Raw genomic sequence first — 131,413 nt, forward strand, 5'->3', positions numbered from 1 at the left:
TATATTTCTATTAAATGCCAGTATTGCTCATTTTGTCCCAATGCGGAAACCCCCTGCGGCCCCTATTCTCCCCACAAGGACAATCCGTAGCAGAAATTACAAATCCGCTTCTTGGTCTAATCTCGTGCGTGCGAAAAAACGTGGTGCTTCCGCTACTGATCTAGCAGCTTTGACTGAAAAGTACCGTATGGCTCGCCACGCTCACACGTCACATTGTAGAAATATCCGTAGGAAATACGAAAATAACCTTACCACCCTAATAAAGAGTAATCCTAAGTCCTTTTGGGCACACATCAATCGCTTTCGCTCTTCGAGATTAAATCTTACCGAACTCAAAAAACAATCAGGGATCTACACTCACACCTGCACCCCCCATTCAGTCCAGGACTAGCTCCGCTCTTCCTACCCTAGCGAAATTTACATGTGAACCTCACGACATCTATCACTTGCTTTCCAAGATCAATGCTAATAAATCCCCGGGACCTGACGGTGTCCATCCGTTCCTACTCAAATCTTTAGCCAACGCTCTTACCCTCCCTCTCTATTTAATTATATCTCGTTCCTTTTCCCACTGTGAGCTCCCCTCTGCTTGGAAGGAAGCTAACATTACCCCAATTCATAAATCTGGCTCTCGTTCCGATCCTACCACATTTCGCCCAATTAGTAACTTAAACCACACTCCAAAACTGTCTGAATCCTTAGCCCACGGACAACTACGGTCATTTCTTCTTTCCACAAATTTCTTTTCGCCCTTTCAACACGGATTTTTAACTAATCGCTCTTGTCTGACAAATTTGTTCCACGCAACTAACACCTGGTCCAGATGGCTTGACGAGGGTTACACCGTGGACGTCATTTACTTGGACTTCTCCAAGGCATTTGACTCTATCCCTCACTCTTGTCTTCTGGATGCTCTTCACTCTGCACTCTGCAGGTGTCGTGGGGGACGCATTAGCGTGGATTGAGAACTACCTGAATGGCCACCGTCAACGGGTTGTCCTTCAGGGCGAAGCATCCTCCTGGTGTCCTATTGGAAAGGGTGTCCCCCAAGGAGCGATCCTGGCGCCCCTCCTTTTCAATGTCCTAATAAACTCAATGCCAGAGGCAGTCGCCTTCGGGCACTTATTGTTATTTGCGGACGACTCCAAACTATCAGCCAAACTAAAGTCGCTCTCCGATTGTTTGCGTTTGCAGGCGGACCTTGATTCGGTTACGGTCTGGGCCACTAATCACGGGCTGTCCTTTAATAGTTCTAAGTGTTCGGTGCTCCATCTTGGATCCAAAAACCTTAACCATAATTATTACGTCGCTGGGGTACCACTAAAGACTACTCTCTCAGAGCGTGACCTCGGTGTCATCATTGATCCTGTCCTACAATTTAGCTCTCACACCAACAAAGTCACTAAACGTGTTCGTTCGATAGCTGGACTAGTTCGTCGCAACCTCTACTTTCGCTCCCCACATATTATTCGCACACTATACAATGGCTTCAAAAGTCGCTTGATGACTTAGGCCTAAGGTGGTGCCTTGGGTATTAGCCTAGCTGATTATTATTATTATTATTATTACTCTGGCTCTCCCAATTTATGATTATTGTTCCCCTATCTGGACCCCACACCTTGCATCTGATCAATTGGCACTTCAAAAGGCCCAGGGGGCTTATTCTGTAAATATTCGAAATCCAATTTTCGATCGAAAACTAGATTTCGAACTTCGAGATCTCGACGAATGGTATTCGGTAAAGATTTCGAATAAGCATAAACAATGCAAATTGTCCAAGTCGATTTCGACATGGTATAGGGTATCGAGATCGAATTCCCATTCGATTTTTTACAGAATCGCCCCCCCCCCCCCCAGAACCGCTTTTCCAAATTAACCACCAAATATCAATCCCTTCCTGCACCCTCTCGACTTAAATCTCTTAAAATACAATCAGTTACAATTCGACATAAAATTAACAACCTTAGTTTGCTGCATAATTTTTTTATAACAACCTGGTTCTTGACTTCAATGAATTCTTCACTGTACCTGTTGGTTCGCGCACAAGAGGTCATTCCTTAAAACTAAGTAAGCCCCGAGCTCTCACTGCCACTCGACTTATTTCATTTGCTCACACAGGCCCGGACTGGGTATCAAAAGGCGCACCGGGCGGGAAAAGCTAAGGGCGCCAATATCTTTGATCAGAACTCTATTATACCCCCCCCCCCTCCTTTATTATTAAATTATTATAGACTTCTGCTGTTACGGGTCTAAATGATTTTCAGTCTTTTTGAATATATATTTTTTTTAATTCTTATTAAACTGGTTATAAATACAGGATGTTTTGAATAGCTCTGACTGGGAATTTTTGTCAGAAAGATAGAGTTGCGAAATTTTCAGGGTATTATTTCTAGTGTGGGGTCGCTTTAAATCCTTAATTTCAGAAAAATCGGAAATAATTTAGGGTTTTTGTAAACACTATTTTTCACCGGTAGGTGCTAGAAAAAACGTTTCAATGATAAAGTTGTAGAGTGCTGTCGAAAATGTTCAAGGAAATTGGTTTCATTGGAAAAGAACACTTTTTCACGAAGATATGAGCTGATGAAAAAACAAGCTGTCCATAGGGGCCAATAGCCTTCGCATTTTGTACTTAAATGAAAGAAATGTCTGAAAGATTTAATTGATCATTTTATTCGAATAAACATAGGAATTTTACAAGTTAGGTTCTATTATACCTCCGTTTGCCGCGATACATGTGTGGGCACGATGAAGCATGTTTTGAAACGAGCGTCTGATCATATCAGGAGTGACAAGCTCGAAGGCTGCAATGATTCGGTGACGTAAATCTTCGATGTTCTCAACCCCCACAAGATAAAGTCCATCGGAGTTAGGTTCGAAGACCTCGCGGGCCTTCAAACCGCGACCGTTCCTGCCAGCCCAACGTTGAGGGAACTCGTTGTTAAGATGCTCCACTACACATCTAGGTACGTGGGGTGGTGCGCCGTCATGTTGGTACCACATCTGTCTGTAAGCTTCCAGCGTAATATCTTCTAAAGCGTCTGCTATTTCGTTCTGTAAAAGCGCCAAGTAGCATTTTCCAATGTCCATTAAGATGAGATGTGAAGAAAAATGGGCCAATAACTCGATCCCCGAGCAAACCGGCCCAAACATTCAATCGGAGTTGTTGTTGATGATGATGGTGAAGAAAACCCCAGTGAGGATTTTTGTCACACCACATGTGGGTGTTTTGATAGTTGAAAGGCCCATCTTTCCCAAAGGAACACTCGTCGGTCACCAGCATTTGATTGATGAAATTTGGGTTATCATCAGACTTGGTTATTAGCCAGTTACAGAAATCAAATCTACGTTCCATATCTCCTTCGTGCAGAGTTTGGTGGAGGGTCGCTCGATACGGATGGGAGTTGTGATTGTGAAGAGTGGTCCACACGTAGTTCGTCGATAATCGCTTGCACCTCTGACGCTTGCTCGAGGATACGCAACAAAGTAGGCTAGAACGGTGTCTTACATGTTGATGTTTTGACGATCTGGTCCACGAAATCTGGGATTGACGTTTCCGTAAGTCTGAAAGTCACGAACAGCTACAAGAACGGTGTTGTGGCTTGGTCTTCTATCAGGATATCGAACAGTGAACAGTTCACTAACCCTATGCGCGTTACGATTGGCCCGCTGATTACGATAATAATTAAGTGGCATATTGATTAGACTCAATAAAGTTAGAGAATGGTTGAAAACAAAAAGATTTCGCATTAAATAGTAATTGAAAACTTGACCTTTGTGCGTTTTAGGCCTACTGTAAGCCTAAATTGGCGTTTTGGTAAATAACATGTACTTTATTAAAGGAATTTAATCTTGTAATGACTGGAACTCTTTGCCCCAAGAAAATATTTCCCTTAAAAACTATTCCAAATTTCGGACCTCTTTAATAGACCATTTCAATAAGTATTAGATATTTTTTCTTTCTTTTTGTGTTTAATAACCTGTTTATTACTGTTCCCTAATCATGTATAACTAACATTTGCCCCCCTTTTTTCTGTTATACTCTAGTCCCTATCGGCCATTGTCTGTAAATAATTTTTTTTTATATATATATATTCTTTTTTTTCTCACTCATATGATCTCATTGTGGTACACATAGATATAAGAAATGTATATAAAGGTCTAAGCCTAACATAAAATACGGAATTGACACCTAGCAGACACCGACGAAGGCACGTGACCAAGAGCACGAGCTCTCAGCATTTTAGTACTAAAGAGGAGTGTACCCGAGGTGTAAATCACCGATTTTGATGAAACTCGGGGAATATGTAGACCTTAGGGTAACTTGAATTTTCACTAAGGGAAAAGTTACGCTGGGCTTCCGTTTTGCTATGGCAACCAAAAATGTTTTTGACAACTTAAAATGAAAAAAAATCTACTTTTAAAAAAGCATGGGATTTTCTCGGTTTCACAGGGGGTACCATGTGAAAATTTTTGAAAACAAAAAAAATATTTTAATTTCAACTAAAATGCTAAATTTGAACAATTTTGGGTGAAATTCATCAAGTTTGGGTAAACTTAAACCAAATTTGGGTAAAATTGAAAAAAGTTCATTGAATTTGATAAATAAAGGAATATTTGCAAATTTTACCAAAATAGGGTATTTCAAATAATTTTTTTTGGAAATCGACCAAAATTGGCTAAATTGACCTAAATTGGGTAAAAAGACCAAAATTGGGTAAAATGACCTAAAATGTTTAAAATTGGATACAATTGGGTTTAACCAACATATATCGTCTAAAATGGGCTAAAATGATAAAATTGGGGTAAAATGATAAAATTTGGGTAAAATTATAAAATTTGGGTAAAATACTCAAATTTCGTCCAAATGACGAAAATCGAGTAAAATTGTGTTAAAACAACTAATATCGGCTGCAATTGGGTAAAATGATAAATTTTTGGGTAAAAAAACTTTGGGTATAATGACCTAAAATGTTTAAAATTGGATTAAATCGTGTTAAACAACTAATATCGTCTAAAATGGGGTAAAATTATAAATTTTTGGGGGTAATTTGAGAAAATTGAGTAAAACAGCCAAACATTAATAAAATTGAATAAAATTTTGGGGTAATTTGAGAAAATTGAGTAAAACAGCCAAAAATTAATAAAATTGAATAAAATTGTGTTAATCCAACTACTATCAGATAAAATTGGGTAAAATGATAAAATTTTAGTATAACTATAAAATTTGGGTAAAATAATCAGACTTCACCCAAATGACAAAAATTGGGTAGAATTGTGTTAAAACTACTAATATCGGCTGCATTTGGGTAAAATGATAAAATTGGGGTAAAACAGCCAAACACGTAGCTAAAAATGATTAAAATTGAATAAAATGAATGAAATTTGCTTAAACAACTGTAATTGGGGTGAAATAAATTAATTTGACTAGAATCGCGTTGAGTTAATTGAAATGAACGAAATTGGATAAAAAGAGCAGTATTTACTTAAATTAAATAAGTATCGACTAGAATCGTCTTAAATCAATTGAAATTGGCTACAATAAATCTGTCAAACTACCGAAAAAGTGATGAAGGACCAAAAGTAGATAAACTGAAGAAAACCTACAAAATAAGGTTAATTAGAAACTAAAAGGTTATCGATTTCGTTGTAATTTCGTAAACCGTTTTTAATAACGAAAACTACTATAACTTGAAGATTTTTTCGTTAAAAACCTCCCTTTCGTTCACATCCAAAATACCCCAATTATGAAAAAACATACTTCAACGTCAAATTTTGGCTGTTTTACCCAAATTTATCGTTTTACCCAAATGTAGCCGATATTAGTAGTTTTAACACAATTCTACCCAATTTTTGTCATTTGGGTGAAGTCTGATTATTTTACCCAAATTTTATAGTTATACTAAAATTTTATCATTTTACCCAATTTTATCTGATAGTAGTTGGATTAACACAATTTTATTCAATTTTATTAGTTTTTGGCTGTTTTACTCAATTTTCTCAAATTACCCCCAAAATTTTATTCAATTTTATTAATGTTTGGCTGTTTTACTCAATTTTCTCAAATTACCCCCAAATTTTTATAATTTTACCCCATTTTAGACGATATTAGTTGTTTAACACGATTTAATCCAATTTTAAACATTTTAGGTCATTATACCCAAATTTAGTTTTTTTACCCAAAAATTTATCATTTTACCCAATTGCAGCTGATATTAGTTGTTTTAACACAATTTTACTCGATTTTCGTCATTTGGACGAATTTTGAGTATTTTACCCAAATTTTATCATTTTACCTAATTGTAGCCGATATTAGTTGTTTTATCACACTTTTACTCGATTTTTGTCATTTGGGCGAATTTTTATTATTTTACCCAAATTTTATCATTTTATCCCATTGTAGCCGATATTAGTAGTTTTAACACAATTTTATTCGATTTTTGTCATTTGGACGAATTTTTATTATTTTACCCAAATTTTATCATTTTACCCAAATTTTATCAATTTACCCCAATTTTATCATTTTACTCCATTTTAGACGATATTAGTTGGTTAAACCCGATTGTATCCAATTTTAAACATTTTAGGTCATTTTACCCAATTCTGGTCTTTTTACCCAATTTTGGTCAATTTAGCCAATTTTTGTCGATTTCAAAAAAAATTATTTGACAATACCCTATTTTGGTAAAATTTGCAAATATTCCTTTATTTATCAAATTCAATGAACTTTTCTCAATTTTACCCAAATTTGGTTTAAGTTTACCCAAACTTGATGAATTTCACACAAAATTGTTCAAATTTAGCATTTTAGTTGAAATTTAAATTTTTAATTTTTTTTTGTTTTCAAAAATTTTCACATGGTACCCCCTGTGAAACCGAGAAAATCCCATGCTTTTTTAAATGTAGATTTTTTCATTATAAGTTGTCAAAAACATTTTCGGTTGCCATAGCAAAACAGAAGCCCAGCGTAACTTTTCCCTTGGTGAAAATTCAAGTTACCCTAAGGTCTACATATTCCCCGAGTTTCATCAAAATCGGTGATTTACACCTCGGGTACACTCCTCGTAAGTGCTTGACCTTTCCGCAGGCCGTAGTCTTTAGACACCATCTGTTGGTGACTTTTAGTATAATTTTTAAGCAGGTCACAATGGCGGGGGTCGGAATAAAGTTTTAAAAGTTTTTGGTGTATATAGCGGGGGCCTTCACACCAGGCGCGCAATTTGAAAACAAACAAAACAAAAAAGAAAAACAATAAAAAGCCCGAAGAACACTGTACAAATGGTAGGATTACACCAAAAACAAGGGAAAACAAAATAAGGAAACCGATCAGAATGTCAATGCACCACACGTCGCAGAATAGCACAGGTGGCAATAATAATGTCCATATGACCTCCATGTACTGTTTTAAGAACCCCCACGAGAGTGTTCGGAAGATTGCGCTTCTGGAGCGCTGAAACCAGCGCTGGGCGACGCCCAGTGTGATAGGGGCAGGTGAATAAGATGTGGTAAGCATCGTCGATAGCTCCGCAGTGAGTGCAATCGGCCGTCTCACTGAGGTTGAACCGGTGTAGGGTCGGGTTTGTGGGAAGGCGACCACATCCTAGTCGCGAGAGAAGGGTATCGTCCATGCGCGAGAGTTTCAAGTTAAGTATAGCACTAGAGCCGGGAAAGGGTTTAGCCTCACGAAGAGGCCGCACTACCCTACTGGTCTGCCAGTCCATACTCCACTCAGCTGAGAGAGCCAGACGACACGCACTCTTTATTTCTACAAGAGCGGACGGGAGGAGGAAGTCCACTCTAGAAGGGCTCTCGCGACGATAGCACGAGCTTTCTTATCGATAGATAGCGCCTTATAAAGATAGCCTGCAGAAATTACGCGTTTCTGGACTCCCTTTGAAATATTTTATCTAGACCTTTATATTTTCCGCAAATTTTTATGAAATCTTGCCACAAATTCATAAATTTCTATGGGAAATTTAAAAATTTCAAATTTCTGATCAAATTTTGGCAAATCTTTTCTAATTTATCAAATTTTTTGTCAAAATTAAAAAAAATTATCAATTCCGACAAACTCTCAAATTTAACAAATCTTATAAAATTTGATGGTTTTCCGCAAATTTTTATGAAATCTTGCAAAAATTCGTAAGTTTGAATTGAAATTTTAGTAAACCTCGTTTTGGTTTCCGTGTCGGTTGTTCGCTCGTTTTTGTTTCTCACTCGGTCCGAATATTACGAACAAAGAGGTCGTCTTGGAAAGAGTTTTCAAATAATTTTTGTTCCTACAATGAGTTAAAATAGCGCCAGAAAGCTTCAAAAATTGGGTTACAGAAAAAACCAGCAGGGAAATGCGATTTCAGGGGTACGATGAATTCGCTTAACAAATCTGGGTATCTTGGCAATCTAACAAGAGGTACAAATTGATATTGAGCATGGAATTAAACAGTTCCGAGTTGCAAAATACGCAGAATAAAATTTTAATTTTTAAGGGACTTGAATCCTTTGGCAATCAACAGAGCAGAATTTTCACCGATTTTTTGCTTAGTTGCGATTATAGAGGGGGCGGGTGGCAAATTTATGGTTGGCCCCGGGTGCAAGAAATACACGCTACGCCACTGAAGCTAAGATATCCCTTAAAAAAATACGCTGGCTTCGTCGGGCACTTTAAAATGATATAATTTCAAATTTAAATATCGAACTGCAGTAATGTTTCCTAATTACAAACAAAATTTGCGATTCCCATAAGCTTCGGTCACACGTTGGAATCGATTTTGAAACGGTTTTGGATCTGTATGGAAGAAACGTGGTTTTACGTCACAAAAACGATTTCGAAGCTCTTTGAAACGGTTTGAAGATAATTAACGTGGTTCACAATAGCTTTTGAGAACGGTTCTCCACCGTTTTGGAATGGTCAACTTGAAATTGTTTTGAGCCACTTCAATAAAGTGATCGTTGAAAAATTAAAATATACTTTTCAAAATTTATTTTGATTTCTCAAAACGATAGAACATGGTTCTCAAGTCTCGAAACTTTGACGAAAACGGTTTGAAGCCCCTTGAATCGTTATGAGATAATGAGAGAATTGGCTAAATGCGAACCGAGCTTGAAAGAGCTATAGATTTTAGAAAATTTAAAATGATTAAAATATTAAAATGGCGATCACGGTCAAATCTCATTCAAATTTTAAAATCCTTATCAAATCTCGTTAAAATTCTCAAATCTCAATGAAATTTGCAAATCCTTATCAAATCTCGTCCAAATTTTCAAATCCTTATCAAATCTCATTGAAAATTGCAAATCTCATGGACATTTTCAAATCACATCTAAAATTTGTAAATTTTGTAAATTTATGAAATTCCGTATAAAATTTCAAAACTGAACGAAAAGATTTGAAGATTTTCAAATTTCGTACGCATTTTTTAGACAAGTGTCGACCCCTCGCTTTTACCTCTTTGGTCCAATCGTGTAGTCTGCTATTTTATCATTTCTTGTAAATATTTGATAACTTCAAGAATGTCGAAAGATGTGCTTAAAATGTAAGTATTATTTTGATTTATAAAATATGTTTTCACATCAGGATTATGTTACTCTTTGTATATTAAATTATACTATATACTATAAGCTTATTTTGAAGTTAATACGTAGTAAGTATAGATTTCATGATCCTAATCTTAAGCCTTGTTACCACACGCAGTCTAGTTGCTGGTGATGTACAAGGCAAATTCAAGCAGTTTTTCTCACGTGTTTCTACAGTAAACAAAAAGAATGGACCTTTTGAGGTAGGGTAACCAAAAGAACTATAGTGTTAGCTTTGTTAAAAAAACTGGAATTGTTTCATAACTATGGTTGTTCGGTACGCAGATGGTCTTTTGTGTTGGAAGTTTTTTTGGTGAGGATAACTCTGAATGGGAAGAATATTCCAATGGAAATGCCAAAGCTCCATTAGTTACATATATTCTTGGCCCTTGCAGTCAAGAACATCAAAGGTTCTTCCCATCATCTGATGGCTGTGAAATCTGTCCAAATGTAGTTTACCTTGGTAAAAAAATTTAACAATGGTAACCTGAAATCTAGGATCAGAATGAATCGACAAGAGTACTTGTTATTTTCTAGGCAAAAAAGGCATATTAACCGGAACGTCTGGGTTGAAAGTAGCCTATCTAAGTGGTGTAGAAGACTCTGAATCCAAAAATTGGACCTATAACATTAAAGAAATTGGTGATTTTCAAGAATCAGTGGTTGAATCTGTTGGCTTTAAAGGTGTTGATCTTCTTTTGACATCACAATGGCCAAAAGGAGTAACAAAATTCGTCAAGCCCCCTGTAAATATGCAATTTTATATTGTTTTTATAATAAAATTATGTTAATATTGATTAATCATGTTACTTAAACAGGATGAAATAGACGTAACCAATTGTGGCTCTGATCTTATTGCAAAGTTAACCCAAAGTTTGATGCCTAGGTATCACTTTGCTGGTTTAGAAGGGGTTAACTATGAACGGTTACCTTACAGGTTAGTGTTATTTCATTTTTTATTTGTTATATGATACTGAAATAACTGTGGTTTTAGAAATCACAAAATTTTAAATGAAAAGCCTCGTCATAGTACCAGGTTTATATCTCTAGCAAAAGTTGGGAATCCTCAAAAAGGCAAAGTAAGACTAAATAATATTTTATTTATCTATCTCGGGATATTTCAATTGTTTTCTCTGTCTTAGTGGATCTACGCATTTTCAATAGTCCCTTTACCCATCATAAGTCCAGCAGAATTAACCAAACAACCACCTGATGTAACTGAATGTCCATTTGTATTCACACCATCTGAAATGAAGATGGCCCAAAAAGTAAAATATCACCATTTGATTTTAAATTGTTGAATTTCTTTCTATAAATGTTTTTTTTTTCTACATTTGGTTTTTATTTTTCAGTTTGAAAAGTCAGCTCAGTTCTTCTATGATTTAGACACTACAAACTCAGATTTTAAGAGGAAAAGGAACAACTTTGACAATGACAGAGCAAAGAAACCCAAGCAATTCCAACACCGTAATTACCAAAATTAATTTGGAAAAAACATCTTAAGATTTAATATAGTTTTCCTTGCTTTTAGCAAAACCAATGGGACCTTGCTGGTTTTGTCTTGGAAGCCCAGAAGCAGAAAAACATCTTGTAATTAGTGTTGGAGATTTTGTAAGGTTATTTTTACCTATAAATATTAATATCTTTGATTACATTTTTTTTCTGTTATAGGTTTATCTAGCCCTTGCCAAAGGGGCCTTAGTTTCCGACCATGTATTAATTCTTCCAATTGGTCATTACCAGTCTACGATTGATTTAACTGATGATGTCTTGGAAGAGTTGGAGAAGTATAAAATTGCGTTACGTAATTTCTATAAATCCAAAGGAAAAGGGGTTGTCTTATACGAACGTAATTTTAAATCTCCCCATTTGCAAGTTCAGGTAATTTCAAATGGAATGTCAATTATTGGAAATTGTGGTGTTTATTCAATATTAATTAACTTTTAGGTTATTCCAGTACCTGGTCCCATCATGCATAAAGTGAAGGACGTGTTTTTAGATTACGGGCGTGAGCAAAGTTACATTTTAGATGAAATACCAAAACACACTGATTTGAAACAAGTATTTAATTTTATAATTATGCGTAGCTATTGGTTTTATCATAAGTGGATAATAAACATAAGTATGGCAGAGAACAAATTCAGTTAATGATAGTCTGTCGTGGAGTGATTGAAAAGTAGGAAGTTTCTGAACAGGATATTCGTCCCTTCCTACTCTTTCTGTTGGCAAATTAGTTAAGTTTGATGGCGAGAAATAAGAGCAAACACGTGTTTAGGTTTGAAATTTGAAAATAATTAATTTCTGAAATGGAGCCAGTGTTTATAATAGTTATTTTTATCTTCCGATTCAATAATTCATCGTTATTTTCCAAAAGTAATCATTATTTACACTGAAGCGGACTGGCAGCGATTTTCCAGGCTTCCTCCAAATACTAGGAGCAGTTCGCGGAGAGTTGTCGGTCCATTGGTATGTAATGGTTGATGTTGTCATTGGGGAAACAGACTATCATTAAAAAATTGGCATTGGGTGAATAGGAAATGTCATACTTATGTTTATTATCCACTAATGGTTTTATAAAATTAAAAATATATTTTGACTATTCAGATAGTGAGACAAGGAATTCCATATTTCTTCGTGGAACTACCAAACAGAGAAAAGTTATTTCATAGAATTAACAAAAGATTTTCTATTCATTTTGGAAGGTAAAAGATAATTGGCAATAATTTTTGGCCATTTTCAAAATTCTTAAATTTATTAGGGAAGTAATGACTAGCCCAGAACTTCTTGACCTCCCTGGAAAAGAGGACTGGAAAAACTGTAGTCGAGGAAAGGAAGAAGAAATGTCCCTTGTTTCAAAGTATCGCAAGGAATTCCAGAAATTTGATTTTACATTAGCAGAGTGAATTCATATGTTATACATATTTATTGCGAATAAACGTTTTTCTACAACAACTTAAGGATACGCATTTCTACACTTTGTAATGAATTTGCTTTTAAAACTATTTACTCGAAGGTTGTTTTATTCGCTGGGCATTCATATTTATCATGTAGTCGAAAAAAGTATATTCATTGTGTTGGTAATATTCAGGAACTTTGTATGTATCTCCACTGGAACTTGTTGCCTGATTAGCTTTAACTGGGGTGATGAAAGAAGAATGTATATTAACAAGAATTAATTTAGGTACCTAAATGTATTCTTGGTATTTATAAATTTACCTTCCTTCTTTGGCTTTGGTGTTGGTGGTCTGGAATTTGATTTGGAACCAGCATTCCTGCTCAGAGAAATTTGTAAAATTCTATAACACTGAAAAGAAATATAATTGACCATTTATTAGCTATTTAAATTAAGAATTATTTTATTTAAATATATTTACTAACCTTTAAAAGATAGTTTTGACCCTTTGACGATACTAAAGCCATTTTACGCGTTTCTGTAAACTTTCTTAATTTTAAAGAGGGCGCTTTTTGCCTTTTTGGGATGGATTAGCGCGAAAATTTAAAACAATATTTTCTTAAATAACACGAAATGTTTTCATTTTATAAAATATGTATTTCTGTTTTATATGAAGATATTCGGGTAATGCTATTAGTAACTGAATATTATTTTCTCCTCGATTATCTATGAGGCGACTACGCCAATTAACAAGATAGTGAAAACTATTAGTCTGTCCTAACATAAATGGTTGAGAGGACTGTTCTTTTAATAAAACTAACATCACAGTAATTCGGCATGGCAGTACGTTACATAAAAATTATAAAAGCACCGAAAATATATAATTGTGTAAGCTGTTGTACTTAGCTACACTTCTACCAACATTTCGCATTCAGTTTCAACAAAAGTGTAGCTCGAAATTGACTATAAACTGCACGGAGGCAGGCTAAAAGTATTCGTATAATCCCAGCAAAAGCGTAGCTAGATATTGACCGTAGGCTGGCTAAAAGTATTCGCCCATTGTTTTCTTTTTGGAGTGGGGTGTGACGTTTTGGTATTCGGAAGGGCGGCACGTCACTGTCGGAGTCACATGTCCTTCTGTCTGTCTGTGCGAGAGGCGGAAATCAGTCCACCGCCCCTTCCCTTTTTGATTGCTGTGAAAAATGGTGGATCAACTAGGTATTTATTAATTGTGGTATTTTCTAAATTATTCGTTAAAACTTCTGGAATCTATTATTGAACATCTGTTAGACGTTTTCGCTAATATTCTTATGAAATTCGAATCCTTTTGTCTAAACCATTAGGCCTTGGTCATATTATACCAAACTGGCAAAAAGCAAACGCGCATTTGTAACAGTTATTTAAAAATATGGTTTTCAACTGTCATAATATTCAATGGTAAAATTTCATTACCTCCTAGCCCAATAATTATGTTATTTGTTACTGCCTTGTTTTATTTATATGCCTCTAAATTATGTACGTAGTTACATACCCATTCCCAACAGTATGTTACATCAAATTGCAAACAAATAACAAATCTTCCTATAATAATAAATAAATAAAAAGCCCAATGAATTAGCAATTAAAGTCTGATTTTAAGACTCAATTATTAATCGTGAACCCTGTGAATTGCCTCTCTAAGATGTTTTCGTACCTTGAATTGAAAAACAATCAAATTAGACCCTATTTTAAGCAAGCCTAGCAAATGGTTGGAAAGGTGACCTTGTCAAACAAAACCACATTATGAAAAATTAACACATCGCATTGAAGTTAATGAAAAATGGACCCATCGCATTAAAGTTTATGAAAAATTAACCCACGGCATTAAAGTTTATGAAACATTAACATGGCATTAAAGTTTATGAAACATTAACATGGCATTAAAGTTTATGAAACATTACCATGGCATTAAAGTTTATGAAACATTAACATGGCATTGAAGTTTATGAAACATTAACATCGCATTTAGGTTTATTGTTTAAGTAATTATTTTTATTACAGTTAACTCAACCCTTAATGCTCAACGAATATCTAATGTTGAAGACTGTTTTGGCAGCTCCGGACAGGTAAATTAATTTCATTTTCTATAATATTATTTTTATAGATTTTTCAAAGCCTTAACTTGTCAATTTTTAGCCTTTGGCTGTTGAAGGAAGAGTTTTGGTTGGAGAAGGTGTTCTGACAAAAATGTGTAGAAAAAAGGCTAAGCCAAGGCAGTTTTTCTTGTTTAATGACATTTTAGTTTATGGCAACATTGTAATCAACAAGAAAAAGGTTAAATTTTATAATTAAAAAATACTGTCCCAATATTTTAGTAACTCTGTAACCTTTTTTATAGTATAATAAGCAGCATATCATTCCGTTGGAAGAAGTAAAACTAGAAAATTTACCTGATGATGAAAGTAAGTGTGTTAGTTTAAAATTTTGTTTTTATTTCTAATAGTTTTAATTCATTTTAAAGTTCCATCAATGAAAAATGGATGGCTTATTAGAACCCCAACCAAGTCCTTCGCAGTATACGCCGCTACAGCTACAGAAAAGTCTGAATGGATGTCTCATATTAACAAGTGCCTAGAGGAGCTATTGAACAAAAGTAAACTAAAAAGTGATCTTTCTAAACTCAATTCTATACAATTATGCTTCTATTATTAATAGCTGGTAAGAAACCATCTACAGAACATGCCGCTGTTTGGGTCCCAGATGCAGAGGCAAATACGTGCATGCACTGTAGGAAATCGCAATTTACAATAATAAACAGAAAAGTATGCATATTTTTGTCGCTTTTATCCTCCAACTTGTATATTATTACAACATCATTTTATCTCAATGTGTCTATAGCATCACTGTCGAAAGTGTGGAGCTGTTGTATGTGGAGTTTGCTCTAACAAAAAGTTCCTTTTACCGTCGCAGTCCTCCAAACCATTAAGGGTCTGCTTAAGTTGTTACGATACCTTGTCAAGAGCTAGAGTTGATTTCACACCCGAGTCAATGAAAGGTATTGCTCTATTTAATAATAAGTAAACATTGTTTTCACGGTTATTTTTTCTATGGTTATAGAAAAAGCAAACGCTGCCATTACAAACAACAATTTAGATTCTACTCCGTCATCCCCATTGTCCCAAGATTCGTCGAATGAGGATGACTCTGATGATGAAGAGGATGACAAGCCGAGTAAGAATTCTGATCATAATCCATGTGAAGGAATGGAAAATTTATGTATCGATGATAAGGTAATAAATTTAAGTTAAATTTATTTCTTTTTAATATGCATAATTATTAACTTATAATTTTCAAATTTATTATAGCCAACATTTTATGGTGATCACGCAGTTGTGGAATCAATAGCGCCTGTAAATGTATCTGAATCTGCAAAACCCATCTATCCCAATGCTGATGTTGCAACAGTTTCATCAGAAGCTGGAGCTACTTCCGACTCTGGAACTTCAGCAACCATAGACACGGGATCTTCAGCAACTTGCGACTCTGGATCTTCAGCAACTTGCGACGCTGGAACCACAGATTAAAACCAACTTTACTTTTCCCTGGTTTAACACAAGTCTTAACAACTTATCAGAAAGTGACCATATTTTTGAAGAAAATAATATTCTTTATATCTATCTATATAAATGAAATCCTCACACAAATTTTATATATTTTGCTAAAATAAAAGACATTATGCCAAATTACACCAGAAATATCTGGATAAAGTATCATTCTTCCATGATAAGTCTTATTTTAAACAGCTATGATTTTGTTAAAGCCAAGAATATTCAACTAAGTGTGTGTGAGGATTTTGTTTACATTGCCTTTATATATAATAAGTCTGCCGTTTCTAATTCAATGAAAGGGTTAAAAAGTTCTTAGAGAAGCAAGTTTTCAAAGATAATTATTCTCTAAGCAGTTTAATTTCGAAGGATGATTCAAAATATCAGCCCAAAATTTGTGCCTTTTGAAAAAACTAATTCTTATGGAGTGTAGCATTTTTAAACTTTATACATTTATGCAAAGATAAAAAATTACCTGTAATGTTAGCTACTCTTATTACATTAATCCTTCAAAAGTATTTTATTTTTCATTAAAGTTTGAAGTATAAATTCATTGGCATGATTGTTAGAAAACCAAAATATATTTTTATTTAAATTTAAATAGTTTGTCCCCCTAAATCTAGCTCTACCTTACCCAACCCTACACTTAAGCCTCCCATTGCTCAAGGAGACTTACTGGATATGTTCAGCAGCGCTCATCGGACTCACCGATTAGTAATAGTTGACATCGGTTTCCTACAGTACGGTTTTTCGCGTTTCCTGTTTTGACGTCACGATGGTTATCGGTTGCTCACCCACGTCATCGGCTTCAAGAGTCGGTTTTTCCGATGACTGACGTAAAACTACTATCAATTCAACGCCATTTTAAAAAAACACTGATGACTGAATAAAAGCGTTCAACAGCTTACAACGTCATTATGACGAAAAAGCTCATCAGTGGAAAATATAAAGCCATCGGGTTTTTTTTCCGTTGACTGTTACTAAACGTACCCCTTGTTTCTTTATGAGGTAGGCGTGTCCTTAATCATAAGGCATTCAAAGGGACTTTCAAGAGACACTAGTCAATTTAAAATACGTCATTCGGTCGCCGTTCGTTGTGAAGTTACGACCGAATGACGTATTTCAAATCGACTAGGTCTTTCTTGAAAGTCCCTTTAAAGCAGCTGCTGAGCTCAACGGTCAGCGGTTTTTTGACTTCCGGTTTTGACGTCACATTGCCCGTCCATTGAGCAACGAAGTCATCGGTTATTGAGCAGGGTTTTTCTCGTGGCTCAACGGTCACGTGACGTCGCAGCACGGAGTAAGACTAGCTGCAGACGCCGCCCATGGACACTGTATCTCTGTTACTGAACGTGCCCCTTGTTTCTTTATTAGGAATTCTCGATAAAGCAGCTGCTGAGCTCAACGGTCAGTGGTTTTTTACTGAACGGGTTTTTTGACTTCCGGTTTTGTGTTAGAGATAGTGTCCATGCGCCGCCACAGACGATATTTTACAACAAGCGTAAAAAGTGTTCAACAAGATCCTACGTCACGCTAGCAATGGTCTCAAAGAAAATAATTTTTCAGATATTTCGTTATGAGTTATTGAACGCAGCCTGTGTTAAGAATAGACGATTCAATTAAACATCTTCAAGGAAATCGCCAAGAAGTAATATTTCCGAGAACTAGGACCCGAAAGTCACTGTTTATTTATTGCTTGTTGAAATAATGGAAACTTTTCACCTGTATGGTATGCAACAAGTGTTTACATTTAACCAGGTAGCTTTTTTTTGACATATTAAAGTTACTAGGTGCGTTTGGCTACGTACAGTCCTCTAGGTCGCGTTATAGAAGGCCCAGCTTGGTTATAAAGAACGGGGCTGGGGGGGCGGACGCGCCGGTCTGGCCCCCCAGCGCTCGAGCGAAGCCATTGCGCGGCGCCGTCAGGCGCCAATACTTAGATTGACTTGTAGAACGGGCAATGTATTCTAACACTAATGACATAGTGTAGGCAGTGGCGCCGCCAGCAATAGGCACGAGTAGGCACGTGCCTACGTGGAAACCTAGAGGGGGCCCCAAATTTATTAAAACGGGGGCCCTATTTTTTCATATTGGTAAATTTTCCGTAGCCGAATTAATAGAGAAATTGCTGAAAAATTTGAAACTAATGCACATATTTTATGGGTTTATATTTACTCCATTTAAAAAGGATAATACCCATTGTATAATACCAGGGGGTAAGCAAAAACGCAACGGTTGCCTTACGCGGCTGTCACTTCTCCTCCCGCTGAGGGGGAGTTACGCGCGTGGCTAATGATAGTTTTTTCCTGCTTCGTGGGTGCGAGACTGCAGCCGCCTACTTCCAGGGGGTAGTAGGTCAAATTTTGAAGCCCTCTAGCGCTCTTTAAACTTGTCTCGGAGAAACGCGACAAAAACCTGCATACTTCTCATCCCCTACAACCACCAGAAATTTCTGTACTGACCATTGAATCACCCTGTATATAAGTTTATGAAGTTAGTTATAGTAGTAGTAAAGTTTCTTCTTTCAGATGGTTGTTCATACCAGCGAAAACACATGTTTTAAATTCGAAAATAACTAGCTAATGTTTAATGTTTATAATAGTTATTTTTATCTACTGATATAATAATGCATAAATATTTTCACACAAAGTAAGCGTTATTTACATTTTCGAAAGCATTTCAATACCACTCGGCGATTTCCAAAGACCAAGAGGAATTCGCCGAGAGTTATTAGTCTTTAGTCACATAATAACTTACGTTTTCAATGGCGAAACAGACCTATATTAAAAAAATGCATTAGGTAAATAGCGAGGGGCAGATCACTTTGTTACAAGGTGTCCTAATAATCATGATTAAAAAGTTGGTCATGATTTAATCATTTATAATCTTTGTACAGCCAAAGCTACAGATTTAATTTAAATCTAATCTAATCATAATTAATCATACGATGGGTGTCCTAATAACTTGCTAATAATCATTGGAGTGAGCTGCCCCTCGGTAAATAGGTAGTGTCATACTTATGTTTATTATGTTACTTATGGTTAAAATAAATATATTAAAAATTGGTTGGCAAGAGGGGGCCCCAAATTGTAGTGCCTACGTGGGAATCGGTCAAATGGGTTGCTCATTTGGCCGACCAGAATTTCTGCTAAAAGGGTAGTAGAAATTCATTTGGTCGACTTTCAGTCGGCCAAATCACGGCCGTCTCGAGATCTGCTTCGCGCTCATAGCGGCCCAGGCGATCGTACGAAAATCGCGTATGGGAAATTAGTTCAAAAACTTCTCACATCGTTTTCTGGCGCTAGTCTAGCCCCCCCTTGAGAAAATTCGCAGCCATGTTATCGAATGGGAGGAACTGCGCGGAACTTTGGAATTTCAATTATTATCGCGTAATGTGTAATTTTTTGTAAAATATTTTTTTAGTAATATTTAAGTTAATTAATAATAAAAAAGTTAAACACCTCTTGAGATTTTTTAACGCAAAGTAAAGTTTTGAAAAACGTTATTAAAATTTGGTCATTCTGGAGCCAGAAGTCGCCGTCGACGTTTTCTGTATATAAATGTAAACATAAACACGTGGTTCTCCTTACAGCTGTAATTTTGCTATGTAGTAACTTCCAGAGGCCTTTTATTTAATTTATTTTAATTAAAGTAGTGAAATAAATGAATTTTAATTAACTAACTGACACTTGGAAGATCACTATGAATGAAAATAGTGATGGAAACTTGGAAGGTATTTAAATCTGATAAATATAATAAACCAATGTGAATTTCCCACTGAATGATACAAGAAAGAGGCTTATGCACAAGTTCTTTCACTTTCTCAAATTTTGCGGACAGAGTTTTGGTAATATTTGTGATAATTGGAAGTACGACCTTTCAACAAATTAAATCAGCAATTTCATTCGGTGATTATTAATCAAATCACATTGGATGTAAGGGCATAGAGCAATTTTTGGCCACAAGTGGATTTCAATGTTTTTTTAAAATGGCAGGTGAATCCCGGAGATAGGGTACAGCTCTCTCTATGAATGTTGTTACTATAGCCATTAACATGATAAAGCTTTGCTGCGGATACCTAAGGTTTCCTCTGTCGGACATTTTTATCAATCCAACTAATGGTGAGTCAGAATTAGGCTGTGATACATTTTCAAGGCACAATTTGCAAAAATGTTTTTCCTCTAGGATTTGTACTACATAACCAGCCAAGTATGCGATACTTGCTAGCCGTAAGGTGCATCTCTGTGTATCTGGGTACTCATAACTTCAGATGGTAACGTAACTTCATTGCCGTTAAAAATAGTTGAAAATCCATCGAGTCTAGTATCAATCATGGCTGATAGATCTGTGAAGCTGTCTTGGGGAACGTTAGATGTTTTAGGTTTTGTTAATGATATAGTGCCTCTCTTAAGGTAGGATTCTAAACTGAATATAGTTTCTCTTGCATCAAGCATGTCATTCCCTCCAGCCATTTTCCTGAGAATGCTGAAAAACATTTCAATAGCATCGCTCGTTAAATTTCTTGTCAAGACAAACTGGAAACCAGATTTAAGGAGGTATGACACGCAAGATATTGTAGACAATGAAGTTATTCTAATAGATATTATAGATTCATATGTTTCCTTTGTCAATATTTTCTTTAATTTGCGGATCTTTAGACCTTGATAGTAATCACTTTCCTTAAAATGTCCCACTACAAACAAATCTTGCGTGATGCGTAAGCTTCATTGACCCCAAAATCTTTTCTAGATATGTTCTTAGTCCATAATTTGCATAAACTTTCATCAACTGGAAACTAATGAAATTATACATTGATATTCTTCTTAGATTCACAAAATGGAACACAACAAATTTTTGTGGTGGGCATTTTTGCAAATTAAAAATAGGCAATATTTTAAAACTTAAGTTTGAGAAATGTGAACTTAATTTAAAGAATAATAAAGGTATTTATTAAATAATATGAATAATATTGTGGTTATTTATTTAACATTCTGATAAAAAATGCGAATACTGGTTTGAAAATTGTGAAAAACAAAAGAAACTTTGGTTAGGCTTAACAATTAACTAATAAAACTCAATATAAGCATATTACTTTAATTAAATAAATGTTTTAAATGAAAACTTATTAGATAAAGATCAAATCATAAGATGTATATCCCAAACTTTCCAGAAGTTTTTGAAAAACAATGCAAAAAGGATTAACTAGTTGAATTTACCGCCATAGAAAACTATTAAATATCCCGCTAATTTCTTACATTTAAGGGGGGGCTCAGACAGCGCTCCTAGTGTTAAAAGAAGGTATTCGCGGAAATACATAGGAGAGGAAATCTTTGCCTGGGCCGCTATGAGCGCGAAGCAGATCTCGAGACGGCCGTGGCCAAATGCACCCCACCCGGTGGGAGCCGAGCCTGTCCCAACCAGTGATGTTCCTGTTAGATTTAAGAAAGTATTTTCTACCCTAAACAAAACGTACTTTCTGAGGAGCAAACGTACTTTACGTATTTTAGTCGACGCTGCGAGCGCCATCTAGAGTTTTCACACGGAAAAGGCGCCATTTTTTTAAAAATTCAAACGAAATGGCAAGAAATATCTATAAAATAGGCGCGAATTTTAATTTAATTAAAAAGAATAACTCCAATAGCAATTTATAAATGTTTAATACGATAATGAAATAATGAATAATTGAATACAAATTTTTGGCATAATTTCAGGTATCATGTAATTGTTTAGACATAAAGTTCGAATTAAAGATCAGGGGGAATTGCTTTCTTAATCAAACAACGACTCGGCGGCTCCCAGTTAAAACAAGATCTATCTGTTGTGGTTTTTCCAATAAGCTCTTTAGTTAAAATGAGGGAATTACAAGTTTTTGTTGATAACAAATTTCTCTGATCGCTTTTAATTAGTTTGTAGTGTGAAAACACTCTCTCAACGTTAGCACTTGAGTGCGGCAAAGAAATGAGCGCTTTTGAAAAACGAGCGAGTGTAGGGAACATTTGATTTCCTAATGAATTTTTAAATTGGCCAACTTTATTCCAAAATCCCTCTAGTGATTCATCACTATTTCCTAGATTTTGTAAACAATCAAAATTTGGCAGCATTCTCCACTCTTCGTTTAGAGTTTCTAATTCTTTAGCGGAAACTTAGTTGGGAAATTGCGTAGCTAAAGGGACAAGACTCGCTACCTCCCCAGATACGGCGATTTATGGTTACAAACACGATATTTTCGTTAAAAAAAGATCATCGAATGAAAATCGGGATTTAATTTGGGAGCACAGCTCCTCGTAAAACATCGTTAAATCGTTTGGGCAAATTTTGACTTCACAAATCATTATTTCTGCTTTGGTACCGATATAGACGTTTGTGGGAGATAGCCGTTTCGATTTATTTTTTGGACAAATGTTACTGACGGAAGTTTCATCAACATATTTTTTTGCAAAAAATTTCTCAGCATCGTTTAATCTCTGTGTGCAGTTTTGTGATCCTTGGAGATTCGCTTTGAAAAATAAGGTTCATTTTGTTAATGTGACCTAAAATTTAATTTAAAAAACTGCAGTATAATTTGTTCGTTGGGTTTCTCAATGCATTAAGAATTGTTGCAGCCGAAGCTACTTTGTCCTCTAGGGCAGCCGATTGAAAAAAAAAGTATTAGAGCCGGCCATTGTTCAAGCATTCTAGAAACCACAGCTCCTAAAGAGAGGCAACGCGTTTGGCAAGGTGTTAATAGCTTATGAGGTTCAACTTTCACAAAGTCTTGGAATTCTTTGTATTCCATGATCCGTTTAGCGCTATTTCTAAAGTAGGAATTAGAATCGGACGATTCTGCATCACCTAGTATTTCTTCTTGGAAAACATCGGCAATTATCTGTCTCTTTGGTTTAGTGTATCCGGATACTCCTGGTTCGTCGCAATCGTCACCGTCTGTTTTATTCAATAAGAGCACTTTGGTTGTTTTTGTTTTAGTTTAAATTAAAAATCGATCCATAATTGAACTTTCAAGTAGCTAAACTTTCGTAATAACATTGAACTGCGAATTTAAAGAGAAACTAGCAACAAAATTGAAAACATATGAGCTCAAAAGCTTTGATGCTTTTAGTTTTGGCGTTTGAATTAAAGTGTGGTGGACTGGACTACTAGATTAAGCATATCAGAGTCAAAATGTCAGAGTAGAATTGACTGATGTCACTTGTTAATTACGTATAAGTACATCCTCGAAAGGACCAAAGTTTACCCCACCCCCCCCCTCACAAAGACCAGAATACCCGGAAATTAGAAAAGAGATAGTAAACTTGACCAACAAATTTTCAGCTGTTCGTGGTAGACAGTATAATAACAAATGGGGGAACCCCTCTCGTTTGGAAAGGTATTGACTTAGTTTCTACTGCATTCCTCTTCCACTCCCCTCATCACATAGCTATTAGCTACTTATATAGGGGAGGATTAGAAGAACTTAACAATCAACAGAAAAAGGCGGGAGAGTGAGGGAAAGTTGGGACACTTCAATAAGAGATAACACATTCTTTTGTAAGATCTTTTATTCCCCGAATCCCCGGCTAGGGCCGAGTTTCCCCATTCTACTACCGGATATTAACTGACCCCCGTTTGATAAGCTTTGAACAACCACCTGGCCACTGCCAAGTGCCACTGGCAGTCTGCCTGTATTTCAGGTGTAATTTTTGTAAACCACCTACTGTGCAACTAACTTTGAATGAGTGAAAAACGGGGAATATTTGGGGTATTTCAATGGTTGACCACTCTTTGCGCGAGAATCGTTTTTATTTATATACGAAAATTTTCATAACGTAATAAAAACCATTCATTTATTCCAAAATTGTATTTTGGCATTGAAAATAATAAAAACGTACTAAATACGTTGAAAAAAATCCAAAGCGTATTTTTGTACTTCAAATTTCAAAACGTACTAAAAAAGTACAATTGTACCGTCCGGAACATCACTGGTCCCAACTGTGCGTAGTAATTTGATTTTGCGTTTTTCTTTGAACTGCCAACTCTCTCGTTCGGATCTAGTAAATTTTAGCGTAATGCCATCGACCGTTAGACAACGTGCAAGACTGAATTCAAATTGAGAAATCAGATATATCTGATTCCAAAACTACTAAGTTATTAACTACATTTGCCATAAAATCCATCAATTTTCCAATTAATAAATTCCAAACTGGAACGAGTTCGAGAACAAGTGAAAATAACCTTCCACGTACTCTAGGGGTAAGCTATGGTTCCGTCAGTACTTCAATGTCCCCTCAGTTCATCTTTCGAGGTATTATCTTTTTCTACGTGTCAGGCCTCTGCCCAGAAACTATAAAGACGCCCTTATCGGTAAAAGGTCAAGGCCCATTGGTAAAACAACCAAATACCACTAATGAAAACGGAAAACTTACAGTGAAGTCTGATAAAGTGGTCTGAAATACAATTGAAGTGGCAAAAAATAGGTTAGTTTGTAAACCAAGAAAAGGTAGATTCCCCATCGTATGAAGACTTACTTCCCCAAGTCGTAACGTCGTCTTATCGCCCAGTTTCCCAAGATTAAAGCAAGGACAGTAGATACAAAGGAAGACGTCGGTACAGACGATGTCATAACAGTGGCGTAGACAGTGGGCACGTGCCCCCCCCCCCCCTTCTGAAAAGTATGGTTATATGAACAAGTTTTTTACTTCTTAATTTATTTTATTCAATTGTTTGCCTCATCCACTTTCGGAATCTATAATAACCAAGTTTCGATAACATCTGACACATGCGCAATTAGACTAAAAAGCAGGACGAGGATGGTACTTTTACATCATACCTCAGCGTGACCTCGGTGACCTATGACGTCAGCTGCTTAGCCTTCCCTTTGTTGGGAAAAGTACAATCTTAACAGTTAATTTTAGAGCCGATAGATGACGTAGCGGTTATGAAACTCGCTTATTGTGGAATACAAACTTAGAGGAGAGAAACTGTATTAATCCAAGGTACAAAGAATTAATTCTAGCGGAAAGAAAAATAAACACGATCAATCCCCCTTTATTTGTTAAAAGTACATGTTGCTAGAAGTCATAAATCACCCTGTACATTAACTAAGAGTTATTTTTACCACAAAGAAGCTCGATCTTCTCCGTCATCCTGCACTTTGCATAGTTAGCGCACTAAGAATTAATAACCTAAGAGTAATGTTGCTATAGGGGTGTGCAAAATATTTGGTTAGACCAAATAATTCGATCAAATACCAAATCGAATAGCACTTGGGAAAGTTCGCGAATATTCGTTTTTCTTGATCAAATAGTCGAATATCCGAAAAGATAGGAAAAAAGTATTTGGTATTTTCAAATAGTTTGCAAACTGGTCGAATAATTTTCTAATTTGTTGAGATTCAAGGCCATCAGAGGGAACGCTGTGAAATTTCCGAACTAGTGCTTATCTCTGGCCCCTCTCTTTACGACACAGCGGCAAGGACCATATAAAGAGTACCTTGCACGTCCATTATTCATACCGTGTGTAATAAAACTTCTTAGCGAAAGGCAGAAGCTGTTTATTCAAGCGCCTAAGATTATTCGCGTGTTCTTTGTTATGGAATTTTCTAAAATAGCAAAGTAAATCTAAAACGTAAACCAAGTTCAAAACAAATCTAATAACTGGGAGAAACGTTGAAGTAAGTAACTTTTTGGATTTTTTGGTTTTGAATTTTTGAGTTCACTAAATTATTGGTTTAAAATTATTATAAATTAAATATTATTTTTTTATTTGTAATAAAAGATCTGCTCCTTCGTGTTTTACAAATATTTAGAAACTCGAGATTTTAATTAAGTGTTTGCAAAGCATGAAAAATATAGCAGATCCTTTGATTTTAATTGTAGTTAGTAGTTACTAAAGAATAAAAGTTGACTTGGACCTGGGGTAGTTTAACTTTAAAAATGTGTATTTTACATTTTGTTTGTAAAAGTTTTCTTTGAAAAAGTTTAGTATTATAGTTTAAATTTATTAAATAAAATAAAATATAAATTATACATTTGGTTTAGTATTTTACAATTGCAAGGAAAATGAACAGTGATTTCAATTACTTTTTTATTTTTTTGACAAATATGTAAACTATTTGGTTATTTCAAAACCAAATGCGTCGAATTATTTGGTATTCGAAATACTATTCGGTATTTGATCAGTTAACTGGCTTAAATTTTTGCTCTAAAAATATTCGACCAAATTATTTAACGTTATAAATATTCGATTTGGTATTTGACGTGCCTTAAAAAAATATATGAAATTCGATTCAATCCCCAAAAATGGTATTTGCACACCTCTATATAATACCACAAAGAAAAATCCATTAAAGCGCTTTCTCAATCACTGTTCACTAGCAACAATTTTTCAATCACCCCTTGCCTTTTAAGGTAATTAACGCACTAAGAATTAAGAACCAAAGAGTTACTTTAAAAATACACAACGAAGATAAAACAACGATATCGTATTTAGGAAAAACTAAGTTTTATTATAGAGAAGGAAAGAGTGACTTTACAATTTACCACACACAAAAAATAATTACTGCGTCTTGTTAATCATTTCCATTAGAAAAAGCATAAAACGTTACACCTCATACCAAGAACGTATTTAATTTAAACTTAGAAAGAATGACAATGTTGAAATGATTTTAGCGTTTCTCCCAATCCACGTCCTGATGGTCTACCAGTATGCTCCTCACCTTTAATTTGCCCTGTTCCCTGAATCATAAGTCTTCGTAGAGCACGTGGCGCCATCTAAGTAAACTGACCATTATATTTCGGGAATAAAAGCTAGACCAAATGGTTGTTTAACTGTAAATTTACCTATAACTTGAATTCTTTAAATTAAAATACAAATTATTAATTGAGATCAATCGTAATAGACGAGAAAAACGATTGAAATTACTTCAGTGACAATTAAAGTCGCGAAGTGGGGAGGCTGGCAGCCATGCTGTCACGAAACGTTTCCCCTTTTTTCCTACTCCCAAATTCAAAAACCCTTCCGAGGCTGGGAAGCCGTTGGAATTTATTTTACCGTCTATTGAAACACACGCTGGTAATGTTTTTCCTTGCCCTCCCTGTTGTGACACGGGAGCTAGATCATGTTGACCATGTACCATTTCACAATAGTCAAGTTGCAAATAGATTTTCGGAGTATAATCTAAACTACTTTCTATTTTTCTTGTTCATTTGATCATGGGCTTTCCGAAAATATAACTCACTTAATGAAATACCGTCGTTAAGTTTATTTAATAATAAAATAAAATTTACCTGCTACGCCCCGCTGCGGGTTTTATTTTGAACGATAATTTTATCGCGCCTAGTTTGTGACGTCATTGACTACGGTTTTGTCTGAGTTTTTCCCACTGCATCTGGTAGGTTATATAGTTCCCACTATATTACCAATATCATACTAAGAAGATTCCCCTCCGTTTCGACTTCAAGGCTTTCAGAGTAAAATATTTCACAGAGGCTTAAGCTTGCTCAGATTTGTTCTTTTCAAAATTATTTTGTTCTTAAAAAAATTTCAACGTTTTTATTAACACGGTAATTTAAATGCTTCCTATTAATTATAGTTGGTTTTAGATACCAGTATAATTTTGTTTGTCTAAAGTTTTAGAATTTTATGGGTCTAACGTTTGGCATTACATGTCTACATGATGGTAAAAATAAGCTGCATAGCGCCGGGATGTGACAGTACCACTTATAATGATGATATATTGTTTCACACATTACCTACGAATGTGGAAACTAGAGCTAAATGGCTGACTAATATGGGTCCAACAACAACCAAGGTTTTCGCGAGGTCAAAACTTTGCTCGCTTCATTTTGAGAGTGATTGCTACGAGCATATTCCTTTATCTGGAATTGACCCCAAAAAAGTTCCCTCTGTCAACAAATTGAAGAGAAATGCTATACCAACTTTATTTGGTACTAGGAAAAGAAGACTCAGTTCAATTGTAAGATTATCAAATGTTAAAGCTAAAAAGCAAGCAGCTCAGTACTATTTTCACAGGACAAGACGGGTACTTTAGGAGAGCCGTCACCAAAAATTGCACTCACTGTACCTGGAAAAGAAAAGGAGCAATTTAAAAGTGTAATGATTCAGACTGAATGTGAAAAAAATATTATAAATATCCAACATAGAGGTATGCTATTGTCTTTATTTTTTAACTAGTTAACAAGGTTTTTGGTTTTAATTTTTCAGACTAGAGTAATTTTACCGTTAACTGTTTTAGCTTGTCAGACTGCTATCATTTCCAATAAGAAAATGGTTAACAAGTCTTGTCAAACTTTGCCATTTGAATCATTATTGAATTCATACTTGGACAAAGAAGTCCAATATGATTATGATGAAGAGGATGATGGAACTAAGCGGGATGCCCTTGATATTAGTTTCACTCCTTCTGAATTACCAGAAGATATTTTTACGTATGAAATAGTATAAGTAACATAATAACAATTGTTTTGATGCTAATTTTCTTACCGAACTTTTTTTCGACACTGACACTCTCGCCCAGATCCAACTCGAACTAGCAACCGAACTGAGTAGAATATTATCGCCCTGAGTAGTAGTATATTGGGGCTTGGACATATTTAGACACTAGGGAGCTCTGTGCTGAATGATAGCACAATTAATAACTAGTTTGGTGCTAATTTTTTATAATTATCATACTTAGTGTTATATGTTACTTATGGTAATAGTAGTAATTGAATGATTCTTTGCTGTTGTGCCTGTTGACATTTCATTACACATTTGTCATTTCTTTTAAGATCTAGAGAGTTGGATGAGAACCTCGATGTGGTGGCTGACAAAAAATTTATAGTTTTTGAAGCTGCACTTCTCCAGCTTTTCCACTTCTGTTTTCAGTGCTTGGCTCGATGTTGTATAAGTACATCAGTCAATGGAACATGTCTGATTGTTCGTGCCACTTGTCCAAACCACCACACCTTTACTTGGAGGAGTCAGCCTTACATAGGAAGAAAGCCAGCTGGGAACATTTTAACTGCGGCTGCAATATTGTTCTCTGGCGTGAATCCAACTAAAGCGTTACGGATGTTAAGCTTTGTTGGTATTCAAATGTATGAAAGGACAACTTTCTTCAGCATGCAGAAGGCATATTTATTTCGAGCTATCAAACATGTAAAATCAATATTATTTTTTGTTATAATAGATCTTAAAAGAAATTGATTTGAAAAAATTCAACGGTTATATTGTGTAAATTGGCGCGTGCTTGCTCGGAAGGGATAATCTTATTGGCTTAGACAAATGCGGATAAATATTGCTAAGCCCACGTGATTCTATTTTATTATCAGAATAAATAATTACACGTGCGACGAAAAAATGGGCGATATCATTGAGATTCACGCGTTTTTAATTTAAAAACCCTTCCTTTTGACGGTTTTTATTTTGGAGCGAATAATTTCTTTTAGCGTCTATTCATATACTTACAACATGATTCTTCTAGGTATGGGAGGACGAGCAATGCTCTTTATTGGAGTCACTTAGGGGTAAACCTCTCACGCTAGGGGGTGATGCTAGAGTCGATAGCCCCGGATTTTGCACCAAATATGGGAGCTATACATTTTTTGAAAATACCCTTAAAAAAGTTATCCACATTGTTTTAATTCAAGTAATTATAAAAATGTCACTTGCCACTGAAAGCATAGTTAAATGATGGTCGGGCAGCCTTTGATAGAGGTATCAGGTAAGGGTAATATAGAAAGTGTACATCACCTAATGTCCTAACCTGAATCCACTACCAAAGACTTAGTAGTATTGCTTTTAGTGTCAGGTTACTTTAATCTTTAAGATTATATAAATAAATATATTTTTATTAGAGTAATCAGGTGAAGAATAGTGTGGCTATGGAGCTTGAGGGTTTCAAACGTGGCTTACAATTTTTTATTCAGAAAGGATTGAACGTTGTATGTTTGGTTACTGACAGGCACATTCAAATCCAAGCTTTTCTGAAGAAAAATTGTCCAAATATTACTCACCTATTTGATTGTTGGCATCTAGTGAAATGTACGTGTAATTATAAAATACGTTTTGTTAACTTGATTGATAAATTAGTTTTATCCTAATTATATAGCCATCAAGTCCAAAATAGCCAAGGCAGCAAAAACCAAAGGCTCCGAAGCGCTTTCCGAGTGGAATAGGTCCATTCAGAATCACCTTTACTGGATAGCAAATTCTAGTTCTGGTGATACTGAATTAATGAGGGCCAAGTGGAAGTCTCTTTTGCGGCATGTTATCAACAAACATAAAGGGCATGAACCCCCGTTTGAGAGCTGCACTCATCCTCCGATTGATTCATCTGAAAGGAAAAAACATTGGTTGAATCCAAGTAAGTCTATTTATAATAATATTACTTTGAATATTAAATTAAAATTTCTGCTATAGTATCTGATGCGTATAGCAAACTATCAAAGATAGTAAAAGACTATACGAAGGACATTGGATTTATGTCATCCAACGCCCAGACATATTCACTTGAGGCTTTAAACTCGGTCATCATCCACTTTGCCCCTAAAAACACTCACTATTCATACCACGAAATGGCTGCAAGGTAATATTAGCATACTATTTATATGTAACAAAAACTGTAAATTGAACTATTCTTCTAGACTTATTCTCGCAGTTCTGCATTTTAATGAGAACTCGGGAAAAATTCATGGAAAAACCAAAGCCGGGAAAAAGCGTTGGGGTATTTACTTCCGTAAAGCTAAGGCGGGGGAGCCTTCCCTAAGACCAATTATGGTTGGATCATCTTATGGTATTTATTAGTATACATAAACCTTTAAGTGTCATACTTCTTTTACTTATGATAATAAAAATATAATTTAACTTTTAGAATATGTTACAAGACTTATGAAAGTCGCCTGTGAGTATTCAGTAGAGTCTATAAATGAAGGTACTTCAAAAACCATATCTGTATTGGGAGAGAATCCAGACTCCTTGTGCTCCTCCTTTCTTCATCCTGATAAAGAAGTAGCTACATGAAATGCCGGAGATTTGGGTAAATGATATTAAAATTAAATCATTAGAGAAATTTTATGTACTTCTTATTTTGGTACAGAAATGAAATGCAAAAATAAAACACCTGGTTATTCCTTGGTTAAAAAGAAACTTGTATAATGATACTACTCTATTCAAATTGTTTTGCCGTTGTACTAATTATTTCTAATTAATAACGAAACTTTATATTTGGGTATTTTAAACGTAAGCGCTTCGTTTAATAACTAAATTAAAGGGGTATCGAATAATTTGCAACTTACTCTTTACGCTTGGGTACAGGGTGGCGGGGTAATGACCAGGGTAGGAAATTCGGTTGATCCATGGTTACAGACCGCTTTCCCGATTCATTTCCCCTCTGCAAAATTTAGAGCTTTTCTATTTCTAACGATAGATAGATGGCGCCATGCTTTCCGAATACATGATATATTATCTTTAAATTTTGTCAGATCGGGGCCAAAGAGGATAAATTTGGCATTAATGGGAAATGGGGCCCAGACGATTGCATAGCCGGTGGGGCCAACTACTAGCCAGTCCGGCCCTGTCTTCCGCGTTACGAAAATAACCTTACCACCCTAATAAAGAGTAATCCTAAGTCCTTTTGGGCACACATCAATCGCTTTCGCTCCTCGAGATTAAATCTTACCGAACTCAAAAAACCTGATAGAACCTTTACCTCATCGGCATCCGAAGCCGCAAATATTTTAAACGACACTCACTCCTGCACTCCCCATTCAGTCCAGGACTAGCTCCGCTCTTCCTACCCTATCGAAATTTACATGTGAACCTCACGACATCTATCACTTGCTTTCCAAGGTCAATGCTAATAAATCCCCGGGACCTGATGGTGTCCATCCGTCAGCGGCGGCGATCGGAAAACATTTCTGTGGGGGCACGGGCCATTATTTTTTCATCCAAAAATTCATATAGGGTCAATGGAGGTAAGTGTGATCAAAATATTTTTTTTGGGAGTTTACTTGAAATTACTCTTAAACTAAAAATAGCACCCTCTTAAGAATTGGTACCATTAATACGGCTACTTTATCCTACACAACCACGCAATCAAATATAATATCAATTAAATAGTGATACAAATTTTAATTATTTAATTTAACTCTGTTACTGATCACACTTACCCCCAAAATGCGGGGCAAGTGTGATAGGGGGGTGGGGTAATTGTGATCACTTGAAATCCTTGACCAATCGCGATGAATTTGCATGCAGCGGATAAATATGGTGTCCCAATAAAGCTTAATTTTTTTCGTAGCTGTAAAATAATTTCTTCGTGTGGTCACACTTACCCCGCACTGCAAATTTTGAAAGACTTTTTTTCAGATTAAATTCTGAAAACCCCAAAATATTAGCAAAAACACAAAATTTTCCTATCAGGTAAAAGGTTAAGCAGACTACAAAATACCAAAATGTAAAACCGGTTTGTCAGTTAGAAAAAAAATTACAGAACTTTTCTTTTGGGCTTAAAATCTCTAAAGACGAGTAGTAGAGTATAACATTTTTTCAACTAAAATTTTTAAAAACTAAATTTAATTTAAATTAATATTGAAAATATACAAAATGTGTACAATTAAGTATATTTCAATATCTATTCATCAAATATTTGGTTTTAATAATATTTGGGGAAATAATAAGGGGTGATCACACTTACCTCCATTGACCCTACTTAAAACTTAAACAGGAAAATGTACAGCTCTAAATTTTTATTACTATAAAATATTTTTTTAAAGTTTTCTTTCTGATATATCATCCGTCAAGGAATACATGTCGATATCTTTAGAAAAATATCTGTGTACATGATGGTTAGATCATTAAGCCCTTCTTGGCCGCATACTTAACGAAGGTATTTTAGGTAAAACGGGGTACACGACGGGTCGATTTTCTGTTTGGACGAATCTATCGAAATCAATTTTACGGTTATGTATCATCTTAATGCTACTCGCATCTGCAATCTCAAGATAACTTCTGTAAAAAGACTGAATTCGGACCCAAATAAAGGCAGTGAGATTATAAATTTTTCCCTGATTGCTATTTTTCCTCAGTTTTATTTCTGTGGGGGCTCTGCCCTCGTTTGTTTCTACCTGTGGGGGCTCGAGCCCCAGAGCCCCCACGGGATCGCCGTCACTGCCATCCGTTCCTACTCAAATATTTAACCAACGCTCTTACCCTCCTTCTCTATTTAATTATATCTCGTCGTTCCTTTTCCCAATGTGAGCTCCCCTCTGCTTGGAAGGAAGCTAACATTACCCCAATTCATAAATCTGGCTCTCGTTCCGATCCTACCACATTTCGCCCAATTAGTAACTTAAACCACACTCCAAAACTGTCTGAATCCTTAGCCCACGGACAACTACGGTCATTTCTTCTTTCCACAAATTTCTTTTCGCCCTTTCAACACGGATTTTTAACTAATCGCTCTTGTCTGACAAATTTGCTCCACGCTACTAACACCTGGTCCAGATGGCTTGATAAGGGTTACACCGTGGACGTCATTTACTTGGACTTCTCCAAGGCATTTGACTCTATCCCTCACTCTTGTCTTCTGGATGCTCTTCACTCCGCAGGTGTCGTGGGGGACCCATTAGCGTGGATTGAGAACTACTTGCATGACCGCCGTCAACGGGTTGTCCTTCAGGGCGAAGCATCCTCCTGGTGTCCTATTGGAAATGGTGTCCCCCAAGGAGCGATCCTGGCGCCCCTCCTTTTCAATGTCCTAATAAACTCAATTCCAGAGGCAGTCGTCTTCGGGCTCTTACTGTTATTTGCGGACAATTCCAAACTATCAGCCAAATTAAAGTCGCTCTCCGATTGTTTGCGTTTGCAGGCGGACCTTGATTCGGTTATAGTCTGGACCACTAAACACGGGCTGTCCTTTAACAGTTCTAAGTGTTCGGTGCTCCATCTTGGATCCAAAAACCTTAACCATACTTATTACGTCGCTGGGGTACCACTAAAGACTACTCTCTCAGAGCGTGACCTCTGTGTCATCATTGATCCTGCCCTAAAATTTAGCTCTCACACCAACAAAGTCACTAAACGCGTTCGTTCGATAGCTGGACTAGTTCGTCGCAACCTCTACTTTCGCTCCCCACATTATTCGCACACTATACAACACTCTGGTTCTCTCAATTTATGATTATTGTTCCCCTATCTGGACCCCCCATCTTGCATCTGATCAATTGGCACTTCAAAAGGCCCAGAACCGCTTTTCCAAATTAAACACCAAATATCAATCCCTTCCCGCACCCTCTCGACTTAAATCTCTTAAAATACAATCAGTTACAATTCGACATAAAATTATCAACCTTATAGTTTGCTGCATAATTTTTTTTATAACAACCTGGTTCTTGACTTCAATGAATTTTTCACTGTACCTGTTGGTTCGCGCTCAAGAGGTCATTCCTTAAAACTAAATAAGCCCCGAGCTCTCACTACCACTCGACTGTATTCATTTGCTCACACCGTTATAAACAGGGCCGGATTAACCAATAGGCCGAATAGGCCTGGGCCTAGGGCACCAAGCCTACAAGGGGCACCAAGAGGCTTCGAAAAAAATAAAAGTACAAAACTTGAATCATTTGCTTTTCACAAAATATTTTCCGGAGTAATTTTAGTAAATGCTTCCACCCCTATGAACCAAAAACGTTCTCTAACGGACTGCCGTCTAGCCAATGACGACATACTAAATCTGGCATCAAAATGAATTTTCCTTCCATTTCTCAATTATAAATTGAGGAAGCGCCTAGCTTGCTTCGCTCGCTATTGAAAGGGGGCACCAAAATTAACTTGGGCCTAGGGCCCCATAAAGTCTTAATCCGGCCCTGGTTATAAATGACTGGAACTCTTTTCCCCAAGAAATTCTTTCCCTTAAAAACTATTCCAAATTTCGGACCTCTTTAATAGACCATTTCAATAAGTATTAGATATTTTTTCTTTCTTTTTGTATTTAATAACCTGTTTATTACTGTTCCCTAATCATGTATAACTAACATTTGCCCCCTTTTTTCTGTTATACTCTAGTCGCTATCGGCCATTGTCTGTAAATAATTTTTTATATTCTTTTTTTTCTTGTTCTTCTCTCACTCATATGATCTCATTGTGATACATTATATTCTGGAACCACACTACTTTTGTATCTAATCCGAAGTCTGTATACAAGTCGGCAACGGCTTCACAGATGTTTATTGTTCAAATAAATAAATTACCCCACGAAAGGGGGTGAGACTTTGTCATATTGAAATATATCTCCTTTCCCGTCAATTTTCTACCCTCCCTGTTCCCTGTCTTTTTCGTCTCCCTTTAAGTATAAATTCATTCTTACTCATATTCATCTACAAAAATAAAGTTAACCAACCGTAACATTCCGATGTTACTTTCAAGGCAGAAATTGAGAAAATCATAAGCAAGAATTTATTTATACTTGGGGATAATGACGATCTTGGGCATCAAGGAAAAACGTCACCGGCGTGAGCGCCTTCAATAGTTGATTTTATAAAATGTCTTTACGCTTGCCCAACTTGTTGAAATGTTGCCCTGGAATAGTTCAGCCAATGCCTAAGAATGAGTTCATAAGCTCTTTAGTGGGAGAGAAAACGGATCCACAGCTGAAGCGGGGAGGCAACATTTCAACAAGATGGCCAAGGTTATTTTATAAAAAGAACTATTGCGTCGGAAGAAGTAACACTTTACGGAACCAATTAATTTTTCAGGGGATGGAGCTTACTCTTCGAGCATGAGGTTGATTTAGAGGAACGCTAAAAATCGTAGTCACTCTCCCGACAGCAGGATTTTGACTACAAACCTATTTAGTTAATAATTGTCTCCTGATGAAGATGAACGGCTTTCCATTTCTGGAGTGTATTTAGCCAACTTATCGTTAAAAAAAAATCCAGAAAGAAGCGCTTGCCAACTTTGGAACCCATATTTTTACATTTCGGTGTCGAAATAATCTCCTTAAAGGTACATTATCACCCAATTTCTCGCCTAGGTAAAGTAAAGTGGCTCCTTTTAAAAATAGCGGATAAAATTTAAAACTTTTTAGTCAAAATGATTCCGAATGTGCAGCGAGTAGAAACCTACAACGATACGTTTGTCCGATAATCATTTCGATTGGTGACCTCATAGTGTCTTACTAAAAATCCTAGTTATTCAGATTTTATACGCGTTATAACCACTAGATGGCGTAATTATGGCATTTTGGAGACATTTTAAATGTTAAACTCTAATGTCCCCGGTATCGCAGCAACACTTGTGTAAAAACATGGGTAAATGTGGTAAAGTTATGATTTTTTTTTAAGAATTATACAATTTTATACGTAGTATAGTAATACTTAAAACTGGATATAGAGCCACTTCCTATTTTGTCCTCAAATTTTGAAATAAGATATTTTGTTTTGTATAAAAAGACTTTGTTCATTTGACCCTCATTGGCTGCTTTCGAATTATTAGTTTTCCGTGCATAATTCTTTAACCCCATTCATCTCTTTTCTTTTTCAATTCTTTGCGAAGAGCATTGTCTTCCGGTCGTTCTAACGGCGTAAAATCTCCAATTCACTTCGCCAGAGCACTGTTTCGGCTTTGAACACCGTCCGGAGTGACTAAATAGTAGGGAGTTCCTACTTCTTTTCTCTCCTTAGCAATTAGTTCCAATTACTTTAATGTTCAATTTATTCTTCAACCACTCTTGGATATTCAAGTTTTAATCTTCGGGTAGATTCAAATGCTATTCTCTCCTGACTCTTAATTATCTCTGCTTTGACCTCATTTTTCGCCAGCTTACTGTATCCAATGCTTGAAATTCGGCTTCAGTTTTCTTCTCAATTTGGGCACGCAAACCATAGTAATCATCAAATATTATCTTATCGAACTCTCTAATCCTATCTTCATCATACGTTCTTCATTCTCTCTAACAGCATTATCCATCTCTCTCCTTTGGTGTTCACTGGGCGTTTGGTCAAATAAGGCTTCCATCCTCGAGAAGAAATCTTCGAATATCTGTGTTTTTTGCGCAAACTCTGTACTAGATTGGTTTCTCATACCAGGATCTCATTCTGTTATCTTCATCAAAGGCCCAGTATTTGTTTTTTAGACTAAAACCCAAGTTAAACTAATGACTTATAAGGTGACCGAGGGGTATACTGCGTAGGAGGGTTAGCCAACAGCAGCTCCCTACTAACTATTACCTGCTATTACCGTTAACCTCAAAACGTTTTTATAGAAGGGTAAGAAGAAGAATTCGGGGAAAAACCCATCTAACCAGTGGGGAGAGAACTTACAAACTCCGAGTTTTTACCCAGTGCAATAAGCTGCTAGGCGAAAGTGCTAACCGTGACTCCTCCACCCCTCCTATACATGTATAGGATATAGATACTTACCCTCATTTTCTATGAAGTTGCGAACCGCATTCCGTACACTGTATTTGCTTGACCTTCTGATTAAATTGGTGATCACAGTAAAAACAACCATTTGATTTCTTCTCCACTTCTTGTATCAAGGATATCAAAAGTGACTGAGGATTAGAAATTTTCAATAAATCTTTTTTTTAAATAAACAAAAATCAGCGGAACCCGCCGACGGTCGGTCGTTTCGGAAGTGAATTGGGGGGCGCCTCCAAGGCTGTACCCTACCACCTAAATCCGACCCGGACGATATATCGACGAAATGAAGTATACCAGGTCATATCTCGCCATGGCCACTCAAAATCCCAAGACGCAACAACTAAGGAAGCGTCCGTAGAAAGGATCGTAATCTCAATCTTCTGATGTATGGTTAGTACAATTATGTAACTTTTGTTAGTACGGGTAACTCCGAACACTTTTTGTTTTAAAAACCTTTAAATATGAGATTGAACAAATTCGCCAAGAAAGATCTCATTTAATAGCTTTAGATATCGAGGAATTTTCACAAAATACCTTAAAGTCGTAGATAATATTCTTAAAAATTACGGGATTAAATAGCGCATGCCGCCGACTAATCGAATTAAAGACCTTTTCACACGAGCCAACTTTTGAAATGAAAATGCTGAGTCAGCAAAAATGGATCAGTGATCCATTTTTTTCTCACGTACTTTTTTGGTGGATTAACTCATCTAACTTTTATTCACACGAACCAACTAGTTCACTCAACTCAAGTTGACTCATCTAGTTGGGTCAAAAGGTTGGCTCGTGTGAAAAGGCCTTAAGATAATGCAAATTTTGATGTAGGTTCACTTCATCAAAATAAAATGTTAAATAAAGTTTCATAAATAATAGAAAATCCGTACCTAAACAATCTTGTAACCACGAGAAAGAGCAAACTCTTTTCTACAATTTTTTCAAAATTTATTTAAAAAAAATAAAAATTAAGTGATTTTGGTAACCCCGAATAGTTCCCGCTTAAAAACGCCTTTTAAAGCTTTGACTATTAGAAAAATAGCAACTATGCATAGGTCATAGGTACACATCCAAAACTGATATTTTTATACCTACCCTAATTTGTTCGGAGTCAGCAAAACCACCTTTGCCAAAATTTTGTTTATTTAAAATTTAGCTAACTTATAAAGTTGGAAATTTTAGAGAAAGTGTTTTAAGAATACTTCTTAATATCGCTTTTAATGTTTCTCTGATAAATAACGAAGTTATCCAAGGATTTGTAAAATATCTTCGTAGATGCCACATCCTACCCTAGGTTGAAGTTCACGGTTACAGATACGAACCTAATTACCAGTGGCGTAGCCAGAAATCCTTCAAGGGAGGGGTTCAAACTATGTTAAGTACCTGAAAAGGGTCGAGAAGGGGGTGAAATTTTAGTACAACCAAAGTTACACCCAAGAGGGGGGTTTGGACACCATTGTGGGCGCGAATTTTTTATGAATAGGAAAAAGCATGGGTGACGTTGTATGACGTAGCACTGCCATTACTCTATTGTCTACGCCACTGCTAATTACACTTTGCAGCATGCAAAAAACTTGACTTGGATTTTATCATGAATGTATTCATTTCAGCCAAAAATATCATACGGCAATACATAGTCTGCCCTCAGTAGCTAGGATGGGAGGAACTTCATTATTATTACAATTGTTTTGATGGACTTGGCTAGATTCATTGCCAAAGCTTAGTACGAAATTTAAATCTAAAATTTTAATACGAATCTTTTCGTTTGAACAAAAATAATTAAAAATATTAAAAGTAAATACCTTTATTTATGATTATTAACTGATTTTGTAGTAGTACAGGTCGTCGGTATAGGTATAAGAATTGCCAGTAGTTTTCTTGGCCGTTTATACGCAATCCTGGAAACGTTTTGTCAATTCATTGAACGAAAAATCGAGACAACGACAAACACATGCCTTCTTATTTGACTTGGGCGATGCCTTTCTGTATTTCACGTTATCACCTAACTTAACCCCAAATTGTAGAATTTGGTAATGATTAATGCTAGTATCTGTTTATTTATTCCGAAATCTATACTCTTCAGACAGACCATGGGCCAATAAATGATAGTCATGGACAGACCAAGTAGAATAGCGACTACTTTTAAAATTTTAACTGTTTTAAATACCTGAAACATGGACAATTTTAACTTTTGAAGTTTCATTTGTCTTCTCTCCTTATAGTAACGTTTTAAAACTACATGGTGCTGCATAGTTACCCAGGCCCGTAGCCAGAAAAATTTAATTAAGGGGCTAGTAGCTTTTTGTGAGGGGGCACATTTTTTCGTTACCTAATTTCGAAAATTAACGTAAGAAATGTTTTTGGTGTTCAACAAAAAAAACCCTTGCTTTCTGAAACAGACCATTCTACAACTTGTATTTTATTAAGAAATAGTTACCTATAAATAACGATCTAAACCTTAGACAAAGAAAAGTGGTCCAAAAGGAAAATTTCAACGAATAGAAGTTTAAAAAACTAATAAAGATGAAGGGGCAGATAATATTCTTTAAGGGGGAATGGATTATATTGAGGGGGCAAATAAAAATTTCATTTGAGGGGGCAACATCTATTTTTGAGGGGGCATTGCCCCCGAATGCCCCCCCCCCGTGTTTACGGGCCTGTAGTTACATCTTTGACAAGCCCTGCAAGTTTGAGCAATCGAACCTGAAGGAGAGCGAGGGGGGAATCAATTCCCATATGCGGAGCCCGTGGCTTGTTTTCCGCATTATACTGTAAGAATTTTTACGAACTTTGGATACTTAGATAATTTTAGCCCACGCTTGAAAACTATTAGAGAAAACATGGTGACGAAAAACTGACGATAACTAAGGTAACATAAAAACAAATTATCACGTGCTGGTACTGAGTCTCAACAAGCGCTCACTATAACCAAAAGTGCTTTTGTCATAACCTGCCTTAAATGACTTAAATTGTGTGGCGATCCTAGAACCAGCTTTCAGTAAAAAATTTACTTTCAGAAAATAGACAATTGACAACTTTATGCTGTGGTGCTTTCCGTACATCTGTTAAGCAACATGTGGTCAGAAAATTACTGACAGTCGCATGGTTTTAGCAACCGGCTTAAAGGGAATATAAACCCCATTTTAGCGATTACTTCCCCAACAAACCAATAGGCTGCGCCGAAAATATCAAAATTCATAGGAAGGGACAGCCAGTATAGGAACCCTTTGAGCGTCAGTATACTAGTTAGCACGTGTATGTGATTTTAGTTAACATTAAAAATTACAAAGAAATCTATAAAACAAAATTTTAATGTTTGGTTCATGATTAGCAAAACTATTAGCAACAACTATCCATGGGAAGAAACAAGTATTTAAAAACTACCTTAAAGGAAATTCATAGCAAATAATAAAAGAAATGTGACATTTAAAATGCATGGCCATATTTCCTATGAATGCCTCTAGCGCCGGTGTAGTGCAAATATAAAATGTGGACAGCAGCCTTGGCAGTGGTGCGTTTCTTCCAAGGCCATTGGTAGCCTGAAAAAATTCCACTACACCGCCCCTAGATACATTATTGATAGAGAATAAATTTTCGAATTGAATACGAATGATTATTTGGAAAATACTATACAATTACATATTGCACGAAGGAAAGGCGTAATACTTATTTTGAGGGTAAACAGAATGGACCAAAGAGGCACATTCGTACAATTTTTCCAAGTCACAATTTTTAATCTCAGTTATTGTTTTTAAAAAGGTCAGTTAAATAAATTAAAAAAATGATCTTTGGTGCAAACTTATAAAGAAAATGCTAACATGACGGGCTAACCAAAAAAAAAATAAAAACGTAAGGAAGAGATTCCTTTTTTATCACAAATGGCACTTGAAATCGCGATACACATGGAAGTACCTCCATTTAGGTCAAAAACTCATCACGTGTTTGTTCTAGATTCTCTTTTTAAATGACAAATATACTATTTACAATAGTGGTTAGAAGATATAAATCTAGGCACCATTTTCGCTTACGACTTTCTCTACACAATTGGCATTTTGGACTTCAAAACACAACCATTTTAGTTTCTCTTTTTGGCATTATTAGAAATTTTTAAATAATAAATTCTCTGGATTTCTTTATCGTATCAATTCCTCTCTAAATATCAAGATGTTAGATTAAATGATTTCATCGACGTCTATTTGATTTTGGCCTGTTAATCATTACCTGTCTCATCATGGTTCTCATTTCATCCATGACACTTTCGTAGATTGGTTCTTCTTCAATGACCGTGGGTTCGATATGAATTCTGCGGGCCTCTAGAGACTTAGGAGTTGGTTGAGGAGTCCATTGAGGTGTTGGAGGCTGATTTAGCATCATTCCAGGCATTGCGGCTTCGAAATTTCTCCTCTGACTAGGGGTGTAAGGGCACAATGGATCCTGAGGACGCCCTCTTAAGGTGCCAACGTAATGCTCCATAGCTTCCTTTTGCAGATCGACTAAGACATTTCAGCTTTTAAGATTATTTCAAATAGTTCAATTAGTTTCGCTTATTAACTTACCAGGGTAAGGCAATTGAAGGGAAGGTGGTCGTTTGTAGTAAACAAACAAACATGCACCAATGACTATAGCCACTATTAGAACAGTAGCAATTACGACTGGTATCACTATGTACATAGTTTGAATGATAGCAATCTCTTCATCGTTCACTTTATGTTCTTTCGAATTTTTCTGCCCTAAATGGTACAAAAGCATCGATTTAAAATTATAATATATTGGGAGTTAGCCTAACTACCTGGTGGCACTGCTGTTTTTATAGAGACTGTCTCGCTTGGTTCACTATCACCAAAAGTTCCATGTGAAACCAAATATATCTGATACATTTTTCCAGCCTCTAAGCTTGTTAGGGTGAATTTATTTTCATCAGATAGCCGTGATATTTTCATTTCTTTCCATTCACCATCAACCCCCCTGTAGAAGATGGTGTATCCTGAAACTGTGAAGTCTTCCGCTGGTGAAGAAGCTTTCAGATGCAAAGTGTTTGGTGCAACACTTAAAATTGAGAGTAAGGGCCTTGGAGGTGCCTCTGGTTGATTAGTTAAATGTTAATATTTAATTCCAATTATCAGGTGAACAACTCCTTACCTCCTTCTCTTGTTCTGACCAGCAGTTCAGTCGAAGGTGGACCAGTCCCCACATTATTAAAAGCTTTAACAATTACGTGATAGCTGGAAGACTTGTGTAGTCCTCTTAATATGTAGTGATTTGTCGCATTGGTGAATGGTGCAGTGAAAAAACTGAATGGCGAGTTTGAGGAGAGTGACTTGTAGCCGACGTAAAAACCTTGCAGTTGCCCATTCCAAGCTTTATGATTAGGTGGCTATAAAGGTCAAAGCAATCAAAAACTATTTTATACCAGTAACACCCCAATGTATTGAAAAAATTATAAAACCTCACCTTCCATGAAACTCTAATGAAAGTGGCACCACTTGCATCAACTTTTATATCAGTTGGTGCTCCTGATGGCTCTGAAAGTAATTGGAATTAATTAAATTTGGAAAATTACAATTAGGGAACATTTTTCATTGAATACCTTCTTCTGACGTAGTGAATTGAACTTGTTCTGATGATACGCTGGCACCCACAGAATTTATTGCCCATATTCTAGCTCTATACGTAGTTGCAGGTTGAAGGTCATTTATTACCACGGAGTTCAATCCACCAGGATATGTAAGATTACGATGTTCTCCAGCCGGATCTTAGAAAAGAGATACAAAATTATTAAAGGGATAAAATAGACATTGGTGAAAAGGGAACACTATGGCAGGATGGGATTCTAGGGAAGGAATCCAGTTGCATTGGTGTGTTACACCAAAGGTATGTGCTTCAGCCTCATGGTGTACATAAGTTTTTTACACGCCACTTTCGTTGCCCTTTAAATAAGATTCAAGAAAAACAAAACACAATGCTTACCAGATACATCCCAATATTCCAGCAAGTATTCTAAGATAGCACTGCTACCAGTGTATGGGGAAGACCATCGAATTCGAACATCCCTGCTCCAAAAATCAGACACCTCCAAATCAACTGGAGGGGATGGTTTTTCTAAAAACCAACATTGAATCAATGAATTATTCAACAGCATTAAATTGGTTATTATTTTTATCTTACCAGTTACAATTAAACGAACAGTCATGTCATCTTCCCCAGCATCATTTGTAACAACGCAAGTGTAAATTCCAGCGTCCTGAGGCACTGTGGTGCTTATATACAAACGACTAATGCTATGTGTATTTTGATGATCTTCTTCTTGCTTTAATCTGGAATGGGACAAGTTGATCTTATATTAATAAATAAGCTCACGCAAGCCTTACAAATACTTTGCACAATTATAAGAACCTATGTTTAATGTCATCAAGATTCCTTTTGTTTTGCAACCAACTGAATTTGAGTGGCTCATCACCATTAGCTTTGCAAACAAGAACTGCGTCTTTACCTTTTTCCACAGATTCGCTATTAAACTTCTCATGAATTCTTGGTTTTGCTAAAAAAAATAATGTTTGCTTATGGAAAGTATTAGATGTGATCCCTTTGGTTAAAGTTTCTTACTCCAAACCCTTAATTCTACCGTCTTGATTAAGGCATCTCCAACACCATTTGAGCTACGACAAGAGTAGGACCCGGAATCTTCTTTGGTAGCTTTACTAAAGTAAAGAGTACCATTATCACTGACCCTCCACCTCAGTCCAGAGTTCATGGAAGGTTGACTGTTTTTGGTCCAAGTGACTTGGGGTTTTGGTGACCCCACAGTTAAACAATTTAATTGTACATCCTCTCCAAGCTCAACTGACAAATCACTAGGTTCAACCACCCAACTTGGAGGAACTGAAGAAAAAAAAAATATTAAGAGTTAGTTTTCACAATGAAGACTGCATCTTAAACTTTGAGCACACACCTTTGACAAATAGTGTGGCTGTGGAAGCATCAGTACCACCCTTGTTACTCGCAATGCAAGTATAATTGCCCACATGAGCTTCTTTCAAGGGCCCAAGTATTAGGGATGATGTAAAATCATCTAGTTGCCTAGAGTTTGCTTGGAGGTCTGATGGAATTTCACTACCATCTTTAAGCCACTTGAAGTTCAATGGTGGTTCACCTTCGTAGGCTGTGCATGCAACTCTGGCTGTCATGCCAGCAGTGTGCGATGAAGGAAAAATCAATGGGTTGAGTTTTGGCGGCCCTAAAAAGGAACATAACACGGTTAAAAAAATTATTGACCTAAAACATAATGACAGTAAAAGCAAGCAAGGAGTCTGGTATTTTTAAAAGCAATCTGACTGACCAGCAACTTTTTAACTTTATAAACTTTTCTGTTTCACTTTAACTGACTAGCCAAATTAACTTTAATTGTTTTGCCATACTGTACTTTTGATTTAATCCATTATGACTTTATAATAAAGGGCTCTTTCAGAATATCGTCGGTCTGAAGCTAACTATATCCTATTAGGGCTTATCTGATTTCATAATAAAAGTTAAGAACATTGGAAACTAATTTAAAAATGTAATAATGGGGTTGAGTTCTTGGACTTCATGGTTCAACAAAATGCGATATTATTGAAAGAAGTTTGATTAAATTATTAAGGGACAAGTGTATTTATTATTTCTTTTGGTTTCCCTACTGACGTGCACGAAATCGGTGGCTGTCAAGCGCGACCTTAAAACAGGTTTCAAAAATTGCATACTCGTACAGGAATTATATTTATAAAAAATACACTTTCACAAAGGATTCGAAAATTGAGCCTAAAACGAGCCAATTATAAAAATAGCATTTTAACTCTTCGCTGGCGTCTCAAAGGGTATCAATAAAACCCTCATCTACATTTATTGCCCATCTCTAATCCCTCCGTCGTCTCGTCGAAAGAGCAGCCAAGCGCGAACTTGAAGACAACTTCGTAAAATGCATTCCCATTGCTACTGGGCCTTATATTCAAGGACGATTGTCTAGAAACATATCCTCTTCGTCACTTAGCGTAAATAATTTTGGCTTATTATAATGGTAACGCGTTTACGATTACCATTGCCAAAACGCGTCATTTCAATATTAATATTGTTTAATAATAGAGAAAAAAATCTATTATTCTCTATAACAAATCGGAAATTACACGTCAAAGAGTTCGATTGAGGAATGTCGCTGATATAACAAAAAAATTCTAACTAGTTGTACCAGAAGTAAATAATAACATTTTGGAAGGGGAAAAGTGAAAGGGGCGTGTCTGTCTTAATTTGGGCACATGGAATGTAGGGGTATTTTAAGATATCTACCCATTTTTATTACTTTTTATCCTCGAAAATTGAAAATGTCAAGACATAAACATGTAGGTGTAATAGGAATTTAAGGAGTTCTTCCAAAGGTGTACCCAAATGAATAAAAAATGCCCTAAAAAACTCTATGTCACGTTATATCCCCCCCCCCCCTAGTCTCCAACTCCTCCTGAATTTTATATCACATGTGCCTATTGTGAGGTTAGTTGTCACAAAACTAAATTTCAAGGGACTTGTTCATACCACATATTCCTCTATTGATAACTGTAAAGTCTGTAAATCTAGGTTGAGTACATTGGATGATTGGACTAGTCCATTAATTAATTATTCCAAATGATAACCATTCTCGTTTTGGGTACTAGTCTGAACCACAGTCTGTCTTAGGCCTAGGCTTAAGAAAACATTTAAATATTATACTCACTTATCGTGTCTCCATTGATGACTTGTATCCATAAAAACAGGCAAATCATCAACGCACAAAGGCCTCGATTAACACCCATCTCTTGAGATAATCGCGAAAACAATGGGTTCATTCGTCGTCTACTCAATTTGAGTCCGCCAAATGTTCATGAAATTTAGGTCCAAGTTTATTCCGATTACGGAGAAAATAATTTCCACATAACGCGATACTGTTTTTCTTCGAAAGGCGCGCGTAAAAAAAAAATTAAAACAAACTCACAAAGAAAATTTCAGGACCTTGGGAAAAGTTTGAAGAACTGGACCGAGTCTTACGAGATATCCATGGTTTGCTTAGTTACGAACGAACAAAAAAGCGCGTTCCTAAATTCTAAGTTTCGATTTTACGCCGAAAATCTAAATTTGAAAACAAATACATACTCTTTTCAGTGTTCGTATACATAAGAGGCTTAAATTAGGTTATTTTCAAAGGTGTGACACTTCAATCTAAACAAATTCCTCGTTCGTAAGCGGGTACTTTTTAGCGCGTGCGGGAAAATTTTCGCCCATAATGGCGCCGAAGCAGCGGGGAAGGGATCTGTGGGTTTTCGGAGTTCTGGCTCTCGCTTTCGTGACGTGAGTCACTAGCTGCTAGCTCTACTGCCTTCAGCTGATAGTCCCCGTACACCGCGCTTCCTTCTCCACGAATCCCCCCCCCCCTCCCATTGCAAATTGAGAGAGAGAAAAATATCCCCCGACCCATCTTTCCGTTTCCCGCCAAGTTTTTAGCTTCTTCCTTCGCTCTCAAGCAAGGTTGACAAAACTGTATCGTCGTCAAGGAATTGGGAGGGCTCATCGCGAAGACGGGTCAATAGGTTAAGCTAGACTGAGCCACGCCTGATTATAAATAACGGAAGGAAAGCGTGGACCCTTCTCCAGCGCAGATGTTACCGGGAAAAGGCTGTACCAAGCATCTCTTGGAACAGGAAGTCGCAGGGGCTACATTTAAAAGGTTACATTGTAATCCCAAACTTTTGTATCAAGGTTTTTAACGCTAAATATAAACCAGTACTTCCAGCCACCTCGAAAGAGATACTTCCTGTTCTACAAACAAATCAACCAAACCCGCATTGTTACGAGGAGGCGAAGACCCCTTTCCAAAGCCTCAAAGGTGTCAATATTTTGCCAACTCGAATTACGACGTGTTTTTGATTCATTCTCTTTTAAATATCAAAATCGTCGGAGGGGTCCTTCGTAATCCGAATCGTGTACTTACTCGAAAGTGCGAATATTTCTATAAAACGTCTGCGCGGAATAAGTGGGCGTAATGAAACTAAGCCTCTTAATTAATACGCGAAAACGATTCAATCTTTCGAGTCTTAACTCGCGAGAACGGACTTTTGCAATTAAAAATAATCTCTAAAAATAATGGTTGGCGCGTTTCTTATCCGACTTCCGCGATCTTGATAGAATTAACACGAAAAGAGGTTTCCTAACGAATGAAAGAAATTACACCGAAGTTTTTAGTAGAGCTAATTACAAAGTTATCCGCCTAATTAGTTTTGAAACGGAAGGGGGGGGTGGGGGTGAACTGACTCAGACTGAACCGCCTCGCTGTGACGTTTTTCCAATTTTTATAAATAAGAGCGCGTAAAGACAAAAATCTGGTAGAGGCAGAGAAGTTACGTAGGAAAACCTGTCGCGACGTGCCGTCCTCCGAAACATATTCAAGTATTATTCATAACGAAAAAGACTCGAAAGACTGAGACCAGACGACTGGCGTCTGCCTAGAAGTTATTGGACGAAACCGGTGCCTACGAGACCCACAGTTCTGATAATAACAGAAGTATATAAAATGTAAAATCATCTAGCACGCAAAAATTAAGTACGTACTTTCCCAGGCTATAGGCAGCTTTTTATGAACACGATTGTCACGGCAAACCGCGGAAATATACCACGCATTACTACTGTACCTTTTACCGCTTGTATTACACCACCTAATGATATAAAATAAACATATATATTTTTTCGATTGTTTCTTCCGAAACCTTTTTTGAAAAATCAGCTGGGGGTCATTTTGTCATAGAATAACATTAACAGTATAGGAAGATAAAAATACTTTCCTATTAGATACATATTATATACTTTTGATAATATTAAAATAGGCTTTTCGTAACGTAAACCCATTCGGGGGAGGCCTTTCTTTGATCACCTGTGGCTATTTTCGCAACGCGTTTCATAGTATTAGTGGGCAGGTGCGTCGAGTCACTATGGAAGCCTTTTACTCAAGTTTGCGTAACGAGGAAACGCAATTAAAGCAGCGAAATGTTATAAAAAAAAACCCAAATCCTGTTTGTGATACTGCGCTTTTTGTTTTTTTAACTTTGACAAAGCGCTCTCGGTTTCGGCTTTTGTTGGCGCGCGACTCGCGTTTTTTGTTTCCCGTTTCGCTTGAAATCTAACTAGAGGCACCGACACTCAAAGTCATTTCCGTACTACTTTTAAATTATTAAAATATTAACTTTTCGTTCCCGTATTATGACTTTACGGAATTTATTACGTTGCTTTTAGAAATATCATTTCAAAAATTATTTGAATTTTACCAAAAGCGACATTAGACCCAAAAGTGTGTGGGGCCTTTAAAATATTTACCGATAGCTAGTCTCACAATTGACCGATTGTGCGCGTGACAGTACCTTTACATTGTGAGGTTTAGCAGGCTTAGTTCCCTGCTTTTATACCCTATCATAGCGGCGTATTTTCACGGGCAAAATGAATTTTAAGCAGTAGCGTAGCCAGGATTTGGTTTCGGGGAGGGCACACAATGAAAAAAAGTAAAACCAAAAATAAATTTCGGGGGGGAGGCACGTGCCCCCCCCTGGCTACGCCACTGATTTTAAGATATCCCAATAGACTACATAACCTACTAGTTGGAATAGTATTAGTAGTCTAGCAACTATATATTTAGTCTATGGTCCTAAGTTCGCCCGTAGACTTACATTCTAAAACGCCTCACTCCGCGGCGCTGAAGTGGAGGAAATTTAAAATTTTGATGACGCATTTTAACCCTTCTCTCACTCCCCCTTTTTACTTCGCGACAAGCTCGCTTTAAAAATTGTACCGTAGTGACACACTTTTGGGTCTTATGTCGCTTTTGGTTTTACTTTTGGATTCGATAAAATGAGGCGAAAATGCCGCGAAATTTAAATTTGCGAACCATATTAGGCTAATCATGGAACTAACTAGCGTTAGTTAGTTCCATCATAGACAGTATATATCCCTTAGGGATATATACTGTCTATGGTTCCATGGGCTAATCTAGGAATACGAATGACCAGTATCCTGGAATGGAAAAATGTATTCTCCCAATACGGTAACGTAGCTCGCGCTAAACTTTAACCTAAGCCTATAGCGCCATCTTACGGCAGGCAGTGTTACTAGATTAACATATACGCGTGTACATATAATTTCGTCTGCTAGACGTTCGAAATAAGAAGTAGTAACGGGTTTTTCACGACTGATTTTTTTGAGTTTATTTAAACATGATCTTTCAAACAAATTCAAATCTTACCCAACCTGAACTTTTCCTTTAAGGTCAAACTATTTCCGCTAGATGTCTATATTGTATTAAGTTCAATCGGTGCCTCCGTAATACTCACGGCACCGGTTCAATGGTGTAACGTTGTCAAACCTACCTAGCCAGTCTACCCAATTATTTCCTCTCCCGAATTTCCATCCTCCTAGGGCTAATCATGCAATGAAAACTTTTTTTTTCCGTAAAAATGCGGAAACTTTTTCGGAAAAACGGCCTCGCTAATTTTCCGGAAAATTTTCCGATTTACAACTCTAGGAGGGGGAGGGGGAGGGAGAAACGTCCCGGGGTTTGTGCTTCCAACCAATGAATACTACAAAGGGGGAGGAGCTTATTGTTAGAGCGTAAGGGGATTCTCAAAATTGCCATTCTCCCTAAGTATCATAAATACATACTTGGGTGACATATTTCAGTTTGTCATTTTTTAAATTATTTGAATTTTCTAACAGATATCACAAAAAATGTCGGGGAAAAAATGTATCTAGCTGTCTATTTTCAGAGGAACAATTCACCCCTTTAACGTGTCAAAAAAAAGTTTTGATCTTTTTTATTATTTTGTCATGTCACGATACAGAAATTTTAAATAAACTGTTTTTACAATAATATTTTATCTTTAAACATTGCGATACAACGAAATATTTTTTGTTCGTATTTACAACACGATAATATTAAGATTTTTTTCTCGTAACTTTGGTAACAATATTTTTTGTTTTTTTTTCTTCGCAAAAGACTCAACAATTAACATTTTTTTTACGTTTAAAAGAGATTGCAATATGTCAACAATTTAAAAGGGGAAACTTAGTTATATATTTCCACTAATATATTTGCTTTAAAAAAGATCTTTCGTAAAAATGGGGGTCTAGTTGGCAGGCGATTTTCATGCTCTGAAATAGGGATCGGATCAGGGTCGTAAGGAACGGGGGCCAGGGGGCAGAACCATTGCCTCTCCCAAAATTTTTACTGAGAAGGGCCACTAAGCTTTGGTTATATAAAAAATTTCAAATGGAAGCGTTAAAGATATAAAAATGGTTACCTCATACAAGTAAAGTAATCACGTTTTTATTTAAATAAATTGAGATTTAAATATTTCTTTTGAATCAAATTATACTTCACTGAATTATCACCTGAAATGTCCTCAAAATGTCTAAAACGGGGGAAACAATCTGGGGTATCCCCCTCATCCTCATAGTTTGATTTGCCTTGACCTCTCCAACTTTCGCAACGGTGCTATGCCCCTGGATCGGATGGGGTGACATTTTTATTCAAAATATTTGGAAATAGCATTTTTTTAATGTTTTCTACTGAGTAGAATATTAACCCCATCGGCGCAGGTGCAAGAATAATTGTGTTAATTTAAAGGGTTGAGACTGTAGCCAATTTCGGTTTACTTGGGAGGAAAATATCGAAGGCAAAAATGATTCATTGACTTTTGGGAAAGTCAATTGTTTTTGAAAATGGGACCTAAAAGGTCCCACTGTGAAATGCTTTTGCGTCCATTTTGACTAGCATAAAGAAGTTAACGGAAGTGTTTCCTACCACTCTAGCTAGAAAACCATCTAATTATAACCAAAAGTAACGTAATAACCCAAGGTATGACACTTGTAGTCTTGGTGACTTTTCCTGCTTTCAGCTGAGCTGAATTCAAATTAATATTAACAATATAAACCAAAACGCTAAATAAAGTTATTTAAAATAGGTAGTCATTTCTATATTTCGATTCAAAAATGCCGATTTTTTTTAAATTTTAAAAGCCTTTTAATTTTGAAACCGTAAATGAAAACTAGCGGGCGGATGAGATTAGATTCCCAGAAGAATACTTCGGGAAGTCGCTACCGGATGGCGCTATTTCAATATTTTTGAGAAGAAATATTGTACTATGGTTATTACGTTATTTTTAATCGAAATGCTGGGTAGCCTACATTTTAGCTAAAAGGGGTATTTTGAAGGCGTGCCGATAAAATTTTCGATTTATCAAACTGATTGACCAAGCAACTATTTTGCTCCATATTTCAACAGGTTGAAAACAATTCTGTATAACGACAACAACTATAAACTACGGCCAGATTTACTCGAAATGTATTTAAAAATAAAGCGTTTCTTTTATTAACAGTCTAAATGAAGTTTCGCAATTTGTTCGAGTAACTTAATCCCCAAATCGTCGCCTTAAATCAAATACCGCGTATGTTGACTTACTTCAACTTGTAAACTCGAATTTTACTTTGCTGGTTTATTTTAATTCACGATTAACTTTAACACAAAATAAGATTTAGATTTAAATTAATAGAACCCATTAGCACGATCCAGCTTTTGGTCGTGTAATTAATTGAATTAATTGGATTCTTAAGAACTAGTTGCGTTATTCAATTTCTGCTATTTGAACTAACTCGAGTTGATTTAGCTTAATAATATCTCTAATTAAGTTTGACAAGGAAATATTTCAACGTATTGAAGTTACTTAGTATTTGCTTTGGGGCGACGAAAAATTACAATAAAAAGAATATTACTGAAAGAGCAAGATACGGTTATACGTCTTAAATACATGCCATTTCTTTCTCCCGTTAATATCCTGCTAAAACCAGATAGGCATGCATTTACATCGATATATTCGCCCACCACTTTTAATATTCTGAATTAATAAACCATCTTGGAATGTAGCGCCAAAGACGCCCGATGAAATAAAATGATAAGTGAGAAGGATTGGAAAATACTTGTAAATATTCATTACAGGCTTCGTTCCCTCATTCCGCCCTCACTTCCCGAAAAGGGGACAAATACTTGACGAATTATTTACAAAGTGGACAGGTACCGCGTTCCAAAATTTGGTCATGAGGAATGTATTTTGATAAGAGTTTTTGTCTTTCGAATTATTTGAAAAGATAGTTTTGTTCAGATGGTGCGCCATAATTCGTATAATTTAATTATAAATTAATGTTCGGTTGAAAATTATTTAAACGCACGGTTTTATTGATTTTTTTAAAGTTTTTTTGTTCCGGGGCGATCATGTCGGCACAGGTGGCGCGGCACTTTGTTTGCTCGATCTAAAAATGTGATCGTTAGAATGTGGAGAAAAAGGAAGGAGCTGCGCTGTAAAAAAACGTTAACCTCTCCACCAGCGGGTGACAAAAAGGGGTCGACGCCGCGGCGGTATTGTCAAAGAGATAGCGCCAGTATTCGAATCTGTACTTTGACATCAACACACGCCTTCACATGGACATGGTAACCATCTTTGTGTCAACCCCCATTATCCCACTGGCATGACCTTGGAGGCAGTGGCGTAGCTGAGAACTCCGAGGCCCCCTTGCAAAAATCTCAATGGGGCCCACTTTTCAATTTTTTTTAAGTGAACGCCCCCCCCCCCCCCGCGCCGTGGGTGCTGCGGACCATCAGCTATGCCACTGCTTGGAGGGTTGAATTGTTTTACAGTAAAACTCCTTAATGTTTTTCAATGGTTAGAAATAGGGGCACTTTTATTTATGAAAATTGAGAGGGAAAAGAAATGGATTACCTTTTGGAAGATCCGGAGCCCGTTTTAACTGGTGGCTGGAGGAAGGTCTTCATCTCCTCCATTACGCACTCGTACTTGGGTTCCTCGCTGTCCTCCGTCGAAGGACTGTAGTTCCGAGGCTCGTTGTACACTGCTCGGTTAGCCGACATCAATCCGGATTGGGAGCCAGCGCTGCCTCTCGGCAAGGAGGTCCTCAGCGGAGGATAGTAGCCACTCTCCGAGCGACTGCAACTGGCCGGAGCGCAGTACGAAAAGTCACGGACAGCGACCCCATCTGTCAGAAAGGACCACCAAATTACATTCTACTTTAGGGCATGAGGTAAGCTGAAACCTCTGTTGAAAGGAATTGTTTGCTTTTGTTTAGAAGTTAAAATACGCGATGCACTAATTAACAGGTAAGTATCTTCTTTCCTATTGTGAACGCCATTAGCTTGTGCAGAGCGTAACTCTATCACTGGCACCTAGGAGCAACCAACACAAGGAGAACGCAGCCAGCCTTTAAACACGCTAACGAAGGGTTGTGTACGAATTTCATTGGACGAGCGTCGCGAGCCTTTACGCTGAACGTTCTACGGGCGGGGAGAAGACAATTTCAAAAATTTCCGCTTTCGACGGCAGCAGGCGCTAAAGCGTCTAGCCAATGAAAAATGTACGCGAGAAAATCCACGACTTTTGACGGGTTGCGTTCTCCTTGTGTGGGGTGTTGTGTTTGTTGCTCCTAGCTGGCACAGACAAAAACTGATAGACCCGCTATGTTTGAAGGTGAAAAATAGCTTCTTTAAATGGTGGAGTAGTTAGCACTTTCGCGTCGCAGCAAGAAGAGCCGTGTTACATCCTAGCCTGTGGTACTGCATGGCTGAAAACTCTGAACCACTTCTTCCGCGTAGAGTTAACAAGTTATCTCCCCACTGGTTAAAAAGGGGTGGTTCTTCGATTTCCCCTTTCCTTTCGAGGAAAACGGTATAGTTAGTGCTAGGGAGCTGTTGGCACGAAGGGCTTGCCACCATCCTCCTACGCAACATAACCTGGCCACCTGATAAAACTGAATTAAAAGTAGCTAACTGACTTGAGACTAAGGTTGTGCAAAGATGATAATTATTATTATTATTATTTTTAGTTAAGCGCAAACCACAAACAAAATTCGACAAATTTTATCAACTTAATTGCGTTTTTCTCAATGCTTTCAGTGTGTTAAAGGGAATTCGACATAATTGATCAATTAATGTTTATTTACTTCTTCTACCAGTTTCCTTTTTTAATAGTTATTTAATCTCGGGATAATTCACTATAACACAAATATAACTCTAATTTTTCACGATTTTAGGGGAAAAAAACTGAAAATTCAACATCTAGGCCACGTTGGAGAAGACCAACCACTTTCTAAATATGACCATAATAAACGGCTTATTAATAAGGACAATCTAAAATTTGGCTAAAACCATCTGGGTGGAATCCTTATTCCATCGCTTCCTCTTCACCCTTTGCACTTTCGCTCGTTTTAAAACAGACTGACCGAGGTCGTAAAATAAAAATTTCTACGTTTTATGGAAACTTTTCCTTCATGATTAAAAAATGAAAGAGGGAAAATACTGAAAATATAATCCATCTAAAAGTTTTGTAAAAGAAAGAGTGAAATTTTAACGCACTTTTCCCTAAGCGATAAGCAATAATATCTTATTCTTAAATCCCACACCACCGTGGATTATTTTTCATAGACGCCTCGATCTAAATTCCACAGTAAAATAAAAACCGTAACAATGTTTTATGTTGGGAGGCACTTGGTACAAAGGTTTTCTAGAATACTGATTTCTTAAAAGTAATCCATCATGGCGGGTCGAGGAAAGAGATGCCATCAATAACCCGAAGGATAGAGAGCCGCGCTTTTTTTGTCGGGAATGTGCGATTGTTCGCGGAACAAAAGGTGCTAAAGGGGACGTGTCGCGTCATAAAAGGACCCTACTTAAAAAAATTTAAATAAAATACGAATTTAAATTCAGAAAACAAGGCAAACCATGAAATATAAAGGCAATATTAGTGTAGCAATTATTAATCCTAATGGAATCAGTGGCGGCTTCAGGAATGATGGTGAAGGGGACTTGTGTGTACTGGGCCCACGTACAGTGTAGCCGTATTTCACATATCTCTCAAAGAATTAGACTTAGAATGGTTAGAAAGGAATTATCGGTAGCCCGTTATGAATTTTGGAGATCGGGGAGCCACAATTTGGTCATTTGCACATTTTAAATCTACATATTTTTTTTAAAAATAAGACCGATTTGTTTAACTAAATTTTCGGTTGCATTAAGAAATTTTAGTTTTAAGTGAGATTTGAACATTTATGGACCTCATAGTCCGCGTACGCATTATTGTGATATTTGAATTTCGTACAAATTGATACAGACGCCATCTAGCCCCAAAACATTTGCGTTTCGCTACTTAAATCCCAAAACCAAGTAACTCTAAAAATTTGGTTTATCGAAAAATTAATTTAAATTAACCCGTTTGCGTTTCTCTACCTTATTTCGAAAACCAGGTAACTCAAAAAATTCGGTTTGTCTAAAAATTAAATTAAATTAAATTAAAATGTTCTCGTAACTCGAAAAATTAATTTTCTATAAAATTCCTCTTTCAAAAAAATTAATTTAAATTTAATATTTAAAATATATTGAATACAACGGGGTGATTGTGTGTACTTAAATGCCCGTGACATCTTGGTTGGGCCCGTTAGAATGTTTTTTGCCCCTTACTTTACTTCTTAAAAAAATACATAGTGATTCAACCTTAATATTTCAATTTTTATCCTTCCTGGGATAAATTTCTGTAAAATTTTACGGAATTTAAAAGTTGCGTCTGGGCTGAGTTGACATCGCGTTGGCTTCTAAAGCATTTTGCTTTGACATAAGCGACATTGGTAACACTAAAATAATTATATTTCAAATAAATGTAACGCAAATGAAATTTCTTTAAAATGATATACACATGATACACACATGTTAAATGAGGATTCAACAGTTTCACTGTTCACATAACTTTCGATGGCAAACTTGTAACTCCTCTCGAACTACCGTTTGGTGATATTTATTTTCGTAATATGCTAAAACATTTTCTACCGAAAGCTTTGGTATCTTTTCTAGCGATTTCGAATAACCGGTAATTGGAAAAATTAAGCGATTTTCAATAAATTCAGGTACTTGCTCATTTAAAACGTTCCCTAAGCCTTTGCTAGAAGTAATAGTAGAACACAAACTCACGCCCGCCGCCATTTTGAATATTACCGGATTTTCGTTGTTGCCAGGCAAATTTTTTGAAACGGAAATGGGCCAAAACTTTAAAATGGCGTGCTAAAAAGTTTGGCCCCATTCTCTCATTCGAATCCCCCCCAGTGTTGTTCCGAGCGATTTCAGGAACGTACTTCCTCCAATCACAGAACGTATTTTCGAAGCATTTTTTGCCAAATTTCCTTCCTTTTTTAAATGTCAAAAGATTGAATCCGGCATTGTAACTGCTGTCAACAATTACAATGCCCTTGAAAACCGCGTGAATGTCGCTTTCAATAGAGGGTCATACAAGAGGAATTCGCAGGTGAAATTAGACCACGTACTATTTAGAAAACTTTCAACGAACTCCAAAAAGTTCAAACGTACTAAATATATGCCAAAAAATATCAAAACATATTTTCGTTTCATACTTTTTTTCAAACGTACTAAATACGATTAAAAAAATCCAAAACGTATTTTCGTACTAAAAATTTGAAAACGTATTAAAAATGTGCAAATGTGCCGCCAGGAAAAACACTGATCCCCCCTGAATTGAATGCTTGTTACGAAAGGATTGGAATTGGATTGATTGAAATGGGGTCTTTACCTTGTTTTCTGGGAACTCTCTTTTGATTGGTGCAGTTGCACAAAACGCAACAACAGATGATGAAAGAGATGATGATGACCACGAGAGAGACGGCCGTCGGCAGGACGAATGTCCACGTCTTCTCCAGCAGAGACTCAGTCTCTACTTTACCAAAAGCGAACGGATCTAAGCAATAGTGAGAAAATATTCCATTAAGCAAAACTACAACCTTTCTCAAATATAGTAGCGGTGTTTGTGATAAGTCTCTGAAATCTTTTGCACAGACTTTCTTATGAAGGCAGGTTACGTTTACTAAAATGATTCTAAATAGCTCTATTTCGTAAGATATTAGCATAAGATAAGATAAAGATAAGATAATCAGCTAGGTTAATACCCAAGGCACCACCTTAGACCTAAGTCAGCAAGCGACTTTTAAAGCCATTAATTCAGGTGGCCGGTAAGTAACATAATAACAACGAGATTTACAACCAAACTGATTTTCATAGTTATTGCGTAATCAAGATGTTTTCTCAGCACAGAGCCCTCTAGTGTCTAAAATACGTGAGACTTCTGCTAAGCCGAAATATCTGGGGTACGTTCAGAAACAGTCAACGGAAAAAAACCCGATGGATTTATATTTTCCACCGATGAGCTTTTTCGTCATAATGACGTCGTAAGTTGCTGAACGCTTTTATTCCGTCATCGGTGTTTTTTAAAATAGCGTAGCATTAATAGTAGTTTTACGTCAGTAATGACGTCAGTCATCGGAAAAACCGACTTTATCTTTCGGTGACTTCGGTGTCTCACCGATGACTATCGTGACGTCAATACCCGAAATTAAAATGCCGTTCAGTAAAACACCGGTGTCAGCGGTGAGCGTTTCTGAACGCAGCCTAGGTTTCCGATAGATTGGCGGAATATAGGCTAAAATGATAAAAATTAAAAAGGTTTTTCTCGGCGCCACGAGCTCATGTTTTTATTTATCACTTGTGCGCATGATTCGCACGCGGGCTTCAAAACAAAACCAAAGCCCCTCGCGACTCCAGAACGTGCTTAAATTTTTATCAAAACGGTAAGTCGCGAGTTCAAGTCACAGCTTGAAGAGAGTAGCCAGTAGCGGCGCTAAGGTTTTTTTCACAGGTGGGATAATTATTTTGTGGCCCTTACAACCATGGGGTGTAGCTACACTCCATTTTACAAATTTAGTGACCCCTTATAAATTTTCCAGGAAGCGAGAAGAGCAAGGTCGTTTTCTTGGTGCGGCTTGTATCCGACCTGGAGGGGACACGTGCACGCCCGGGGTATTTCCCTAAATTCCCTTTCTTTTCTTTCTATTGTCCATTCAACTTTCTCCCAATTTCCGTTCCCTTCCTCCCGAATCTATCTGTTTATGGTCTACTATCTTATTGAGTAAACAAATTGATTTTGAAATTTTTTTCCAGAAAATTTTTCTTGGCAATAAAACCAATTTCTAGAGAAAAAGAAAATTCATGCATTCAAATATGTGGCCCTTTTAATATAAATATGTGGCCCCTCTCAGAATTGCAGGGGGGCTAAAGCCCACTTCAGCCCACCCTTAGCGCCGCTACTGAGAGTAGCAACTAGGAGCAACAAACACAAGTAGAACGCAGCTAGTCTTTAAACACGCTAACGAAGGGTTGTGTACGAATTTCATTGGACGAGCGTCACGAGCCTTTACGCTGAACGTTTTACGGGCGGGGGGAAGACAATTTTCGAATTTTCCCCTTCCGACGGCAGCAGGTGCTTAAGCGTCTAGCCAATGAAAAACGTACACAAGAAACTCCACGACTTTTGACGGGTTGCGTTCTCCTTGTGTAGTGTAGGGTGTTGTGTTTGTTGCTCCTAGGTAGCAGTGCCGAAAAAAGGTTCGGTTAGAAAATTAGCATTAAAGCAATAGGAAGTGTCAAACTTATTGTTCTTATGTTACTTATGATATTAGTCATAGAGTTATGAAATGTTCCGTGGCTGTCCTTAACAACGCTATATGTGATGGGCACAAAATGATAATTTTAATTAGCAGGGTTGATGAGCTAAGATTAACTAGAGGGGGAGGCTAAAAATGAGAAATAATTATGTTAATGCGAAGAAGTTACTTAGTTTTATCATTAAAACCTACGAGTTATATTCAAGTTCATACCGTAATCACGGTCTAAAGATTAAATTTTTATAGTTGAACGCGATAACTGATATCATTGTGAACACTACAGCTAAACTTATCCGCCTCGTAATTGCACTATAGGGTCAATTTTGCCGTAATGCCATTGTCCGATTAGACTAATAATCGAGTGTTCTTGTTCTTAACCATTGGTACCCACGAATTGGAATAAAAACGGGAGTATTGTAAAACCGACAATGACTATAATTTGGGAATGACACTTTGACACATCGGTTTCTATTTTCGATTTCGCGGATTAGCGGGAAATGTCGACTCGCTTGATTATTTGCGAAGGGCGAAGGAAATTTTAAACTTAAATTTTAATTCCACCAGGAAATAATACCGGATAGTTTCCTTTTGAAAATCTACGCGAAAAGAGTTAGCTCTTCCACAATTATACTGTACTTTACTTTCCCACAAAACCCCATAAACAACAAACCCGTTTCTTTTCTTTTCTAAAAATAAATGACACCGGTATCATATTCGCGATTTATCCACCCGTTGAATTGGCTTAAATAGAATGCTCGTAAGACCGTATCGTTTTAAAAAAATCACTATAATTAACGATCTTATATATATAAATAATATAATATAAAATAAAATAAAATAAATAGTAGATTTGTTTTAAATTCGGGTTATTCTCCACCCTTTTTTTTCATTTATGGAACCAATTGAAGGAAGATTAAGTAATATCATAAGTAACATAGTAAGTATTAGCCAAAATTATCCCTAAACTGATTTTTATAGTTATTGCGCAATCAAGATTTAGTAGGACGATAACGTACTACTCACAAGGAGACGACCCGAGGTGTTACACACCGATTTTGTTCAAACTCGGGGGATTGGTAGACCTTCATGTAACTTGAAAAATCCTAAAGGGATTTTATTCAATGGGCAACGGTTTTACTATGGCAACGAAAAATGTTTTTACAACATAAAATGGAAATTTTCCCATTGAAAACAACATGGGATTTTGACCGATTTTAAAAAATTGAAAAGTTTTAAAATACCAAAATTATAAAAAAAAATTTAAAATTGACGAAAAAAATCAAAATTGATCACATTTTGATCAATTTGAACCAAATGGGTGAAAATGAACCGATATGGCTTAAATAGGAAAAATTTCCATTTTATGTTGTCAAAAACATTTTTCGTTGCCCATTGAATAAATTCCCTTTAGGATTTTTCAAGTTACATGAAGGTCTACCAATCCCTCGAGTTTGAACGAAATCGGTGTGTAACACCTCGGGTCGTCTCCTTGTAAGTGTTATATTTAACTTAATTACGTTACTTTGTTAATATAGAGGGTTATACGAAACTCACCAGCTGGGTCAGTGTTGAATGCGACCACTTCGCTGGGTTCGCTGGCCCCAAAGGCGTTCTTGGCCGTGACGAAGGCCTGGTACTTGCTGCTGCCCTGCAGACATCCTATTGTGTAGCGACTTCGAGGCGTAACAACCAGAGGGGCCTCTTCCCAGTTCGAGTTCGGCTGGCGCTTGATGTGACAGATGTAACCTGTTCACGAACATCATCGAAAACAATATTTAGAAAGAGTTACTGTTCACGGGGGGAGCCTTTCTTACTACAACTTAAGTCGTAAATAACAATTAGGAAAGAAGCTTTTCTCAATTAATTAAGTCTTACGAAACGAAAGGATGGTGGCTATTTTAGATACTCATTTTAACATTAGAGAACGTACTTTCTACTTCGTCGTCCTGAGATTCTTGATATATATTGAACTCGACATCCCCGGACTTGGAAGACAGCACCTTGATAACGGGTGTATTTGGCGGAACTCCCGTCTTAGTACGAATCTTGACCGCGTCGGTCTGCGGACCGATTCCGGCGCTGTTGAAGGCTCGTAGGGCAATCTTGTAATCGGTGGACCTGTGAAGTCCGCTAAGCAGGTAGCTCTTGACCGTTCCGTTTGATAAATGCCGATCCCAAATAGTTTTGTACGCGTAGTGTCCGTCGCTCCGAGTTTCCACGAAGCCCAAGTAATAGCCGAGAGGTTTGCCGTTCCAATGTTTGGGGCGCATCGACCCCCACGAGAATCTCGCCGATCTAGCTCTCACGGAATCAACTTTAAAATTCGCGGGTGCCTGTGACGGTTCTATACGAAATGCAAGAAGAATGTACTTATTTCCAACTTAATTATCGACGCCAGGAATTCATACCTCTACTTAGAATGCTTATCGCGGCAGATTTTCGTCTCGATGTGGCTGACGGTATTCTGACGTCACTATGTTAACTTAACAAACAACAACGCGAGAAGGGAGCGCACGCAAAGGGGATTTTTTTTCTCGTAGGCGGGGCCAAAGCCGTCAGGGTGATCTTACCATACGCGATACGGCAGGATAAGCATTCCAAGTAGAGGTATGCATTCCTGTCGACGCTTTAAGTACCTTCTTCCATGGTAGTAAGAACGACTCTATCCGACGGATCCCCAATGCCAACTTCGTTTTCTGCTCTGACCCACAAGTAGTAAGTAGTTCCAGGATCCAAGTCTTCCAAGACGTTGGATGGTTCGTTGGGCTTGACCATTTGGCGAACCTTCCCTTTGGAATCTTCTTTCCTCGATAAGTAACGAGTGATAATTACGTCGTTAGTTTGAATCGTAGAATTGAGAGGTTAGGAATTACGGAAAAGATCGAATGAGTGATACCTATGGCGGCTTCGTGCTCGATCAGGATGTTAGTAATGGGACTGTTGCCGTTGTAGCTGACGTCCCACGACAGACGAACGCTGCGGCTCCAGATATTCAACAACATCACCTTCTTAACTTTCCCAGGAGGTTCTGCAAATGTTTGCGTTTAGAAATAGGTCATTTCGCGTCTAAAAGTCTCAACATTTTCACTCGTGTAAATCTCGTGGTTCGGGCTAAGATATAGGCCTATTCGATTACCTATAATAGTTAATCTAAATCTAGTATCACTACGTCCGTGGCCATTTTGACCCGAACAAGTATAAGTTCCACTATCGCCGATGGTGGAACGATCTATTTTCATGACGGACGCCACGCTTCTTCCAAAATCCGTCTGAGTAATTGACATTCTGCAGTGCATTCGTAAAATTAGGCGTATACTCGAAATAGTAATCGCATTGACATTATCCGTAAGACACTAGCCTGTCATCGGACGAAATCTTCAATTCGCCGGTGTCTTTCTCCCAAGTTACCTGAAGAGGCAAATCTCCGGTAACGTTGCAATACAGCTCGACGGGACTTCCCTTCTTTAAGGATAAGACTCTAAATTCCTCCGTGGCTCGAGGGGGAACTAGTACTTCCACCTTGACCGTTTTCCTCAAGTCATCACCAACCCCATTGGAGATCATGCAGGTATAAAAACCTTCCTCTTCCTCCGTCGCTTTTGTGATACTGAGGGAGCCATCATCGTCGAATCGAAGTCTAGAACTGGTCCTCACATCATTCGAGGTTTCGGTTAATATATCTGGCATACCGCTTATCATTAGAGACACGCTATTTGAAACAAACACAATATAATAAAGCAATTTTACTTTTAGATTTCTTCCAGGACGTTTTAACGGCCGGACTACCACCGGCTTGGCATAACAGAATCACGTCGTCACCCGCTAAGACAGAGGCGTCAGTGGGCTGACGAATCCAATAAGGTTGAACTATCAAAAGATATAAATGCAATTTATTAACGGCGCATTTTCTCTAAATAGAACCAAATCCTTACCATTGACTTGTAGACTAATGGTATGTTGGTCTTTTCCAGCCGGATTTGACACGACGCAACTATAATTTCCCGAACTATATTCCGAGACTGATTCTATAATTAGGTGCGACGAGTAATCGTCGATACGTCGAATAGCGGCGTCCACGTTGGTCGGCATCGTTTGTCCATTCTTTAACCAGAGGAATGTTAACGGAAGGTCACCCGCACTCACGGCGCATACTTCCTGCAATCTGTGACCCTTGGGTATCTCTACTCTGCGATTATTTTGCAAGATGGTGGGTGCGCGAGCGGCTGAAAACAAGAGTACGTATTTTTCAACAAGAGCTTTTTTTTGTGGAATAAATAAAAAATACAGGAGCGGCGTTCCTTCGATTGATTTTGAATGGTCTCTTTTGTTTTGATTTTTAAATCCCGGTTGTTTTACCCGCCCGCGGCTCTCGGTATCCCGGCGTGCCTCGCTGCTATCCAGACATTCGATCGATCGAGGGCCACCGCTCCCTTCGAAAGTGCGCAGCTTGAAAGCCATCGACCGACCTCCAAGATTCACTTACCCTCAACAACCACTTGATTCGACGACCATAGCACCGAAATTAGAGTGATGATAAAAGTCAACATATTGTAAATTTCCAATTTGTCAAATAACGATTCAATCTTTATTTCGGTGAATTAATTAGGGAATAATCTAGCGTAGATATTGGAATTAGCTGGCTAACCGTAGTCGAAATCCATTTCGCGAAATATGAACTAGCCCGTTCTCATTTCAGAGTCGTGGCGCCTCGCGATCATGTTTCAAAGGATTCCTTGAAATAAAAAGTACCTACGTTAGAGATAGCTTACCAGAAAGACTTACCGCGATACATTCGACCAAAAATAGAGATCAATAAACGTCGATACAGACCTTGAATACCCATTTTTCGTTTGCGTAACGCGAGTTTGTTTCGCGTTTCACATCGCACTTGACGCGACAGCCGATCACCTTTCCTTTCGAAATAACCGAACCGAACGCTGGGTGGCGCTGTTGGTTCGGTTGGCGAGCGATCGTTAATAACACTCGAATATGAAATCAATTCGAAATTTGACAAAGGATTATAACAGAGCCTTTTCGGAACCACGAGTTTATTTTGAAAGAGCGAAGGCTAGAAATCAAAAGCGTGCGCTTCAGAAGCCTACCTACGACCACCAGGCGAGTTTGAGTTTCACCTTTCCCGCGGGAATTTTCGGCTAGGCAGCGATAAAGACCACTGTCCTCGGCTTCAACGTCGGACACCTCCAAGATGGAGCTCACTCCGGACGAGTTCTCTTTTTCAACTGCCGACAGCCTAGACCCCAACGTCCCCGAATTCATCATTACTATCACATAGGCGCTATTCAACATTCAAATAGTTCATAGCCTACTTCTTGTCGGATTCGGGATTCAATAAGCGATCCCCTTTCCTCCATTCTATGGTCAGGGGCAGATCGCCGACTACCTCGCAGGTTAAGTGCACACTTTGTCCGTTTCTCTCGACCAAATGTCGAAACTTTTCGCCCATTTGAGGTGGAACTGAGAAAGAGAAGGCGAGAAAATTATAGATCACGATGGGTTAAAGCGCTCGATTCTAAGCTAATCAAATTCAAACTAACCGTACACATCAACTTTGGCCGTTTTGCGCAATCCTGGCCCTACCCCGTTGTTAATGTCGCACGTGTAGTAGCCCGTGTCCTCTTTCTGACCTTTAGAAATCGTCAGCGTACCTTCCGGGCTGATTCTAAACCGACCGTTGTCCAATATGTCTTGAATGAGATGCGAAAGTAGATCTGGATCCAAACAAAGTTACTCAGTGGATGTGTTAGTTAATCAAAAATCACCGAAGTAAACCTTTAGACTTCTTCCAAGTAATTTTCGGCCTGGGATGTCCTCCGGCTTCGCAGGGTATGTCTATATCCCCTCCAAACACTGTCGTTCTGTCAATGGGTTGATGGATCCAAAAAGGAGGAACTGTAACCGAAGCAACGTAAACCGGCAGTGCCCAATACAAACTTATTCGAAATATTCCAAATGGTACACTAACCATTCACCTGTAAGGAAACGGTGTAACTATCCATTCCTGCCGCGTTGGACACGACGCAGCTGTAGTTACCGGAATGGTATTCCGTTACAGATTCGATGAAAAGGTTCGACGAATAATCGTCTATTCTTCTGACCACGATATCGACGTTGGACGCCATAGACTGGCCATTCTTCATCCATCGGAAGGTCAAGGGTAGATCTCCCTCGCTCGCCGTACAGAACAACTGAAATCTTTTCCCCCTGGCCAAAGCCGTCGGTTCGGCGCCTTGGAGTTTTTGCAAGATTTTGGGGGCTAAAGCTGCAATCATCGAATTAGAGAAACATTTACTAAGAATATCGTGAAATACGCCTATTCCTCTCAGACGATCGTTCTACGATTCTTAAAAATTGATCTATATTCCCTAGAAAATGCGACTTTCCGTCGCTAACGAACGGAACAATAAATGCGAGGGTTAAATCTCAGACGAAAAGGATTGAAAATCAATACTCTCTCACCCCACAATCAGCTGAGAGGAGAGTCCGTTCCTCGAGATAAGTCCCCATCTTGAGGGCTTCGTTACCCTTCGAGGGGGGTGGCGTGAGGCCTACTTCCTCCCTTACGTATCGGCCCTTGTTTCGCGATTTTGAACCCACCTTTGCTGAAGACTAATGGTAGAAGGAAGAGCCAGAAGGGAGCGAGGAGCAATCTGCAAGAGCCTCGTCCACCGCCAGCGTAGTGCGGGGAAGCTGAAACTAGCATGGCCGCATTCAGGGTTGAAATAACCGGGGATCCACTGCGGCTCTCTCATTAACCCTTTTCTTCATGTTCGCCGGAGGATGATAGGTTTCCAACAACGCGCGTTTCCGTTGTCGATGACGCGAAACCCCAGAAGACGTTTCACCTTCGCAAATTGACGCTAATTCTACTTCAAATCGAGCGACGTGACGATGATGGAGTCTACGACGGAGTTAAAAAGTAAATGTAAAAGAACTGTTCCGTGTAGTGACGGCTGTTGGCAAACGGTGGCGCTTTCGGCGGATTTTTACGCGAAACTTAACAGGGGGCTCACTCTCCAAGGGATGAAGAAGCTGATCAATTCCAATCTGGAGAAAAACCTAGGATGACGTCAAAATATTCATAATAGTGATTATTATATTTTGGATATTTAAAAAACAAAATTAAAATTAAGTTCTTTATTAAATCAAACGCTAAAACAAAATTGGCGGTGATAAAGTTATTAGAAAATAAATCACGAAAAAATTGCCGTTGCCATCGAATCATTGGACATCGTTATTCCTGTTACAAGATCATCAACCACGCGCAGAGCGTAACCGCGAGATACGAAAGTTTTACCGAAATAGTCGGTGAAAGTTTATAAAGGTAGGTAAAGATACGCGGATTATAGAAGTTGCTTTTTTTGCAAGACGTAAAAATGGTAAACCTCTTCATTAAATGTCATTTATACGACTTATAAACAAAACGTGAAAGGATTATTTAAAAATAAACGCTCATTTTAAAAGTAGGTCCCTATAAAAATAATATTATGACATGTTCCCAAAAAATATATTTCATATGATAAGAAATATAATATATGGACAGTCAGTTACTATATATTTATAAGAAACAATATATCTCGAGCTTCAAAATACGAAAGGTTCAAACAGTTATCGACGTGATTGAGTAATAGCTTTGAGCCATGCATCGTTGCCAAAAATAGCCGTACAATCCGAACCAATCAATTCGAAATACCGGGATCACTCGAGAGTTCGTTACGCGATCCTATCCCTTCACTTCCCCCTTCGCCTTCACCGTCAGATGACCATATTATTCGTACCGTTGACTTTCTAAAATTAGTGGTACGGCTGCGGTGTGGTAGGAGGAGTCGAGCGGAATCCTTTGCATGGAAGAATGAACCATAGTTTGCCCACGAATGAACCGCGCGAGCGAGTATCATTCACTTTGTCTCAGTTTGGTGTTGCATAAATCAGATGTGGCGAGAGAGAGAGAGAGTATATTGTGCTGTCCCCATTTCTTAGTAAAAGGGGCAAGAGTGTCCTGCCACCCCCTTATAACGGAACTTTTTCTTCGCAGGAAGAGAAGATGGAGGAGGCGTTGACCAAAGACACCAGTGGTCCGAGACTTACGAGACGAAGTCGATTCCGGAGAAGTCCAACCTCACACTCATTCGGATATCGATCACGGGAAACTCATACGCGATTTAAGTGCTGATTGCCGCGCGGTTCCAGGATGCACCTACAAAGTAAGTAGGCCCCAAAATTTTTGTTTCTACGCACGCTTCATAAAGAAAAAGAGGTTATATATGCTATTAATATTTTGGAGTAAATTTAAAAATTACGGTATCAACGATTTCATTTTTAAGATATTGCTCTTGTAATATTTCATTATTGAAATATTTTAAACACTATTTTATTTCCAAAGAATTAGTAATGCGAAATTTGTCTAAGAATTAGTAATGCGAAATTTGTCTAAGAATTGGTAACGCGAAATTTATCTAAGTATTAGTAACTCGAAATTTATCTAAGAATTAGTAACTCGAAATTTATCTAAGAATTAGTAATGCGAAATTAATCTAAGAATTAGTAATGCGAAATTAATCTAAGAATTAGTAACTCGAAATTTATCTAAGAATTAGTAACTCGAAATTTATCTAAGAATTAGTAACTCGAAATTTATCTAAGAATTAGTAATGCGAAATTAATCTAAGAATTGGTAACGCGAAATTTATCTAAGAATTAGTAACTCGAAATTTATCTAAGAATTAGTAATGCGAAATTAATCTAAGAATTGGTAACGCGAAATTTATCTAAGAATTAGTCACTCGAAATTTATCTAAGAATTAGTAACTCGAAATTTATCTAAGAATTAGTAACTCGAAATTTATCTAAGAATTAGTAGCTCGAAATTTATCTAAGTATTAGTAATGCGAAATGTATCTAAGAATTGTAATGCAAAATTTATCAAATAATTAGTCAAGAGAATCAATTAAAAAATCAGAATAAATATTAATTAATTTCGTATCATTAAATTAATTAAAGCTATACTTTGTTTTGAAATTTCATATAGAAACCATTTAATTTCAAAATAGTCATTAAATGTTAGAAGTGATTAGGTTAAATAGTTGATTTTTTAACATTAGTTAAAATAACAATAGTACCGTATTTCACATTTATAGCATAAAACTAATTTGTTATAATAACACTCAAACTATAAAATTCACATCGTATAAAACTTACAATTGTTAGTTAGGAATGGTATATTATAAACGCTAGATATAGACATTTACGAAGTATTCATTATTACCCTAAAATTCGATAGTGTTAATATTACTTTCGTTTATAACGGGTAGAGTTTTTTGAAGCAAAACAAAAAGGTCAATAGATATTTAAATGCTTTTCTATATGCAGTTCTGCGCTCAAATATAGTCGCTTAACAGATAATATTAAAAAAAAGAACGGTTTTGAGTTTCCCGTCACGTACCATTTGTATATTATCGTTTTTTAAGTTTATTTCAACAAATATCCTGTATGATATGAATTTTTATCAATTATCTGAGTCATTTAAATTGGTAAATTAAAAATTAATTTAATTAAAATTAAATTAAAAACCCTAAAGAACAATTAAAAGAAGTTTTTATTTGCAACATCACAAAGGTAAAACTAATCGTAGTTTCATTTAATTTACTAAAATTGAGTTATAAACAGAAATTTAAACCAAACAATTTGTAGGTATTGCATTTTTTTCCTTTCTAAGGTTGCAATTCGTGACAATTGTGCAAATTATAAAAAGTAAAAAAATCTTTAACAAAACAATATAATGCGGTTTATTTCGGGAATATCAATTATACATGCATTGACAGAAAATTTTATTATTTACACGCATTTGTTTCCCCACGCATTTTTGGTAAAAAAATAGTAACTATAAAGTACAATACCGAAATGGAAACTTTCGCCTAGTAAAAAAAATTCCACAATCTTCTAAATTATATACTACAATCCAATACAATCTGTGGCATTTAATCACTTCATTGTTCGTAGAAAAAGTCGATTATATATTGCAACGATAACAATCAAGACTACTCACAATTGTCAGTCTTCGTACGCGAAAATCGGCTTTCATTCAAACATATTAATTTAAAATTCCCTACCGGAAACTAAACTTCCGCGTATAAAAAAATGTTTCTAAGGTAATTACTTTAACATGAATTTGAAATCTAATCGAGCGATTCCTTTAAAGGTTTAACGATTACTCAATATTTCAAAAGTAATTAATCTCGAAATCGAATGAAGATAAAATTACCGGTAAATAATATTTATTAATTCAAAAGTCGGGCGGAACTAGCCTTATAATTTTTTTTTATTTTCCTTTAAAACACAAAAAAGCGCTTAATCTTTTAGCCACCCACTTATATCCGGAAGTCGTTAAATGTTTTCTCTCGTCGAGAAGTAAAAGTTAAATCTTCGGGGGGTCCTCTTAACGGTGTTTTGAGAAAAAAAGATTGTTTATCATATCGGTTACATTAGGTAAATGATATTGAGAAACTTGGGAAAAGTCACGTACAACTTTGACCCATATATTTGCTGAGGTGTTCTTTCCATTGACGTATACACTAAAAAGAAAAATCTAAAGAATTTCTCAAGTTGCTTCAGTCAATATAAAGAAGCTAAGTAACTCGCGAGCCTAAGCCGGTGCGGCGGTACTACCGAATATCTATTATTTTTTCTAATAAAATGGGTAAATTTTCATTTTATAATAATATTCTCTGATTTTCTGGATTTTTAGAACAACTGATACTTAAACCGATGAATTTACAGGTTTTTTAAATGAAGGAAGTTGGATATTCGCCTTTGGCTTGGCGTAATTTGAAAATATTTGGGTTTTTCAAAGATTTTTATCTGTTGAGTGAACTATTCCGGAAATCGATAGCAATATTTTTGCTTTTAATTTCGTTTGAGGAGGTGAAAATGAAACAAAGCTTAATGTATTGAGGAAATACTCCCAGTTATTTGTTCGTAATTTAGGCGGAACAAGAAAAGATTTAAATTACGGATTTTAATTTAGTTTTATTTTTATAGTCAAGCTGAAGGTGGACTTTGTTATATTAATCAAACAATCCATTTAGTAGAACTATTTTTAACACTTATTGAAATTACGTAGCCAAATTAAATATGATAATTAAATTTGAGCTAATAAATTTTAACCGAGCGATTTTAACGTATTACATCTCCCTGTAAATAATTTACTAATTCAAAGATTTCGATATCAAATGCTTGTTTACTTGTTAATTTCAGTCAAATGGCACTAATGGCGTATTTTAAAATTTGCGTAACCTTAACTCACAAATCCGTTTTGATTCCCGTGAAAATAATAACGTAGCTTTAACTTTTGAGGTGGCACCAGTTGAACAATAAAAAAAAATCAAACAAAGCAATTCAATATGATAAGGACTTTAGAAAAAAAACACGTCCTTATCTTTTTGTTGTTATTGTTTTTTTACCCTTGAAATGAAATGAAACCTAATCAAATCAAGGAATCGCACGTACTCTGGACCCGTAGAACACCTAGATAGAGTAAGGCGACTAGAAAAGCTATCACTTTGAAGAATCTTACATTTTAAATTAGGAAAACTTATTTTATATCGGTAATAATACACTGGAGTAATTGAGTTTCAATGATGACCGCAATCTCCCGGTATAAAAATTACGTAATAATTGCTTTCGTATTGGCAAGTCATACCATACGAAAATAAAACAAAACTATATTTCCGAACAATACTTCGTAATTTAAAAAAAAATCACTCCTTGTTTTTTCCTATCATGTTTTTTTCAACCGAAATTTTTTACAAATAAACTTCAAAGGCGTCTTTGTTATAATCCGCCCCTTAACTACAAAAAAAGGTTTTCGGACAGTTCACGCTAAAATTCTAGAATAGACTGTACCAGCTTCGTGACTGGTTTGTCAAGTACTATATCATTATTAATATCACAAGGAGTTTTTCTTCTTTGGTCGCTGCGTATCACTTTTCAGCGTGGCCCACTTTCTCCAAGCCGCAAAACTTTGTTCAGTGGGATATAAAGGATAAAATGGTGATTATAATCAAATGTCCGAGAAGCCGGTTTTTCGCGTATCTCTGCCTCCTTTTCTCTCTCATTTTCATGACGTTTGGCTTTAGCGAAGCCACTCAGAAACTAGTGAGAGTTTCGATCCGAAAATATACAGTATTAGGACCCGTTATTTCTAAATATCGAATTTTCCCTATTACCTTTGACAAAGTAAATAGTGTTACAAAAAATATGTAGAACACATCACGATTTTATTGGATTGAAATGCACCGACTTTTATTTCTCTGGAAATCTGGCGCTATCGTTTTCAATATAATGGCGCGTTTATTTTGAGAGCTCTTTTTACAAGGTATGGACACTTTTTTTATATTTTTATAAGATATAATATGTTTTTACCATTATATTGACATATAAATTAACTAGGATTTATTTTAATATATATAATTAGAGGTCGGGGATGGTTAACTTTTATTCAATAGATAAAGCTCTCAAAATTATTCGTAAAATGTTTTGATCAAGTAATTTATATTTCTATATTATCCGATTAATTTTTCGATAAATTTGTAAAATTAATCGGGAAAACGACGTTTTTTCCGATAAAAAGCTAAAATTTTACGAATAATACATGTTTTTTAATCATTTTCCGAAATATTAACCGGTAAATTTCTTTGTTTACATTTTTTTCCCGAAAAAAATCAATTTAAACATGGATAATGATTAACCGTCCCCGACCTCTATATATATAATAACTTATTCAAGTTTGTCAGGCACCAAAAATACATTTCGGAATAATATAATTAATCATCTTAATAACCTGGAATAACTGTAAATAGCAAGCATACCTTAAAGTGTTTTCATTGAGATTTTGGCAAAATTAATGTTTTTCAAATTTTTTGTTTTGGTGATGACGAACAACGAGGGCCCTAATTTAGAAATGAAGTGCGCGTAAATGAAGCCACGCTTCTCGATTTTCATAGATCAAACAATCCTCTCTCAACGCGGTAACTGTTTCATACATAATATAAACGTTACGACCTTAGTATTTTAGTATTTTAATTTCACTTACAAGGAGACATCCCGAAGTGTAACCCACCGATTTTGTTCAATCGGGGGATTGGTAGACCTTCATGTATCATGAAAAATCCTAAGGGGAATTTACTCAATGGGCAACCGTTGCCATGGCAACGAAAAATGTTTTTGACAGCACAATATATAAAATTTTCCCATTGAAAATAACATCAGATTTTGACCTCAAATTGATCAAAAGTTTACCTATCCCCCGAGTTTGAACAAAATCGGTGGGTTACACTTCGGGATGTCTCCTTGTTAGTTTAACCGTAACCTAAGATTTATGGATTGATTTTCAAATTATTTTACGCGCGTCAAAAGGTCTTTACATATTAAGGTCTAAAATGTGGGTAAATAGTCTGCCAGACCCAATAAGGTAGCGGCAGTGTCGAGCACTAAAACCTAGTTTTCAAATCTCTCAATTAACCAAAACACTACACCCCGGAAATGAAATCCGATGTCGTAATTCGCAGCCAATTATATTGAAAACTTTCGCCTCGTTTATTTTAGTTTTTATTCAGGTGGACATTGCCGACTGGATGCCCCCAAGACATTATACAAAATACCGGCCCCTTGGGATTTAGAGCACCTGCCCATCTTGGTCATAAAATTATACTATTTTATAGCGGTACAGTAAAGTAATTTTACGTAGCACTAGATGATTAAACTTGAACCTTTACGAAAGAAAAAGCAATAACACTTTCTAGACGTTTTACTAAATTAACTTGGCAGCGTTATCAAAGTACCGAGCACGTTGTCGTTAAATCTTTGACAGCTTCAGCTTAACCTCTTTTATAGCTCGATAAATGTTGACGTATATTCAAACAAACAACGAAAGAAATGGATTAAATTTACATTTACACACCTTCAAAGTTTATAAATATGAAGGTCAAACGCATTTATTTTAGACCAAATACAAGAGAAACTGAAAAATCTTCTAAAAGCATCTCTCGCAATCTCTTTAGAATATAATATCGATGCGCACGGAGGCCATGGTACTTCTATATTTAAAAGGAATAGGCGTTTACCCGAAATCAGCCTTTCAGAACCGCAATAAAATACTATGGTACTTCTATACATTATCCTGGAAATCAATGTTGTCTAAGATTAAAAGCTTTCGAGTACGACGGTCTTGTAGTCTTTGACAGTGGTAGCTGATCAAATTGATACCAGTCCTCCCTGTTGATATGTCCTCGTCGTAACTTCAAGGTGGTGGAACTTACAAACCGTGAAAAACAGGAATATACGATTCGCAAAAAAGGAACACTAATAATTAAGGATTCCAGAAAACCATTCCACAAACGACCTGGTATAATTGCAGCCACCCTATATATTTTAAGACGAAATTAACGCCTCTTCAGAAGTTATTGATACTATCCGGGTTTAATGTATCCAATATCTGGGTTTATATAAAAAATAATCTTTTTATGTGAGTCACTTTCGTTTTCATTTGAGGTTAGTAACACTAAAATAAGATATAGTCGAATGGGACGTTGATGAAATATATATTTCAAAATTATTTGGTTTTAATAAGAGCTATAATTATTAAAAATATTGAACAATTTTACGTAAAATATGAAGTAAGTTCTACAAGAACTGTAATAACCTTAAATTATTTGTTTATAATGTACTTTCAGGGTCCGAAAACGTTGGATGTCCTCTAATACGATGGATATGAGAATGCGACAAGCCAATTACTTAGCACTAAGCACTTCGAGAAGATCGTACGAATATTTTCAATATAGATACGAAATTCAACTAAAATAATTCGCAACAATGGACGCTATCGGTACAAACTACGCAACCAAATTCAAAGACACTCTGACTCGAATTTCAGTGACAATCCTTTGCGCGTTGGTGTTACATACGCGAGTGACCAACAGCCAATGGATAGACAAGTACAACCCAATCGCCTATCACCAACCGCATAAGCCCCCAATCGGGTTTCCTCTACATCACCTCAATAGTGCCAACTACTTAGCCTCGTCCTCGGGTCATATGGGTCAGTACCCGCTGGGCGTCCCATCGAGTCAGCCATTCGGAACTCCCAACAGGCCCGGACTGACCCACGGCTATCTGGACGACGGCAATGGTTTGAACGAATACAGAAGAATGATCGGGGAGAATTCCTTCTTAGGAATACCTGGTTCGGACAGCTTTCTCGGTAGCTAGTAAGTAATCGTTCCGCGTCATCTCGTCTTAAAAGCTATAACGATACTAACACCCGAATTTTCTTTGATAGTTTTCGACGCAGATGGCCTTTCCCGGACTTTGTATCGTTCGTGTCGACTTTGAGAGCTCGTCACGAGCATAAGTATGGCAAAAACACTCAATTCGAGGCGGTCACTCCGTACCCCATCCACCTCAAGTCGTAAACAAGACGGTATATGCCGATGACTGTACAAAGTGCACCCGGAAACCAGTGTAAGTGTCCCAAATGGAGCGCATTAACAGGAGACTACCCGAGGTGGTTATCACCGATTTTGTTGAAACTCGGGGGTTCGGTAGACCTTATGGTAGTATGAAAATTGCCAAAGTGAAAAGTTGCAATACGCTTTAGTTTTCCCATGGCAACCGAAAATGTTTTTGATCTCTCAAAACGAAAAATCTCCATTTAAAAAAGCTTGGAATTTTCTCGGTTTCACAGGGTACTTACTTAAAAAAATTATACTTTCAAAACTTACCCAAAAAGATAAAGACCTATTTTGGGTAAAATTGATCAAGGATTTTGGGTAAAATTGATCAATATTGATTAAATTTTAACAAAATTTGGGTAACCGAGAAAATCCCATGCTTTTTTAAATGGAGAGGTCAAAACATTTTCGGTTGCCATCGGAAAACTAAAGCCATTGCAACTTTTCCCTTTGGAAATTTTCATACTACCATAAGGTCTACTTAACCCCCGAGTTTCAACAAAATCGGTGATAACCACGTCGGGTAGTCTCCTTTTTAAGTGAAAGGGTGTTTAAGAATAGTATACTGTATAATTGTACTATTACCATCAAAAAGTGCCTTTGAAAGGGAACTGTAATAGTAGTAATTTCAGGTATTATAGAAAGATCATTAAGGAAGCTTCTCGTTGTTGAATTATCATTAAAATTCCAATAAAATTTCGTGTTTATAGTAAAAAGGAGTTTAGATAAATGTAGCTTGCCACCACCCTCCTACGCATTGTAACCCGGCCACCTGAATTAAAAAAAAAAGGCTTCAAAAGTCGCTTGATGACTTAGGCCTAAGGTGGTGATTAGGGTATTAGCCTAGCTGATTATTATTATTATTATTATTATTATTATTATTAATCATACGTTGATTGGGCTCATGTTAAATATAAATATTTACACTTTTCACGCTAAATCGGTTTCAATGCGAATATCAACGATAAATTACTGCTTTATAAAAAAAAATCGAGAAGAAGGCTAATCCCCTTTTAGCCATATCGAAGACCCAATTTGCTTCCTCGAAATGAATGTCTTTTTAGCAGCATATCACCTTTTTCGTACAATCCGCGTCGCCTTAAAAAGGGGGAAAACCAAAACACGTCAGAGATATAACCCGAGGCGCGCGAAGAACATACACTCTTTAATCTTAAAATGAACGAGTCAAATTTCATTAATCCAGTTATTCTGAGAATGAGGAACGTTTCTTGACCGAAAAGAAAAGTGAATCGACCTATGGTGCACGCGAGGTGGTTATATTGTTAATCCCCGAGTACCTTATCCTTTAAATATCACCCGGATGATAATATTAAACAATTCTAATAATAGCACCGCCTCTTGCTTCGAGGATTATATAACTTAATTAAGGAAATGAATATAATTTTACCGGCGAAATTTATTTCTAACCACTTAGTAATAAAGTTAAGAATACTTTATTAGAATGGAACTAAATGGTTTTTACTCTATTAGAATTTAAAACGGAATATTTCCTCTCGCTCCTAGACAATATTGCTTTGCATAATTTCTTCATTTAATATTTAAACGATGGGCAGTATGCCCTAACAATCAAGAATACAAATTTAACAATGTTTTAATAATCATTCATCTTTATACAGACAAAGAGGCAGATTTAATTTTAATCATCCGAGTGTGTCCTATTAATCAAGAAAGTTATCCTGAAGTCACTTTTTAAAAGATAATGTTGCGTGATCAAATATAATGAAATTCGGTTCCATGAATATATATAAACTAGTTAAAAATTTATAAATATATTGTTACTTCGTGTTGCGTCACAGTCTCAACGCTCGAAAAATCTTTAATTTGCGCGTGAGTTTATCCAACACCTCATTGTCCACGAAAAGTTTAAGCTATAAGCGTTTTCAAAATCAATTGTATAACGCGAATTGGGACGCGTATCATTTATACTTTACTTAGATCGGAAGATATTATAAAACCGTAAGCGTAATGTGGCCGCGACAGTGGGCTTGACCTTGACCTTGACTGATACTGTTTTATGATAATCGGCTAAATGCTTTTGAGCTTCGGGTTCACATTCTATCGCGCAATAAAGAGTCGCGAATGTCTACGTGAGCCTATAATAAGAAAAGTGGCGCGGTAACAAATAGATCGATTTGGAAAGTGGGCAAATTGGTCTTTCGCGTGCCGCCTTTCCACTCAAACCCCTACGCCAAAAGTTTACCATTTTCAATTTTCGCCTCCACCCCGCCCACACGGATTTACTTTGATCGCGTAATCTCGAGTTGGATCTCTATTCGAAACCTATTCTATTCCCGTAATTGTTAGAGTTTGGCGGGCTTTAACGGGACCTATGCCGTTATTACGCGTGTCTATAGGAGTGTGAAATTAATAAATAAACTGCCGTGCAAAGCACAAAAGCATTAACGACCAAAACCAAAATATGGAGAAAACCCGCGAAATTCAAACTTTCTTTGCCTTAAGATACCCCAACTTACTTCTTTCAAGTTTATATAGTAGACTTGGATTTTTCAACTCAAATTATATTCTGGTACTAAACAACTTACAGGCCAAACGATATTTCAGAAATATCATTAAAAAATGCTTTTTACCACGGGGACTATTTATGTCTTAAAACGCGAAAAAAATGCGTCTTGATTTGACTTTTAAAGAAAATAAACACATTAATGCGTTTTTGGTTTGAAAATAATGCAAAAACCTAAAATAATGCGTTTTGCAATAAGTCATTTCTCTAAGAACAAAAATTTTAAATTCGAAAATTAGTTCAAAATTGAATTTAACGTATAAAATAAGGTGAAATAAAACCAAAATCTGTAAATCGAAAATTTGGTCGTTAATGCTTTTGTGCTTTGCACGGCAGTAAAGTTCGAGTAAGGATATTAAAACCGCGCCAACCGATGCGACGGCTATTAAGTACTATTATAATAAATATATATTATACTTACGTCGTTAGAACTTATGACATAATACGAAATCAACTATAATAATATTTCCGTAAATATTTGAATACCAAAAAAATAATTTATTTATAATATCAGTGCGCTGTGTATACATAATACATATCTATTTTTCTATTACAGGTAACCATAACGTTGAAACTTCACATCTCTATATACATACGCGAATTACAGGTTTATTGTATTTACTGTTATTAACACAAATTAGCAAAAGACCAGTTTCTTAAATTGTTATATAATTATTTATTGTGTTTAATAAATATTTTTGTTCCGTTTCGATGATACAATTCGTCATAAGATACGGAATCGTCCATTTGATTTTCGCGTTCCAGCCAAGCTACCGCAAAAAGCAAATACGCTAAACAAATGGCCACCGCGCGCAATATGATATTCTTGTTAATCTTGAGAAATCTCGCGACCGCGAACTGTATAGAGGCCGAATTGATTTTAGACATTAAGAAGGCGCCTTTGATCTGCGTTTTGGAGGTGCAGTCCATGGTGGTGAGAGAACGCACCTGGCAGACGGAGTACAGATCACCATCGGAATCGGCCAGTGACGATAAAGTAACCAGCACCACGAGAAAACCGATGAGAATAATGACAACTTCCATCGTGGCTACGCGGTCGTCAACCGCTTGACCATCCGAGAGGTAGGCGCGAAAGAAAGGCGGGAATCGTACGAAAAAGGTCAAAAGGGCGTCGAGAGACCAGACGCACAAATGAGGAATCAACGCCGAGTTGACGTCACCCGTCATTTCGTAGAGCTCCGTATGTTGCGCGCTTAGACGATCCAGAAGCTTCTCGCTCGAACATTGGAGCTTACTTTTTAAGGTTGTCATCCTCGCTACCAATAAACCCGACATGGATATGACCAACGCTTGTAGCGAAAATTGTACGGCTAACAAGAAACAGTAAAATGAAACGTCGCAAAAAGTCAGAAAAGTGGCCAAACATAAATTGGATTTTAGGTAATTCGAAACCCATTTCAAAGCGGACTTGTTATTTGTAATCGCGACGAATTCAAAGTGACTTAACGCTGCCACGTTCACCAACCAATTGGTAAAGTGTAACAGGCCCACGAGGATCACAAACCCATTAACGTAGGGTGATACGCGATACCAACTTCTTCGTATCTGTTGGTCGCAATGTTTCGCTTTAGTTTTAGCCTCCGGTTGATAGTAGTCGTTTCTAACCAGTCGATCTATACACTTGACGACGAAAGAAGCTTTAGTGAAGGCGTAGTTGATAGTGTATACCAAAGACAAATACCGAACGAGCAGACAAATACTCGGTAGTAAACCTTTAATAGTGTAGTCATCGGCCGAACAATTCTCCAGAACGCAACATATCTTGTAGACGCAAAACGCGTTGGCTGAAAGCAGCGTAATAAAACCTCGAATGTTGCGCCACTTCTTGATATCCGTTCCTAGCGATAAGTCACCTAGGATGCCGAGAACATTGAGGCTCTTTACGAGGAGATACAACACTAAGTTTCCTTTTCTTTCGGGTTCTGGTTCGGGGATACTGATGTTACTTTTATACAGGGAGGAACTATTCCGTTTCTTAATGGCCGGTATGGATTCGTTCAACTTGTTGGACACGAACGAGTAGATAATACTGGAATAGACCTTGGAAGGCGGGACATTCTCCGCCATCGCGGTCGTTCGCTCAACTAACGGCGTTTCGCAGGCAATGTGCCGCCGTTGCGAAAGTCACACACGCTCACACGCTCGGTCGACAGTACTCGTTGCCGCCCATTATGGAACCAAAGCATTGATCCGTTTGACATAATTACGGAATAACCGAGTCCCTTTTATTTACCCTTCAAAACCGCGGAAACAAAACAAGCCTTTCTACCGAAATAGAGTAAAGCTTAATAGCGTGATAGGCCCACGTCAAGCTTTATAATTGCGTATCTTTAGTTGAAAACGCTCGGGCTATATTTACGGAATTAATGAGAAAACTAAACGAACGGTCGCGGTGACGGCTATAGGACGCTACGGACACATTTTCAAATGTTAATATCTACCAAAATAAAGAGAAATGAGAAACAACTTTATATTCACGCGTCATTTCGCGAAAGGCGAACTAGATATTAACTATCTTTCCTACTTTGCAAAAGCCTCGTCACGATATAGACGAAAAAGGTTACGCTGCCCCCGAAGAAACTCAAAACAAACTTCTTTTCAATGTAAATACACTTCAAAACGCTGAAGCTAATCTTGGCCGTGCTTACTTTGCAAAGTAAGAATGAGCTTCGCTTGAGCTTTCTGGGACTGGCGTCCCCTTTCGACGACCACACCTGAGAGACGGCCACCAAACTGTAACTGATTTCCTTAATTGAGGATAAACTAACCATAAGTAAAACCATACTAAGGAGAGGGACGACACAATCTAGGGTCCAATACATTTTTTGCAGAATCCCACCTAGTTCAACGTTTAATATAATGACGGGTAAAGTCAAGCACGAGATGGCCATGCACTGTATTATCCAGAACGTGAGGGGATTCCGGAACAGGAGGTTCAGCTCCTCAACCACGGAGTATAATTCGGTGTGGTGTTGGCAGACTCGGGGTATTTCGCGATCATTCGCCGTGCTGAGTAGAATCTTTAAGCCGCGCAAATGAGAAGCGACCACTCCAGCGACGGAAGCGATGGTGGCTTGCGATAGAAACTCGACCACCAGTAGCGTAACGTAGCAGGTCATTTCGCAAAAGCCTAAGAAGTAACTTAGTTTCGGCATTTTCAACAAGAAATTCGTTTGGTACATGAAAGCGTTAACGTACTCTTCAATATCCACTTCGGTACACAACACCATCATTCCTACAGCGAACATAGTTACGTAAAGGCAACCCAGAAACGATAAGCAAACGTTGAGACTTCGAGGAACGTGTCCTATGTAGAATTTTGTCTGGTTCTTGGCTTTGGTTCCCTCCAACCTGTTCACTATTTCTAAACATTTGAAAATAGAGTTCTCGCTTAAGATAGAGTAGTTGACGACGTAGGCGACGGTGGTGTACCTCAGAATGACGCACACGCGATACAGGTAGGTCTTAAATAAATTAGGAGAGCGAGATCCATATTCCAACGCGTTGGCGATGGTGTGCAAACAGTAACCATTACTAATAACCAGAGATATGATGGCCCGGAGTCGTAATCTTCTCTTTTTATCGTCCACACGTCCATTAAGTAAGCCGAATAACATCAAACATTTCACGATGGCGAACGCGACTAAGTTCTTTCCGTCGACTTTATTGTCGTTTTCTGGGTTTGCCATGTTTTCTAATGAAACTCTACTAATTCCCCACCTAAAAGGTTGCTGCTTACAAAGAATTGGTAAATGTTAAGCTGCCATAGTACCAGCTCTTAAAACAACAACGCAATATCGATTAATTGCTCTAGATTTCGATTAGCCAGTATCTATCTAACTGTCAATATTTTTTTGATTCCCATAGTCATTTCCTATTTAATTATTCATTGGCTTTCTTGAGAATAAAGCTGGGAAACATACGACCGCGGATATCTTTCCGGAAGCAATGTTGTTATGGTTTTTCCCGCCAAATTCTCACGTTAGACACTTCTTTAAATTTTTAAAAAGGTACTGCAGTACAAAAGGAATGAGATTGAAAAACTAATTAACATAAACATCATTATATATTATATCAATATAAATCATATAAATATGATTTAAAACGAAATCAATATACCCCGTTTCATTTTTTACATTTTATAACGTTACTAGTTAATGTTCCACCGAACCAAAATCCTCGCAACGCTACTGGTGTACACATCTGTGGTTTGTTGGGAAATCCAGTCCATTGCAAACGGTCTTGAGCATGTTTCATATTATATACATTTCGTATACATTATATTGGGCAACTGCGGTAATATATCTTACAATGGTAATTTTCTATTTATAAATAATTATTTACTTTGCGGCGGACAGTTTTTTAAATTATTGCAGTTTCAGATGCCTAAATGATGCCCAAATTTAATAAAAAATAAATTTACAAATAAATAAGTTATAAATAATAACCAAACAAATATACAAACAACAGGCAAAAAATTACAATAAAGATAAATAAATGAAATAAATTCATGGTTATGACAATGAATACACGGTAAAACATATCGGTATATATGTCAGAATACTACACTTAATTATGGTACATATTAGTAACATTGCACGATCTAATAAATACATTAATTAAAGTTTTAAGAAAAATTTCTGATACTTCATGGTGTGTCTACCAATGAAGTATCAGAACTTTTTCTTAAAGCTTTAATTAATTACATTTTAACCATGGTAAAAAAAGAGAATATAATACGATAATAAATACATATTTAAATTTTCAAGATGATTCCATTGAACTTCCCGCATACGTTTTATGCAGCCATCTAGCGACAAAAATCTACGATATTAATTTATATTGGTAAAAACTACACTATATATTACGAATAAACCTATTTTTTGCAAAACTTAAGATTAAAATTTTAATTTACAAATAAAATAAAAATATGTCGCAGTTTGAGATGCAAAATGTTACCAATAGATGACTCTTAAAGCGTAAAATGAATCCTTGCCAACTTGCAAGTATAAATACTACAAAAGCTCAGAATGCTTTCCTGTGCGTTATTTAAAGAAATAATAATAAATTGTAAGAGGAAAACTTTATACAGTTGAGATTAGCGACTAAATAATAAGTATTTTACATAATCCCTGCCTAATTTCATGGATTGCATAAAAAGTGTAGTTACTTTAGTGTAGCATAAATCTGATTTTGTATCACATCATGGATTAAACACTAGTGTTTAATCCATGATCACATGAACGTTTTTAACGTTTTGCCACATTTCATATTTTACTTTTAAGTTTTAACCCAAAATAGTAGCAATTAATCTTCAAATGTACCTTCTATAGATTATAGTGACGTCATCTCCACAATGGTAGGATCCTACAGCGTTTCTAGTGTTATTTCAAAGGATTTGGCATTACTAATTTAGTCCGTGAGCCAAGAGCCGAAAATGGGGTTGTCGGTATCAAACGGGGGCATAAAGCTTTGACTATATTTTCGAATAGACCTACCTACCCTCGGGGGTTATGGGAAAAATTGGTGGACACTCGAGTCTCACAGCTTCCCCCCCCCCCAAAGGGGGCGGAAGTCCTAAAATCGGCTAAAAAGGGGTATTTTCTACCAGGCGTATCTCTGGAGGTACTTGTCGTAGAATAATAATTCATACATCAATGGATTGGTATTCATTTGCACTATAAACGACCCTTTGTACCCAATGTTCGTATTGTAAACGAATTTGAAGTTATTGGGGTTGGAAATAGTACAAAATCGACAAATTGTTCAATTGTTTTTTACGATTTTCGAAAAACAAATTACAAACTAAATTTATCTTTTAGTTATAGCACTTAAATGAAAAAAATAAGTTAATCAATAATTTTTTATTAATACAGCTTTTAAGTTATAGGTTAATGTCATCGTCATCAGATTCGTCTTGTCCGTCATATCTCGTTTCTTGCATCATATTTTCGCATTCTTCCAAATAACAAGCAGGAGAGCAGTGGATTTCGTTTACCATACATTTGCAAGTGGGCAGTTTGCATTGCTTTTTGCATTGGCAAGCCATCAACTCTAGCACCGCTATAGGAGCTGGAGGAGATGTCATCCAAAGAATAGAAATTTCCCCTTCATTTATTTTCCAACCACGACCTTCAGGGCTTGGTATTGAAGGTTCATTTTCTAAACTACGACGCTATACTGCTGCTTGGTAATTAGCTCGTAGACAATGCTGGTAAAGGGAGTCACGACATGGTGGTAGTTGACTCGTATCAATTTCACCCTTCTTACATCTAAAGATATCGTATCTCAAGTCGTTAACCAATTTGGAGGTCGTGGTGGCAGAATACAACTTACACGTAAATGCCTGCAATTTATCGAACAGCTTATTTGTCAATTCCCAACTAACTCCGATCTCGCACATAGCTTTCTGTAAATCACCTTCTTTAGTTATCCACTTTAAACCAGCTATTTTACCTCTTCCACCAAACGCACTAACTGTATCGCACCCGGTGAACGAATGTAAACCTAGAATTGCTGAGCAAGCGTCTTTACCGAGGGAATTGGCCAGTGTTTTAACACAAATGAACCGTGTTCTTTGCTTAGTACCGCATCGTACAAATACGTTACCTATGCTTTCAGAAAACGCTATGCTCAGTATTAGAACATCGGTATCTTCAGATACAATGATTATTGATTTAAAATGAGGGGATGCCTGTTTTGAATGAAGGAGTAAACGGGTGTCCGCTTCTTCGTGGGTTGATCTTAATTGTTCAAAAATTGCGCTCCGATTTTTTGTCAATTTATAACATTTTTCTTCGCAGGCTACAAACACTTCTTTGTTTCCAAGTTTGGCGAGATAAATAGGTCTTCTCCACTGGTTAGCGATAAATTTAATGAGAGCGGTTTTACTTCCGGAACATGCTAGCAGTCGTTTCCAGTTTTTAATTTTGTGACCGGGAAAAATTTGTTTGTATAAGACACCGCTATTGGTGCTTCTATTTAGTCTTTCAGCGTTATTTATAGATATTTAGTTGTAAACATCGAAAACTACGTCGATTCTTTCACTGCCTGTTCCGGTTATCGCAACTGCCATGAAAACGGCTTCGCAGAGTTCTTCAAATGTTTTGTTGTCACCGGTTACTTTATGAAGTAAGGCCAGTCCATCTATTATGCAGGTGGACGGACGAGTGATTGTTTCAACAATTGATGTATGCCCTTCAAGTCTTCTTCATTGTACCGTCGGAATTCGCAAGAGCCCATGGAAGGGGACCTAATGGGTATTCAAGTACGTGTTTCATGTCTAGGTTTCTTGAAGCCGCAACTAAAACCAGCTGACCGAATACTCGGTGGTCCGCTTTTAAAATCGATTCTTTCTTAGAACTTTTAGAAATCTTTGAGTAGTCCAAATTTTTAAAAGTACGTAGGTTTAGTTTTGGAAGTCGGTCAAAAAATGTGTTTGTATTGGCAGCAGGACCAAGACGAGTGTCTTGAAACTTTTGATAAGCCAATTCACCCTTTTCTCTGGCTTGCAATAAATCGTCTTTTATTTCTTTTGAGGGAATTCTTCCAGTAGACAAGGACATTAAGTCGTTGCAGCTACTAAATGGATTAATCCACGTGTTTTCCAAAATATCCGTTAATAACTGTACATGGCGTTCATCTTTTTTAATTCTCGCTGGTTGTAGATCAGTGTGCGAGGACTTTGAACTTCTAGTGTAAGTCATTTTTCGAATATTTCTTAGACACGTACTTCTGTACTCCGAGGTTATGTAAAATCTTGAGACAGCCCCGGAATTTAGGCTGAAACCTTTGGTACCACCAGGGGTTTGTGTATCTTTATTAATTGTTTCTTCAATCGTTTGATCTACAGGTATTTTACCAAAAGGGTTTAGAGTATCCAGTTGAACTGAGAAACCACCACATAGGAAGTAGTTGTGTACTTCAGGGTGATCACTCTCAAGTCTGGTCATTTCATTGTAGTATACAGGTAAATATCGGGCGTAATTTTGTCGGTCGTATGCAAAACACCAAGGAATCATTTGTCTGATCATAGCTAGATGTAGAAACCAATCACCTTCTCTGGCCGCTCGAATTAGTCCAAGTAGAATTTCCACTAATTCGATATAGCTCGCCCAAAATGCAGCCAAGTCACCGCTTTCAGTCGTCAAGGTGCTTAAGTACGAAGAAAATAGATTGATGATTCGAAGACACGTTGAGTCCTTTAAGAGCGATTCAAATGAATCTTGATCAATTGATTCCCGAAATTTGGAAATTTGAGAGAGATAACTTTCCAAATGTATTAAATCGCCTTTGTGATTTGTGTGTAGCCATTCTTCAAAACCGCTCCAAGATAATCTCATGAGACTTTCATACATGAGTTTATGTAGTCGAACTCCTCGGTTATATCGACGTCCATCCCGGACCGAATCGATATAGGCTTCGGCGATGATCCCTGATTTGACTGCTAGGTCTCTCAGTCCTGAATCCCGGAATCATTTTCCAATTATTGCAAGCAGCGTGCACATGGTGTGAAAATCTCCCATTCGAATAACGATTGATTTGAAATACTCTGCATTTTTCCAAAGTATTTCAGCTGCTTTCGCGTAAATTGCTTGATCAAATACAATAACGATATCTTGTAAATCAAGGCTTCGACAAATTTTCAAAGATTGGTGTAGAATTTCGTTTACAGTTGACAAATCTGTAGCCGGAGCGTTTATTGTTGGAAGGTAGCCGATTTTGTTTGGACATACGATAATTTGATTCCGACATAAGATATTAAAACCGGTCCACGAGCTTACGACTTGAGTGTTGGTCTCCAATTGCCGTGTCACTATCTACAAAATATTTTTATCGAGTTCTATTAGTTCCATTTCGGGGGGTCCTACTCTGCTTCCTGCGTTGTATGGAGGAAGACTAGTTAAAAAAGCGCTAATGCTACGTTTTTTATCTTTCTTCCTGTTCAAAACAATAGGAGGTAGTTCAGACGTTGCAGTTTTTGGCTGTAAGATAATTCCATTTACTCTATGAGACGTACCTGCACCACTGAGGGTTTCTTCAAGCCTGTCAATATTATCGTACGCCAAAATTGTTGGAACGTTGACGTAAAAATTTCCCGGTATTGGTATATCAGACTCTTCAGTGGTTTCAAGCTTGTGAAGGCAAAGTGCGGTGTCGATTTCTTCTAGTTGAGAATACGAAACGGAATGCCCAAATCGGTTGAGAAGTCTAATAAGTTCTACGTTCCCAGTGAGAGATTTTACGGTCCAAGGGAGTAAGATATGTTTGGGAGGTTTATAAACTCCTCTTGTAATTGCATAAACACAGTCTTGAGCAATTGATTGTAGTACAGTATTTATTGCCGGTGTCAAAATTCCAGTACCACAATCACCAGTTATCATTGTTGCTAAAAGAGTATTAAGCGAAGGAGGTACTACTATGGCTTCAGGTACTAGATTTTCCGGTTTTGGAGGCCAATCTTGTTTTATGCAAGAACACTTAACTTCCTGTCGAATATGCAAGGCACAGCTTTTCATTAAATGTTCATTGTCTTTCGATAACAAAGAGTTAATTTTGAAACCAAGAGCGCGTTTTCAATAACCAATGCATGTCTGGTTAATGTATCAGGGGCAACTAAAACTTTTCCGCTATTGTCCGATATGAAATCAAGGTGGTTGTCAAATTCTTTTTCTAGGGACCTACGAATGTGTTTTTTCGTGTGTGGTTTAACATCCAAAACGCCGATTACTTTCATGTTTTCAATCAATTTCTCGGTAAGACTGATCAAAGGAACTACCGTTGGATTAGGGAAAAGCTGAGATCGAATGTATTCGAACAACTTTTTATACGCTTCTCTCTCTTTAATAGAATATTCGGTTTCTTCTTTAGAATCATCATTCGGTTCCGCTTCGTTACTCTTATTATACCTTGTGTTCGGTTGTACACATCGTAATTTTGTATAGTACATCTACCTATATTCGTTTTCAAATGTTTATATAGCGCACGCGCGCGTGAAAGTGAGTTTTTGGTTGCTGTTAAAAAATGTGTTATTTTGCGCGTGTAAAAATAAATTAACGGCCAGTTCTGTTTTGAAATAAGAGGAAAAAGGTTTACCGGTTTTTATGTCGGAAAAGTTCGCGTCTTTTATTTCGCTGTTCACGACATTTTTTGGTCCGTCGAGCCGGATAAATTCGTCAACTTGATTATGTTCCTCAACTAATCATCGAATCGGCTATCTTTCCGTGAGAGACAGTGAAAATTAGCGTGGATTCTCCGTTGGAAACCGTTTAAACCATCGATCATATCCCGATCGTAAACGAATCAACATAAGTCATCATGGATGTTCTGGTGAGAAGAAGAGCAGCTATCAAGGGACAGATCACCAGGATTGAAAATGCGGTGGGTCAAACAGCAACGAATCTATCTGACGTCGCCTTGAAGCTGTATGTAGACAAGGTGGAAAAACTATCGAAAGACTTGGATGAGGTTCACGATGCCGTAGTTGCAAATATCGATCCCGACGACGACGACTTCGCGGATCACGAAGATGAATACAACCCTCTAGTCGCTCGACTCGAAGATCTGACAATCCTACTCGTCACTGAATCAAATGAAAGAGCAGCAAACATTCCAGTGAGACAAGTCAGACCAGCTAGTAATGTACGTTTACCTAAGCTGGAACTTCCATCATTCAGCGGTGGTTACGTCGATTGGCTTCCATTTCATGATCTCTTCACGGCCACCGTACACAACAACGAATCGCTCACCGGAGCTCAGAAGTTTCAGTATTTGAAGTCATCATTACGAAACGAAGCAGCGCTCCTAGTTCAATCTATTCCGGTAACTGACGCTAATTATCTGGAAGCTTGGGATATCTTAAACAATCGGTTCAACAATACCCGGGAAATCATCGATGCACACGTAAAACGTCTCTTCAGTCAAACTAATGTCATCCAAGAATCTTCATCCGCTTTACGAACGCTCATCGATACCACCGCCGAATGCATAAGGGCGCTCAAGGTTCTCAAAGAACCAGTACAACATTGGGACTCCATACTACTTCATCTTGTAAAGGAAAAACTGGATTCAGAATCTCGCCGACAATGGGAACTTTCCCTGAGGGGGACCGAAAGACCAACTTTCGAGGATCTCGTTACATTTCTTGAACAACGGGCCAGAGCCTTAGCAGCAGCTCCGCCTACAACTACTGCAATCAAGTCGAAGCCTCCATTACATCAGAGACCGAGTACAAAGGCTCATCATGGTGCTCTGAGCGAGACGTGTCACTTTTGCAACGAAACACACTCTGTATACAAATGTACCAATTTTCTGAATGCAACTTCGGACGAGCGTTGGAACATGGTCAAGAGGAGTGCCATGTGTTTCAATTGCTTACGAACCGGTCATCAAAGCAATGACTGCAAATCTGGTCATTGTAGGAAATGCAACGCACGACATAACACACTTCTACATCAAGAAAAGGAATTAACGAAGACGAAGGCAACCTCCGGTGTAGTTTCATGCCCATCTCGTGAAATAATTGGATCAACCCAAGTTATCTTGGCAACCGCAATGGTCCAAGTCAAGGGACTTGACGAGCAACTTTATCCAGCCCGAGCGCTTCTGGACTCGGGTTCTCAAGCCAGTTTCATCACGGAACAATTCACGAGGAAACTAAGATTGAAGCGAACACGTTTCAACGTCTCAGTTGACGGAATTGGAGCAACCGGAATGAACACCTCTCAAGGCAGTGTCATGGTGAATATTCAGTCAAATATCATTAACACGTCGGAGGTCATCGTCGAGGCAATCGTCCTGAAAAAGGTCACGGATTATTTACCTAACAGTCCGTTCGATCCTGGAAATTGTCTACACTTGAAAGGCTTAACACTTGCTGATCCAACTTTTCATAGCCCTGGACAAGTGGATATTTTACTAGGTGCTGACGTGTATCTAGAGCTCTTACAAGATGGCATTTGCAAGGGGAAAGAAGGTCTTCCAGGTGCCTTTAATACTCTTTTCGGATGGGCAGTTTCCGGTCCATTGCTGATGGCCGGAAGAAGTTCGAAAATAAAGGTCCACCATTGTACATTGGAAGCAGATTTGAAACATCTTTGGGAGCTAGAAGACATCCAGCCTCGAAGAATACTATCTCCAACAGAAATTCAATGAGAAAAGAACTTTGAAGAATCACATACACGTGACTCTACAGGAAGATTCACTGTACGATTACCAAAGATAAACGATGCACCAAAACTTGGAGATTCTAAACAAATGGCAATCCGTCGATTCTCTCACTTAGAACGACGTCTACGTGTTAACCCGAATCTCTATGAGGAGTACCGCAAGTTCATGGGGGAATACATTGCCCTTGGACATATGGAACTCATTCCCTCGAATGAAATAAAAATCGAAACCAATCCATCTTACTACGTGCCTCATCATGCGGTATTCAAAGAAGACAGTACCACCACGAGAGTTCGTGTGGTGTTCGACGCCTCTGCCAAATCTACAACTGGAGTTTCCCTAAACGATCATCTGCTAGTGGGGCCAAAACTTCAAGATGATTTGGTCAACCTCCTTATTCGCTTTCGTCAACATCGCATTGTAATGAAAGCAGACCTTGCCAAAATGTTTCGTCAAATTAGAGTACATCCAGACGACTCCGATCTTCAAAGAATTGTTTGGCGAAACAACTCACACGAACCCTTGCTCGAATACCGTTTGCTAACGGTTACATATGGAAGCGCATCAGCGCCATACCTAGCAACTAAAGTCTTGAAGCAACTCGGCCATGACGTGAAAGAGACACTTCCGTTGGCATCTTCGGCTTTACAAAATGACTTCTACATGGACGATCTAATGACAGGAGACGAAACGATTGAGAACGTTTTAAGACTTCAGTCAGAAATCATTCAAGCTACATCTCAAGCAGGATTTGAAATAAGGAAATGGGCGTCGAATGAAGCTGCATTATTGGATACACTACCAGCAAACATGAAGGATTTACAAAAGCCACTATGCATCGAGAACGACGAATCAGTCAAGACTCTCGGCCTATATTGGACTCCTTCGGCTGATAATTTCTCGTTTATGGTTACTTCTCCAGCGTCAAGAAGTTCAATCACTAAACGTACAATTCTTTCGGATACAGCAAGGATATTCGATCCTCTGGGACTGTTGGCACTAGTAACCGTTCGAGCGAAACTGATGTTACAGGAAATGTGGCAGCTAAAATTGAATTGGGATGAGCAACTTCCCCAACCACTTGAAGCTAAATGGAGGTCATTTCGAACCGATTTACCAGAAATTGAAAACATTACGGTTCAACGGCACATTTCGCAAGCTAATGCTACAGACATTAGCCTGCATGGATTTTGTGACGCATCGGAGAAAGCGTACGCAGCTGCCGTATACCTGAAGACGGTGAATAACAACGGACAAATCAAAATACAACTGATCGCTGCGAAAACAAGAGTCGCTCCGCTCAAACAAATCACACTTCCGAGACTGGAATTATCTGGTGCATTACTTTTGGCTTCTCTGATTCAACTGATCAGGGAGTCATTGAGATTGGATATAGCTGATGTTCATTGCTGGTCGGACTCAACAATCGTCCTAGCTTGGTTGAAAGCTCCACCGCAACGTTGGAAAACGTTCGTAGCCAATCGAGTGTCAGAAATCCACGAGAAACTACCGAGAGCGCAATGGCATCACATTTCAGGAGACAGCAACCCTGCCGATTGTGCTTCTCGAGGAATATCCGCTAGCGAACTGGGAAATCATGGTCTCTGGGGGCATGGACCGCAGTGCCTTATTTTCGCCGCAACAACGCAAGAACTACATGAACTCTCAGAGCCAAATGAATGTTTATCCGAGGAAAGACGAATTATTTCTTTAGTAACACATCATCAAATGGATTTCACGCTCCTTTCCAAATTTTCAGCGCGTAAAAAACTCATTCATATCACCGCCTACATTCTACGTTTTGTCTTCAATTCGCGAAATGCGACAGAATTGAGGATTACTGGACCTTTATCGAAGGAAGAGAACGAAAAGGCGCTATCCCATTGGATTCGGGTCGTCCAAAGCAACAGTTTTAACGAAGAGATAGCTTGCCTTAAACAAAACAAGGAATTACCACGGAAAAGTAAAATCCTTTCGATGCGTCCGTACATCGATCAAGATGGGATTCTTAGAGTTGGTGGCAGACTTTGCCACTCCAACTTACCATACGAACAAAGGCATCCGGCACTGTTACCGAGACAGAGCAAATTAACAGAACTTCTAATACAACACGAGCACGAAAAACATTTTCACGGAGGTGCTCAACTACTAACTTCTGTCTTACAGAAACGTTATTGGATCGTCGGTCTTCGTGATGCCATACGTTTCCATATCAGAAGATGTGTTTCATGTGCACGACAGCAGGCAGTCACTGTAAAGCAACTTATGGGCGATTTACCACCAGCGAGAGTAAATCCTGCGCGGCCATTTTTGAAGTGTGGAGTCGACTACGCAGGACCATTTACCCTTAAACTAATGAAGGGACGAAGTCACCTCAGGTTTAAGGGATACATTGCCGTCTTCGCTTGCTTTACCACAAGATCAATTCATCTTGAACTTGTCAGTGACATGACCACCGAAGCATTTCTGGCAGCATTGAAACGCTTTGTTGCTCGACGAGGAAAATGCGCCGACATTTACAGCGACTGTGGAACCAACTTTACAGGAGCCGATCGAGAGATGAAAACATTCATCAAATTCATAGTCTCTACAAACAACAACGATCAAGTGTCACGATGGCTCGCAGACGAAGGAATTAATTGGCACTTCAACCCGCCTGCAGCGCCACATTTTGGAGGCCTCTGGGAAGCCGGGGTGAAGTCCGTCAAGTATCATCTGAAACGAGTTCTTGGCACCAGGGTTCTAAACTTTGAAGAAATGCAAACGCTTCTTTGCCAAATCGAAGCTTGCTTAAATTCACGTCCTTTAACGGCGTTAAGCTCGGATCCAAACGACTTCAATGCGTTGACACCTGGACATTTCCTAATCGGAGATGCGCTCACCGCAATACCCGAACCCGATCTCACTTCTGAAAACGTCAACCGCCTGTCACGTTGGCAATTGGGCCAACAAGTACTGCAGCACTTTTGGAACCGTTGGCGAAATGAATTCCTCTCTCGCCTTCAACAACGTCCAAAGTGGACTACACCAAAACCGAATCTACGAGTCGGCGACTTGGTCTTGCTCAAAGATGAAGATTTACCTCCAACCAAGTGGAGAATGGCAAGAATCACTGAACTTCATCAAGGACAAGACAATCAAGTTCGCGTCGTAACTGTCAGAACCTCTGACAAATCACTGAAAAGACCCGTAGTTAAATTATGCCAGTTACCACTAGACTGATTTTAATTGTATTCAAACTGTTTACTAAGGGTTATTTATGTATGCAAATGTAACTTTTCGGACTTTTACTATCTCATTTGAAATTCGTTATTTCAAGGCGGGCGGAATGTTCGGTTGTACACATCGTAATTTTGTATAGTACATCTACCTATATTCGTTTTCAAATGTTTATATAGCGCACGCGCGCGTGAAAGTGAGTTTTTGGTTGCTGTTAAAAAAGGTGTTATTTTGCGCGTGTAAAAATAAATTAACGGCCAGTTCTGTTTTGAAATAAGAGGAAAAAGGTTTACCGGTTTTTATGTCGGAAAAGTTCGCGTCTTTTATTTCGCTGTTCACGACACCTTGTATAGTTTCGGTAGCAAGACCTATGGTAGTGAGCTTCTGCAGCAACGAGCTCTCGAGAAGTATTTGCAATCATTTTAGTATCCATTTTTTTATTGCGATGTCACGAATAGTATGATCAGATCTTAGGTCTACTGATTGGGTTAAAGGCTCTCTCTTGTTTTTTCCTTTTAAATATTTTGATGCTTTTCACAAAATATACATATCTTTTCAAGAATTCTGGTTGAATTATCTCCTATTTTCCTTTTTCCCTCGAACTAGTAGACTCGATATCAATTTCAAATTCGTTAGTTGGTGAGGCTTGATCCCGTTCAAGTTTTTCCAAAGTCTTTTTGTGCGTGAATTTTTTTCGGCATTGTAAATGATAATATATGTCTGGAATACCTTCTTTATCTTTGTACTGCAGGATTGTTTGTGTTTTGCGCAGTTCTGCTGCACGCAAAAGGGTTTTCCACGAACTTTCATTTGCCGGGGAACAAAGGTCAGTTCTTTGCGCTTCCTCGGTACAAATTACACATTCTAAAGCGATACTTTGTTGAAAACTAGCCGTTGCACTGCTTATTCCGAATTCTAAATTATCTTCCATTATTTCTACAGTACTAACAGAATAAACCGACCGAGGTTATTGTATTTTAAGTACTATTTCGAAATGAAAACAGACGACAATACATACATTTTAAAAATAGAGTAAATACCATTTGATTAAAAGCCAGATTAATAATCTTTCGATTACGCTCAAGTATCAGAAGACCAACATAAAACAACGCTTTCCAGCCTGTATCTACGAAATTTCTCATTATTAGCGCTGGCGGCTGACCTCGAGTGACGAGACACGAGTGTCTAAAACGTGTGGGGAGAGGACTGGAGTGGAGTTAAGGGAAATGCAATCCGAGAAGCTACACATTTCCACTCTCCCCACGGTTAATTTAGGGAGAACAGTCACTAGTTCGTCACACCATGGTATGCATACTCGTTTTCTCAGTTCTATTACACCCCTAAAACAATTATGTTACGATAAAGCTTTGCAAGTAAGCCTGCAAATTTGCGATAATATGAACTACCCAAACTATATCTGCGATTATTTAAATATGTCCAAAATGCAACCTGCAAAAAATATTTTCTATCGTGATCCGATCTGACCTGAACAGTGAAGAATGCAGTTATCTGCAGTTTGTAATTTGTTTTTCGAAAATCGTAAACATTTTTTTAACAATTTGTATCAAATATGAATATCATGGAAAGACTTGGCTTGGTAATGGATTACTCTCGAAACTGTCGAAAAGCGTCGAAAACTATGCGTTCAAAAATGGAATAGTCTCTAATCTGAATAAGATCGAAAGACTTTACTTGATAGTGGATTAGTCTCGAAATGGAAAACATCGCCACTGAAATACATCGAAAGTAAAAAGCTTTTTCAGTTACTAGGATAATTAGATTTGAGACTTTCGAGCTTAGTCAATTAGTTTATTAAATTTGGAAGGTATTCAGATTCGAGAATATTCAGTTACGATGATATTAAGATTAGAGAATATTCAGTTACGATGATATTAAGATTAGAGAATATTCAGTTACGATGATATTAAGATTCGATAATATTCAATTAGTTACAAAATTTCGATGTCATTCAGATTCGATAATATTCAATTAGTTACAAAATTTCGATGTCATTCAGATTCAAAATATTAATTTTCGAGACTGTTAAGATTCGAGACAAATCATTTTCGAGCTAATTACCAAATTTTGAAGGTAATCAGATTAGATAATATTAATTAATTAGCTCGTGTTTTAGATTTTGAATATACACCCTTTAAAATCCCCTTCGCGGTCTGCCTTTGATCTATCGAAACCTTCGTAGAAGGATTAACCCATTTTATTTAAAACGGTACGATAAATCGTTAACCGAAGAAGAAAAAACATTAAAAAGAAAAAACTAAAATCTAATTAATAGAGTGCACAGGTTCAGTCGCTCTTTCGCATTCGTAATTTAATATCCTTCAGCGAAAAATGTGCCGTTATGTTAAGCTTGTTTTCCACTAGCGCGCGTCATAATGTTATTTTCTTTACGCGCGTAAAAAGCTGAGAAACGCGTCGTTGCGCGCCAGATTCAGCAACCGAATCAAAAACGTAAACAATATATTTCGAGCCGCGGAATGAAGAGTTAAGGTAACTGCCATCAGGAAAACTACCGCACCCATCAGTCATGTTTTAACATTAATTTAATGTCATCACTCATCTTTTAACATCAAATTTAACGTATTACGTGTGAGCGTCTGACATTGTCACGCAACGAAACAAAATTGGAGTAAAAAAATTGACATAAATCACTATTATCGTAGCTTTAAAATACATCTTTTAAGTATTCGTATCATTATAAATATTGCTGATTTTTCAGAAGAAAAAAATTGCGCTTTTACACAGGGAAAATATGGTTTTATAAATAAGTAATCCTTACGACAATCGATCAAATTTGATTCCAAATTGTGTTACATTAATTTGATCCAATTACCATTTATGAAATTCAACTTTATTCAGATAATTGGATCAGATTGGATGTCTTGATTTTAGTTTTATCCAAATTTGGACATGGGATCCATAGTATTTTTAGAGCATAGCGCCGCCGAAAAAAATCAACACCGTCCAGGATTTTGGAAAAATCAGCGCGCCGCGTCGCCGCCGGGTGATTTTCGCCAAACGCCGCCGCCGAGCCAAATCAAATCGGCACTGCGCTCTACACGCGCGATAACGCGGTGTTCGCTTCTACGGTTTGCCGGAAAATTAGCTCGAGCTGGCGAGGGTTGTATGTTTCATTTTTAAAATCATAAAATCTAGTTCAGTGGCTCCCAAACTCCGCGAAACCCACGTCCACGGAATTATTTTGAAAAAATGTAACATATTAAAAACATATTAAATATATTTTTGTATAGTATTTCTTATATTTGATGGGATTTAATGCGTTTTTATTTTATTTTAATATTTATTTCGTTCTTCGCGATTCCATTAGTACCAATATTTATTTATAAATATTATAAATAATAAATATTATAAATATAAATATTATAAATATTATAATAAACCCGGGAATTGCGTTATTTAAAAAATAAGGATTGTGGATTTACAAAAAATCAATTTGTTAGATTTAAATCAAATTTTTATTGATTTAATTAATTTTTGATTTTGAAGGCTCAATTTGTTTTTCTTGACATTAATTCATTAATAAATTAAGTTGACTAAAATTTAAATTAATCTGCAATAAATTTAATTAAAATGAAATTTAATTGAGTTTGCACTGAATAAACATTACTAGAGAACTTGATTAAAATCGCGAATTAAAGGGGCTCCAAAGTTCGGTGGCAAAATGTGTGGTAAGTTAGTAAAGTGCGAGATTTACGGTTAACTCTGCCAAGGCCGAGTGAGGGGTTGGGGGAAGGAAAAGCATGCTCAATTTTCTTTTTTTTTTTGCCACCGAACTTTGGAGCCCCTTTAAATCACCCAACTCTGTTAAAACATTTCTTTGGAAATAAAAAAGTGTAAATTAATTAATTCTGGGGATTTTCAAAAACAATAGGTGGGTTTACTGATGTATAACTGGGTAGTAAGTCATAGGGGCAGGGCGATGTTAGAATTTTGTTTTTAATTCCAGAAGTTCTTGAGATGGCGCCACTAGTACGTTTTCGCTACAATTTAGGAACTATTGGCGCCATCTCTCGATTGAAAGAAGCTAAAAAGAATCCGAGTTTTTGCGTACCCCTGTAAAGCAAACTCTGCGTCGAACGAACTGTAAACCGACCTATTCAGAAAGAAAAGATTTCATAAAACATTAAAAAAACTGATTTAAACGGATACTTAAAGAAATATATTATAAACGTATGGAAAAAATTTCCAAGTTTCTGAATCGCTCGCATTAGAGATGAAGAGTAGAGTGCTCTTCCTACAGAGAGATTAGAACGAGTGGCTGAGTCTTTTATTGGGGAAAAAAATCGAGAAAGCTTCAGATAATTTTTAATTTGAGTCTCTATATAGAATTTGCTCCAGTAACCCAGATTCATCCCTTTTCTTTTCACACGCATTATGAGACGCCTGGAACAGTATTCAACCCAAGATTACAACTTTTATATTCCTGCTGAAAAAAGGATTGATTTCATCCCCATTTTATACAAAACAACAAATAAAATGGGATAGCGATATTTATGTAACGTCAACATTTATAGGACATATAGGACGCTGTTATGACCTAGTTAAATTTACGAGTTTAGTAAAATGTTAGAATACTAAACAATTTAGTTTTTGGAAAATAAATATCGATGACTTAAAGAGCCGCGGAATCGTTTGAATTTCAATGAAGGGGTTATATCTAAGTCACGTGATGGAAATGGAGGAGTTACCTGAAATTGGTCCCGAAGTTTTTCAAACGATACTATAGCCCTTTAAGCATTTATCCAACTTCTCAAAACCAAAGTGTAATAAATACGAATGTATTGTATGATGTTGAATATTGAATAAAAAATTTATTCACCTTTCAATAAAATTTTTATCACCGACCAAAAAGATTTGAAATTTTAATGATTTAATTTAATTGAAGTCATTTTTGAAATATTTGAGACCGGGTCAATAATTGGTGAGACCAAGGTGAGCCCGAGAACATCAATAAGCTCATATACGAATTCAGTGAGATGAACTCGATCCGAGGGGCAGATCACTTCCTTGATTAACGACGCACCCCTCAAACGATTAAATTCGATTTAATCGTGATTATTTTGATTAAATTCAATTTAATCACGATTAAGTTGATTAAATCACGTTTAATCATGATTAGAATGTTTAAATCTGATTTAATCATGATTAAATGATCAAATCTGATTAAAATGATTAAATCCTGATTAAAATATTGTATCGTGATTAGTATGATTAAATCGTACTTTAGTTTTGATTTTAATGATAAATTCTCGATTCGACCGATTATATTGATTAAATCGTGATTAAAATTATTAAATCTAATTAAAATTATTAAATCTAATTAAAATGATTAAATCTGTTTAAATGATTAAATCCTGATTAAAAAGATTAGATCATGATTAGATTTTCTAATCTTGATTAGATTTTTTAATCTTGATTAGATTTTTTAATCTTGATTACCCTGATTTAATCACGATTACCCTGATTTAATCATTTTACTATGATTAAGACGCACCCAAAATGGAAGTTACCTACTCCTCTACTCGATCCCAGCTCTTGACGTTGACCTATGATGAACAATATTTAATTGCAATTTTTTCCATGAAAATATACAGAGACATACTTATAGGTGATTATATGTTACATATGTTTCCACGTATTAAAAGAGAAATCCGTGCCCGAAAATAGCGTAATCTGGTAAACGATGTAATTTCGTTTTTTATCGCGCACCGTGGGCGTTTTAAAATAAATACACGCTGACGATGGGTGCGTGGTTCAACAGACGAGACGTTAACAAACAAGTTATTTATAGGCTAAACTAAATATTAATTATGGATTTTGAAGCGTGATTATCTTGGGCAGATGTCGAAATTAAGCTAGAAACACTTCCTCCTACACGAAAATTGGGTTTAAACGCGCTATTGGGGCTAAATTTAGAATTAGAAAAGAGAGAAGACATCCGAGAATAATAAATCTGGGCTTAATTTGCATATTAAGCGTTCAGTTCTTCGTTCAATTTCGAGCGACTATTTTCATTAATATCAGGCTAGAGAAAACACTTTCGTTGATTACCCCTTTCTTTCTCACCAATGCTCCATTGAACCGTAAAATGACTATAATCGCCAATTGACGTTACCCAATTACACGGCTCAAAAGATTATTCTATATTTTTAGCCTTTCGTAATATAATTTTTATAATATGAAGATTTTAGGAAAATTTGCATAATTAATATGAAAGTAGAGAAACGTATCAGTTTGAATAATGTATAAACTTATATAAATAAGGATCTTTATAACGTTTTGTTAGAATTTCCCTAATTTCCCAATGATACAAAAGTTTCTAATTTTACAATTTGAGTCCGTTTTCAAAATTCTTAACAAAAAAACTTTCACAAATAGTAACAATGTAAATTACCTAAACAATACCATTGTCTTTTTCAAATTCAATTACATTCACAACTAAGTACAAATGTTTATTGTTTTACATCTACAACTAATCATATTATTAAAAACGAGAAACAACAGTATCATATTGCGATAAATAATAATTTATAATTTAGGTTACTGTATAAATATATACTATTTAAGACTTAACCGTCAGAAATTTTATCAAGGTATAACTCAAATTGCGGGTCATAATAGGGAAAGACTACGTTTAATTATGATAAAAGAAATAAACCATTCAATTTTAAGAAAGGAAATTTAAAATCCGATTACTAAAAATAGAATAGAATTTTACGAAAATACCGTATCAACAACCGACGGCTATCAACGAATAAGAATAATAATTAGGGAAAGATAATCTATATTAAACTTATGCCGAAAGAAAGATCAAGTTGGGCGGCACCCGAAACAAACCACGCCAAGAAAGATCCTGCCAAAATAATATAAAACATCAAAGTATAAAAAATAAATGAACACTGCCAATATTTTAAAGTTTTTCCGATCGCTATCTATCTCCGAATTCCTCCGGCATAACCAAAGGGCGAATTACCAAACGGCGATTAGATAACGCGGACTATACAATATCCCTCGCCATAGCCCACAGTCCCAGGTGGTACGGGTGACCCCTTAAGAAGTGAAACGATCCCTTATGGGATAACCCAAATAATAATACGAGGAGCAAATTTAAAAACCGTCTTTAGACCTACATTACTAAAAATATCCTCCCACGTAAAACCGGTCATTTGTCTTGGACAGTTAGAAAGGAAGGGGGGAGGGGCTATAAACGTTTAGTTATTCTTGATCAGGGTCGAGCACCTTGAAAACTAAATTGTTCGATGGGGGGGAGACATTTTTTTTTAAACGCGCCGTGGATCCCAATTTCGGCGTGTCTGGAAGATTCTAAAAGAAAACTAGCCCAAACTAAATTTGCAGGAACTGTAAAGGCATGTAGGACATCGCGCCCGTTCTGGAACAACCAGTTCCCGGGAAAAATAAAGCGTAAAAATTATTAATGTAAAAAAAAAATAAAAAAATCTAAAACTGTGAGAAGATCGAAACGAGAATTTTCGGCACGCTGCAATCGGAGAAACTGCCGCTCATTTCCTTCTAATATAAATAGGGGGCGACGTGCCAACAGTCTTTCATTTTCGAGACATACTTCGAGCGAGCTTCACCTTACTTTCTAAAGTAAGACACGTTCTTTGGATTATAAAAGAAAAACGCAGATCGGACTGGACCGATTTCGCGTTCTCTTTCTCTTTTTATATAGCGATGAAGTTCATTATCTTGGGTTTGGCCTGTCTCTTGGGAGCGGAGAATGCTCGGGGACAAAGGTCGTCGAGCGGCTACGGCCGTCCTAGCTACGGTGGCGGAATCGACTACTCTTCTTTGCAATTCGGCGGAAGCTCACCAGGGGGAAGCAGCGGTCTCGAAAGCTACGGCGGAGGCGCTGGTGGTAACCCATTCGCTTCGGCGTCCAGTTACGAAGGTGGCGAGCTCGGTGGAGGCTCTTCATCGGGCGGATATTCGCCAGGCTTGAGCGCCTACGAAGGCAGCTCCGGATTGGGCGGCGGAAGCTCGTCCGGTTCGTACGGAGGTAGCTCGGGTGGTTCCTCCAGCGGCTACGGAGGTAGCTCGGGTGGTTCGTCCGGCGGCTACGGAGGTAGCTCGGGATTGTCCGGAGGCTCCTCGGGCGGATTCGGAGGCGGCAGCTACGGCGAAGGCGGCAGCTACGGGTCGCCAGTATTCAGTAGCGGATCATCCGGATCCAGAGGAATCCCCAGCTACGCTTCTTTCTTGGAATCCCAAGGAAGTCCGTCTTCTTATTCGTCCTTGGGTAGCTCGGAGTACGCCGCGTCGGGCAGCTCGAAGTAAGTAGACCATGTTCGAGAGTACACGCGCAAACGCTCATTTCCTTTTGATATCCGCAGCATCCCATCCCACTACTACTCTTAAGAAGTGCCAATGGAGAAGAACAAAGCCATCGTTCCGATTGATGTGTCAAAAGCGAGGACTCTACCAGTCCCATATCAATCTCGGAAAAAATAATACTTTTATAGAGGTTCCTGCATTTTGTTATTTGAAAGAATCGCAATATTTTTTTTCTGTTGTAAATAGTTTAATAGATTTTAATCGTTTTGCGTCGTGTGATCGTCCAATAAATATCGTCCTGTCCAAATACGTTTTATTTTTAAGATAGTCTTGATTATTTCCCATACGCTAAGTTTCTAGAAATTAATACAAAAAGGGCAACGCTATTTCATGAGTACACTTTAAAGTGTTGGTCGCGCGAAAAGTCGATAGTAATATAAAATCGAACGAATGAGGGCTTGTTTTGAATGAATGAATTAGAGGTCGGCGTTCGATTAACTTTTATCCATGGATAAAATAAGTTCGGCGATATTTAAATAATATTTATTTAAATAACCAATATTTGAATAATAATTGTAAAATGTTTAAATAATTGAAAGTGGATAAGCCTATTATTTAAATAAAACAAACAATTATTTAAATAAATTCCATTTTAATTCAAATAAATGCTTGGTTGCGTAAAAAAAACATAATTAAATAAGTGAAAATTATTACCAACTTTTGTTAAATAAATCGGAAATTTTGTGGATAATGAATAAACAATTCCGAGCACTAGAATGAATGAATTAATTCTTTATTACTCTCCTATTTACAAGGATCCCTTTTGTAACTGGGAGGAACCTATTTTACAATAAATTCGCGAGTGCATATAACACAAATACAATAGCTGAGACTAATTGTAATATATTGATTGAGTTCTCTTTCCAAAAATGTCATTGTTGAAACAAATTTGCAATCCTAAGTGTACTAATTTTGGGTCCAAAACTGACCTTTTTCGCTCCCCAAAATCCAGATATTTGGCGCGAAATTTCCTCCTCCGTAGCACGAGCAAATCGATGCTGTAGTTTTATTCCTAAAGTAGAAGGAACTGAATTTGGAGGGATTCTGTTTACTTGTAGAAGTTTTCAAACGGTCCGAGATTTTTAAACCGCTTAGTATTTTTTCCTACCTGCTTTTAATCCCAGATGTAAAGAAATGTATTACAGACAATTAGCCAATGATACGCTTTGCATTTTCTGACGTCACGGGTGCAGAAAATAATTTTAGAAGCCTGGAAATACGCAGAACAACTCGATTTCCACCATTTTGACTTCTTTATATAACAATTCAAAGACCGCTTAACCGATTTTGATGAAATTTTCTGTACTTGCTATAAAATGTTTGCTCTTTCTAATGAATCGTTAATTAGCCATAGCTAAAATTTCGTGCAACCAACGCTTTAACCAATAATTTATTTAAAATAAAAGGTGGTCTTGCCCAACTGGTTAAAATGTTGCATCTTACGTCACAAGACATCGCTTTATTAGTACATTTTTCGCACGAGCGATTTGCGCTAGAAATAGCTAATTTCTTCTGGTGACTGTAGGGCGCGCTCGTAGACTTTTAAAAGTAAGAGACTGGGACGTAAGAGCCACCAAGAAGGCCACGTTACTTTATAAAAAGAACTATTGTACTTATGTAATGACTACGTTGAGGCAGTTCTTAGTGTTTCTCCTAGAGTTGTCGGAAAATTTCCCATTCGGAAAAATTTCTGGAAAATTACCGTATTTTTCCGAAAAAAAAGGAAAAAAGGTTTTCATTCTATGATTAGCCAATTTAAATTTCGCGGCATTTCCACCTAATTTTGTCGAATCCAAAAGTAAAACTAAACATCATGAATAAAATCCCTTAAAAAATAATACATGTTTAAATTTTTAATTTTTCCGATTTGTGAAAAATCTTTCGCGTTTAATGTTTCCGTAAAATTAACAACCCTAGAGTCTACCCATCCACATCAGTGTCAATCAAATCGACTTGGCATCTCATTGGTTCCCTAAATCTGACGTGCTTTGACGCGATTGTAGCACATCCCTCTCTTTATGGGGGAAACTAGACCGCATTGTGACCGCGGAACTTGATTCTTCCTTAGCATAAACAAATGCATCCTTATAATAAATACATAACTTTCGTCGAAACAAAGCCATTATTTCTATAAATTATCGCTTTAACTTTCGTCTTAGCAAAGTCATTATACGAATAAAGCCTGTAGCTTTAACTTATCACCGTATTTTCAACCTGGTCCTAATCTCGCGACCTGCCCGGGTTTCAATTCGGAGGAGGGTGGTGGCGAGCCAACAGCTCCCTACACTCACTATTACCGTTAACCTCAACAAGTTTTTATGGGTAGTCTAAGCGCACCCTACAAAACAAGAGGGGTTATACTCCCTTTAAACCAGTGGGGAGAGAACTTGCAAAGTCCACGTGGAAGGAGTTGTTCCGAGTTTTCACCCTGTGCCACAAGCTAGGATCGAATCCGATTCCTCTTGCTGCGAGTCGCAAGTGCTAACCACTCCGCCACCTAGAGGTCGGGGACGGTTAATCATTATCCATGTTTAAATGGTTTTTTTTTTCGAAAAAAATGTAAACAAAGAAATTTACCGGTTAATATTTCGGAAAATGATTAAAAAACATGTATTATTCGTAAAATTTGAGCTTTTTATCGAAAAAAACGTCGTTTTCCCGATTAATTTTACAAATTTATCAAAAAATTAATCGGATAATATAGAAATATAAATTACTTGATCAAAACATTTTACGAATAATTTTGAGAGCTTTATCTATTGAATAAAAGTTAACCATCCCCGACCTCTACCGCCACCCACTCTAATAACTTCGCGAATACCGCGAACGAAACTTAAAATACATATCCCGAAAATAACTAGGCTGTTCGATAAAAAGGGAATTTGTGAAAGGCCACAAAAATATTGACCCGTTTAATTCGTGACATGATTAGACAGCCAGAAGGTTGATCATATATGTGAGAAGAACGCGAAGTGGCTTTAGTAGGATGGATCAGAGAGAGAGTGAATTGCAAATATCGCATGGTCAGTCACTCTTCTACGAATAGCCGTAGACGCGAAAAATATACGCTTAACAAAAAAAGTTTCTCGAAAATTCCACTTTGTAGGTTAATCTGTTTTCGCCCTATCTAGTCAGTCAAGCTCCAACGGTCCCGAGGGAAAAGTGTCTTGCTGGGGCCGGAGGAGTTCAGCGATTGAAAATATACGTACATATTTATCCTTTTATAGTAAACACGCTATAGAAGGTTTCATTTTCAACAATCCTATCACCTCGAAGTAAAAATAATGTTGGTAAAATATCCGTAAGGAATGAATTCACGCTATACGAAACTCAATTTGAATGTAAAAAAGGAGATAAAGAATTGGCTGAATCTAAAATCAACCGAATCAGTTAAAATAATTGGGAACTATCGGGTGAAATAGTGGATCCCAACGTACAATTATTGTAGTTACTTTTTGTACAATTTCAAAAAATGTCTCTTAAACGCCTGTAAAAGTGCACGCGTTACATCGGGGTTCAGGGAGAAGCCAGCCACCAAGAGATACACATACTAATCTATCTCGACAAAGCAACCTGGGATGTGTAAGATTGGAACGTGTTTTGGAGAGGACGCAAACCAAGAAACTACTAGACCCGAATCAATACCAAAAACCTCAACCTCCAAAATGCATCGCCCACCAGCGCTCCTGCCGAGAGAATCGCGAAACGTTTTACCCAAATGAAAAGCAGGTGCTTAAAAAGTAAAAAAGTTAGCAGATGAGTGAAAGATATTAGGCCTAACTTTGTAAACTTATTTTACAAATACGTTTAATAATTTGGCATTTAACTAGCGGATTATTAATAATTCATAGGTCCAAAACCCAACCAAACCTGCAGTTAAATAAAATTGTAATTAGTAATAAAATAAAAATTGGACACTTCCGTGGCCATAATTTCCAAACCCTAAAACAAGGGATTCTATGAAAGACCAATTAAGTGCAACTTCACGGTCAAACGCGTCACTTATTAAAAGTAAAGATATTAAGAATCCAATGTTACGGACGGGGAGGTCTGGCTTTTCGCGGGAAGACATTTCATCAAGTCAACAAGCTTTGCTGTCCAAGATTTCTAAATAATTTCCTCTTCCACGTGTACGGGCAATCTTAGGGGGCTTTCAACTTACAATTCCAAACGCGTACGGGATGTTAAAACGCTCGAAGAGTATGAACCAGATTTAAATCATTCAATATAACCAATAAAAGTAAAAAGGCAAACGTGCTCGCGAGACTCGACGCGACTGGAATTGGAACTAGCTCAATTAGGAAAACGAGAGCGCGTTTCCTCGACACTTCCAAGAAATCCGTCACAAAGTGAACAATATACTCGAAGGCTGGAGGCAGACGAACGAAACGGACATCCACGTGGACGAGAGGGAGAGAGAAAACGCATCTAGGTCGAAAGATGACCCCAAACCTCTGTCGGCTGATTTATAACGGGGATACAATTGTAAAGGGGCGCTCTCATCGTGACCTTGAAATCGACTGGGCCATTATTTTCTAGTTCTTCGTTTTCGATCCTTCCCTCTCCGCGTAGATTTGGAGATGCCCCCGAAGGGTCACCCGCGGAGTCATTTTACACTTTGTAAATTTCTTCAATTGAAACCAGATTAGAAAAAGTATTAATGAGAAGTAACAGGCACACGCGCATCCGAAATTGAGAGAAATTGAGAGCTATAATTTTCATACATTTGGGAATGAAAGACGACTTTTTCGTGGAGTTTTATCTAGGAGAATGACCTCATTTTTCGCTGGATTCGCGTTCAATGTCGGGTCCCTTTTAAAATGTCTTCGTCCCCTCTGTCACCCCCTCCTTTCTTAACCTCGCGCGCTTTCTTCGACGTGTTCGTTCTCATTTTACGAGCGGTTTCTGTTTTGTTTGGGCTCGCGTCGGGGAAAAACCCGTCTTTATTTAAACCATTTTCTTTCTTTTCTTATCAGGACAGCGTTTATTCCGATTCTACAATTTACCGCGAGTTATCCGACTTGTTTGTGTTTTAATCTGGCCATTGACCCAGCAGCGGCAAAACACTTTCCAACTTTTCAGTTTTGGTTTGTTCTTTCTTTGGTGTTAGAGCCATTGTTTTGAGGTGAGGTTTGAAAGGCAGGGCGGGGTGGCCCGATTAATCTCCGAGATAAGCGGTCGCGTCTATTCAAAATTCCAGGTATTTTAAGAAGATGGAATAAAGCTTTTGTAAACATTGTTTAAAGTGGTGCACCTAGATTGAAAACGAAAACGATGTGGTTTCTATTCAATTCTATTGATAATTAAAATTTTAAGATGCTTCGTTCGTATTTTGTGCAGGTACTTCTTACATTTTTACTGGAATTTTATTAGTAATTTAATCTAGAATTTTGTTAGTAATTTAATCTGGTATTTTGCTAATAATTCAATCTGGTATTTTGCTAGTAATTTAATCTGGAATTTTGCTAATAATTCAAATTGGAATTTTGCTAATAATACAATCTGGAATTTTGGTAATAATTCAATCTGGAATTTTGCTAATAATTCAATCTGGAATTTTGCTAATAATACAATCTGGAATTTTGCTAATAATACAATCTGGAATTTTGCTAATAATACAATCTGAAATTTTGCTAATAATTCATTCTGGAATTTTTCTAATTATTGAATCTGGATTTTTGCTTATAATTCAATCTGTAATTTTGCTAATTATACAATCTGGAATTTTGCTAATAATTCAATCTGGAATTTTGTTAGTAATTTAATCTGGAATTTTGTTAGTAATTCAATCTGGATTTTTGCTAATAATTCAATCTGGAATTTTGTTAGTAATTTAATCTGGAATTTTGTTAGTAATTTAATCTGGAATTTTGTTAGTAATTCAATCTGGATTTTTGCTAATAATTCAATCTGGAATTTTGTTAGTAATTTAATCTGGATTTTTGCTAATTATTCAATCTGGAATTTTTCTAGTAATTCAATCTGGAAATTTTCTAGTAATTCAATCTGGAATTTTTCAGGTCGGGAGGGTGAGCTGACCGCCATTATCAAAAGTGGGGTTATGAGGCGGAAACTGTGGCTAGTTCTAAGAAATTAAAATGCCCCTAATAATACGTATTCGTACTAACCTAAGCTCCCTAGTTATGTCCAGCTCTCGCTCTTGAAAATATTTCGAAATAGGCCTACTATCTGACCCTCAGAATGACAATTTTCTAGACTCAGAAGATGTCAATACATTTGGCAACGCTTTTCAAAGATTTGATTTTGATTTACCATCTTTAAAATCGCAACTTCATTGGCTAAAAATTTAGTCAGGAAGCGTAATCTGTCTCCTTGAAGACTACTACAGCCAGTGCCGTATTTAGACTTTTAGCGCCCATAAGCGAAGAAAATGTTTAAACCAATAAAATTACAAAAATAAACCAGTACTAGGCATAGGTGAGATATGTATCTGGTTTCTTAACTAATCCCTTTTCAGTCGCGGATACATATGGGGACCCCCCCCCCCCCCTTGACGCTTGATGATTTGTAATTACACCCATAGCTCAAGATGTATTTTAGCGCACCCTCCCCCCCCCCTTGGATTTTTTCTGTATCCGCCACTCTCCCTTTTAGATCGTGAACCTAACCTAATCTAAGCTAAGCTTAGAAAAAAGAATAGGCTTAGCTGTGGCCAGCACTTAGCTAAAGTTAAAACCAATTAAGGGGGAAACAGTTATTTATGTTACTTTTAATAACGTCAACGCTTAAAAATAATTAATGGTTTGAAATTTTGTTATTCGGAGTAGTTTTCTCCCCCCTCCCCCCCCCCGCCTTTTTCGTTTAGTGCTTACTTACTAAATATTTATCACGTCACCGTTGATTTAGTTGCTAAATCCTAATAAATTTTCCTATTAAAACTTCGTAAGCTTTGGCAAGATAAAGCGTAAAAAGCCTTAGAATTTCCAAACCACTGAAACTTTTAAAGTTGCATCGTTGGATGTCATCATCCAAACCATTATCACAATTGCAAAATAAACACTTTTTCTCTTTATTGTAAAGATAAGGAAAAATACATATCTCCTTTTCCGACGAATCTCTTTTGGAAAAATAATGATAAATTAAGATTAATAATAAATTATTAAACGAATCAAAACTAATATCGATTTAAAATCAACATACTTCATTTTCCACAATAAAATTCTGAAAAATGCACAGTTCATCCATAAGTGTATAATATTGTACCATAAGTGTGACGCTTCCTATTCTTCATACGCAAACGTTTTACTGAGAGCTATTCACTAGAAAGACGGCATTACGGGATTAGACCGTTTTGCGTCCGTTTGCTAACGCGTCACACGTAGCCTTTGACAGCGCCTCGCTAGGGGGAGATTTTCTTCTTGTGATGACGTCACTCCGTGGCTAGCTCTCAGTAAAATATTCCCCAAAGTGACAAACTTATGGTACAATATTATACACTTGTGGTTCTTCCTGAAGTGATGCAATTCCGTTTAGATTTGATTACTTAATAGATTAGCTCCAGGCAAAATACCAACCATTCACAATACCAAACAACTCTGCAATATCGTCATTTCTATACCCCTCCGAATTAAAACTGAATAATATATGCTTTCACAAACCACTTTCCAATACGTCAAAATTATATTTGCTCGCAACTTTTAACCTTGAATCCGGGCGAAAGCAAAAAATTTCGCACAATGGATCTTTATTCCATAATTTATTTTCTCATTGAATAGGCACTTTTGAAAAATACGACCAGCCCGGTCTAAACGAGCCGCATCGTTATTTGAATATTTACTTTCGCCAGTTAAATTATAAGCGCCATTTATTCAGGCGAATAAAAGGGGAAATCGGTTTTAAAAATATCGGAGAAGAAGCAGAAACCAAATCATAATTCCTAGAGGAAATTTCATTAAAGCTTCTTTGGCTCCGAGAAATTAATTAGTTTCTATTTAAATAAAATGGGAGATTACGAAGAAAATAGTACGACTTTCTAAAAGTGCCCGTAACGAGGAAGGTAAAGCGTTTATTAAAAATCTCTATATTCAGGTCTGAAAATTTGCGAAACGTCGATCACTAGAAAACACGGCCCCATTAGCCTTATACGTACGTGCCCCGCGGTCACAGTTTGCCTTTTACGTTCGCGTTTATTGGAACTGATTGACGGCGAGAATCGCAGACGCGAAATTCTGGTTCACTTTTGATTTGGCTTGAGCCGATGAAAGTGGCTGGTTTTACATATTTATATATTCGCGAACGGTTTCCTTGAAACACATCAATTGAATAACAAACCTATTAGGCATGTAATATAATTGTTTTATTTGGTACCCTATAAACTAGATATTTTAATACGGTCATTTTATGTTAAACAACTTCCATTCGAATATTGAAACCAAAACCCTTTTAAGGTTAAGCCTAAAAACCAGGTTTACTAAACCAAATTCAATTTTTGTAAATATACTACAATATAAAATGTACGGTTCTTAACTAAACGCCGTATGGTATGGTTTAAGAGGCCTTGTCTGAAAAGGGTATAACTAGCCAAATATAGATTCAAACCCTTAAATTACTTTTGCTCGTCATTTTAGTAAACCTATTTTATACTTAATAACAAAATTAGATATTATATAAATAAAACAATTATTAAATTTTTAGTCCCTGTAATTAGACCGAGATGAAGATTTGTCGCTCAAGTAAATATCTAGAATTTCTTTAAAACAACTACCAAATTAATTGAGTAGCAATCCATTTAAGAATGATTATATTGACTGAGATGGTTGGTGGCGTTTGTGGTTAATTAAAGAAATAAAAATAAATATAGTTAATGTTTTATTTTCTTCACTTTGGGAAGCTTTGGAAAAAGTTGGTCAAAATTCACGGTTGAGCGAAAGCGAAGAAATCAAACGGGCGCCACAAAGAAAGAGGTCAAAATCAGACGCTGATAAGCAATAATTGCTTGGTCTCACCACAGACCACCTACCCCCAAGAAGGACATGTATCGCTGCTAGTAATATAAATTCTTTTATATCTCGAATGTGACGCGCCTTTTTTAAGAGCGCGCCATCTAACGGCAAGTAGGGGCAGCTTTAAGGGTACAAATACGCGACCATAGATCTTAAAAGAAATTAATTTGAAAACCTTCAACGGTTACATTGTATAAATAGGCGCGCGCTGGTTCGGAAGAAATAATCTAATTGGCAGATGAATATTTCTAAGCCCGCGTGATTTGATTTTATGATCAGAATAAATAATTGCAATTGCGACGAAAAAAATCGGTGATTTCATTGAGATTCACGCGTTTTAAGTTTTTATTTCATTTATCTATTTTATTTTCATGCTAATAATTTCTTTTAGCGTCTATTAAAAATGTATTGTAGAAGCTGGCTCGCGCACGTCTTTTTTATTTTTATTTCAATAAATAAAGAATTTTAACGTGCTATTTTCTGTAAAAAAAGCCGCATTACTTTTGAGACACCTTTTTTTCGAGTTTGATGCGAGTCCTTCTTGGGGTAAGTGGTCTGTGGTTTCACTGATCATCCCGCAGATTATAAACGCCTAGAAAGAAACGCTTCGTTGTTAAAAGTGAAAAATCACAATAATTAAACCATTGACAGACGTGCCAAAATAAGCATAAGCATCACGAAAACTAGGTTGTAATATTAGGATACGGGAGGAGTCTAATTAAATACGCGTAAATAAATAGGTACTAAAATATATAATTAGTTGACCAAAATACTATTATAAATTTTCATTTTTCCCCGCGCTTATATATGAAATGCGCGAGTTTTTTTTTGGTTACTAAAAATGAAAATAAACTTAATTTTGTTCCCGAAGCTGAAACGAATAAAGTATACGAATGAATTAAATTGTTGCTAGCTATAATTCAAATAATGTAATCACTTGAATTCATTTATTGAACTTTACCCTCATCAAATTAGTTATGGTAATTTCTTTAAACGTTTAAAATAAATATATTTGGTCGATTTTAAAATAGCTGGCATAAACGCCCAGATAGAATAACTATTTATAAAAATCAACTCGTAAATAAAATGAAAATACTATAGAGTCACGGAATATAATTTACAAAAAAAGCGCGACGAAGCGCGCGTGTGAAATAAAGAGTTTTGGCGGGATCAACGTTTGAAAAATACATTTCCTAGAAACGCGACAAACAAAACCCAAAATAAAATTTACCCAGGGTGGGGAATAGGTAAAAATCGTGGGTGAACACGGGCTAAAAAGGGTAATATTTATTACGCGAAACATTAGAGCAGAACCGTGTTTCAGAAGATTAAACTACAAAGAGCGCGGATCGAAGGAAAAATGACGTAAAAAACAATCCGCGTTAAAGGCCACAAATATTTTCGTAATTTCGATGGAACAAGAAGAAGAATGGGCTGATCCTCGCCAGCCGAAGCCGCTTTTTCTATCCAACGAGGAAACATCGAGACCAAAAATCGGTTCTTTCTTTTTAATTCGATCAAATTTTGGCTGGGAGGTTTTTCTGGGAGTCTCTTCTCTCTAGGTCACCTAAAACTGTATCTTCGCCGGAGAAAGAGAGCCACGCTGATACGCGGGGGAATTCGCGGCAAGGTCAGGGAAGTCCGCTGCTCCAGTTTCCATCTTGGAATAAGGGACAGCCGCTTCTCTATATAAAGAGGCTTCTCCATCCAGAAAGCGTATCAAAACTTCTTCCATCTCTCCCTGCGAGAACATCCTCCGACTCTTAAAAAGGTAGGAGAGCGTCTTCTTCTTAAACAGCCCCGAGAATTACGGTGTTAGCACGCGGTAGACGGGTTCGTTGGATTATTCGGTGCTCGACATACCACGATGGATTCGCGGCGGAGTTAAGTCAACTACGGTCGGAGGTTTGACCGTCTTGATTTAACCGTCCGCCCGTCGAAGTCGAGGGATTAAAGCGGCGTTGTTTGGTTTCTCTTGCAGCAACAACCAAGATGCGTTTCCTCGTCTCTGCCGTCGTCTGTCTCTTGGCGGTGTACCAAGCTCATTCCCAAGGATATCCCTACGGGCCTTCTCCTTACGGTTCCCCGTACGGGCCGCCACCCGGTCTCGGAGGACCCTACGGCGGCCCTTACGGAGGCCTGGGCTCCCCTTACGGAGCGTCTCCTTTCAGTTCCAGCCCGGCCGGTGGCAGCCTTCTCGGAGCCGCTAGCAGTTCCATTCCGTCCTACCCGGGTCTCGGATCCAGCGGCGGATACGGAGGATACCCGGGTCTCGGAGGATCTTCGCCCTTTGGCAGCGCATCTTCGCCCTTCGGCAGCGCATCTTCGCCCTTCGGCAGCAGTTCCTCTCCCTTCTCCGGTGGATCCTTCGGGCTCTCATCCTTGAGACCCAGCAGCCTCGGAAGCTCCTTGTAAGTGACCGCTTCTCACTCTTTTCGTATCGACGGATCCTAACGTGGTTCGTGTTCTTTAAGCAGCGGCGGACTAAGCAGCGGATTGCCGGGACTGGGAGGTTACCGAAGACGTTAAACCTGAACGGCGAGTTCGTCGCGCTTCGGAGATACAGGGGCTTCGTTCGAAGGAAGCGGCCGAATCGAAGCCCAACCAAACCGCGCCACTGAACGGAGAGCGAGGAAAGGTTGATTACAAATTGAGAATTGGCTGGACCGAACTGATTGCGAATTCGAATGTACGTTTGGTTGGGTCTCGAAAAGCCTTTTTCCCTCGAAACAAAACTAAGGGAAGAAATTTTTAGGTAGTTTTCTGTAAAAACCAATTCTTTTGAAACCCTATCTAAAACTTTGAAAATCTCTTCCTCGGCCGACGGCTAGTCCGAAAGGTCTTCCTTCTAGTAATTCCTCAAATCGCGTATTCCTTCATTTTAAATTGGATGATCATTTTACGTGTTGTCTCTATGTTTGTGGCGTCCCGTTTGTCTTCTTTGTGTAAATTTCGTGCGTGTCCATGTCAAATCTTTTGTAAATAATTTCCCCGTGGACTTGTGCAAATAAAACAAATGTGAGATTCGTTTTAAAGTCTAACTTTGTCTCTATTCATTGACTTTTTAATTACTTGTCAACAAGTACCTGGGTAATAGGCATACGTATAAATGTATACGCCTATATTAAAAGGTGGGTAAAAAGGTCGACCCACCCTGCGAAATTTTTATTTATATATAGACGAATTTCCTGTCTCGCGTTTTCAGTTTTAAATCGTCCGCGTTTCAGACGACGTTTAACGAAATAGCGTCTTTCATATAAATTCAAATTTTGCTGGGTGGGTCGCCATTTTTACCCACCATTTCATGTAGGAGTATACAGTTTGTTTATCAGCCCCGTTCATGTAGCTCTTTAATATCTTAGTCCGAACCTTGGTAGTAGTTTCGTCAAAAAAAGTGTTCAATATCACATTTAGTACTTCAGTTCCAGGGTGACCACAGTTCCTATTTTTCCTATAATTTAACGTCCTTCCTTTTTTCTCCTATAATTTCATTACATTTCCTATAATATCCTATATTTTAACTTAAAAGTCTGAAGAAATTAAAATAGTTGATATTTTACCCTCAGAAGTCTTTAAAACGTCCTAGTTTTTAAAGATGCTTATTTCCAACACTGTTAGGCGATAGTGTTTGACTATTTCTATCGGTTATCAACTTTATTTTGAATGTTAATACCCCCCTTTAAACAATTTTGACAACCGTTTTCTCTTATTGTTTAATTCATTTTATCCTATTTTTCCTTTATTTATCCCAATTTTCTTCCTATATGTAAGTTCTTTAAAATATTGATGCTATTTGAATTAAAAATATATTTCTAATTAAAAATGGATTTATCAACGGATCCGCTTCCAATAAACTAGTTTCCCTGATAAAAATGTGCTATTTCAAACGACCAACTTCCATACATTTTTAATAGTTCATAAAGAGGCAATAAACTGGGCAAATTTAAATTAACGAGATAACCAACTGTGACATTTAAAATTACGAAATGGTACTTGATGGGTACTATTTAATTGAAAGATTTAATTATTATCAATTAATTAAGAAAAATTGTCATAATTTACAACTGAAACGATTCACTAAAACTATTCGCGCGAATTAAAATAAAATGTCAAACTACTTTGGCATTTGGGGTTTCAAGTGAGTCAGGGGTAAAACCCTACGACAGAAAAACCGTCCGATGAAAGAGTTCAAGGTTTTGCAAAAGTTGACCAAGAGTTTGATAAGGGTAGGCCCGTATAATAGATTAGAGAAACCCCCCAAAAAAGTTCCAAAACATGCCAATTCGAGCAAATCCCCGGGAAAAAAAGTGTTTTGCTTCGTTTCGAAATAGACGGATTGCAGTTTGGGGGTGAAGGGAGGAGATAAGTGCCGAAAAACCTTTGGAATTTTTGCTTCCGTACGGGCAATACGTATTTTTTTGGGGGTCCCCCAACGTGAACGCGCTTTCCGGGAAGAACCAGTAGCATCAAACCCCCCCCCCCCTCAAACTCTTTGGTTCAATCGCCCCTTTTAAGAAGCATTGTATCAATCGGGCAGTTCGGAAATCACCACACTCAGTGAAAGTTGTTCGCCGCGCAAGACGCTTTCGATCCTCGCTCTATCAGGAAAGCAACAATCGGATATATTTAGTTTTTACAACGTTCCAGGTAAATACTCTTTCTTTAAATAATTATTTCTTACGGAAAATAATATAACGTCAACTGCGCAGTTACCAATTAAATTCGACGTTTTTAAATTATTGACCAAGGTCTTTTTAATTGAAATTTAATCAAAAGCCAGGACTTTTTTCTAAATCGTTAATACATCATTAAATATTTGAATTTACCCGTTTTCGTATAATTAAAAATCGCGAAAAGTTACCAGACGTTATATTTTTATTCTGAGAGGGAAGTACAGTATGTACGTATTTGAAGCGAACCACGTTTAAGTTGGGTAAACCTCGCTCGCTTTAATAATATCCCCGAGGTATTTCGCGACACTTTTACGCGTATAAAAATATTTCCAACAGAACCGATAATTTAAAAACGATTTATTCGGTCTTCAGTTAGTCCGAGCGCCGTTTCAAAACTACTACGTGTACTTGAAAAACTTGAATATATTTTTCGAAGAAAAAAAAACCGATAGGGTTATTTACCTTTTCAAATAATTTTAATCATGTTTGCCCTTCAAATCTGATCGCTCTTAAGACTAATTAATAGAATCCCAAATTTAACTCGGAAATGTAAACAATAATCGTTTTTTTTTAAAAAGCCGAAAACTTTCCTTTTAACTATTGTACGCCAGGCGGAAAATTTTCGGGTATTCATAGTCTAATTTAAGACTAGTAAAAGAAATACTTTACTTCGAAAAATTGTTTCCTAGAAAATTTGTATCGATTTAGTGTTACGGTTGGAAATAAAATATAGTATTATAGTTTCGCAATAAGTATAGACGTACGTAGATATGTATCTGTAAATTTGTCGACTGTGGCGAAATTTGAAAACTGTAGACAATCCGTTAAACCAAGGAACCGTTCTTAAATAAAGGAAATGAAATAATGAAGAATAAAAATCTAGCGCTTTTTAGACCGTGAAATTTTTCCAACCAGTAACGCCAGTTTCTCCCAAAACGAATTTTCAGCGCGAGAGTTTGAGGGTACGCGGCGGTATACTATCGAGAAACATTTACGTGACAATAAACAAATAAAAAGTTGATTATGCATTAAAATGGGTTACCGATTGAGCTACGCCCCTTTAAAATTGTTTGGGAGTTTTAAGTACTGGGTAGACGTGTCTTTTTCGTATAACCGTGCTTGAAATGTGAATGTAATTGTGTATTATTTCGGTTTAGGTTATTGCAAGTTGTAGACTCGAAGGAAATCAGCCATGTCTTCGTCAATTATCGCCGTTGTTTTGGCCGTTGCCGCGATGGTAGCTATGGCCGCCCCACCCGGAAGAGATATAGACAACGACGTCTATTACGTCGGCAGGGACACCGAGGTCCAACACCACCACGACGTCCATCCACCCACCAGCGTCAACGTCGGAGTCGGAACTGGATCGGGTCTGGTCGACGTTGGCGTACATTCCCCACGGAGTAAGGTCAACGTAGGCGTTCTTAACGGAGGACCCAGATTAGTCGGTGTCGATGTCAACTCGCCGCGATCCAAAGTTAACGTTGGAGTCGGCGGAGCAACCGGTTCTGGTCTAGTGGACGTTGGGGTAAGATCAGCTCATTCCAAGGTCAACGTTGGTGTCGGAGGACCGACCGGACTCGTGGACGTCGGAGTGAGATCACCCAACTCGAACGTCAATGTCGGAGTAGGATCGAGCGGATCCAGGCTGGTCGATGTGGGCGTCAACACCCAAAAATCGAAAGTGAATGTTGGTGTTGGTGGGTCGAGTTTCGTCGATGTCGGAGCGAGGTCACGCCACTCAAACGTCAACGTCGGAGTAGGATCGAGCGGATCCAGGTTCGTCGATGTCGGAGTCAATTCACCGAGATCTAAAGTGAACGTAGGAGTAGGCGGTTCCGGATACGATTCCAGATTGGTCGGCGTAGACGTTCAGTCGCCGCATTCCAACGTCAACGTCGGTGTCGGAGGACTGGGCAAAATCGGAGTCGGGGATGTTGAAACCGTCGACGCTTACTATCCCAGCGAGTCTCACGGAACCGACGTCGGAGTCGGGAGCGGAAGCATCTTCCCTCCTCTGGTCGATGTGAAAGTGGCCAGCCCGAACAGAGCCGTAGACACCTCGATTACCGGAAGAAAACCAGTTGACTTGAATATCCACATCCCGTAAGTACATTTACAATCTCAAATCTGATACAGGGCTGCCACACGTAAGGGAAATCAGGGAAAAAATGGACAGAAAAAGTCAGGAAATTAAGAATTTGTAAAAAGTCGGGGAATTAAATTTTATCTTGACCCTTTTTGAAGGTAATTTTACACTGACAAATTCTATGATTATTATTTAGTTTTTGCTAACTTTTTTACGTTGCTATAATAATTTGGTACTAAAATGTAGGTGGATTTAAATTTATAAACTTCTGATAAAAGTAAAATATAAAGCAAAAAAATTGGCTAATTTTGGTTCTTAAACTCGCTTAAAATGGTTAGGGAATTTGAATCTGAAAATATTGTGGCAACCCTAAGTCTTTTCTAAGGTTACGAAATTATGTAAATTCCCTTACTTGGGGGGAATTACGTTGATGGGTGTTAGCGTAGCTATACACCCAATTAATTATATATTAATTTTTAAATTTTATATCGGCTAAATCTTAATATTCCAAGGATCAAACTTTTATCTAACCGTTCTTATAATTAGATCTTAATGGAAGCTAAGTAAACCATAATTAAAATTGCGTTTAAATTATAATTGTTTCTTGGGCTAAAGATGTAAATTTCGTTAAGGTTTACTTAAACCTTAAATAATAAATTCAAGCTTCCGTTTAAATGATATCTGCAGGGTTGAAAACTCGTGTTTTTATTACAGTATAGCTACCAAAATCCTTATTAGGGGGGAAAAAATATTTCCATCGACGGAATACATCACGTTTCTTGCCAAACAAAAGTACGAGTGTTCGCGAGTCCTTGAAAAAAAGACAAGGTCGCTTCTATATTTTTTCTGATAGTTTTAAAATTTTCCCTAATTACCGCTAAAAGTAATGTAAATCTTAATTGAGAGCTGAAGTAAACTTAAACACCAAGAAGCCAAAGAAAAATTTCAACCACATTAATGGCCAACGGCTTCATCGCCAGAGAACGCGTAGCATATCCTTAACTTCTTAATAACATAAGTTAGATAATAACAAAAGTATAACACTTCGAATTTTGTTATTGATCTGTTTGGACAATGACCATATAAATCGTTAATTAGCTATATACTGACCTTAACTCGTGCTATTACTAGTCTTTGGAACTGTCAGATAACGTTGTCCGAGCTAATTTGAAAGATCAACCAAGGCTTATTGAAACGCTTTCAACAGTAGAAATAATACTTACTTTGGCAAAATAATGATGAATTATTAAGTACATTAAATAAACAAACTAAGAGACCAATAAAGTGACAGTTTCCTTCAAAATTTCGTAATAGATTATCATTAGCCGAAATCGTTCATTGTCGTACTTACGTTTATTTTGCGATAATAATCCCACCCGCTTGTACTCGCTGAAGCTTAAAATTTTCCTTTCAATTTAAAAAAAAATACCAAAAAGCTAGTTAGGAAATCGCCAAATAGTTTAAATACAGTAATTACGGTTCCGGAGAAATGATTCCTTACAATTCCCGAGTTAAAAACGTTCCAGTTTATAATGAAAACCATCCTATTGTTTTTCATACCTATAGCTTACCATTTGGTGCCAAATTAACGATCGACATTTAGGGATGTAGACGTTAGACTTTTCCAAACAGGAATATAATTTTTTAACCGATATTATGGAACCTTCAGGCGTTCACGTTTGTAAATTTTATTTGGTGCCAAAACTCTCTAATATCAATCTCAATATTACTAAAAAGTGAAATTTTAAGTTTACCTGTTGCCAAGCTTTGGGCTGTTCGTAAATTACGTAACAAATATTTTGAATCGCCCCATAATTATAATAGCACCGTAAACTTAAATATTATTAAATTACTCTGAAATAAGTATATTTTATATTGTTTTACTTCTAGTAAACCTAATCTTAATATTATCATAAGTAACATAAAACCGATAAGTATGAAAACCAGCAAACCGTATCACCGAACTGATTCGGAATTATTGCGTAATCTAGATTTAGTTCCGCCCAGAGCCCCCTTGGCTCTAAACTACTAAACTGTGATTATTTCACCAAGGACGATAATATATTACTAAATGTAAGTTCGTATGCAAGTCCAAAGTCGAAACTGGCTTTAGAGCTCGGCATTTGGATAAAATTAACCACTTATTTTATTTTTAATATAAATTATTTTTTCATGTCAAATCGTTGTTTATCCATGGATAATATCCATAAATAAACAGTTAACCAAAACATTTACGATTAATCTAAATTTTGTCAGTTAATTTATCTGTTACGCAGAGCTCTAGCTGGGTTAGGATGTTGGAGAAAAAAGGTTCGGTAAGAATAAAAAAATAGGATACTGGTGGTTACGTTACTTATGGTAAAATAAAGGAGAAAAAAAATAATTAATAAATTGGGATTGTAACGCTTAGCGCGTTTCGTAATTTGTGAACCTGCCATTAATCAAAAATTTCCAAACTAACAATTACGTGTTTTTTTATTTTATAGAAACATTTTCTCGTTAAACTTGGGCAACAACGGAAATGGTCATCGCACCTTGGACATCCTAGCTCCGTTCTTCCGATTTGACATGAGACGTCCCACTTCCGGTTAAGTCTGAACCAAAGCGACACGACAAATATCATCACGCATCAATCAAAATCGCGTTTTCTTATAATTCTTTTTTAATCCCATTTTTTAAACATTTGTAAAACGATCTACTGGATTAGGTCACCACGTATGTAATAAACGCTTTTCCGATTAAAGAAAGGTTATTCGATTTTTTCGATAATTACAATTGGACCTTTTTCCTTCCTTTGCTATGATGACAGTGTGGGCTGGGGCTACCTTGGTCGGGAATAATAGCTCTAGAAACGGGGTCTAGGGGAAACGTCATTTTGGAAATGATTTACTCGAGATTTTTCAATCAAAGTCGGCCTTTAAACTGTAACGCGATTTAAGTGGGCTAATTAAGCGCGGATATCTTTAGCGGTATTTCGTAAGGTTTCTTTTTCATTCTGGATATGGGAAAAGGCGTAAAACAATTACGACACGCGTTAAAGAGATCCTTAACAAGGATCATTACTAATGATCCCTATTTGATTGATACCTTGGGGGCTCGTGTGTTGATCGCACTCAAGTTTTGCGATATTTGTTTTGTTGTTTGAAGAACTAAATTTTTAAAGACAATTTACTATTTCATAGGTAACTCAATACGTAATATTGAAAATATTTTTCAATATTTTTCAATATTCATACGTACATTCTGGTTTTCAAATTTCAAACACTCTTTTTAATAATTGGACATTTTAGAAACTTTTTGATAAAAATTGAGGCTTTGTAAAGTTGATAATAATATTGAGGTTTAATCAATTTTTGTTTTCGAAGATGCTTTTAATAAGTGAAATATCTTAGTGACTTTTTAAAAATGATAGAATCCATGCATGGACCAAGAATCTAAGGGGACTCGCGTTAGTACTGGGAATAGGAAAATCACGGATAACTTTAATTCAATGTGGACAAACGTGGCGTCGCTGAAGTCTGATTTCCGGCTAAATTTCGTAGAGAAGCTGGACGGACCATGAGGTAGAGTAAATAGAGATCGAAACAAATCTTGGATTCGCGGGACACGTTTTATTTGAGTAGGAGAATTAGGTTTAAGTTTCAACTTCACCCAATCGTGTTGGCGCTATCTGCAGACACTTTTGTAAGGTTTAGTTTTCCAATAACATCATAGATGGCGCCAACACGATTTGATTAAGTTCATTTACTAGGCCTAACTCTCCAACTCGGCAAATACTGTCCCGCGAAATGGTAGGTCCTGGAAGACGGATTTGGATCTCTATTTACACTACCTCATTGAAGCTGGAGCGTTCACGTTCAATTTTAATTAAATGGCGCCGTTATTGTCGCTTAAATGATTAGGCTTAGTAAGTTTTAGAGCTTTATTTTTTTAAATTGGTTCTCTAAAAGCTTTAAGTAATGGTAATCAATCATTGCGTTAAGTAAAGATAACCATTAAGGCTCGTATAGCTGAGGTTTTTTAAACAAATTTATTGGAATCCATTTCATTTCTCAGCTTAAAATTTTTTAATGAACTAAGCCTAACCTAATTTTCTCACAGAATAAGATTCTTGTAGTGATAGTTGAAGAGAATTCTTGATTTTCAAAGCGGATGATGTGCCTCAGTAAGCCTTCCGATTTAGGCCACGCCTACCGTGTCAAAATATCGGAAACTGTGAATCTCCTTAGATTCTTGGTCCATGTAATATTACAGACAGTTAACAATAACACTGAAGTTGGCCTGAAATAAAACAATTTCCTGGGAAATATTACGCACTCCAAAGTTAGGGCCATGTAGTTACGGGTAATTTTTCAACCATGAGAGGAATATTTGAAAGATTTGCATCAACATCAACAACTTTCTCTCAAAATTCCCAGTACCCATAAATTAAATCAATAAGTAATAACTTTTTAAATATCCGATACATATATTATAACATCGTGAGTCATTTTTCTGGGAAAACCAAACCTCAGAATTGGTAGAGTAAAAAACAGTTAGATGCGAACGCGTCCGAATCCGACCTTGGGTGTGGGTACGAAAAAAGCAAATGTAAGGAAACTAGTTGGATGGCTAATTTCTCCCCAATATCTTCTAAGGAGGCGCTGGCAATAGCTGGCAAAGTGATCCGAGGTTCTCGGCGAGGGCAGCTTAGGAGGCGTCCAATTTTGTCTACTGGGAACGAAACTCGAGGTAATTTCCAATGTCAGGAGGGCCTCTAACCGCTCATCCCTCCCTTTCGGTATAATTCCACGGCTGAATCCCAAAATATTCTTATATACTTTCTCTTTCATCGGATTCGACAGTTCAGTCTGGACTTCACCTGGAAGGAAGCCACTCCACCCCGACGACAGATAAAGACACTTCTTCACTCGGTAAGTTTTCTTTAAATCAAACTTATTCCTGAAAGCTCTGAATTTTTCTAAGCCTTTATTTAATTTATCGTGAATAATTCAAATAAAGTACAATGTTAAAATCGAGGTGTTTCAAAAGGTTATGCAAAAAGTTTAAGGAGTTGTAGGGGGTGAGTTGAGAATTATGCCTGTTTTTTTAAAACCAAGCAAAGGGACTTTAAATACTGTTTAAGTTTACTTTTTTACGCTGGTTACCTCGATTTGTTTACAAAGTCCTTTTTTAACTATCACACGAACCCAAACCTTAATGTTCACGTTTCACTGCTGCTTGGTTTTTCGCTTGTTGCAGCCTACTTCCAGGGGCTAGTAGGCCACACTTTGAACATAGACTTAAGACCTTTTCACACGAGTCAACTTTTTGACCCAACTAATTGAGTCTCGCCAACGTTTTGATGGGTCAACACATCGAACTTCTATTCACACAAACCAATTAGTTGACTCAACTCGAGTTGACTCATCTAGTTTGGTCAAAAAGTGGGCTCGTGTGAAAAGGTCTTTAGAAAGGTATGCTTTGAAGCTCTCTGGCGCTCTTTTAACCATAGACTAAGGAAGTCCATGTTTTAACTCATTGTAGGAAAATGGGGAAATAACAAGCATACTTCTTAACTCACCCCCTACAACTCCTTCAAATGTTTACATAACCTTTTGAAACACCCTGTATAACCACCCTTTTACGAGATAGGGAATCGACAAAGGATTACTATTTCACCCATTTTTAACACAAATGTTTTCTTCAAACTAAACACTCTGAACATTAGACATTTTAAGCAACCCCTTGAAAATATGTAGCTGAATTTAAACGTAGCTTTATTGCGCGCAAAATCATCTCCTATAAGTTTCCCCGTTCACGTTTTCAAGACGATAGCTTAACCTGTCTATTATTTTGATGTACAAAAGGTCATTGGATTTATATAGATTAAAAGCATTCAAAGTCATGGTTACAATATTAGGAATTAAATTTTATTATTTTATGCGGAGACACGATACTACAGTCATTGGATTGAAAAGAGAGGATTAAAATTAAAATTTTCGACAGCACCTTCTTTAATTTCTAAAGACGCTACGAAGGGTCAAACTTCCATTTTGTGTTGTCTATTGAGGCTGAAATTAATTCATCCCGAAAGAAAATATCGCCCCCGGTTATTTCTTTAACGAGCAGCGTTCTTCTCAGAAACGTAAAAAAGAAATACAGCCCCGATTGTGAACCGCGAGTTATTGTTATTTTCTAAATTGGAATACGTATTTCATTCTCGAGAAAACTAGCGTAGCATTTAAAGCGTTCATATACCGATAAGAAAAACTTTCTAAATTGGCTCGAGCGTTATATTTAAAAATTACCGCATTTAAAGTAGGGCGCGTACTTTTCGCGGTCGTTACAGAATCTCGAAGATCTCTATTCCAAAGACACCTCAGAATATGTTCGCGAAAGGATCCCTGCGAGCGGCTTTGTGCTGCGTGACGATGGCAGTCGCTTGGGGTCTACCCTCGGGGCTTCTGAGCTATTACCCCATGATGATGGTCGATTCCTCAACCGGGGCTCTGACGCGAATCCCCAAATCCATCCAAGAAAGGGACGTGCCCACGTACAGGGATGACGCCCCCATCATGCCTCGACACGAAGCGCACGTTGACCTTAAAGCCTACGAATCGGCGGTGGTCGAACTTTTGGCCGAGGTGGACAAAAAGGACCGAGCTCCTCATCCGAGAGGAAGCGAGAGTGAGTCTCTTTTTGGGTTCGAGGACCCCTGCCTTCCAAAAAATAACCAACTTTTGTCTTTCCAACAGGTCCAATGACTTTGGCTCAACTTAGTAACGGACCATCCAGACAAGTTGGCGTCAGCGTTGACGTTAGCCCATTCGCTAATGTAGACGTCATGACCGGTGCGCCCAAACCAGTTAGTCAAGAAACTCCGCAAGTCTTCATGGACAACCACGGAGGAGAGGTTGGAGTCGGGGTTAACGTAGTCAAACATTACAAACCATTAAATTTGGGAATCGACATTCCGTAAGTTACCATAAATACGACGTCCCTTCACCTAAAACCATGGTAGAATTTCACCATTTAAAGTGCGGTGACTCTTTTCACCGGCTTCGTTCTGCAAATGTTCCCAAGAACGGAACTTTATTCATGCTGAATCATTCTAATCTTCGTTATACAACTTCTATTTTCTTTTTACATTTCTTTAGCTTAGTCCAATATTGGTGATCTATCCTATTCGAATTCATTTCTATCACAAAAGATCGTTATATAATTTCGTACGTTTTCAGTTTCTTTTCTTATAATATTAACAAACAAACCTATTATTCTTGTGGTGATTGGGTCATACTGACGTTGTACCATTTTAAACTAAACTGTAACGAATTATATTTTACAGAGGAATTTTTAACCTCCAAATATTTCGTACTCAAGATGGTCAAAAACGGTACGGAAATTAACTAATGCATAAATCATGAAGAAATTAATCATGAAATACAATTATTAATTACAGAATCGGAATCGGCGTCCTACCAGGATGGACCAACGTCCAAGTTGGACACGCGCCCAATAAATTCGTCAACGTAAATGTAGGAAGCCCATCAACTGTCTACCAAGAAGCTTACCAGGGATACTACTAAATACGAAAAACTTTATTATTATTAAATTTCGGCCATCTTGTAACGCGGTTGATTCAACCAAATATTTATTCAGTTCAAACACTAGCTCATTTCAATTGTTTATTTTTAATTCAGTGTATTCATATATCAGACAATCGCGATTAATATAGTCAATTTATGATTTCTGTTGTAATTACGACGCGTATATTTGTGTTTTTGTTAAGTTTGTTTAAATACTTGTAAAAGTGCCAATAAAATCGTCATACCGACAGTATAGAGGTGTTATTACTTGTATCTACGGATGAAATAAATCCGAAAAGTTTCTTTAATTAATATGGAAATAAATACGAGAAATTGGCGTTATGGTATGTCTGATATACTTTCCTATCTTGGAATAAATCACTTGAAATGCGACCTTCTGCGGATACGATTTCTAGCGAAATGGGCCAAGGGTATAACATACGAAACGTGGGGGTACATTTGCCATCAGTTTTTGTCAGTGCTTGCATTACTGAGTAAAATGAAATGTATATCATATCTCAACGCCCAAGAAAAAAATATGAAGGACAAAGGGAATTTATTTTCGATTTTTTTTAAAGAATTAATTAGATATTTTACGAAGACTAAAGGGTTTTTTGAATTCCCCCAATGAATAATATTTAAGTAGCAGGTAGAAATTTACTATTACTTCGAATTTCGCGCTTTTTATTTAAATTATTAATAATTAGTAATTTTAAGTGGTATATATATTGAAAAATTTACAGCAGCATATTAACAATTACATTTCGTGAAATTAACATGTAATTATAAACTAAGTATATTACCGCGATAGATAGATGGCGACACATGATGTTAAGCTTCGGGATCTTTACTCCAGATGTCGCTCCGAAATAAAGAGGAAGTATCTGGAAAAACTTTAAAACGGATGTTGAAAAGAAACCGCGAATTTCGAACAGGGAAAATTCCAAAACTCCATGCTTGCCAAACGACATATATTTTTATATCAATTAAACAAATAAAAATTTCTTATTCTGTGTTGATTTTGTTTAATCAAATAACGTGTAGTAATGGATTTACAATTAACTGAAAAAGCTAAATTACTGGCACTTAAAACAAAAACTTTAAATTAAACTCTTAATTTGCATACTAAATCGTTGTAAAACATTACCAAAGAAATAGTTGACTAACTACGTATAATTTTATTTTATTTTTTGGAAAAATAAATAATATTAAAATTTGTAAACAAATAAAGTAAAATACGATGTATGCGTCATTTGATCGTACCTAAGACCTCCAGTGCTACCTCATAGTACGCAAAATTAATCAGATTCGGAAATGAAAAATTTTAAAATTTAGGCGCTTTTAAGCTCATAGAGGCTTCATAGAGCTGCCAATAATTTAATTATATCTGTTGACGAAATTGCTCAGACGAGGCTTATGTTGATAAGAATCATGCAATTTTACATCTGAAAAGTTATTAATTATATTATAAAACGAAACAAATATTGATAGAGTCATTATTTTACTTATTTTAATTTTGCTGAAATGTGAGCATAAATAATCATGCACGAATGGTGATTTAATATGAATATTCATCGACATTGTATTCGTTATTAATCAGAAATATACCATACTCAATAGTTATAACAGTGCAGTAGGCAACATTGAAATTTAACTATTTGATCATAAATGCGACATCCATTCAAACGTAACACTATGGAATACCATTAATGGTTTTAATAAAGTGTCGTATGCTGCGGAAATATCATTAGGGACTCCATAGCCAGAAGTATATAAGAAAATTCTTACGAGATCAAGTGTTCATCTCACTATAAAGCTAATTTTACTCGCAGTGTCCCGTTGAATTTTAACAAAATTCGTTAAGGACGAGAAAATAGTGGGAGGGAAATTCTTTACTATAGATATTCGTTACTTTTAAAGAGATAGGTTGCATTTAAATACCCCTGTAATCATTAAAAAAAAATATAATTTTATTTTTAATATTATTTAAATCCAGCATTGCTATGGGGCTTGTTTCGTTGAACAAAAATTAAGAGACCAGTATTTTTCAAAGGAATTACCTATCAATTATAATTGATATATCTACAGTTGTTTATTCTGCCATACTAAATTTTAATTTTTCATTTTATACTTACAAATATACAAGTCAATATCCATATGGAGTGCAATTTTTATATTTTTCATCGTTAGGTGTCTGCTTCCTCTGTTTGTTGGGAAAATTACGCCCATTGAGAAATGCCTCAAGCCAACAAAAGTATACATTCCATTTCAAGATTAACACTTAATTATCTCGTAAAAGAGATATTTTACGCTTCTGGTACCACGAAATTTAAAGTAGATCAGGGCAAAGTAATCGTCGGAAATAATAAAAAATTAAAACATCCCACATTTAAAAGGGCGAGAAAGTTAATTATGATGTAAATGAACCGAGATATCTGTTATGTTGACCACCGGGAAAACTTATTTTCAAGCACCGAATGAGAACGTGGTCCCCTGATGTCGAGATGTCCCGGGCGCGAGCTCAAGAAGGCGTCGAGATGACTCGACATTCGCTGGAATGCGCTCGCTCGTAGCCATGAACTCAAGCCGCATTGTACGTTACACACACTTCATTCACGACATCTTACGCAAAGTCTGGCTACTCTTACTCTAAACCTCTAAACAGTCGCACACCCTCCTCATTCCATTCCACGATAGACGACTATTAGAAGAAGAACGCACTCAGACAGTGTGGCGACCATGTCACCGAAACAGACAACAAAGTCAACATCGTTCGTGACGTAACGCGTACAAACATTGGATAAAGTAATCGCCCATTCTTTCATTAAAAATTGGTTCGCTAGTACGCCAGAATCTATTGATTCCTCCATTAAAAAAGGAACTCTTGTACAAAAAGTAACAGTAAGCCTCCTCCATTAAAAAAGGAACTTTTGTACAAAAAGTAACACTAAGCCTCCTCCATTAAAAAAGGAACTCTTGTACAAAAAGTAACACTAAGCCTCCTCCATTAAAAAAGGAACTCTTGTACAAAAAGTAACACTAAGCCTCCTCCATTAAAAAAGGAACTCTTGTACAAAAAGTAACACTAAGCCTCCTCCATTAAAAAAGGAACTTTTGTACAAAAAGTAACACTAAGCCTCCTCCATTAAAAAAGGAACTCTTGTACAAAAAGTAACACTAAGCCTCCTCCATTAAAAAAGGAACTTTTGTACAAAAAGTAACACTAAGCCTCCTCCATTAAAAAAGGAACTCTTGTACAGAAAATAACATACCAGGCTGGTTTAGCCAAAAACGCTACGTCGCGACGGTAAGCGACGACGCAAAAAGAAATGCGATACACTATTACGCACGCGAGTGGAAATAAGTTTGGCTTAGTTTCCACTAGTGTATTCTTCTTTACGCTCGTAACGTTTGTTCGTCCCAAAGTTAAAATATAAACTAAGGCTAACGGTAATTTTTTTTGCGTCGATACTCGCCGTTGTAGGGTTTTTGCCCTAGTGAACACCAGCCTGAAGAGTATTTTTAAAATGTCAACCTTTACACCTCGTTTCTGGCGAACTAAATATTTAAGTTCAGCTGGCTGGAAATTTGTTCGCGGCTAGAAATCTAGATCTTAGTTGGTAGACGAGTATTTTTCTCACATCCAACCTAATTAGCAATAGCCACTACTTGTATTTACCACAAGCAATCCGGTATAAAGTGCCGCCGTGTAATTACTCTTAACATTAAGAGTAAAAAGATGTCTAGATTTTCGTTAACTTTTTAATTACGGATTTAAGCGAAGGTTGTGGTTATGTTTTTTTTAGAGCTAACGGAAAGTTGAGCAAATCTAAGCCAAGGTAGGCCTAAGGTCGAAAAACGAACGAAAAAAACACTTTTCGCGGTTGAAGTATGAAGTGATCTACCGCTACTAGTTACTGTCAACGACTCAAGTGGAAGAAAGGGAAGGATGTTAGCAAAAGTAAATAGGGGGACAAAGATTCGCTAACTTCTAGGAGTTGTCGAAGGAGTTGAAACAGGATAAGCCGATTTAAACCGTTTTCTACCGCTTACGTGTGAACGTAATTAAATATATAAGTACTACATTTTACCGTTTTGAACACCTTTTCGCAAAACAAAAACACTATAAACAGATAAGAAGGATGGAATTGAAATCTTAAAAGATAGTTTTCCCCCTTTTTACTTTTGTTGTTTGTAAAACGCGGTGGCGTGTTTCGTCTTTCGACGTCATTAGCGAATGTTGTTTCGAGTCATGTCGTTCGTTTTTCGAAATAGATTGCTGGAGGAGCGAATGATGGACTGTTTAGGAAGCGTTCCAAATGAGACGGTGCGGAGACAGAATCCGCGAAAAGAGGCTCTCCTACGCTACACATTTACGATATCTTGTCATCATATATTTTTCCAAATATTTTGGTCCATCGAGAAAATAAAGTTCGTCCCAAAACATACCCATAGTTTTTTCTTTTGACATAGTGTTCGGATAAACGCGAAATTTTAGCGATACTTAGCTTTTACGCGCTCTCGGATCTCGCTAGAAGCATAATGAAACCTAAACGATAAACCCTAAAATCAGATAAATTTATAAAAATCACGAGTTAAACAGTCAAAAATACGAATTGAGGCGAAGAGTTATAACTCATTACGACAAGAAGCCTTCTCGAAACTCGAGGTTGAGCTCGTTTGAGTATGAAGGAAACTCGGATATAGGACGCGCAACGTATAGCTCTACTTGAATCAACTAAAGACCTGACTTGAGACGTTAATTTATAAGTACGGCCATACCGAATCTTCCCAAAAGTGTAAAGTTCTACATCTCGACTGTTTACAACCTTACGCAACGAGAATGCGAGCAATTGCCAGAAACGCGAAATAACGAAGCCGCCTCAACGATGTCCAAAACAAAGTACGGGTTCTGGGACACCAAGTTCTCCTTTTTTTCCAGGGTATGTACCATGACGGAAACCTCCCAAATCGTTAATCGCGTTGCACTTGGCTCTTGACTTGTTTTGATAGCAGTCAACGGCGGGTGCTCTGGAGTAGTCGAAGACCGATAGGCGCTCGGGAATACTACAAAAAATGGCTTTGAAGCTACGAGATAAGCCGCCTTATTTATGTCGTACGAGAGCCGCTAAAGAAAAAAGCTAAACACCAGATCTATATGAGAGAGAGCGAAATATCGAGAGTTTGCCCGTAGCGAGGTCGACGATGTAAATCAGGGTTGACAGGAAAGAAAGGGGGTTGTTGCCATCCCGGAGAAGAAGCCCTAATGGCATAAACCAGACTGCTTGGCGACAGTCGACGAAAGAGGGTTTTAGAAACACCGAAAATCAGGAGAACAAGGGAGTACCGGTATTGACTTTTAAGACAGACCACGAGCCACTTAAGCGAAGAGTTTTTGCAAAGTCATCGCGATGGTTCATTCGCTACTTTCAGCAAAAACGAGGCCCGCTACTTCAATGAGTGCACCTAATTGATACACGCATTTTCTGAAGAGAGAGCGGCTGTTCGAGTTCAAGTGTTTTCTAAGACTCGCATCCCGAAAAGTGGCATATTAACACGTTCTAAACACTCGCTTTCCACGTGAACTTTGTTACAACTATCTATCACTAATATTTCAATGATAACATTTTCTAAAAACATCCCGCGTATGTGCAAAGATGCAAATTACTCCGTTGCAATAGCGGAATTAAAATGTAAAATATTTCCTATTTGCAATATTGGATCGGAATGTCCTAAGGAAGAATTCTTAGAATCAACGATGGTTTCGAGGGAATAATGAAGTTTCAAAGGTTTTATACCAAAAAATGTCGGCTACCCAAGGTCAATTAATAATATTTGCCAATTAATAATTAATAATTAAATTATATATTCTAAAAATAGAAAACACCCTGAACTTGAAAAACAAGCTTTTAATCGCCAAAATAATCAAGGCGAAGTGTTTGCCATGGAGAGCATAAATAAAGTCATTCTTTCAAAGTAGAATTTTAATTTCTGGCCGTGTAAAGGTATACAATATAAAGAGCCAAATACTATACACGTAGAGTAGACTTTACCTCATTCCCAAGCTCTGATGACATTCGTATTCTAGTAAAGATCCTTGGATCAAGACATCTTAATGGTGGTTAAGGTTAGAGTGCGAGTGGAATTCCAAACCGAAAACGCTCAGGGCACGCAAAACTACTGGTACATTCATTTAGGAATGGCAAAGGGGGGAAGGGGGGGCGAGTTACTACGTAAGAAACACACCTTTACAACTTCCAAAGAGTAATAGTCCGTCCTGACACAATTCAATTGAAATATTTTAATGACTTCAATCAAAAATTGAATACATACCCCTTCGGCACCTTCCCCCACAAAGTACGAGTACTAGCGCAGTCGTCGCGACGAATTAATTTTTACCTTTTCACCGAATACGGAAAAACCCTGTCGCGTGGAATTTTTCTGTTTTTGGCGCCTTGTCGTATGTTTATTATGGTTTTAACGAAAATATATACCTACGCCATTAAAATATTCGACGATTACACAACGGGGTTTAAGCGCGAACAATTCTATGAAATCGGTGATTTCTCAGCAGCACCGGAGGCCATCCATCGTCGTTACTTTAATTACCTTACCTTAATGGATACGCTCAAAATCTTTTCCCGGCTCAGAAAAAGGCCGACCGATGGAAAATTTTCGTGTCTGGAAGCGGGTAAGATGTCATTCCAATAACGCCATTTTAAATTCGAGTCATATTTATTTCTTTACCCGGAACGACAACCTCAAAGTTATTTGTAAATGAAAGAGTTAATTCCAAATCGTGTCACCTCTTTTCAACTCGAGACTTTTCGGATTAAATAATTATGGAATATTTTAAATGATCGTTTTTAGACGAAAATATGGGGTGATACGTAACGATTTCTCGGTATGAATTTTAGATAATTTGCCCGGAAATATTTGAAATGATTCATTTTAAATGGATCGAACGTCGGCCCTTTTAAAACTACAAATAACCTACTAATTATAACGAATGACCCAACTGAAAAGAAACGCTGTTCAACCCTTCGAGGGTACGAATTGGGATGAAGAGGGGACCAAATGACATTGCGTCCCGCGTAAGATGAAAATCCGATACGTCTCGAAGGTCGAGGTTAACACCCTGTCATCCCAACAAACGCATCAAATTACGACAGAAAAATATAAAAACGAGCGGTATCTTTTTTGAAGTGGCGCGGGT

At 37.2% G+C, this 131,413-nt stretch overlaps 12 protein-coding genes and 1 long non-coding RNA gene across 26 annotated transcripts; 10 read left to right on the top strand and 3 right to left on the bottom strand.

The window, feature by feature from the left end:
* The first annotated feature begins 9,419 nt into the window (after window positions 1-9,419).
* LOC149940831 (pre-mRNA splicing factor CWF19L1) lies at window positions 9,420-12,527 on the top strand. The gene is made up of 13 exons (XM_090178550.1): window positions 9,420-9,530; window positions 9,689-9,773; window positions 9,856-10,033; window positions 10,108-10,316; window positions 10,389-10,507; window positions 10,565-10,649; window positions 10,713-10,838; window positions 10,923-11,037; window positions 11,102-11,181; window positions 11,242-11,451; window positions 11,518-11,631; window positions 12,175-12,272; window positions 12,329-12,527. Exons 1-13 carry the CDS (start codon window positions 9,508-9,510, stop codon window positions 12,471-12,473), a joined length of 1,587 nt encoding a protein of 528 aa, XP_090034676.1. The 5' UTR covers window positions 9,420-9,507; the 3' UTR covers window positions 12,474-12,527.
* On the bottom strand, window positions 12,467-13,089 carry LOC149940832 (uncharacterized). Its single transcript, XM_090178551.1, has 3 exons — window positions 12,949-13,089; window positions 12,787-12,874; window positions 12,467-12,706 (listed from the first exon to the last, which is right to left on the bottom strand). Exons 1-3 carry the CDS (start codon window positions 12,988-12,990, stop codon window positions 12,570-12,572), a joined length of 267 nt encoding a protein of 88 aa, XP_090034677.1. The 5' UTR covers window positions 12,991-13,089; the 3' UTR covers window positions 12,467-12,569.
* A 470-nt stretch (window positions 13,090-13,559) lies between these two features.
* On the top strand, window positions 13,560-16,192 carry rush (pleckstrin homology and FYVE domain containing family member rush hour). Its single transcript, XM_090177412.1, has 9 exons — window positions 13,560-13,681; window positions 14,504-14,568; window positions 14,639-14,776; window positions 14,841-14,904; window positions 14,964-15,095; window positions 15,158-15,264; window positions 15,341-15,497; window positions 15,560-15,732; window positions 15,808-16,192. Exons 1-9 carry the CDS (start codon window positions 13,666-13,668, stop codon window positions 16,024-16,026), a joined length of 1,071 nt encoding a protein of 356 aa, XP_090033538.1. The 5' UTR covers window positions 13,560-13,665; the 3' UTR covers window positions 16,027-16,192.
* Window positions 16,193-19,073: 2,881 nt separating this feature from the next.
* LOC149940834 (uncharacterized) lies at window positions 19,074-20,835 on the top strand. The gene is made up of 3 exons (XR_016481285.1): window positions 19,074-19,780; window positions 20,043-20,168; window positions 20,233-20,835. It is a non-coding gene; the product is annotated as an uncharacterized LOC149940834 (long non-coding RNA).
* A 6,862-nt stretch (window positions 20,836-27,697) lies between these two features.
* On the top strand, window positions 27,698-28,638 carry LOC149940835 (uncharacterized). The gene is made up of 3 exons (XM_090179377.1): window positions 27,698-27,997; window positions 28,054-28,186; window positions 28,277-28,638. Exons 1-3 carry the CDS (start codon window positions 27,698-27,700, stop codon window positions 28,483-28,485), a joined length of 642 nt encoding a protein of 213 aa, XP_090035503.1. The 3' UTR covers window positions 28,486-28,638.
* A 22-nt stretch (window positions 28,639-28,660) lies between these two features.
* On the top strand, window positions 28,661-31,076 carry LOC149940836 (uncharacterized). The gene is made up of 8 exons (XM_090179378.1): window positions 28,661-28,689; window positions 28,812-29,181; window positions 29,507-29,671; window positions 29,880-30,066; window positions 30,134-30,388; window positions 30,445-30,610; window positions 30,669-30,817; window positions 30,896-31,076. The coding sequence occupies exons 1-8, from the start codon at window positions 28,661-28,663 to the stop codon at window positions 31,042-31,044; spliced, it is 1,470 nt and encodes a 489-aa protein (XP_090035504.1). The 3' UTR covers window positions 31,045-31,076.
* Window positions 31,077-40,732: 9,656 nt separating this feature from the next.
* Window positions 40,733-47,654, bottom strand: LOC149940837 (cell adhesion molecule Dscam1-like). 7 transcript variants are annotated; one of them, XM_090179907.1, is made up of 16 exons: window positions 47,428-47,654; window positions 46,593-46,658; window positions 46,435-46,504; window positions 46,177-46,295; window positions 44,389-44,673; window positions 44,043-44,318; window positions 43,833-43,977; window positions 43,605-43,753; window positions 43,407-43,538; window positions 43,027-43,191; window positions 42,891-42,961; window positions 42,579-42,813; window positions 42,226-42,519; window positions 41,996-42,169; window positions 41,661-41,932; window positions 40,733-41,591 (listed from the first exon to the last, which is right to left on the bottom strand). In XM_090179907.1, exons 2-16 carry the CDS (start codon window positions 46,612-46,614, stop codon window positions 41,547-41,549), a joined length of 2,454 nt encoding a protein of 817 aa, XP_090036033.1. In that variant the 5' UTR covers window positions 46,615-46,658; window positions 47,428-47,654; the 3' UTR covers window positions 40,733-41,546. The 7 variants fall into 7 exon arrangements, with proteins under 7 accessions (XP_090036033.1, XP_090036031.1, XP_090036034.1 ...); XM_090179905.1 differs by lacking the exon at window positions 47,428-47,654 and having other exon boundaries at window positions 46,593-46,842; XM_090179908.1 differs by lacking the exon at window positions 47,428-47,654 and having other exon boundaries at window positions 42,229-42,519; window positions 46,593-46,839.
* Window positions 47,655-50,428: 2,774 nt separating this feature from the next.
* On the bottom strand, window positions 50,429-66,001 carry LOC149940838 (cell adhesion molecule Dscam1-like). Its single transcript, XM_090179379.1, has 17 exons — window positions 65,652-66,001; window positions 65,020-65,316; window positions 64,827-64,946; window positions 64,592-64,765; window positions 64,364-64,511; window positions 64,139-64,287; window positions 62,969-63,259; window positions 62,784-62,903; window positions 62,395-62,716; window positions 62,173-62,321; window positions 61,933-62,064; window positions 61,673-61,837; window positions 60,967-61,380; window positions 60,591-60,782; window positions 57,113-57,277; window positions 53,249-53,522; window positions 50,429-52,781 (listed from the first exon to the last, which is right to left on the bottom strand). Exons 1-17 carry the CDS (start codon window positions 65,755-65,757, stop codon window positions 52,742-52,744), a joined length of 3,258 nt encoding a protein of 1,085 aa, XP_090035505.1. The 5' UTR covers window positions 65,758-66,001; the 3' UTR covers window positions 50,429-52,741.
* Window positions 63,200-77,748, top strand: LOC149940839 (uncharacterized). Of its 5 annotated transcripts, none has more exons than XM_090179914.1 (5): window positions 63,200-63,271; window positions 67,090-67,258; window positions 73,784-74,317; window positions 74,389-74,570; window positions 77,659-77,748. In XM_090179914.1, exons 3-4 carry the CDS (start codon window positions 73,923-73,925, stop codon window positions 74,519-74,521), a joined length of 528 nt encoding a protein of 175 aa, XP_090036040.1. In that variant the 5' UTR covers window positions 63,200-63,271; window positions 67,090-67,258; window positions 73,784-73,922; the 3' UTR covers window positions 74,522-74,570; window positions 77,659-77,748. The 5 variants fall into 5 exon arrangements, with proteins under 5 accessions (XP_090036040.1, XP_090036039.1, XP_090036041.1 ...); XM_090179913.1 differs by lacking the exon at window positions 63,200-63,271 and adding an exon at window positions 65,538-66,378; XM_090179915.1 differs by lacking the exon at window positions 63,200-63,271 and adding an exon at window positions 65,538-65,973.
* A 22,381-nt stretch (window positions 77,749-100,129) lies between these two features.
* LOC149940840 (uncharacterized) lies at window positions 100,130-101,137 on the top strand. Of its 2 annotated transcripts, XM_090178734.1 has the most exons (4): window positions 100,130-100,160; window positions 100,243-100,602; window positions 100,636-100,843; window positions 100,904-101,137. In XM_090178734.1, exons 2-4 carry the CDS (start codon window positions 100,245-100,247, stop codon window positions 100,926-100,928), a joined length of 591 nt encoding a protein of 196 aa, XP_090034860.1. In that variant the 5' UTR covers window positions 100,130-100,160; window positions 100,243-100,244; the 3' UTR covers window positions 100,929-101,137. The 2 variants fall into 2 exon arrangements, with proteins under 2 accessions (XP_090034860.1, XP_090034859.1); XM_090178733.1 differs by having other exon boundaries at window positions 100,243-100,843.
* Window positions 101,138-108,715: 7,578 nt separating this feature from the next.
* Window positions 108,716-112,876, top strand: LOC149940841 (uncharacterized). Of its 2 annotated transcripts, none has more exons than XM_090177906.1 (4): window positions 108,716-108,921; window positions 111,430-111,638; window positions 111,849-112,278; window positions 112,342-112,876. In XM_090177906.1, the coding sequence occupies exons 3-4, from the start codon at window positions 111,860-111,862 to the stop codon at window positions 112,394-112,396; spliced, it is 474 nt and encodes a 157-aa protein (XP_090034032.1). In that variant the 5' UTR covers window positions 108,716-108,921; window positions 111,430-111,638; window positions 111,849-111,859; the 3' UTR covers window positions 112,397-112,876. The 2 variants fall into 2 exon arrangements, with proteins under 2 accessions (XP_090034032.1, XP_090034033.1); XM_090177907.1 differs by having other exon boundaries at window positions 108,717-108,921; window positions 112,345-112,876.
* Window positions 112,877-114,370: 1,494 nt separating this feature from the next.
* On the top strand, window positions 114,371-119,387 carry LOC149940842 (uncharacterized). Its single transcript, XM_090178497.1, has 3 exons — window positions 114,371-114,514; window positions 115,698-116,646; window positions 119,116-119,387. Exons 2-3 carry the CDS (start codon window positions 115,733-115,735, stop codon window positions 119,219-119,221), a joined length of 1,020 nt encoding a protein of 339 aa, XP_090034623.1. The 5' UTR covers window positions 114,371-114,514; window positions 115,698-115,732; the 3' UTR covers window positions 119,222-119,387.
* Window positions 119,388-121,233: 1,846 nt separating this feature from the next.
* On the top strand, window positions 121,234-124,442 carry LOC149940843 (uncharacterized). 2 transcript variants are annotated; one of them, XM_090178342.1, is made up of 6 exons: window positions 121,234-121,360; window positions 121,474-121,542; window positions 122,961-123,298; window positions 123,367-123,586; window positions 123,957-124,004; window positions 124,071-124,442. In XM_090178342.1, exons 3-6 carry the CDS (start codon window positions 122,998-123,000, stop codon window positions 124,195-124,197), a joined length of 696 nt encoding a protein of 231 aa, XP_090034468.1. In that variant the 5' UTR covers window positions 121,234-121,360; window positions 121,474-121,542; window positions 122,961-122,997; the 3' UTR covers window positions 124,198-124,442. The 2 variants fall into 2 exon arrangements, with proteins under 2 accessions (XP_090034468.1, XP_090034467.1); XM_090178341.1 differs by lacking the exon at window positions 121,234-121,360 and having other exon boundaries at window positions 121,415-121,542.
* The last annotated feature ends 6,971 nt before the right edge of the window (window positions 124,443-131,413 follow it).

Source organism: Leiobunum rupestre, chromosome 6 (assembly GCF_980474605.1).
Source record: "Leiobunum rupestre chromosome 6, qqLeiRupe1.1.hap1, whole genome shotgun sequence".
In the NCBI taxonomy this organism is placed as follows: Eukaryota; Metazoa; Arthropoda; class Arachnida; order Opiliones; family Sclerosomatidae; genus Leiobunum; species Leiobunum rupestre.

What these genes read in the sequence shown, in the direction of transcription:
- LOC149940832 (XM_090178551.1), bottom strand. Translation starts at nt 12,990, where the DNA reads ATGGCTTTAGTATCGTCAAAGGGTCAAAACTATCTTTTAAAG. An exon ending in GTCAAAACTATCTTTTAAAG is followed by an intron (nt 12,875 to 12,948) that starts GTTAGTAAATAT and finishes ATTTCTTTTCAG; the next exon opens with TGTTATAGAATTTTACAAAT. An exon ending in ACCAAAGCCAAAGAAGGAAG is followed by an intron (nt 12,707 to 12,786) that starts GTAAATTTATAA and finishes TCATCACCCCAG; the next exon opens with TTAAAGCTAATCAGGCAACA.
- rush (XM_090177412.1), top strand. An exon ending in TTGTAATCAACAAGAAAAAG is followed by an intron (nt 14,777 to 14,840) that starts GTTAAATTTTAT and finishes CCTTTTTTATAG; the next exon opens with TATAATAAGCAGCATATCAT. An exon ending in TTACAATAATAAACAGAAAA is followed by an intron (nt 15,265 to 15,340) that starts GTATGCATATTT and finishes ATGTGTCTATAG; the next exon opens with CATCACTGTCGAAAGTGTGG.
- LOC149940835 (XM_090179377.1), top strand. Translation starts at nt 27,698, where the DNA reads ATGGTAAAAATAAGCTGCATAGCGCCGGGATGTGACAGTACCACTTAT. An exon ending in AAAGAAGACTCAGTTCAATT is followed by an intron (nt 27,998 to 28,053) that starts GTAAGATTATCA and finishes CTATTTTCACAG; the next exon opens with GACAAGACGGGTACTTTAGG. An exon ending in TATAAATATCCAACATAGAG is followed by an intron (nt 28,187 to 28,276) that starts GTATGCTATTGT and finishes TAACTGTTTTAG; the next exon opens with CTTGTCAGACTGCTATCATT.
- LOC149940839 (XM_090179914.1), top strand. Translation starts at nt 73,923, where the DNA reads ATGGACGCTATCGGTACAAACTACGCAACCAAATTCAAAGACACTCTG. An exon ending in GACAGCTTTCTCGGTAGCTA is followed by an intron (nt 74,318 to 74,388) that starts GTAAGTAATCGT and finishes TTTCTTTGATAG; the next exon opens with TTTTCGACGCAGATGGCCTT.
- LOC149940837 (XM_090179907.1), bottom strand. Translation starts at nt 46,614, where the DNA reads ATGTATACGAACACTGAAAAGA. An exon ending in GGAATATTGGGATGTATCTG is followed by an intron (nt 43,192 to 43,406) that starts GTAAGCATTGTG and finishes CTCTTTTCTAAG; the next exon opens with ATCCGGCTGGAGAACATCGT. An exon ending in AACAGCAGTGCCACCAGGTA is followed by an intron (nt 42,170 to 42,225) that starts GTTAGGCTAACT and finishes TGTACCATTTAG; the next exon opens with GGCAGAAAAATTCGAAAGAA.
- LOC149940842 (XM_090178497.1), top strand. Translation starts at nt 115,733, where the DNA reads ATGTCTTCGTCAATTATCGCCGTTGTTTTGGCCGTTGCCGCGATGGTA. An exon ending in GACTTGAATATCCACATCCC is followed by an intron (nt 116,647 to 119,115) that starts GTAAGTACATTT and finishes TTTATTTTATAG; the next exon opens with AAACATTTTCTCGTTAAACT.
- LOC149940841 (XM_090177906.1), top strand. Translation starts at nt 111,860, where the DNA reads ATGCGTTTCCTCGTCTCTGCCGTCGTCTGTCTCTTGGCGGTGTACCAA. An exon ending in AGCAGCCTCGGAAGCTCCTT is followed by an intron (nt 112,279 to 112,341) that starts GTAAGTGACCGC and finishes GTGTTCTTTAAG; the next exon opens with CAGCGGCGGACTAAGCAGCG.
- LOC149940840 (XM_090178733.1), top strand. Translation starts at nt 100,245, where the DNA reads ATGAAGTTCATTATCTTGGGTTTGGCCTGTCTCTTGGGAGCGGAGAAT. An exon ending in GCCGCGTCGGGCAGCTCGAA is followed by an intron (nt 100,844 to 100,903) that starts GTAAGTAGACCA and finishes TGATATCCGCAG; the next exon opens with CATCCCATCCCACTACTACT.
- LOC149940843 (XM_090178342.1), top strand. Translation starts at nt 122,998, where the DNA reads ATGTTCGCGAAAGGATCCCTGCGAGCGGCTTTGTGCTGCGTGACGATG. An exon ending in AATTTGGGAATCGACATTCC is followed by an intron (nt 123,587 to 123,956) that starts GTAAGTTACCAT and finishes TATATTTTACAG; the next exon opens with AGGAATTTTTAACCTCCAAA. An exon ending in ACTCAAGATGGTCAAAAACG is followed by an intron (nt 124,005 to 124,070) that starts GTACGGAAATTA and finishes TATTAATTACAG; the next exon opens with AATCGGAATCGGCGTCCTAC.
- LOC149940836 (XM_090179378.1), top strand. Translation starts at nt 28,661, where the DNA reads ATGATAGCACAATTAATAACTAGTTTGGT. An exon ending in TATTTCGAGCTATCAAACAT is followed by an intron (nt 29,182 to 29,506) that starts GTAAAATCAATA and finishes TGATTCTTCTAG; the next exon opens with GTATGGGAGGACGAGCAATG. An exon ending in TTGTTGGCATCTAGTGAAAT is followed by an intron (nt 30,067 to 30,133) that starts GTACGTGTAATT and finishes CTAATTATATAG; the next exon opens with CCATCAAGTCCAAAATAGCC.
- LOC149940838 (XM_090179379.1), bottom strand. Translation starts at nt 65,757, where the DNA reads ATGCTAGTTTCAGCTTCCCCGCACTACGCTGGCGGTGGACGAGGCTCT. An exon ending in CATTAGTCTACAAGTCAATG is followed by an intron (nt 62,904 to 62,968) that starts GTAAGGATTTGG and finishes ATCTTTTGATAG; the next exon opens with TTCAACCTTATTGGATTCGT. An exon ending in AAGATTTCGTCCGATGACAG is followed by an intron (nt 62,322 to 62,394) that starts GCTAGTGTCTTA and finishes AATGCACTGCAG; the next exon opens with AATGTCAATTACTCAGACGG.
- LOC149940831 (XM_090178550.1), top strand. Translation starts at nt 9,508, where the DNA reads ATGTCGAAAGATGTGCTTAAAAT. An exon ending in AAAAGAATGGACCTTTTGAG is followed by an intron (nt 9,774 to 9,855) that starts GTAGGGTAACCA and finishes TTCGGTACGCAG; the next exon opens with ATGGTCTTTTGTGTTGGAAG. An exon ending in CTCCCCATTTGCAAGTTCAG is followed by an intron (nt 11,452 to 11,517) that starts GTAATTTCAAAT and finishes ATTAACTTTTAG; the next exon opens with GTTATTCCAGTACCTGGTCC.